Source organism: Lampetra fluviatilis, chromosome 5 (genome assembly GCF_964198595.1).
Source record: "Lampetra fluviatilis chromosome 5, kcLamFluv1.1, whole genome shotgun sequence".
Classification (NCBI taxonomy): domain Eukaryota; kingdom Metazoa; phylum Chordata; class Hyperoartia; order Petromyzontiformes; family Petromyzontidae; genus Lampetra; species Lampetra fluviatilis.
In genome coordinates this window covers 10,108,046-10,252,224 of record NC_136279.1, presented here as the reverse complement: position 1 = coordinate 10,252,224, position 144,179 = coordinate 10,108,046, and the positions used below count along the sequence as shown (strand labels likewise).

The 144,179-nt window shown below is 44.7% G+C and overlaps 3 protein-coding genes across 7 annotated transcripts; all 3 read right to left on the bottom strand.

The window, feature by feature from the left end:
• Positions 1 to 9,451: 9,451 nt before the first annotated feature.
• LOC144932540 (tribbles homolog 2-like) lies at positions 9,452 to 16,156 on the bottom strand. The gene is made up of 4 exons (XM_078856724.1): positions 15,906 to 16,156; positions 13,593 to 13,936; positions 10,881 to 11,176; positions 9,452 to 10,310 (listed from the first exon to the last, which is right to left on the bottom strand). Exons 1-4 carry the CDS (start codon positions 15,934 to 15,936, stop codon positions 9,812 to 9,814), a joined length of 1,170 nt encoding a protein of 389 aa, XP_078712850.1. The 5' UTR covers positions 15,937 to 16,156; the 3' UTR covers positions 9,452 to 9,811.
• Positions 16,157 to 58,709: 42,553 nt separating this feature from the next.
• On the bottom strand, positions 58,710 to 109,232 carry LOC144932539 (cAMP-dependent protein kinase inhibitor alpha-like). The gene is made up of 3 exons (XM_078856722.1): positions 108,747 to 109,232; positions 66,708 to 66,883; positions 58,710 to 61,123 (listed from the first exon to the last, which is right to left on the bottom strand). Exons 2-3 carry the CDS (start codon positions 66,853 to 66,855, stop codon positions 61,041 to 61,043), a joined length of 231 nt encoding a protein of 76 aa, XP_078712848.1. The 5' UTR covers positions 66,856 to 66,883; positions 108,747 to 109,232; the 3' UTR covers positions 58,710 to 61,040.
• An 11,032-nt stretch (positions 109,233 to 120,264) lies between these two features.
• Positions 120,265 to 143,515, bottom strand: AIG1 (androgen induced 1). 5 transcript variants are annotated; one of them, XM_078856730.1, is made up of 7 exons: positions 136,783 to 137,219; positions 132,904 to 133,059; positions 132,384 to 132,485; positions 131,537 to 131,652; positions 123,671 to 123,822; positions 121,357 to 121,398; positions 120,668 to 120,698 (listed from the first exon to the last, which is right to left on the bottom strand). In XM_078856730.1, exons 1-6 carry the CDS (start codon positions 136,972 to 136,974, stop codon positions 121,379 to 121,381), a joined length of 738 nt encoding a protein of 245 aa, XP_078712856.1. In that variant the 5' UTR covers positions 136,975 to 137,219; the 3' UTR covers positions 120,668 to 120,698; positions 121,357 to 121,378. The 5 variants fall into 5 exon arrangements, with proteins under 5 accessions (XP_078712855.1, XP_078712856.1, XP_078712857.1 ...); XM_078856729.1 differs by lacking the exon at positions 121,357 to 121,398 and having other exon boundaries at positions 120,265 to 120,698; XM_078856731.1 differs by lacking the exons at positions 120,668 to 120,698; positions 121,357 to 121,398; positions 136,783 to 137,219 and adding an exon at positions 143,196 to 143,515 and having other exon boundaries at positions 122,907 to 123,822.
• Positions 143,516 to 144,179: the final 664 nt, after the last annotated feature.

The window sequence follows — 144,179 nt, the reverse complement described above, 5'->3', positions numbered from 1 at the left end:
GGAGGACGCAACCGAAACACGTCCACCGTGGAGATGGAGCGGTAAGATCGGCTCGCGTGGTGGTGTTGCTGGTGCTGGACGGACCCGTTGCATCGCGTGGCCGCGACGGACGGCGACGACGTTGCGTAGAGATCGCGGCAAGTGCCTGTGGCTGTGGAGGGTATGAGTCACGTCACTTCTCCAGTCTATCGCCGAACGGGACAAAATGCCTAGAGAGAAATTAAACCATTTCCTGGGAATATCAATCACGAGTACAGTATCTAATTAAAATGAGTATCTCTAGCGTGGGTACAGTTTTGAAAACGAAACCCCTTTCCTTGCTATCCCGCGCAAAAATTTGAGCATTTTATTTTTGGGTCCTTGCTGACACGGAAATGTTGGCAGTGGCCCACGTTGGCCGGACATCCAGGGCCGCGTTCTTCGCAGTCGCCCGTTGCCAGGCTGTGGACTGGGGTGTTTGAGGGCAACGCTAATCTGCCAGCTCAATGAATAGCATTGTGTTCCTGTTGGCGCCAATGGCTCCCACACATTCCTGTGCCGATATGTAAACCTGTGCGGTTGTTTACTGTATTGCCGTAATCGTGGTCATCGCCAGCTATGATCGATCTACCGCTGGATGAAGCCCTCGCCCAAGATGTCAACATTCGATGGTCATCCAATTCGGCAGTCCACTTAGATGCTGCGTGGATGCTGATGTCATCGCTCCATCTTTGAGGTGGACGTCTTCTCGGGCGTGTTCCCTACTTTGGCCGTCACTCCATCGTAAATTTCGACCACCATGCAAGTCACGTGACCTCCCCATGCCCCCTTACTCTGTCTCATCAGTCAACATGATATCTCAAACGTTTTCTGATGCACATGTCCCCTTTTTCTCTCAGTGCAAGGATGCTTCTTCGTGAAATTGACTGTCGATAGGCAATGTTTCTGATCTGGGTGTCATGGCAGGTAGGAAGTGATTATACCCTGACTATTATGATTTCCCTCCAGAGCAGTAGAGCAGTGTTTTCTCAAACTGCGTACCACTCAACCGATGCAAGGATTTTCGGCGGACCACCCAGGGGGGGCATTTAGATCTTAGGGTTAGGCTAGTTTAATCAGGGTAGTTTGCCTAAGTGATTTTTTTAAAATATAAACATCATAATTAAAAACATTAATGTCCGAAAAAACGCAATTGTTGTCCCGATCAACCTGCATTTCCATCAGTCCGCGGACAACCTGGAGGACCATCCCGGACGACTGCCGGTCCGGGGAGCAGACTTTGAGAACCACAGCCCTAGAGCCAGCTATTTATTCTTAATATAATACCGGCATATGGGGAGGTGTGCATGCTGCCGTGGTGTGACGGTTAGCGTGGGGGACTTGCAATCCAGAGGGCGCCGGTTCTAACTCCCGGCGCAGCAGTTGAAACAATGGCACGTTACTTAAATATCCCCGTGACGTTGTCTACCCAGCAATGCAATTGGCACTCCGCCGCTAGTTGCTATGCAGGTCGCGTAAAATGCGGGCTCTCCCATCTCTCCCGAGACGTCTGGCCAGCGTGCAGGAAGAGTAGGCCAAATACCATCGAAGGGGACTCTCTACTTGAGACTCTTTCGTCAAAAGTGGCATGGGAAGGTAATTGCAGGGATTGCGCCTTTAACTTTGTTTACGTTTAAATGGGATGTCTGTTCGGCTGCCTTCTTATAAATATCTTTCACTGGCTTAGTCTAAAGGGCGACCTTTTGTCTCTTTGTTATGAATGCATTCCCCTTTCCAATTGTCTCCACTCGTTGTATACTGCAATGGATTGGTCTGTACCGCAGTGAATTCATCAGCGATATTTTAAGAGTAAAATCGAGCCAATTGGGACAAAAGGGAGAACTGCTCTTACGTGCAACAGGACTGTACTATCGAGGTGGAACATTTATGAGTAAACAAGTTCCGTGCTGAAAAATCCCAACGTAAATACAGTATAAACAAACGTGAGTTCACGTGAACAGCAACGTTTACTATAAACAAACCAATCACTCAGAATGCGCCCGATCCCGTAAGATACTTGGAAGCTAAGCAGGGTTTGTGCCTGGATAGCGCTTGGATGGGTGACCACCAAGCACAAACGGGCCCGTCATAGGCAGTAGCGGGGCTACACTGCCACCAGGGAACCAACCAACCAGTGCATCAAAATCCGTTGTACTGCACGATGCTCCAGCGTCTGTGCTCCCCGTCTTCACGAGCCCGCACTGACCAGCGTGGAGATGCGTGGTTTTAATATCCCCCACGACCCGCGCAGCGTGTGGAGGTCCTCGTGCAGCAGGGAATTGATTGACCGAAAGGGATGTGAACGGACACGTGTTTGCAACTTCCCATCCTCACTTCCCCGCACGCTATGCACACCCCTGTTTTACCCTTCACGACGCTCGCCTTACAGCCATCTCTGGCCCGGCTTGTCCGACCATCTCGAGCGGTGTTTCTCAAACTTTTTTTTATTTGGCCCGCGGACCGCTCACCCAGCACCCCACCCCTGGTGGCAGAACGCATTCGCTTCTCTCTAAATACAAAATGAGTAATTTTACTGGAACTGTTTTTTTTCGCAGCTATGAGGTTTATTTGGGGGGGAGGGGGAATTTCAATCTTAGAGTTAGGGTAGTTTAACCAGGGTAGTTTATTCTAGATTTGAAGTTTTCGTGACTGCTTTGGTTCTTTCGGCAAAGTTACGTAGGTGAAAAAAAATATGTAAAAATATAAATAAAAAATATAAATAACTAAATTAAATTAAATCACGACGTTTCGGAAGCAACACAAGCTTCCGTCATCAGGCGGGACAACCACACGTCGTGATTTAATTTATTTAATTAAATTTCTTTTTTCACCTACGTGACTTTATCGAAAGACCCAAAGAGTATTAACCGGGGTAGTTTAGCTAACTTTTTTTTTCTATTAAATACCTCGAGTAACAATATTAATGTCCCAACCAAAAGGGATTATTATTATGTCCGCATCAATCTAAACTTACATTAAAGCCCCGCGGACCATCTGGAAGACGCTTTGAGAACCGCCGATCTCGAGCGATGCATCTGCGTTGTCATGCGGCTCTCCTGCACCACACTGCGTCTCATTGTTCCACCCTAAGCAGCCCCCCCCCCCCGCACAGGATTTTCTTCCTTGATGCGGGAATATCGCCTTTGGAAATCTAATTCTGTTAACAATGAGGGCAATGTTTCATCACAGCATACCAGCGCCTAAGTCATCCTGCTTTGCTCGTGAGCCTATTACGGTACAAAAATAACACGAGATATTCTCAAACCGCCCACCAATGGATGAAGGTTTCCCCCTCGCCATCTCGATTGATCACGTGGGTGTTGTATTGTTTTACAATACTTCACCACACTGTTGAGTGCGAGTTGCTGAAAGAGCAGAGGGTAGTGCCAGTTTTTATATCATTCGCCACTGATATGTTGGGAAGCGTGTTAATTGCTGGGCCACCGCTTCACCATTCAACCTATCACACAAAATACAAATATCCCCTATATATCCTTTAACAGGCTGTTGGGGCAAGTGCTGTTAGAGAGCATCTATGAAAACCGGCACGGCACACGAGGGTGTGAGTGGCCAGCACCACGCCTGGCCATCTTTATCTCCCTAGTAGCGATGTTTACCAATCGCACCAGGTACTCATTTGAGGCTGAATCGACCTAGACGAGGCCCAGGACCGGTTTAGATAATCGCCACTAGTGTTGGCTGCGAGCGGTTAGTCGAGCTCGGGTCAGCGGGTTTGTAGCGCAGCGCGCTAGCCACTTCACCACCGCTCCCCCACACAAACTACCCCACACACACAGCTTTGTCATTTAGAAGGCGCGATTGGTGGCTTAGGTCCTGAGGGTATTTCGCTCCTCATCAGGTGGCGGTGCTAAGCAATATCCTCCTCAGTGGGCTCTCCAACAGCGGATGGAATTTTCCGATTAAGTTCGCTCAGCGTCTTTGGAGTACAACGTGAAATTCAAGATATTACTCCACGGATGAAAACAAAAAAACATGGCTTTTTTGGGGCAGTGGGGAGGGGGGGTAAAATGCGACGTGAAAAAAATGTAAACGAAATGCGAACGAGGTGTCACTTCACTCTTCACTGAAATTGTGCTTTGCAAGATTGATGAACGAGCAATCTGGAGACGTTCAATAGCAGTAACAGTTCGGTCAATATTTCTGCAGTCACACCGCGAGATTTAAGGGTGCTTAGATAGTGCGTGCCCTAGCTTGGTAGACATAGGCTTTGGTACAAGGAATTAAATCAATTCCCCCCCCCACCCCCCTTCTCCTCGTTCGTGGCCTAGCGCCGGTCCGGCGCAGTCGCACTGCCTGCACACCCAATGGCAACATCACGAGGGTGACTGCCTTTCGCACCTCCGATTAGCACGGTTGGCTACGTACGGTGCGAAAGAAGTTCAGCACACGTGTATGCCGTCAACGTTTTTTGGAAATGCACTTTGTTGTATATTGTATTTATTACGCCTGGAACTCCCAGTAGGTCTGACTGCTTATGAAACAGCTCTCGGAGTATTTTCACTTTATTTTGAGCCTCTTTAATTTCCTGCTTACATGGTAGCGGTGTGCAGTTCACGCGTGACATTTTCATAACTTTTAGAAATGTGTGTGCATCGCCTATCAAGTGTGGCCGCGTTGTTGTTGCTGTTCTTGTTTGCGCATCTTAGCGTTCTTGCAAAGCAGCTGGAAGGCACCGGCACTGCTGTTTCGTCAAATTGTATCCCGAGGCCCTAAATCATCGTTCAAGGTGGGCAAAGTTATTTTCTGGCACGTAAAGGGAATTTTATTGCTGATAAACACACAGCCGCCTGGGTGAAGCCGACCCCGGGTGTTACAGCTTTTATTATTCACATCAAATGGAATGTACAGCAAATGCATCACTGCAACTAATGCAACAAACAGTGCAATTTTGTAGCAAGTGTGTAACAATTCACCCCCTGGCGAGTCGATGCACTATCGTGACTCAGAGCCACAATTTTAGTCAAGGTTATTATTTTTAATGACCGTATTCTTCAGTTTATATAAGACCCCCCCCCCCACGCTGTTTTTTTACAGCAAAGGTCGGCGGAGCATCTTATAACCCGGTAGGTGTGTGTGTGTGTGACCATATTAATAAACTTCATTGACCCCGAGAACAGCTTTTGGCCGCGTCTTACTTTCAGGAAATTGTTATAATCTCATAATTTTTTTAATTTATATTGTGGTGAATGCAGTGGCTGCTACCGGCTGCGGGAGTCAAGTTGACCCATGACATATACTGTGTACATGAGGTGCAGTACTGTACACGTACGAACGTGTGCGGGGCTTTTGTCATCCACTGCTGTACGAAGGCCTCGGCACCACTGTGCGGTGATGGGGGTCATTGACTACACGGTATACACACCGCGTTGATCAGTGCGGGTTGCTGAAGGTGGGCAGCATGGACAAGGAATCATACGCACACTGCAACAGGTGTACAAGTATCCCTAGATTTTGCGAAAAGGGATGCGTCGTTAAAAAAAACCACACGCGTATAATCGAAATTCGGCACATCGGAATGGCTTTTCCCATTAACGTAATGCAAAAATGTAGGGATGGGTTTCGGACAGTCATTCCAACTCAACTTCTAACCTAAAAAAGTACACATGTCACTTTGCGCAAAGCAAAAATAATAACAATAAATAACATGAACCATAAAACAATTGAATAATCATGCATTTTTAAAAAGAATAATTATTTACCTTTTCAGTTAACTCACCGAAAGGGGTCGTCCATAAATGACGTCACGCGATTTTGGACGATTTTTGACCCCCCCTCCCTCCTTCGTCACAGGGCGTCACCAAAAGTCAGACCCCCCCTCAAATATGACGTCACAAAGCTCTCCCCCCCCCCCCCCCCCAAGAAATATAAAACATCCTTGAAATCACTTTAAACTATTGTCATTGTAGTGCGTATTTAATGTGGCGCTGCACTCTGATGTTGTAGGAGAAACCATTTATTAAAAAGTCCATTTAATTTTTTGATGTGACGTCACATTTCTCAACCCCCCCCCCCTCCTAGGTGCGTGACGTCATTTATGGACGGCCTCAATGATGTGCATGTTGGGATGACTGGAAAGGTGACGTTGTGGTGCCACTGCTGCACTGCAGGGATACACCGTCACCCTGTCGCGAAGGGTTGCCACATGTTCCCGGGCGATTTATTTTATTTTTCTACCTACGTGACTTTACCGAAAGAACCAAAGAGTATGGATTCCTGCAGTCACGTAAACTTCAAATCAAGATCGGGCGTATGTTGTTTGATCTGATGTCGCGTGCGGTGTGAAATTTCATTGACGTGGAAAATCGATGTCGTTGATCGAAAAGTGACCATAATATGTCAATTGCGTTAACGCCAAATTTCGTGAACCAAAACGTTCGTAAATCGAGGGTTACCTGTACAGTACCGAAACCTTGCTGCACTGCCCTCTGCTGCCGATGACGTCTCCTCGCAAGCCCTCTGACAACCGGGTGATGTGGCCCGGCGGTAGCGTGTTCGCCGCTTGTTATAGAGGGTCGTGTTTACAATCCGGTTGATGCGTTAATTTTATTGAGAGAGGCACAGCGCCGTTGCTTATAAAGACATTGTACTCACCGCAGAGAGCTGTAGCGACACGACCACCGCACTCTATGATAGCTGGCGCCAACTGTGCCACACGCCCTCCCGCATGGCCTTGTGGGAGCCTTTGTACCGGTAAAGTTATTTTTTTTAGTTTTCATTATGTACACGTACGTCGACGTACACGTATGTGCACGTACGCAATCGGAACGGGAAAGGGTTAACCGTGAAATATGCACCATCAGATTCACTGTGGACGTTAATTCATCACGTGATGTCATTCAAAACCAGTATGCCACTTGTGTGTCCCGGCGTCGCGGTCCAAATTTAGCCAAATTCGAAAACGTATCTTCAATTACTCAATTGTGATCACACATGGCAGACGAATTGCTCGCAGGCCAAGTGCTGAGGAGTCACCTTGCGTCGCACAAAGTCGGTTGCCAATGAGGGTGCCCTTACACATGTGTTGAGATTGTGACGTGGGTGACATGTCGCGTGTAAAGCGCTTCGACACACCCCGGTGCGAAGGTTGCCCTACCAAAAAACAAATAATGATTCTGCCATTGTTATCCAGCCTCATGGCCGCTTATTCGGCGAGATCTAGCAAGATGAGGTGCATTCCGTGTCATTTGGTCACTGTTATGCAACATGTAGCAATCAAAAACAAACAAAATGGTATTTTGAGCTTAATCGATATTACTTGGCAAATCGACTCACGTTACAGACCTAATAATTTGCGTGACGAGTGTGCTTTCTAAGACAACCCAGCTGGCACATGACATGTGTGTGAAGGAATTGAAACAAATACGATGCTGTTAAAATGATCAATAGCCTCCCCAACGCATGCTAATGCATGGACGGTACTGGCCACAAACCAAACACACCGAAGTCTACAACAAAAACAGAGCAGCCTGCGACTGCTTTTCCACGAAATTCACCCCACTGTGCAGATAAGTTATAGGGCCACCCGGAGGTTCCTGGAGCCCCAGGGCAGAATGCCATGTGGGGCCCCTTCTTCGCTAGCGACACAAAAAAAAGTCTATTCTGGGGGTCCTCTTTTGTGTGATGCCCAGGACAAAGCTGCCCCTTTTGTCCCCACCCCTTCCGTCCATCTGGGTGGGCCTGAAAACAGATACCAGTATGAGCATTTACACTGGGGAACATTCTGAAACGCCATCTATTGGGTTCGAACAGTTTCAGCATATTTATATATCTTAAGACCACAAGAACTCAGGGAAATGTTAAGGTAATCATCACTGGCAATAGTTATCACAACGTTTTTTTTATATAATGTAAATTTATTTACAGTTTCCTTAAAAAGTTAATATCAGTCATAATAAAGGGTTTTGGGTTAGATCGCGTTATTTATAAATGTGTCGCATCGCTCCACCACCCGACACGGCCAATCAGTAAAAAAATTTGTCAGGTTCACAAAAGACAAATAGTTCACTACTTTAGCCCACCGGTGTGTTGAAGAGTGAATCCACAACATTTTTAAGTACGCCGTTTCGCTGGTATCCAGCATCATCGGGCAATTTGCCAGAATATCAGTATTCATCCAATTATTTTAATTGCTCAAATCTGGACAAATGCGATCGCTGCCCCCCTATTGGGTAACCGGGATGACAGCTTCCAATAAGATCACGAATAAAGGTCACATGATGGCCCAAGGATGTGTACAATGTAGACTGAACATTTTTTATGAATATAACTCTTCAGCAAACTCTGTTTTCATTAGACCGATGGATCTGTTACTCTACGTCATTCCCATACTACGGTGCCACAGTTGCTCATGATAAATTAGTTGCTGCCTCTAGCAGAAGTTGTTTGAAAATCATCAAACGTGTGTGGATAAGCCTTCGTGTTTGTATGGTGTGGCTCTCCTGAAGAAAACATAAAACATATACAATTCGTCCTGACTGGGTGAGTTCAGACCAACACAGACCAATTCGAATTTGTAAACGCAGTTGTTTTGTGTGAAGAGTACTTGCTCATAAAAATAAAAAAAATGTGAAATGTAAAAAAACGATGCTTCCAAAATAATGGCGCAAAAAAATAACACATTCCTGCCGAGGGAGCTGGTAGGAATGTTGGGTTGCTCGGTCAATGGCCAGGGTCAACGGCGGCGTGGTGTATTCTGGAAATATGGCCGACTGTGAGGGCGGGCACAAGCCGGCGTGAGTAGGTTAAACAGTTGAGTTTTATAAGGGCACCACGGGGTGACCAGCCCCTCCTCACCCAGATCCACCCCTCCCACCCCCCACCCAGCCCCTCCCCACCCTCCCCTCTCCACCCAGCCCCACCCCTCCCATTTTGGTTGCACGACGGACGGACAGACACAATAATCCCCTGTGGGCTTTTGGAACCAGGTGGTTCCTACCAGTACTAATGTCCGTTGAGTGTTAGAGCTGTGGTATAATGGCAAGCCTACTGCCCGAGTTCGATTCCCAGACATGGCGGCAAACATGAGCACCGAGTTCGAGCTGAACCAGTCCTGGGCACCGCCCCTTCTTCACCACCTCACCTCAACCAGCGTGGTGAAGTAGGGTCAAACAACCCCCACGGCCGACCCTGTATGAGGAAGCCTTCATCCAGCAGTGACTTGACAAATGGCTTTTACATTATTCTCTTACGAATAATAAACATTCATCATGAACATAATGAAGGTGTTTGGGTGAGATCGCGCAAGTATAAATGTGTCGTATTCCTCCACCACCCGGCACAGCCATTACCATGAACGGTGCTCTCGTTGGATCATGTTGGTGTTTTAATAAGCTCACGACGTTGGTCATAAACCTGTAAATGTTTCCACATTTGGGTGAATCCATCAACAGATGAGTCCATGTTCAGTGGCATATAGTATAGGATGCTTATACTTTATTTGAATAATGCACGTAAAAAAAAATGTACTTGGTCATTTTGCCATAGAAAATGTGTTTGCACCGTTTCAATTGCTTACGTGACATTTTTCACGTTACAATTCTGGTCTGCTAAACCGCTGACATGTTCTGTTTTGCTCTCCTTGTACCCCCTCTCCTCTGGGAGATCACCCTTGACAAAGAGCTAACAACCACAATGGAACTTCCCCCGGGAAAACCACGACATGAATTTGAAAAACGCATATTTTTCGCATCGGAATCTAACCGTCTTTACAACATTCAAAAACATTCAACAGAAGCGCGCAACGTTCACTTCAAACAGCCAGCCGTGATGCTGGTTATAAGTCGTAGCAGTCCCTGACGAGAGTCATTTCCGGCACCGTCTGATCGCACGCTGATCCCTTGGGCCCTCCGCCGCCAACCGCTCCGAACGGGCCTTCTTCGGCAACGGCTGACTCGACGCGAGTGAAATCTGTCCGGAACCACGGGTGCTCGAGGATTTCCGGCGCCGTCAGCCGCTGAGCCGGATCGTAGCACAGCAGGGCTCGCAGGAGGCAGCAAGCCTCTGGCGACAGGCTCTCCCCGGTCACGCCATTCTGGCCCCAGCACATCCCGTCGCCTTCCTGGAAGGGGTAGCGTCCCAGCAGCATGGCATACAGAGACACACCGAGGCCCCACACGTCCACCGCCCGGTCCAAGCGACCGACGTCCTGTGGAAGACCCCCCGCGCTCGTGCAAAAGTCAGAGCCGCGTTTCTCTGTGTGCAGGTCGCTCGCAAAGCGGTTGTCACTTGGAGCCGAGTGAGCATCTTCCAGACTGACCAGCATTACGTGGGTCCTGGTGGAAAGAGAAATTATTCCATAATTATGTTGAGTCACGACTGACGGGTACATTCTGTGTTGAGCATGAGCTACTGCCTGAATCATACGTTGAATTCAGGGGGTGACCTTCATTCAAAGAGGGTGACTTGGTAACCGACAAAATATTATCGTCAAGAGGCTTTCGTTGAGTAGGTACTAGATGAAAGTGGATTTTTTTAAGTGAAATTATTAAGTTGATTGTGCAGCCATATGTGGATTGATAATATAATAAATACTATCAAAAGTAAATTGCAAACTGTTCTGATGAATTATGGTTGTCTTTAATAATGGTACATCCTGCTGATGAAAGCTTAATTGATATAATTTGTCAGGCTGATATGAGATAAAATGTACATGTGGATGTGCAGCCCTTTAATCATTCCACTGCTGAAATGACCCAATTCTTGATTTTATCTGGATCTCTCCGAGCTGGTGAACGGGAAAATATCTATGCACCAGCTCTCTTGAAAATACTCAACGATAAAATGAAGCCCCGCTTAAACAAAGGCAACGTTTACAACGCGATAAACAATACAAAGTACGTTACCTCTCCGCATCTGCGAACACAAAGCGCCGCAGGCTGAGGCCTCCCAGGACCAGACCGTTGCTGTGGCAGTGGGCCACCGCCTCGGCCATCTGTCGGAAGAGCCGGGCCGACTCCTCTTCGCTGAGCCGACCTCGGGAGCGCACGTAGGCACGTGCGTCGCCTCCCGCGGCTCTCTCGAACAGTGCGTACGCGCGCGTCTCTCCCAGCACGATCGCGGACGGGCACGCTACGCATGCATGCACCGGCAGGTGGAAGTAGGGTGCCAGCACAGCCTGCCAAGTCTGCAGCTCCAGCACCTGATGGCAGCCAAGGGGCATATGCAACAAAAACGAAATGTCACTTAGGTGTCATTAATATATCTGCCCACATGCTCTGGGTTGTGTTTCGCTGTGGACTGGTACTTAGCCTCGCTCGTGCAGAAATGTGTGTTGTTCTCACGCATCGCAGAATAATTCGTAAAACATTTTAGATTCCTCTGTGGATCCCTGTATACATTGCGACTTGTGAATTGAGTCAGTTTTGATTACCGTTTGCTACTTTTGCTGATATATATTTTTTTGCTGGGAGTACTTGTCACTTATTCTGCTCTGAATGTGTTTTCTGCATCGATTTTTTTTTCGTGTGTCCGATGTTTGTTCTGTGCTCATATCTTGTACCACGGGTCTCCTTTGAGAAAGACAATTCCATATTAATGGGCTCGCTGCACGTTACAAATACGGCTCATTGATTTATTGTTCTGCTGAGAAAGGACCTCATAGTTGGGCTTTACCGATCTAAATGCACACCCGTATTTCGGCACTTCTTCCTGGTGCAATGAACAATGTTGACCAAACTGAGATGAACAAACTCCATGGACATAGATGGGTACACTTATTATAACTGTTTTTTTTCAATTCAGGTTAGAGGCCACGTTTCAAACAGAGGATTTCGGCAGGACTGGCTCGGTCAGTTTATTATCAGCTCTGAATGACCTATTGACCCTATTTTCTGGGAATGCCGAACTGACAATCACAACCCGATATATTATCCATCCCCTGTTGTAAACATTCTTTTGGTTATTTGCTTAAGTCTTGCCAAAAAATGTAACGATACAATGAAACCGTAGTAAACCGTGATCATTTTCACGTGACTACTTGGAAACATCCACAAATGTATATGTCCTACTCGGAGCCCTTAAACAGTTGTGCAACAGCCATGTTGGCTCAACACGCCATGATAAAGATTACAACATCCATTCGCACCATCTTTGCATAGATTGTTCTCACCTGGGTAAAATAAAGTTCACTAATGGACTACATTTCCGTGTGTTAATTTGTAAAAAAGAAGCTTGCTATCTTAGAATTCCCTATATAGCCAGTGTGTGTTTGCGCTACAATTCCGGCTCGCATTTATGCTGGAATAATGTGCTTGTAAATTGATCATGTGCTTTGTGTCACTGTGGTAATGGTTCTCGTGCATTGGTTTGGCCCAATGAGCACTCAGTACTATCTATGGACATTTCGAGCATTATCCCCTTGTCTGCACGTGCAGGCCAAGCACTAAGGTCACATTACGTTGGGGGCAATTTAATGGCAAACTGTAGGGCAATAGCTACCTGCATTTGTCACCGGCAATAGCTGTGGCACCATTTTCTTTTGAGAAAAAATCTTCGGTACCAAAATCTGGATCAATGTGAACACTGCAACCCCTAGTGGACAACTGGGATAGCAGCTTCCAGTGAGATTCCAAATAGGTCACATGACTCCACTAGGTTTTTTGTTACTCTCTCTCAAACAATCGTTGTTTGTCAAACACACTCTTCAACGAGCTTCTTACAACTTTGTCACTCATTGCAGTAGTTGCTTAAATTAAATATGTTGGAAGTAATAATTTCCGGGTCAGATATCCCTAAACTTAGCTTAGAATTTCCCCAGTGCACCGTGGCCTATAAGGACTGGGTTGTCATGGTGATTGCACAGAGCACAAAGCTGCGTTTGGCACTTAAAATGCACGATTTTATGGTGTATACCCAAGGTTACGGATCTATCATGAAGCCCAAGAGGGAGGCGTGACACTCACGCACACGGGTTAAATGACAACAAATAATGAGTAATGCTTACACACACGGATTATGTGACAAATAACAATTGAGAGCGCTATTGCCAGGGGATCACTTGAAAATGGGCACTAAATATGATCCGACGGCAGGGGTGGGGGAGCCTACTGTCCGTGACTTTCATTTCACACGGTCTGCAGACACTTCGACACAACCCGCAAACGATATTTACCCGTCACTGCAAGCATCTTAGCCGCATAAATCGGGTTCTGGAGTGGAGCGTTTACGACCTGGCGACACTGTGTTTCTAACTTTAGTGACAGAAGTGACTAAAGTGTGTGTATATGTTTATGCGGTTGCCTCCCAAAGATATTTGAAAGACCTATTCGGCCCTCGGTAGAGAAAAGATTCCCCAGTCGTGTCCTCCGGCCGTCTAGGCTGGGCTTATGTTTGTTTTCTTGAAGTAGGGAGCTTCTTGAAGAACTACAATTTGCAGTTCAGGAACTTTCGTTTGCTGAAGCAACTCCCAGCACGTTGAGCGAAACGGATATCGTGCCAAACAACGCACGGTTACTATTCTATGTGAAAACCGATCGGAGAGCTTCACAGCATCACCACCACAAAAGCGCATACGCATTCACTTGTATCAGTGCTGAGGAGGGGGCGTCTCGCCTCACCTTGCACACCAACTCCTCGCCCGTGTGCGTGTCCACTGCCCGGAGCATCCTGTCCTCCGAAGGGGCCTCCAGCAGCACGTACTTGTCGACGCGTGCCAGCGGGCACACTGGCGAGCTGGCAGAAGGCGGTGCAGGGTCAGGGGTCACCCTCGCCGAGCAGCCTCTCGACGAGAGGAGAGAAGGCCTTCTCCTCGCTCCCCTGGACGCGTGGAGCCGTTTGTGGGATTTCATCGTTCGCCGGAGGGAGCTCGACGCGACGCTAGAATCTCGGAGACTCATTGCCGCAGTCGCTTTCTTGAAACTCCAGGCGAAGGGGAGGATTCGTTTGTGGCGGTGTCTGCGGACTGTGAAAACAACGATTCACAATTTTTGTTCCAACCGTGCTACCGTGTATCTTGTCGTGGGACAAAGTGTCGATCGGAGAGCTGTGGAACCATTGTTTACTAAATTAATGTCCCGCAGAAGCGGTTGTTACAAAGCTACCTCTGAGATTCTCATCCACTGTACACGTTCTCTGCATTTGCGTGTGCGGATTTTGTAACGCGAACGTAAGTGCATATCATCGTCATCATAAGCATGATGGAAGGCCTCCCCAAACAAGCATGTGCACTATGAACCCGGCGACCTGTGTTCAATTCACAGCCATATATCAGCGGCGAGCGATAATGTGAACTAGTGTTGCCCCCCACTTTACCACCCCGCACTGCGCCGCCTGGTGAAGTATGGTCAAACAAACCAACACCACCTACACAGCGTGGTGAGGTCTTCATCCCGCAGTAAATTCACAAATAGCTGTAAATATTTTTTTCAAGTAATTACTATACTCTCTATGAATTCTATGCTGATAAATATAAGTGTAGATGATATAAAAAAATGACTACTTCAGTGAATTTTCACGATGACAAAAATAAGTTTAAATAGAAATTACAATTTCGATTTAAAGCTTTCGTGACTGCAGGGATTCATCTTCTTGGTTCTTTCGGTAAAGCCACGTAGAATGGAAATAATATTATTTTATTATTTATTATTTCCATTCTACGTGGCTTTCAAGAAGAGAAATTACAATAATAGGATTTGGGACAGGAAAGGAGGCTCTGACTGTATTTGCCAGCTCTTAAGGCTGAGCCCAATAAGGACCCGGCAATGTTTCCATTGCTTCGATGATAAGTCTTTTCAGTCTCACCATCATTGCAATGTCTGCAATTACGTTTTAAAAAATATATATATAAATTACACAGACAGCACCTACCACAGCGCTACGCTTACCCTCCGCTCCCCGCAGATATGCGATGGTCGAGCATCGATCGCGATTTGGCAAGCAAAGGTTCACCTGCCCATCTCTCACGTCCAAGTGGCTCTCATCACACTTGCGATTGCATAACAAGGCATGACTGTGAGGAGGAGTCCTTCATCTCGCAGAGCCGTAACATCATTATTACCGTTACTAATTCGCAATGCATGTAGTTACATGCGGGCACGCAAATGCCATGTCAATCATACTAATGCTGGCCAAATTACTAATAACTCGATGTTAGTCATTATTAAGATAAAAACTTGTCAAACACATTTGGAATTTCCACAACTGGATTGAGGCCGACACTGAGGATGAGCACTGCTCCATGCTCACGTTTTAGCAAGGAAACATTTTAACTGACTGAATAATATTCAGAATAACGATGCAATTTATGTATCCGTTACAAGCCTCACTGCATCTTTCCGCTACGTTTTACTTCAATAGTTGCATAAGGAAATTGTTACATAACACTGTGCATACAATTATAAGTGTTAACATGTAATAGTGCATACGTGAGAAGTATTTTAAGACAATAAGGACCGCAGCACATAGACAATAATAACGCAATTGAACCAGGAAAGCCTCACCGAGTATCAAGGCTCTCAGAAGAGCATCACTATTAACATTCGGAAGTTTGGCCAATTACGTTCATGATTGTTTGGCTTCTTTGTAGAAAGGAAATCCGAATGCCTGGAGAAACCCCACCGTGCGTACGAGTGGTGGGTGACACACTCAGCACTGCCATCTCCTGGCCACAACCCCAATGCTTCAACCCCCTGTGGTCACCCATCCGAGCACGAACCAGGCTCAAAACCTGCTTAGCTGCTTGAGATCGGACAAAGGTCGGGCGCCTTTAATTTGGTCACATGCAGCGAGACGCGATACAACGCAACCGCAGCGTATGCCCACTTCATGCCGGATGCATGAAATAAATATGAACGCAACTCCCAGATGCCCCTTTGCATTATAACCCTCATTGCAAGGCACGCGCAGCGCACGGTCTGCCGAGGAAGTCTCACCTCCGTGTCGCGTCGCCAATTCCAGCCGCATGAAAAAAAAGACTTGTGCCGCTACGAAAACTTGGGGGGCTCCCTCCTGCAGTCGAAGACGGGGGCGACGCTGCCGCTTCTGCCGCTGCCTGTCGCGGCGGTGATGATGTGGGAGACGGAGTGAGGAGGATGAGGCGTTTTATGACAGCGCCTCCACCGGTCGGCTGGGATGACAACCGCGCGCCACCCACCCCACCTTCCCCGTGCAGTCACCCCCCCCGCCAATCCTCTTCGCTTTAACACCCATGCCTCCCCTCCACTCCAGCGCCTCCCCAAGGGGACGCATTCACAGAGTGTACCCAGCCGGAGGAGAGCTACGCCTCACTCGCAATTTCTCAGAGTGCAGCCAGAAGTGCGCGTGTGGGACACACCCGCGATGAGCGGGGGGAGGGGGGGGAGGGCCGTTAATGTATTTGCCGTTCAACCTCGCAATGGCAGTGCGTGCATTCTGAGAAAACGGCCACCGGGGAGATGGAGCGATGCAATCTCGTGCGAGAGACGGCGACGGCTTTAGGAAATCCTTCCTCTCAGCAGTCAAATAATCGGAGCTGATGACGACGATGATGATGCTTTCCCCGCGTGATGACACCGTGTGATTCTGAGTAGTCGGTCACATCAGGCTGAGTCCGTCAACTCGCTACGCTTGACAACCCAGGTTCGTCACAGACAGCAGGCGTGGATTTGAGCTCAGGAGCTCAGCGTTGCCTGCTCAAGCGCTCAGAACTCCGAGTCGCGCATTGCAATTAATTAGCACAGCACTTCCCCGAATGCAGCCTTCGCCAATCAGAGTGCGTGGCTCCCAATAGGAATGTCTTGAGAACAAATTACTGGCGCTTGTCAATTCAGGTCATCATCTCCCCCGGGATGAGTTATATTAATCGCACGCGGTTGGAAGTTAACGGCGATTGGCTCCCACCATAGCGTTGTACACCGTTTTCTGTCAGTGGAAAGGATGATGGCCAGGTGGTGGAGACTAACGATGGAATGGCAGTCAAAGGGTGGAAACATATATGCTGGAGAGGAGATGGTGCATTGAAATCAGCTCGTGTGCAGGTGCTCGATAGATTGTTGCATCCCAAAGCCCTGAGAGATGGCGGCCGCTTGGGGCAGCATTTATTTAGCAGTGGAATTACCATGGCTGATGATGATGATGAGTTATTTGTCGTGCTGAATTGCTGCACATTTTTGACAAATGTCAGGACAATTCATCTTTGGGCTTTTTTTTTAACAACCCAAATTCAACCCAACCCATGAATAAATATAGCATCTTTCCTACCCTCATCCAAATCGCCCTAAACAAAAGGAAGCATGAAATACATTCATTATTATTCACCTTGCGCCTGATTCTGTGAATGAGCACAATAGCGGAGCGTCGTGCCGGCAAGGCTCGCGTGATTTCGAGAACGCGCGTGTGGTTTCCGCGTGGATGTGCGCGTGTGCGCGAGTCGTGACTGGCAGCATCCACCAATCCAGCCCACGCTCATAAGGCTACGTACGGTCAGTCACCGCAGAAGCAGCGATTTTTTTTGTCTTTGTTAACGTGCAAATATCGTCCCGTTGTTATTCAGCTCCCCGGCTCTCGACGCTCGCTCGCTCGCTCGTACGCCTCCTCGCAAAGGCGCTCTTGATCCGAGAAGGTCAGCAAGGGGGGGGGGGGGGGGTTGGCGAAATGAGGAGAGGCGCTCACGGAACATTCTGTGCTCCGCGCGAGCGGCCTCACGACCCAGAGACGATCTGTATATCCCGGCAGCGGCGCGGGGAAGGTGTTGACGCGTCAATGAGGCTGAAGGAAAATCACCTGAAGAACGACTGCGCCACGCACTCGTTTCTCTAATGCCTCCGCAGGGAGAGGAAGACGGATCGTTCCAGCAAATTAAGCTGTGTCGAGATGACTCATGCATGCTTTGCGATAATTCCGCAACTGTGAGAATTCTTACATTTACATGTTTTGGGTATCTCGTGTTATCATTTTACTGGCTCGTGAATGCAGCTTAAGATTGAGGTTCTAGTTATGTTTTTGCAAAAAAAAAAATCCATAGTTCGCCATTGTAAAAATTACAACATAATTATTACCGTCATCATAAGCCATGATCTATCCGATGCTAAATGAAGACCTCTCTACTCCGACGCAAATTCCTCATAGTCTTGCGATGTCCAAACTCCATTAATACTTTAATCAACCCAGTCTTTTAATAACAATAACAATACCCTAGCAACAATGCATCCAATTGGGTGGATTGGTGGTAAGTGCAACTTGCACTATGAACCCGAAATCAATTATGGCAAAGTAGCGAGTCGTGTCTGAACTTGTCGTGACCACCCGCTTCCCCTGTTAAAGATTCTGGTACGAAATGGAATATTTTTTCAAAAATAAAAAAACCACTCACCGACACAGCCATCCCAAACCCCCATTATCGGAAAGCCACTTGCTACGTTTGAGTACCAGAGTAATCCCTTCATTCATTATCACAAAAGGATAAAGATCCCACGTTAATAGTATTAAAGTGCATTAGAACATAACATCCCTGGTACATAAGAGTACCTGAGTGTTCAGTAACCGTTCTGCCATATTTTACCTGCATAACATTGTTGGTAATAATTGCTTATTAAATCCTTTATATTAAGTTCTCTTGCTTGCTTGCTTGCGCGCTTACGGCCGTGCAAATCTTTCGGTCGTTTTTTAACCCACTTCCCGTGATCCAATCGAGCTGACATTTTTCACACAGACTCGTTGTGCGTGCAATTTATTTTCGTGAAAAAAAAATCCAAAATTTTACACTTTTTAGGAAAAAATAAATTATATTTAATTACCAATTGCTTAATGGTGGCAGGCAATCATCTGACCCATAGGTAGGCAAGCCATCTCAAGCCAGAGGACGAGAGGACTCTAGCCGCCACGCATATAAAGGATTTATAGTGAAAAACTTTATTTTTACGGGTTAATTTTTTTAAATCTGAGTTGACCGAAAGTATGTCCTCTCTTCATTCCTAAGATCCCTTCTTGCGACCTATCCTGCCGAAACCGACTCACTTAGTTTAACAGTCAATATAATGTTTGCAATCTGTGTATATGATCTAGTTGACGTGCTACTCTTTTTGTCTCTCTTCGTCATTGCAAACATACACCTCTTCGTGCTTCATTGCACATTTTACAAATGTTTGCACAATTTTAATTTTGGTGAATGTCCATGTTTCTGATCCACGTTCTAAAACAAATGCAGGTGGTCTCCGGTTTATGACGGTCCATTTTTTATATGTATACACACTTCCGATGTGTATGCCACTATGGATCGATTTACGACGCACGAACTGGATTCACGACGTTTCTTCCGACACGACTGTGAACACATTTGAACAGAGCCAGTCTGGTTTCCGATGTTTCTTGGCGTGGAGCTTGTGTTATTCTCACGTGGTTTTGTGCGTGCATTTTTACCTATGAAACCTGTTAAATATGGTTGATAAAAGGAAAAAAACACATCGGCAAGCGATGTTGTGACTGTTTCTGCTGTCTATGTGAACATCGGGTGCGAATTATGACGATTTGATTTACGACGACGTTTCCACGATCGCATTGTCGTCAAACCGGAGACCGCCTGTACATACTTCTGAGCACAAATGCATATTAGAGAGCATTACATAACCATGCATATTCATGCGTGTATCTTCCTTGTACAGTAATATGTTTTGCTTAATAAATAAATGTGAAGGAATTCGTTTATTTAAAACAGCCCGAATGGGTAAGTAGCGTGGCTCCTGTTCACGATACTGTGAAGTCAAATCATGATCAGGGTGGACTTGACCCATCATCCTTCAGGGGCAGTTAAAATAAGTACCACTTTTCAAGACGTTTACTTTGGTTTTTCTATGTCAAGACTGTTCCCTCCATAAGAATGTAGAATTTGATCACCTCATTTCACCCTCCATCTCTGCAGTTCTTTTCCCATTAACCAGCTCATTTAATCTCCACCGTCTTCCATCACACCCTACCAACACATCCGAAAACACCCTAGATGGCTACGTACGGTGCGAAAGAAGTGAAACACACATACACATACTTAATTCTCCTCTCTGACTGCACAGCTTCCCCCATCAATACTGATCTCTAACCCCGGTCCGATCACCTTCTCTTCACCCTGACCATCACTTTACCCTCCCCTCCCACCTCTGTACCCTCGAACCTCACCCCACCCCCTTCTTCGCCACAATCTCCGTGCTCTCGTCCCTGCTGATCTCTCTCCTATCCTCCAGCACACCCCCCCCCCTCCACCACCACCTCTGACTTTTCCTCTCTTCACGATGACAACACCGCTTCTACTCTTGCTTTGGCTCTCTCTTCTTTTCTCGACACCCTTGTTCTTTTTCGATTTAAAGCTTTCGTGACTGCAGGGATTCATCTTCTTGGTTCTTTCGGTAAAGTCACGTAGAAGGGAAGTAATTGTTTTATTATGTTTTATTTTTTATTATTTTATTACTTCCCTTCTACGTGACTTTACCGAAAGAACCAAGAGGATGAACCCTTGTTCTTCTGTGTTTATTTACTCGCCCCCTCCCCCTCAGTCCCCCACCTCTGCCTCCCTCAAGACTCTGCCAGGCTTGCAAAGGCGAGCGTCGCTGGAAAGCCCCCTCAGCCCAGACCCACACACCTTACCGTGTTCTTCCTTCCACTTTTCTTGCAGCTTTTGAATCTGTTTCATTTATTTGGTATAGCCCTGTGAGCCATTCGGCTCTTGAATCGGGTTCAACCGCAACAAACAAAAAACAAAAACATGAACAAGAAAACATCTTAAAGTGACTATGCGCAAACAGAAAAATCCAGGAAAAAACTGCAAAGTCTTCCAGAAAAAAGCACCGTTCGCCAACGCTGTGCAAAAATCCCAGTGGGATGCAAGTCAAACAACAACCACAAGACAACTTAGATTAAAGCCATCATTCTAACTCCGTACTACAACAAACAAACATGGCCAAACCAAAAAACTTTTCTAAATCACCAAAATAAAGCCATAAGCAATGTAACAGTGATCACATTTCCTATCCCTCATATCGTCCCTTGCCCCTCATCCTCGACAACTCTTTTCCAACCGTCAACAACTTGCTCCATCCCTCTGCTTCTACCCTGTGTTGCTGTCCCTCCTCTCCCCGCCGTCACACCTACATCTTCATCTGAGCTCTCCATGGTCATTTCCAAAACTCACCCTACCTCTTCCCCCCTTGACCCCATTCCTGCCTCCCTTCTTCCTTGCCTCCTCCCACCCCTATCCTTCTCTACCTTGTGTCCCTTTAAATGCTTCCCTCTCCAAATGTGTATTCCCCTCCACTTTCAAATCTGCTATTATGTGTCCTCCCCTCAAAACACTTTCGCTTGACCCTACCATTGCTGGCAATTATCATCCTATTTCTCTTCTGCCCCACCAATCTAAACATTTGGAACGCCTTGTTCACAACCAGCTTTCACTCTACGTTTCTTTACATTTCATCTATACCCAATTTCAGTCCTGTTTTCACCCTCTTCATTCCACCGAAAGAGTCCTTCTCATTGTCCAGAACCATCTTGCAAAGTCCTTCTATGCCGGTCTTCCATTCTCGTTCTTTTTTTTACCTTTCCTCCACCCTTGACACTGTTGATCACCGCGCTCTTATTTGCACTCTCTCCAACCCCGGCATCTATGACACCCCCCCTCTCTTGGCTGAAGTCTTTACCTCTCTTATCACACTTGCTCAGTCTCTTTCAATCACTGCATAGCCCATCCCTCCCCTCTCAGTGTCAGTGTTCCGCAGGGTTCGGTTATGGGTTCCTTTATATTCTCTCACTATATTTCGCCTCATATCTATTTCATCTTTCTGCTTTCCTCATTTCTTTGCTGACGATACCCAAATCCTATTCTCATTTCCTTCATTTGCCCCTGACATTTCCTGCTGTCTGGCTGCCATCCAATCCTGGATGGCGCATCACACTCTCTCTCTCTCTCTCTCAAATTTTTAAAAACATCAATCATTTTCTTTCCGGCCTCTCTCTTCTCCTCCCATCGCTAACCATCTCCTTCCCCCCTCTCTCCCTCACTTCTGTTTCGTCTTCCCCTCAAACTTTGGTGTCATTTTTTACTCTTCCCTCACTTCTTCCACCAACACCTGCCACTTTCAACTTTTCAACATCAGAAAATCCGCCCTCTCATTTAAATTTAAACCCTCAAACGCCTTCTCTGTTCTTTAACCGTCTGAACTACTGTCATTCGTTTCTTCTTGGTCCTCCTGCCACTGCCCTCCAACAAATGAAAAATGCTTCTTTACAAGTTATTTTCAATCTCTCCTTTAACTCACACTTCACCTCTCCTCCTTCAACTCCCACTGGCTTCCCATTTACTCCCGCTGTCTTTTCAAATACCTGACGCTTGTCTTTAAATCTTTTCATGACCTTGGCCCACCATATCTTGCCTTTCTCATCTCCTTCCATGTCCCCTCTCGTCCTCTTAGTTCCCAATCTTCTCTCTAGCTCTCTGTCCCTCCTTCTCCCTGTGCCAAATCACATTTGCGGTCCTGTTCCCTCCTTGCACCCCCTCCACTGGAATAAACTTTCCTTGTACATTGACCTCTTTCTATTCTAAATTTCGATTTAAAGCGTTCGTGACTGCAGGGATTCATCTTCTTGGTTCTTTCGGTGAAGTCACGTAGAAGGGAAGTAATAAAATAATAAAAATAAAACATAATAAAATAATTCTCACGACGTTTCGGCCACAACGCAAGCAGCCGTCCTCAGGTGAAGAACAGGTCTGTCGAGAAGACAGAGTCTGACTCTGTGGCCGAAACGTCGTGAGAATTATTTAATTATGTTTTATTTTTATTATTGTATTACTTCCCTTCTACGTGACTTTACCGAAAGAACCAAGAAGATGAATCCCTGCAGTCACGAAAGCTTTGAATCGAAATTTAATGTACACTAATTGAGCCTTTCCTCAATAAATTCAGGGCACGTGTGCTATACTGTACTTCTGCGAAAAGGTGTTTTATCTGTCTTTTCATTTTCAAATAAGTGGCAGACAATTTGCGCATTTGGGATATGTGGGCCATGAGGCCATTACACAAATCCTAGTGTCATATCCCAGAAACAAGGTCCAATTTATAGCGCAGAACACTTTTCTATATAGTGTGAGATTCCCCCATAGACATTAATGAGACCATTTACCAGTGTTAAGGTGTGTCTCCTGAAAAGAGGATACCAGAACATGATGGTATGAAGCCACTGCTTTAATTTGTAAACAGAAATTTGCAACAACCACAGCCCTTGTCATTTCACTGATGGATGGAGGTCTCTCCATGTTATGTCGGTTGAAGGGATTTGACCAGCTTTTTAATACACTGGTCAGTGGCAGGTTGGTGGAGGCCGGGGGAGGGGCAGCGGCAAGACAAATTCAGCTGTCACTCGCCGGTGATGTTATCCGTCACCGGGAATAAAAAAAAATAAGGTCACTAGATTCAGAGTTCAATGTGAAAACCGCTGTGCCAGTGCTTCAGCACACTTGCATGTCTATAAAAAAAGAAACAACGCAGGATGAAAACGCTGCTGGTAACCATTTCCTCTTCGACCTGTACTAAATAATGAAGCGTAATTAACATGAATGGCATTTCAATCATTTTTATAACGGCGATGAACTCAATTGCTCTTTGAGGAGCCCACAAAGCACGACTGCCAGCACTAAGCTAGGGGAGCTCAGGAGTGGCTTTTCTCCGCGGGTAGTGCTATTTTGAGCTCGGAATCACCAGCGAATGACATCTATGAGGTCCTGCTGATAATGCATTCTGTTTGATTCTCAAAAGGTACGGCAGGAGAAAGAAAAAGGTTCACTTTGTACCGGTGGTGACTTTGTGAGCCCGTTATGGCAACTTTGAGGGCGTCGATGTGTTATAAAAAGATGTGTTTAGTGATGTGGCATCGAGCCATGCACTGCAAGGTTGCCAGTGACATTTACATTGCGGACGTTTCATGGATGTGCGTCAAAGTCACTCCATGTACATATGCGGCTCACTTCGAGACCCAACGTCTCGATGCCGAAGCGGATCGCCGCCAAAAAGAAAGGGCAAGGAAGCCAACCCGCCACTGCGGATTCGAATTCCATCTGCTGCCACGTGCCCCCAATGCCCAAATATCTGCGGATCCAGAATTGGACTCCTCAGCCACCTCGAGAGCCACCACTAAACCTGATGGACGTCATCCTCGAACCCCGAGGGACTGCCGACGACAACATGATTATGTTGTCCTGCTGAAATCACGGAAAAATTGGAGCTCATTTGTGTGAACTGTCAGGACAACTCTTTGGTTCTTTCGGTTAAGTCACGTCTAAAGATAAAATAATAAATTAAGTAATAGCATAATATGCTATTATTTAATTTAATATGCTATTATTTAATTTATTATTTTATCTTTAGACGTGACTTAACCGAAAGAATCAAAGAATAATCCCTGCAGTCACGAAAGCTCCAAAATTAAGATTGTCAGGATAACCTGCAGTGTGGTGTGAATAATATTCGTGCAGTTTTATTTTCGCAATTCATAATTGTATTGTGTTTTTTATATATATGTAGTTGAGTCATTCAGAGACACTATTTAGGAGGCAACAACGTTAATTCAACACTTTATACAACACCGTTACACACGGCACTAAATACACCTATTTCTCTTCTTGGTTCTTTCGGTAAAGTCACGTAGAAGGGAAGTAATAAAATAATACAAATAAAACATAATAAAATGAAATAATTCTCACGACGTTTCGGCTACAACGCAAGCAGCCGTCTTCAGGTGAAGAATGAGACACTACCAAGCTAGGAGCTTATATATAAACTGGGTTGGAGGTGGAAGAGCGCCTTAACAAAAAAGAATGTGCATATGAAGAGGAATTTAGCATATTCATGGAAAATGCGTAGGAGGTGGGCGGGGGGCGGTTTCAAAGGCATATTATGCCCATGCATTATGCAGGATCAACAGCACCAAGGGGGGGTGCAGGTAGCTGCAGTTACTAAACAACCACGTAGAAAACTAAAGTATAAACTACATAAAAAACTAAAGTATAAACTGCATAGCACCATCAGTATACTTACTATACTCTACAATAAGCTGAGTTACTAACAGCAAGTAATACATTACAATTCTACGTCGTAAAAATTATATAATATGCTTCCATCTAAACTTTATTCTCTTACATCACACGAGCATATACCGTACTATATACTGCCATAGATGAACCCAAGATTAAATTACATACTGTATTACTATAAACCACCCTATACCTTATACATTTCAACATAACACTATGTATTATTCTACCCACCCTAATGTGTATCGAAATGGTTTATTACGTCCTTCCAATGATTGCTAAGCCAGAATCCATCTTCTCGGTTAAAATTGTCTCTGTGTTTGTATATGTGGATCGCCTCATGAACGAATCTCTCATGATAGCCAGATGGCTTGCAGAGAACCTCTGTCTTGGAGAAGTCAATGTCATGTGGGCCCACTGAGTTGTAACAGTGATCTGCCACGGCTGAGGTGTTTGTCCTACCGTGTTTCAGGTCAGCTTTATGTTCACGGATGCGGTCCGAGACATGTCGTTTGGTTTCCCCAATGTAACTGCTACCACAGAGGCAACTTAGTTTGTAGACACCAGGGTGCTGTATGTCTGGAACCACATCTTTTACAGACGGTACCAGATCACGGATTTTATGTACTGTGTTGAATCGGACCTGGATCTTGTGTTTAATCAGGATTTTGGAGATCTTTTTTGTGACCCCAGCAATGTAGGGTAAGGTGATGGTCTTGAAAGGCTCCTCAACAGGATCCTTCTTGATGGTTGGAGTGATGGCTTTGCGGATTGTGTAGTCGGAGTAACCATTAGCCTTAAGAGCTTGGCGTACGTGTTTGAGTTCACTGGAAATGTGTTCATGGTCGGAGATGCATTGGGCTCTATGATATAGAGTCTTGATGAGAGAATTCTTCTGGGATGGATGGTGGTGGGAATCCGGTTTTAGATAAGCATCCGTATGGGTGGTTTTCCTGTAGACAGAGTGGCTCATTGATCCTGTTGAGGAGCCTTTCAAGACCATCACCTTACCCTACATTGCTGGGGTCACAAAAAAGATCTCCAAAATCCTGATTAAACACAAGATCCAGGTCCGATTCAATACAGTACATAAAATCCGTGATCTGGTACCGTCTGTAAAAGATGTGATTCCAGACATACAGCACCCTGGCGTCTACAAACTAAGTTGCCTCTGTGGTAGCAGTTACATTGGGGAAACCAAACGACATGTCTCGGACCGCATCCGTGAACATAAAGCTGACCTGAAACACGGTAGGACAAACACCTCAGCCGTGGCAGATCACTGTTACAACTCAGTGGGCCCACATGACATTGACTTCTCCAAGACAGAGGTTCTCTGCAAGCCATCTGGCTATCATGAGAGATTCGTTCATGAGGCGATCCACATATACAAACACAGAGACAATTTTAACCGAGAAGATGGATTCTGGCTTAGCAATCATTGGAAGGACGTAATAAACCATTTCGATACACATTAGGGTGGGTAGAATAATACATAGTGTTATGTTGAAATGTATAAGGTATAGGGTGGTTTATAGTAATACAGCATATAATTTAATGTTGGGTTTATCTATGGCAGTATATAGTACGGTATATGCTCGTGTGATGTAAGAGAATAAAGTTTAGATGGAAGCATATTATATAATTTTTACGACGTAGAATTGTAATGTATTACTTGCTGTTAGTAACTCAGCTTATTGTAGAGTATAGTAAGTATACTGATGGTGCTATGCAGTTTATACTTTAGTTTTTTATGTAGTTTATACTTTAGTTTTCTACGTGGTTGTTTAGTAACTGCAGCTACCTGCACCCCCCCTTGGTGCTGTTGATCCTGCATAATGCATGGGCATAATATGCCTTTGAACCCCCCCCCCGCCCACCTCCTACGCATTTTCCATGAATATGCTAAATTCCTCTTCATATGCACATTCTTTTTTGTTAAGGCGCTCTTCCACCTCCAACCCAGTTTATATATAAGCTCCTAGCTTGGTAGTGTCTCATTCTTCACCTGAAGACGGCTGCTTGCGTTGTAGCCGAAACGTCGTGAGAATTATTTCATTTTATTATGTTTTATTTTTATTATTTTATTACTTCCCTTCTACGTGACTTTACCGAAAGAACCAAGAAGATGAATCCCTGCAGTCACGAAAGCTTTAAATCGACACCTATTTATCATTCTTGTTACACATAGGCCCACAATACACCTATTTCTCTCGCATACGGGATAACTATAATCTGGTCAGAGCAGGCAACGTGCTGCCTGACCCACGCTGTCGAAGACGTAGCACTTGGGTTTCACTTCACCTGCAGACAGCCCCGATATACGATCAGAGCTTCCCTTTTATCCTCCTCGGCGCGGCCTGGCTCCACCCTCGGCCGCGCCTACCTCTGGAATATTCCCGACGGATCCAGGCTACATCACACCTGTTCCCTCTCTGGCTCCGCCCTTAACCACGCCCCCTTCGGGAACTCTCCAGACGTTTCTCAGCTACTCTTCCCGTGTCCCTTCGTTCACCTTTGGCCCGCATTCCTCACCCCCTGCCCATCACGTGCTTAACCCGGTGCCGGGGTGACTCGTCCCCACATGCCCCCCCCCCTACCGCCAGCCGCCCCCACCACAATCCCCCGGTGACCGACTTTGTGGCGATTACCTGCGGCGCTGGCGGAGGCTGCTATCCCCTACTCTGCCGGTAGGACTCAACTGGCTCTCTTCTGCGAGCACCCGGTACCGTGCCCCTAGTGGCCCGCTGAGTGGTACTGTACGGTGTGTTCGCCTCTGCGCCCATTTCTATGGCACTTGGCGCTACGCGCAGTAGTGATCCATTTATCATCACTACATATTTATAAGAATATCATACGTATAAGAACAAACTTGGTATCGTATTGTTACATTTCAGCTGACAGTGAACGAAGCTGTATAAACCAGATGGGGGAGGGTGGGAGGAATGAGATACAATACAAACGAGACAATATAACATGAGACAAAACAGGTGATTATTGAGAGGTGGCCGGGTGAATCAGAGGACAGGGTTGGAAATGCTGAGATCCTGGGTTCGAATTCAGGCAGTCACCTGTTTAACCAGATTATGGTCTCAGGCCAGTCAACAGTCAGGGCACAAATAAAAATGTAGTCTTGGCAAATGTAGTCTTGGCAAAATAAAATTTCCGTGAATTAAAAGCCGCAAAGTAACAGTCTGGACTGCCATGTGACAAAGATGTTGTCCACTGCAGCATGTGGGAAACTGTGCCCCTTGGTGTGTGTGTTATTTAAATAATATCACATGAAGGGATTTTTTCAGGCCATTATATCTCCTTCTGCAGGACATTCTCTAAGCACACAGTGCGATGCACTACTTGTATATAGTTCGTCTCATGTTGATGGCAGGATCGGAATACAGTAACATGGATAAAAAAATACTGTATGTAGAATTGTTTTTTTTTTATATCAAGCCATTGGTCAAGTGGGCCCAGGTTTTAAAAAGTAGATCCACAGGATCAAAGGAACAATAGAGCAGTGGTGGGAATTGCACATTTCCTTTGTTGTGGACCAATCTTTTCTATAGTAATCCCATATCTAGCTTCTCAACTGCCAACGGATGATGGGCTGAGTCAACCCCTGACCTTTCTTTGAACTCACAACCTTCTGTGAGTCAGGCACCTGACTCGCAGATAATGATACGGCCTCTAGGAATTCGATGAATTGTCAGGATTTGGGGTTGTGATTTGATTCTAGAATCTAGAATTTTTTTGTTGTATAATTTCCACTCTAATATGTTTTACTGTCATCATATAATGTGTATAATTTGTAAATAATTTAATGAGTTGTGAATTTAAAAATTAATTGACAGTAATTAATAAATCGAGTTAGGTACGTTCCTGTCTCGATCCTATCTCAAATCACTGTACCACCTGGCTTGATCTTCAAATACTATATACGACAAGTAATTTGTAGCAGGCTTCCCAGGAAACATCGAATGCTGGGTCAACGTTGGCCCAACATTGCATGTTTACTGGGTTTGTTGGCGTTATATTGGCTTTAGCATCCCATTGTTCATAACAGTACCTATTGGAAATATGTAATTGGATTCAGCAACATTCAACATCTGCAGATGTAAATTTGTAGGGCTAGGTTTAAAAGAGGAATAAAACTAATAGACACTCATTGATTCTGTTAAGCATACAGTACATTTGTCCTCAGAAGCATTTAATTGAAATCACATGTAATGCCGTCACCGAAAACAGAGGGGAGTGCAAGACGTGTGACATCGCCGAAAAGACTGGCCCATCATCACAGTTTATTTATCGCCAAAATTTGACAAACCTTTTATAATTTTTCTCACTTTTCTGCAGAAAAAGTCCACAACTTTAGACTTAATTACAAACAACGCCAGTTCATTAACAATTGAAAACATAGTTGGAAAGTGTTACAAATGAAAATGTTTTTCGGAATTTTAAGTCAGATTTCATATTTTCACTCAGCACCATTGCATAACCTCTGGTTATATGTATTTGGCGTAGGTTCAAGAACATTGTTTTAAGTTTTTGTTTTGTTATAGTTATTGGCATAGACTCGACAATGTGCCAATGTTCGTCTTTCCAGCCCGTCAATAATGATAGAATCTCAGTCACTCTTCAGTCACTCAGTCGCTCACTCACAACCGCCTATATATATTCCATGTACCTGGATTTAACATGAAACACATTGATGTCCAAATTGCTCTTGAGATCAAACAAACTTAATAAATTGTGCAACACCGAGATTCGACCTTGCATGTTCCATCACCCGCATGTTCCCTGACTTTGCCCAGGCATAAACAGACACCGCCAAAAATAATATCACACAACCTTGTGAAATGTTACAGCTGCCATGAACAGACCTTGGAATGTAGATTTAAGGAATTTTGTATTTGAGGTTTATCCTTGATTCAAGGTAAAAAAAATGTGATTACAAAAAAGATTCCTATGCTCACGACACGTGCTTGCACGTTTGAATGGATTTAAGATTTGTGCGATTACTTTATCTGGGAATGTCATACTGTTACATATGGACTGATGGAGTGAATATGTACAAACAAATAAAAACAAACAATAGAAACGGGATTGTAAAATAGGATAAAATAATATAATTAATTCATGTGAGTTAGTCTCTTAGTCAGAAGTCAGTGTATGGACTGGGCTGACACCACAGAGATCTTGGGTCCGAATTAAAGCGACTGCGTGTGATTAATCCCAGTTCTCAAGTACAGTGAGTTTATGGTCTCATCATGTTCACCAATGGCTACACAAAGAGCCCATCGCGTTATATTTTGTTCTGGACTCAAGCTGGCTAAATTCCAACTGAGCATAAAGAAAATATCGGTTTGACTGTCATGCGAGCAAACATTACTCTCTGTGGTCGCGTGAGTGGAGAAATACTGCACCCTACCGTGTGGACCAGAGGTCCCTTTAAGAGATCAACTGAAACTAAAAATACACACAGTGAGTGACATGGAGAAAGGCGGACATTGAGGCAGACGCATGCAGATGGTGGTAACATCCCGGTTGTTATTTGAATGCACACCTTATAGATTCCACCGAGTCTCAAGACTCATGCAAGTCCAACTTCAGTTTGAATATGTTTTGCGAGTGAGTGGTAATCGGAGCTCCTCGAGAAATCCCACACAAAACGTAAAGTTTCATGCAGTCGGCCTAAAAACCTGCTCGCTGCGGTTTATACAGTACTGTATTATACTGGTAGGAACCTCCTGGTTACACCAGCCCACAGGGGATTATTGTGTCCGTCCGTCCGTCGTGCAGGGAGGGGCTGGGTGGGGAGGGAAGGGCTGGGTGGGAAGGGGCTGGGTGGGAAGGGTCTGGGTGGAGAGGGTGGGGAGGGGCTGGGTGGGGAGGGTGGGGCTGGGTGGGGGTGGAAGGGGTGGGGCTGGGTGGGGAGGGACTGGTCACTCCGTGGTGCCCTTATAAAACTCAACGTTTAACCTACTCACGCCGGCTTGTGCCCGCCCTCACAGTCGGGCATTTTTGCGGAATACACCACGCCGCCGTTGACCCTGGCCATTGACCGAGCAACCCAACGTTCCTACCAGCTCCCTCCGCAGGAATGTGTTAACTGTCATTACCGGACCTCGTGCCTACGTTTGGCTAAGTGGCGCTGTGTAAAACACCAAACCGAAACCTTTTGCGAGGAATCATGTCTGCATTAACCACATATACTTCTGGTGAACATGCAAACATAAAACCCCACAAGTATTTGTGGTTAATGCAGACGTGATTCCTCGCAAAAGGTTTCAGTTTGGTGTTTTAACATCTTAACACGAAAGTTTTAAATCGAAATCTTAACACCTATTTTATTGCCAGAAAGACTAAAACCTATTCTTATGTTTTGATACTGGCAAGAGAGGTCCCATGATATACTCTACTGTATTGTGATAGTTCCATGGAGAGACCGGATTACGGCCATGGGAATGTGGAATTTCCACCGATGGCTCAGAATTGGCAATAGAGGAGAGAGCATCACTGCATGGTTCGTGGGAGCAGAAAAGGGCGCTCTGATTTGATTGTACAACGCAACGGGGATGTTTTCTTTTGGCAACCATACTTTTCAAACGTTTTCATTTATTTCATTACGAAAAAAACTACTCAATTGTGATGATGCATTAAGACTATCGCCCCCCACCGCTATTTTCTCAAACCTAGCAGGACCCTCCTGCGAGAGAATCATACAAGTCAGTGAGGCTTTCCTGGCCAAAGACAGGCGTAAATGTGAACAATCGGACAGACACAACAAGCTCATTTTCAGCCTTTGTGTCTCACACACAACCCACCAGGAGGTGCTCTTGCCTCGCAGACACGAAACAAGCGGGGGGTCTCTTCATTCCCACTCCCTCTTGAGTGGGGTTGTTTGGAATCAATTGCGTTTAATTGTTGCACTCAAGTTCATGAGCAGAGCCGAAGAGGTCATGGGCCAAATTTTGGGCCTTGCGATGCATAAGAGCAAATAGATGTCACCATAACAATGGGACAATGCAAAAAGTGTGTAAAGCCACAATGTGTATGTAAAGCGCGTGCGTGTGTCTGTGCTTAGGTCAAGAGTTCAAGGGAAACTCTGACATATCCTTGCAAAATAATTATTGAGTACGCCTGAGCATTGGTGGCCTTGCTTCTTTTGGCTAATACGAAATCGATTGCCAAATGCAGGACAGTACGAGGGGAAAGTACACGTGTTTTCAAATACGTGTATATAAATGTATTCTGCCGTGGTATAATGATTAGCACACTGGACTCGCAATCGATCTTCCGTCTCAGCAATTAATGATGGACACTTTTATTAAATCCCTCCGGCCTATCCGCGCCCAAGCAGTTTACATTGTCACGTCAATTAATCGATAGGCAGGTATGGGGTGGTGGTGGAGTAAAGTGTGGGTACTTCCACCTCTCCAAAGACGTCTGGCCAGCGGAGGAAGAGTAGGCCAATATACCCTCAATAAATTGCCTTTCGAGCTCAGCCCTTCCACCACCAGTGTCGTGAACAAGGTCATTGCAGGACTGCGACTTTATTATTTATATATATTAACGCGTGCAATGTAGCGACCTATTTCCCTGGGGCATCAAATATCGAGACTCACATTTTGAGAACCTGTCTTTACAGAACTCGTAGACCGGGCAAGGCTGGCTTTGGTGTCGTGCGTAAATTAATTACGCTAAATTATTTCCAGCGGATTCGTGGCTTCGAATTCCAAACATCTCACGCAGGATAACGACGTTTGACCACTGCAGCGGATATATCGAAACCAAATGGCTTTACCACGAGTCAGTTCTACAGGAACATTGGGACAATTTCACCCTTAAATTAATTACGTTTAAACGCGACGTAAGATTTAGGCGTGGCCGCAAACGCGCGTTTATTGCACAAGCTTATAAGCGACTAAACAAAATAACAACAAGGAATTTCCATCAATCCGACTTGATTTACCTCAGACCAACACGTCTCGGGAATCATGATATTTATTTATTCTGAGAGTACTCCGATGAGCTATGAAGCTCTTTATGTCACAGATGTCCAGTCGCACCCGTGACTGCCTCCAACGCAGCAGCAACGGCAGCCTTCGTCATTGCCAACTGCACCTGTTCACCAGCATTAGTTCCAGCGAGCATGACCCCACTGATGAGAAGCTCAAACGCCGAAACCGGTCCAGAGTGTGTTAGCGTTGAACCAAATGGCTGCTGAAATTATGCACTGTCAGGAGACCGTGTAGCTGATGGGATGTGTAACAAGTATAACCCGTAAAAACAAAGTTTTTCACTATAAATCCTTTATATGCGTGCCGGCTAGAGTCCTCTCGTCCTCTGGCTTGAGATGGCTGCCACCTATGGGTCAGATGATTGCATTGCACCATTAAGCAATTGGTAATTAAATATAATATTTTTGTCCTAAAAAGTGTAAAATGTTTGAAAAAAAATTTCACGAACATTAATTGTCACGCACAACGAGTCTGTGTGGAAAATGTCAGCTCGATTGGATCACGGGAAGTGGGTTAAAAAACGACCGAAAGATTTGCACGGTCGTAAGCAAGCAAGCGAACTTAATATAAAGGATTAAAAAATGCTCGTGTTTTATGCGGAGGGTCAAGATTTGTGAAGGAGGTGCGCGTGGTTGGTTCTGCTCAAGAGCGTAATTATAATATATATTGGGGGACACACACCCAATATTCAAATATGCTCAAAATGCCCCCCCCCCCCAATATATTGTTATAAAAATATTTAAAAAGTAATAATAATTGCTATTCTATGTAAATAAAAAGAACAATTTGCTAAACCTTGGCCACAATATCTGGACTTGTCTTCATATAAATCAATGCATAGATTTATGTTTATATGATTATGGTTGTACTTTATTAATCCTTAATCTCAAACATTACATACAATGAAACAAGAAATGGTAAAAAAGTAAAAACAGAGCAATGTAATACAATACAATATTAGACATTATTGTAATAAAAAAATAAAAAGTCCATCCCATGAGTTAGTGAATTTTTAAATATTTTTAGGCAGGAAATGGCAGCAAATTAGCTTTCAAATTTCAATATTTTTCTGGGTTGGGACCCCCAGACCCCCTGGAAGATTTGGTCCCCCCCCAATGTTGACTCCATGGCTACGGCCTTAGTTCTGCGTATCTATTCCCCAGGACACTCGATTTTATTTGCTATATTCCGTCGCTAGATGTCGCTAGAAAAACCTTCGAAAAAAACAGATATGGCACCAGACAAATTTACCCCTGTACCGCTTAGCACTGTCTCAAGCTTATTTTAGTTTAACCAGGTGAGAACTCAACAGGCCAGGAAGATTGTCACTCGCAAGAGAGACCTGGATCGCCAAAATTATGTAAGCAAAACAAAACATAGCAAAGTACTTTAATCGTACCTGTGTCTGCAACAGGGCGGTCCATATGTCTTGTGAATAAGCAAAGGGGGGAAGAAATGTGAGGTTGGTCAATTAATTGTGGGTCACAAGACCTCTGGACCAACCTGCAGATGGCCCTTAATCGCTGCGGGTGAATGCCCTCGGGCTATTCTTCTTTCGCGTGGCGTGTTGTAAGAGATACAGCGACTGATTTATGGAAAAGAACCACACTTTAAACATTCAAACGGCGTTGACTGTGAGCTGATGCATTGCGTGAGGCGACTGGTGCAGTAGCCTCGAATGGGTGTCAGTCAGCAATTGACTGCGTTCAACCAACGCTGTAAATGACGATTTAAAAAAAAACTCATCATAACAGAAATCTTCAGACGCTGTCTTTCCGACAGCTCTGTTCTTCACCTGAGGACGGCTGCTTGCGTTGTGGCCGAAACGTCGTGAGAATTATTTTATTATGTTTTATTTTTGTTATTTTATTATTTTATTATTTCCCTTCTACGTGATGACTTTACCGAAAGAACCAAGAAGAAGGAGAAATCGAGTGCAGGCCGGAAAAGTACAAGTTGCAAACAACGTCCAAAAGCATGCAAATGGAACTTAGCCTTTGAAAAAGCACTCGGCCCCAAGAGAGGCTAAGTGCTTTTGACAAGTTTTTATTCGTGAAGTCAGAACTCCTCAATCTTATTCAGAGCACACATCTGAGCTCGCTCGATATTCTCGGCGCACTGTTTGTCCACCTGAACTTGCGCGGCCACGGATAAGTCGAGAGAGGTCCGGGGTGGGGTGTGGAGGCTGACGGCTGCATCTCCACCGCGACTAATGGAGAGAGGAGGGCAGGAGGTGAGGGGGGGTGGCTGAGGTGGGGGCTGGATCGGCCATTGCACGGCACGGAGAGTTCGTCTGTCCTCGCTTGCGAGCGACGAGGTTTGTTTTGTTTTTAGAATTCCCAAATTTCTCCGACACACCTGCGACCGTGCTGTCCTCCGCTGTTTGTTCTGCTCCACAGTCGCAGGTGAAATTGCTTTTTTTTCTCTCTTTCTCTCTTCCGCTTGTGTGGAAGACGATGAGTGCATCGGCCGTGTGATGTCCCAATGCGATTCTCACCGTCCCAGTGAACATGGAACGTTGGGGCCCACATTGGGCCAACGTTAACCCAACGGTTCCAACCACATTGCCAGCGTTGGCTCAATGTTGCATGAACATTGGGCCCAAGCTGGGCCAATGTCGGTCCAATGGTTCCAACTGCATGGCAACGTTGGCTCAACGTTGCATGTATGTCGGGCCGAATTCTTATCGAAGATTAAAGCATAATTTGGACCCAGTCCATAAAGACGACACATCATGAGCTTTTAAATAACATCGAATTCTTTGAAATTAGTGGAGCAGTATAGGAGGGGTTTTATGGCCAATCGTGTATACAGATTCATTGTCATCACTCATTGTCATTCCACTGCTGGATGAAGACCTCCCCATGCCGTGCCCACTCCTCAAGGCCCGGTGCTGCTACCATCCATCTCACTCTTGCGCATGAACCGATCTTATTGCTCCATCCCTGTAGCGGTTCGGTGTTTTTGGACGCACTCTCTCCTTTGGCTGACATTCCATCACCAGTCTCGACCATCGGTCATGGTACAATCAAGCGCTAGTCCTTATTGTCAATATGACATCTCTGATTTGTGTTGCTTCTCAGATCCGTGTGTTCCATTTTCTCTCTCTCAGTTTAATGTCAATTAGGTGCCTCTCCATGCTTCTAAGAACACTTTAAATATTTTGTTCCGGTGTATTTCTCCATTCCAACGTTCCAATGTGTTTCATAACTGGCATATTGCACTCATGAAAATGTTTCTTCTCTAGACACAATGGTATGTTGCTTTTTTTAAGGTCAGTTGGCCAAAAGCATTCCAACCTGTTCTCGTCCATGTCTTTATTCATAATTGTGACAAATGGTCGGCCTTCAATAAGCACCATAGGCATACACACATACTGTAATTTTACTTTCATAATGAAACATAATTCTAAGCTTCGTACAATACACACATGAATGAGGCAAGAGCTGCTATATAAAACGTGTGAATAACCCAATTAAAACTATTTAACAGTTATCTTGTGAATGCCCGCCTAAATCGCAGGAGTATAACTTAATTGCAGCATACTCGACGCTCCCGTTCTGTGACGATATATTATGGAAGTCAGCGGTGTAAAATTGGCCGCAGCCATTAAACCGTTGCCGCACTCAGCACTTATCAATCACCGCTCGGTCGTAAGGTGACACTGCCACAGTAAATAAGGTGGGCTTCGTAAGATCAAAGCTTTCCAGTCGAATCAATGTGCTCAGATATAGTATTAAAAATTATGGCAGGCACTCCATTGCCGAGCCCACTTAAGAACCTCCCGGCTTCAATTCGCGCTGCATGCAGTGACTGGTTTGTATTGCACCGCATTGGAGCGTCGCTTAATTGACAGATGTGGTTATCTCCCGACACCAATGGAGGATTAAGATTAGCCCACAGTGTAACTGCGGTCAACAACCTCAAACATTGTACCCCATATTAACACCGTTTTGATCATTTTGCTGGCAGTATTTCCGATACGCATCAGGCTACTTTTGAATTCATCTATTGGCTCATTAACCTCAACGTGAAGATATAAAGGTTGCCGATCTTCTGCTCCCCCTCTGTACGACAGAAGACAATGGGAAGGGCGTGGGAGCCACACATGTGAAGTTTAATTATCTCCAAGACGACAGTTCCACCCCAGAGTAGTTGTATAACACGGCCAGAGTACACAAATACTGGGTTCTTTTCACTTGCATTGGTGGAGCGATGGATACTCCTATCCCTATAATTTACCGTCTCTGTTGGTGGCAGCTCGCCTCAATATTAGGGGGCGAAACAAACACTGCCACGGGTTTTAGAGGTTCGTATGACATAATGCATACGAACCTCTGAATAATAATGCATATGTTCAGGAGGCACATACCATGGCACATGTACACATCTATGTTACAGGCCATTTTTGTCAATCCTACGCTGGATGAGGGTCTCGAATGTCGTGCCGATTTCAGTTTTTTTACCATGGGTCACCACAATGGTGAAGGTGCTGAGCATAGGTTTAGTGGCATCGAAGTATAGTACAACAATGCATTTCGCTGCACAACAGGGTATTTTTCCCCAAAGCTTTGCCGTAACATTAATTGCGCAAAACATACTGGAGACAATTGTAATGAAAAATCTAAAATTCTAGTAAAAGATACAATATTGGGGAAAACGGATGTTTAGGGAAATTGACATATATTGTTTAAACTCCCAATGCCGTGAGCCACTCATGAGAGGATATGTGCACAGCAGCCCATTCAATTACCAGCCTGAGGAGGCTGAACATGTAGCCTTCCAAAGGCTGGTGTAATGGTTCGTACAATGGATTTGCAATCCAGAGACCATCGGTACGATTCCATCTTCTCGCGCAGCAGTTGAAAACATGGGTATGTTTCGATTTAAAGCTTTCGTGAATGCAGGCATTAATAGTCTTGGTTCTTTCGGTAAAGTCACGTAGAAGGGAAATAATAAAATAATGCAAATGAAACAATACAATTCTCACGACGTTTCGATTGCAACACAAGCAATCATCATCAGGTGTGAAAACCACAGCCGCCACTTTTTTCAAATTTTCTTGCTGTGGTTTTCACACCTTATTTTATTATTTCCCTTCTACGTGACTTTACCGAAAGAACCAAGAATAATGGGTATGTTATTAAACCCCTCCACCCTTGTCCAGCCAGCAGCATATATACGTGTGTATATTCCACAGGTAGCCAATTAGCAGTTTGCATGTGGTGGGGTAAATTGTGGGTATGCCCACCTCTTCCAGGAATGTTATGGTCAACGTAAAAGAATAGACCAAATACGCGCGAGAGTTCACTCTGCAGAAGGCCCTCTTTTTTTCCAGCAGTGGTGTGACCAAGCAATTTTCTGTCTGCACATGTTGGTGTTCCGAGAAGTATTCTGTGAAGCCCCGATAATACTGTACTTGGAGACAAGTAGAAACATTTGCAGTTTTTGAATTACCCTCAACAGTTTTTCAAGAGTAGATATTGAGTATCAAATGAAGCCCTCATAAGTTCGAACACGCAAACATAATTACGCTGCTCCTTGTAAAGCCACTGCAGGATGAAGGCTTCCCTACTCCGTCGCTCATTGGGTTTATTGACCGTGCCACCGTTGGTCAGCTTTGTGTGTTTGGAGGGCAAAATTAAGATATCAATCGCCACCGGTGTCAGGTTCTGGGTTCATAGTTAAATTGTGATAACCCCCAAAATTAAATATATATTCGTAAACTGATTTAGTTTATATCATTCATGTCTCATTATGTAATGACTGACAAGGGAAGAACATTTTAAAATGTATTTGTACTCGCACCAAAATGGACTGAGATTAAAATATATATATATGCAACACGGTGTATAAATATCAAACACATAATTTGAGATGTTACAAAAATAACTCTGTATAGTTTTAAATGAATATTCATACACAAACCTGTTGACATTGATGAATGCAAAACTCGCACAATAGAGCATGGTTAAATATAGGGCACTCAAATTGCATCTGAATCAACCCTAATTGGTTAATTTGCCTCTTAAAGCGTCAGAGCATGATTGCCGCTCCCCGTGTCGTTGAACACCCACAATTTTCCAGACGAAGCTTATTCATGTCAAGAGGAGGCAATGGAAGTTCCCCCGGTTACAAATTAAAGTCGAGTCTGTGTTTGCGGTGAGACGAGCAGCAGGCAGCAGCTCTCCGTGTCTTCTCGTCGCGGCTGTGTTGCCATGTGATGTGAGCAGTCACCTCCAGTCGGCTGGGTGTTTCCGTGGAAACACTCAGCCGACCCTGCTAAACTCCCCTCCATATAAATTGCATTCATCTTACAACCCATTGCAATGGTGTTGGTGATTGATTTTTTTTCTACTTTTTGTTTTCCCCAACCCAATTTGACGCTGAATTATGGACATCGGCAAAGAGTATGGAAGGACGGTGAAAAAGAAGTGAAGCTATACAAAAGACGGAGAAGCGTGGAGATTTGGAATTACGCTGACAAAGAGCGATACGCAGGGATGGGGAACGCAGAGCAAATTAGGGACGTCGCGTTGACCATTCGAGTAATGGCTATCGCACGAGACTGGAGATGGAATGGTAGCCAAAAGAGCAAACAAGCCCAAGAGGATGTCCAGAAAGGAAATCGAGCGATGAGATCAGCTCGTATACAGCAGCGAGATGGATTGTGGTATCAACAAGAATGGCAACGACGTGGGGAGGCGTTCTATCAGCAGTGGATAAAACATGGCTGCTGCTGCTGCTGATGATGACAGTAAAAACGTACGCGATGTCAAATGCAAATTAGCTACCGGTAGAGCAAGACTAATTGTTGCTTCAGCCAATTTAAATCAATGCCATATACAGTATATGGAGGGAGGGGGGGTCAAATCAATCGTTCTGCCAATAGACCTTGAAGATTAATATTTTCATTTGAAAAACTGTGACAAAGATACCGTTATTCAGTGTCCCGTTCTTTTGGATCATCAGTGAGTCATAGTAATGTCAACACCTTACCGAATTCTTTCTAGATTTGAAGCTGTCGTGACTGCAAGGAATCATATTCTTAGGTTTTTTCGGTAAAGTCACGTAGGTAAAACATCAAAATTAATAAAAATAAAATAAAATAAAAAATCACGACGTTTCGGAGGCAACACAAGTCTCCGTCATCAGGTGGGACCGTCGCAGCTAATCCGGCTGTGACGGTCCCACCTGATGACGGAGACTTGTGTTGCCTCCGAAACGTCGTGATTTTTTATTTTATTTTATTTTTATTAATTTTGATGTTTTACCTACGTGACTTTACCGAAAAAACCTAAGAATATTACCGAATTCTGTGGTGATGTCTGGATGTAAATCGGTGAGAGCCATCGTGAAGGGCCAAGAGCCCACTTAAAAATAAAATTAAACTTAAGGTGTTAGTGCACAAGTAATGAATGTAAATTGCAGCTCTAGTGAATTAAATTAATTTGACCACTGTATGTAAGGATACAGGTTTTTCATGAATGTGTGTTCCCATACTCACACAAACATGGAGCAGTGTTCATCTCCAAAGGCAGTCGCAATCCAATGGTGGAAATTGGACAATCTTATAATCGTTAAAGTCTATCCATCTGAAAGCCAATCTTCATTGTTAGTATATAACCACTACAGCCATATATATTGGTTATGCTGTGACTTGTACACTTTGCAATATAAAAAAATAAATTACAGCCCTTTGTCAATCCACTGCTGGATGAAGGCTTCCGTATGCTGTCATAGTCATGGGTGTTCTTTGACCATACTTCACCATGCTAGGCAGCGTAGGTTGAAGGTAGGATGTCCAGGACCGGTTCAGATATGACTCGCCACGTATGTTAGCCGTGGCCAAGAATCAAACTTGGGTGCTCGGGTTCACAGCGCAGTGCACTACCTGCTGCGCCACTGCTTCACGGCCATAATGCTATAAACAAAACCTTAATATTTATTATAATAGAATGTTCATGTTATTCCATTTATCAATTATTAATCATCATCCAGCAGCGGACTGAACATGACTGCTGCTGCTGATGGTGATGATAGTTGCCATTACCCCGTTATAATCATTAGCCACGATCAATCTTCTCCTCGATGAAGCCCTCCTGAAGTCGTCGCCAACCCTCACGGTCCCGTGATGCAATGGTTTAGTACACAGTATTTATTAAATTATTGTAATCCCTGGAGATGGAAAGTCTCGTTTGTAGGGTTGTCCAGGGTGTCGAGTGACAGATGCATGGCAAACACATGATACATATACATTCTAAAATCTACAATGTAAACATTTAACCACTGTCCAATGCTTTCATACAGTGTCAGGAGCAACAATAAAAAAAACAATTACAGTCCATCACAGCCTGTGAAACGTAAACCAAGTATTCTCTTTTTAGCCGACTGGCGCTTCGGGTCAATATTTTCCATTGGTAGAGCAGGGCCAGACGACGACGGCTCTGGATTTGATTCCCCGTTGACTTCACACTCCTTTTGCACCCGGGGACAGTCACCGCGAGTTGAACATACGCCTGTCATGCAACGGATATCTACGGATTGTCCGCCTCTGGGCTTACAAGGGGGAATCATCGAGAAACCTGACAGAGCCCCGCGTTTGCAAATTGGGATTAAGCCGTGTCTCTGGTGCAGGAGCTAATATTAGCATTGTAAAGCCAGTGTAGCAGCAGGCAGAGATGCATGCTTGGTATTAGGGTAAGATGCAGAAAGAGGAATACGTGGATTATAGAACACATGCGGTTAATGGCATCAGCTAGGCTGTAAAGAAAAGTAAGTGGGGTTGTGCAGGACACGTTATGGCTATACGTGATCGTGGCCGATGGTCAAGAAAAATAGCGGCGTGGCAGCCAAAGAACGGCACGCGTCCACCGAGCAGTGGACGTGCATCGGAGAGATGGAGTGATTAAGTAGGCCCGTATGCAGGTGTTAGGTGGCTTGTCACATTGCCAGATCACCAAAGATGGAGGTGGCTTGGGGAGGCCTTCATTCAGCAGTGGGTTGACCATGGCTGATGCTGTTGAAAGCCAGTGTTCATCACGTCAAATGGGATGGAACGCAGGGGGCGATTGTAATTGAAAGGGGGTGTTTCCACGCACCATTTATATTGCTGCAATATCTCAGGATGTCGATCTCTTGGGTACTTGCTATCCCAGCGTCGTGCCCACAATGCGTGATTGTATTCAACGTGTGTGTGCCCTGTGACCGCTACGCACGGGCGAATACGATGCCACCGAATTTTAATGCGAAATCCATCTCCAGACGGTGGGTACACCGACTGGCTGGGCTGTAAATGCGATGCCACCGAATTTTAATGCGAAATCCTTCTACGAACGGTGGGTACACCGACTGGCTGGGCTGTGAATGCGATGCCACCCATTTTTAATGCGAAATCCATCTCCAGACGGCGGATACACCGACTGGCTGGGCTGTAAATGCGATGCCACCGAATTTTAATGCGAAATCCTTCTACGGACGGCGGGTACACCAACTGGCTGGGCTGTAAATGCGATGCCACCGAATTTTAATGCGAAATCCTTCTACGGACGGCGGCTACGCCGACTGGCCGGGCTGCGGTACTCATTAAATACGGTTCACGACTGTCTCCCATCATGGTGCCAACGCAGTGCAGGAAATAACTTTAATTACACTAGAAGCGGAATGTATTCATTTGATTTATTGAGGCCACTGCGCAGCATATAAAATGTGCATACATCCTATACAGTATCGCTTAAATGTGTTTGTTTTTGTAGGATATGTTTTATGAGGCCCCTTGTTTCTGTTCCAATGCACAAACATGCAAATCGAAAACCATTATTTTTGCGGTATGATGCCTTGAAGTGCTTCGCGTTTTGAAGTAGTTTTTCCACTTAAAACAATGTATTCAATTTTTATTGAATATCGCTGTCTCTAAAAATAGCTAATTACATTCCTGCCGTGGCCTTGTGACTCTAAGGTCCGTGTTGCTTCAGATGCCATTAAATATCAAACACGAGGTTCATGTGAAGATTGGATTGTTTCTGTGTATAGGTCGGTGACTAAGAGAGCTCATAATAGTTATGTTGGTTATCAGGCCTCTGATTAAACCAGCTTTCTGGTCTATCGTAAATTGATGGTCTCAACTCAACCGCGATCGACTGCACAATACAAATCGTAGACATTTGTTGTTCATACTCTTTGGTTCTTTCGGTAAAGTCCCGTAGGTATAAAATAAAATAGATCACGACGTTTCGGGCGCAACACAAGCGTCCGTCATCAGGTGGGAAATGACCAAAGAGTATGGATTCTTGCAGTCACAAAAGCTTCAAATCATTTTTTGTTCACTTTTAGTACATTTTTGTGGGAAATAGCTGATCAGTTAACATTGTATCAGTTTAAGTCGTGTTTTCCAGGAACGTCACCCCGACTTAAAACTGATCATGCCAAGTAGTGGCTTTACAAAACAATCCTGTACCCAATAGGGGGCGCACTTTCCCAGACACTCTGCTTTTGGGATTGTTTATTGCACGACAAGCTGATGTTTTTGAATCTAACAAGCTGCAATGTTGGCAATTTAATTGCAAACCCACATTTACGAGGATGATTGTCTTGTATAGGCATCGGTGACCAGGCATCAAACCACCAACCCACTACACTTGGGAACCCAATATCATCACGGGCATCTGAAATTTGTCTCCGAACTCGAGTATCTCAATGGTGTTGGGTCAGTGTCTTTGATCTCTGAGCCTCCTGGCCACATCAAACTCGCAGCATTGAAATTCTGCCACAGCCCAACTGGATGATGACATGATGACTATTATCAACATCATGATGATGATATTGATAACTGTGCTTCACGGTCCATGAGGGTGTGTTAACATTGTTTCGTGTGCATGGACGTAAATGCGATATGGGGTCGTCCATAAATGACGTCACGCGATTTTGGACGATTTTTCGTCACACGGCGTCACATAAAGTCAGACCCCCCTCCCTCAAATATGACGTCACAAAGCTTCAAATCGCTTTAAACTATTGTCATTGTAGTGCGTATTTAATGTGGCGCTGCACTCTGATGTTGTAGGAGAAAACATTTATTAAAAAGTATATTAACTAAGTAGAACATGTTGTCCATATTTATTTAAAGTTGCGCATTTTGATGTGACGTCACATTTATCACCCCCCCCCCTCGTCACACATCGTCACAAATGTCTGACCCCCCCCCCACCGCCTATGTGCGTGACGTCATTTATGGACGGCCCCTATTGCCTGCAACAGGTTCAAACCCTTGCAACTGCGAGGGATGAACGCAGTGGGCCCTCCCGTGTAAGCCACCTGCCGTGACGTCAGACGCCTGTTTGGTTGGTTCGCGACGACGAACTGCACGCGAAGTCACGTGGCGGGCGTGATGATGACAGACGGCGCTCCCAGCACGCGCCCTTGTGCCGTTGGCGGTGACCACCGACCTGAAAACCTTAAAACGCGACGATTGTGGTCGCCTTCCTCCCACGGCTTGCGTTCAACGTTGCCCTTCTCTAGATGAAACTGGCGCTTGCTCGACGCCCAGCGCGTTTCAACAACAATTCCGTGTTTTTCGCGCAGAAATTGAAATTCGATAACAAAAGGATGGATACATTTGGTTTTTGTGTTGCTTCTATGCTGACAAATGTTGCGTTGGTTGTTGAACTGGGTGAACTGATGACAACGGAAATAAAGCCTGATCAGATGGCCTGGAAAATATGACATCGTAAATACACAGTAAAAGTAATACAAAAATGAATGTATCCAACTGAAGGCAGTTGCACCTCATTGAACATTTAGAGCGGCGTTAAACGTCAGTTGGGAACATGAGAGCAGAATGTATTTTTAGACTCACAATGAATGGCCGGGTCTCTTCTGACCTGCTGCTATAACAAATGGACATTGACGAAGAAGACGAGCTGAAGAGAGCGCACTGAAGCATCGGAAGATACACACTGGGACTTACACTGAGAGACCGCAAGAGTCCCGCAGAGATCAGAGATTATATGCAAGTTAAAGATATCATCTACTATATTCTTGGTTCTTTCGGTAAAGTCACGTAGAAGGGAAATAATAAAATAATATAAATATAAAACAATACAAATTCTCACGACGTTTCGACTGCAACACAAGCAATCATCATCATCAATCATCATCAGGTGGATTTCACACCTGGTGATGATTGCTTGTGTTGCAGTCGAAACGTCGTGAGAATTTTGAAGAATATGAATCCCGGCAGTCACGAAAGCTTTAAATCAAAATCATCTACTATGTTTACTGCTAAGCAAAGTAAGTCGAGATGATGGCAGGTGGTGAAGGCTAGCGACGGAGAGGCTGGCAAAGAAGGGAACGTGCCCGACTGTCGAGATGGAGTGATGAAACAGAGCGATGACATTAACTTGTGTGCATGAGCTAGATGGATTGTTGCATGGGGTGGTGATGGCTTAAAGAAGCATGCTTTCAACAGTGGATTGATCATGATTGCTGACGGTGAAAGGCCATGTCAAAACATTGAGCAGGAAGCACAATGGCATGAGATGGCCAACTGCATGGCAATGAGGTGCCTTTCAGAAGACGGTACAGCAAGTAGGTTTCACACTTGTTCGTCACTGAGTGACGTTTGAGTGTTATACCCCCCTGGGGTTTCACTGGATACTCTGGTTTAATCCCAAATTCAAAACATTCTCATTAAAATGTGCTCAACCCGACAAAGCAAAACCATCCTGAAAAAGTTAAAAACTCCAACTTTCCTGGCTATAATACATTGCTATTGTTAGTCACCACATTATAAAATATGAACTGTGAATGCTTTTCGTCCCTCCGAGCTCGAGATGCCTGACATCCCTAGGGCTGGATGATAAGGAGAAAGTGGATGCCTGAAGCCCAATGTTTAAGATTCAGGATGTCAATAAAGGTATCATCCATTATTAATGAATTGTAATTAAACAGTAGTTTGAGCTCAGTCAATAATACTACAAAAGACCCCCTTTATAGACTTTAACAAACTGTTGGGGCCAAGCGCTGTTTGTGAGCACCTATGAAGGCCAGGATGGCACACAGAGGGGCGACCAGCACCACGTCCTGCCGCCTTTGTCTCCCTCGTGCTGACGTTTGCACACCACAGCAGGCTCTCAATTTAAGGCTGAATCGACCTCGGGGAGGCCCAGAACAAGTACAAATATCCACCACTGTGGGAATCGAACTCGGGTGCCTGTGTTTGTTGCACGGCGTGCTAACCACTGCACCACCGCTCCCCTCATTCGTCACATCGATTATAATTGAGAGTCCCAGATATTCGTCAACGTCTCGGCTGCGATTATTTCCAATGCGTCCCATTATGTGCTGCTGTTGAAGATCACTTGAAGGATGTCTGTTGTTTACAAACCTTTAATATATAAATAATGCTCTCAACATTTCAACCGGACACTTCTTCAAACTGCTGCCTCATTTTATATAACGGATGATACCTTTCTGGCCACACTGTACATGTTTTTTTTAAGGTTGTTAGTGTTGATGCTTCACCCGTGCAGGCAAGCTTCAGAGACTGATTTATTTGCAACCCGAGGTCAACGCTATAAAATAACCCTTTTGTATAATTTAGTGCTCAATATTGATTGACGCTGGTGTACAGTATGGGTCCTGGGATCTATCCCGGTCTCTTATGATGCCTAGCTGTCCAGCAGCTATTTTACAGTCCTTTGTTAAACGACTGCTGAATGAAGACATCTCCCACAATGTGTTGTTGTTAGGGTTGTTTGTCCAAACATCACCGCGCTGTGGTCAATGCGGGTTGGTGAAAAAAAACCGGGGCTCAAATATCACTCGCCTCTGATGGTTGGCCTCTATCCGGGCATCAAACCTCGGTCGCTGGGTTCACAGCAGACGAATGGCACTGACCTCTGCACTATCCCCGCAGGGCAATTCTAAAGCAAGGGATTCGTCTTAACACATCGTAAGCGTGCAAGCTCTGGGCAGGTACAGGGGGCGTCGATTGCCATGGGACTTGCTTACCCGGGCTGACTCGGGCCTGTTCCGTCACAGGGCAATGCGTCTTGACTTGCGTGGCCATAATGAGCCCGCTACCCGTGGGCACCCCACGAGTGTTCCGTCCGTGTGTACTGTATCTCGAATTTAAACATTCGCGCTGAGCCTCTGTCGTGTGTGTGTTTTAGGGGGTCGTGCCGCGTGTTCTTCTTCGGCACGGTGTCTGACGTTTTGCTGCACGTGCAGTCAAACCGTCAGACATTTTGACGAGTAAACAACGCGGTATAATCACCTGCTTCTTTAGGGCGCTCTTAAGGCTCTGGGTGCGCGCATGTGCGTAAACTCTACCGTCTATTACTACTATAATAAGCCAAGAATGTCTGTCTGTGTGTAACGCGCGTGACGTCACTCCATATGCACCCCCCCCTCCCCCCAGTCATTAATATTCATGAGCGGGTGGATATTTACACTCACGCAGAAGGTCGAGCGGAAATACATTTTTCGCAAATTCGCTTTAAGTTTGACATTTATTTATTGAAAAGTTAATCTAATTAATAATTCTACGTAGCAACAAAGTTAAGCCCAAATTATGCTTTTACATTATGGTAATATAGACATTTCTCGGTGATTTTCCAGATATTGTACCGAATTCAAATTTATTTCAACCCCAGCGACCGAAAGCAGAAGAGAATAAAGTATCAAAGCAGTGAATTTGAACAAATTATAAAGGTCAGTTATATACAGTGCTACAGTGACATGAAGTGAGGTGTTTTATGACGTAGTTTTGTGCAAGAATCACTCCCATTAATACAGTGCTACAGTGAAATGCAGTGAAGTGTTGGATGACATACTTTCGTGTAAGATTCACTGCCATTCAATTTACACAATATATAATTATAATCTGCTCAATTATTTAGTTAATATTACAGTTCCCGTCCTAGGATGGGCAAAGAAGCTAGTAATAAAAAAAACGCATTAGTTATGCTTCACTGATCCTACACACATTTTGATCGTAATTGAATATGGCAATGCTCCTTTTGCTCGAAGCCATCGTGTTCCCGAAGAAGGCCAGCCAGCCAGCTCAAGCGTAGAGGTCTTCTCCTCAGCGAGACAGATCATTATTGTAACATTTTGACCTTTTACAATACAGCACAGTTTTCGTGGAGCTGTGGCACAGTGGTTGACGCACTGCACCATGAATCCGACACCTTAGTGATATTTAAACCAGCCTTGGACCACCCCCCTCTCAACCATTCACAAAGATGTCGTGACCAGCGTGGTGAAGTATGGTCAAACAACCCCATCACGAACATGGCATGGGGAGACCTTCACCCAGCAGTGCATTGTCAAAGCGCTGTCAATATTATTGATTTATCATCCAGTATTGTCAATAAATAAAAATATATACGAAGAATTAAATGAAGTTTTCTTCACTATACATATTCCTAGCCTGCAGCGGCGCCATAGTGGTTAGCTCCTCACCCTATGAACCTGGTAACTTGAATCCAATTGCCGGCCACGGCTAACATCAGCGGCAAGTGATATTTGCACCGATCAGTTGGCATTTCGTCAGCCCCGCACTGACCGGCGTGTTCATGGGTGACCAAACATCTCCCATGACTGACGCAGCATTGGAGGAGGCCTTCACCTGTAATGGCAGATTGTTATTACTACTACACTCGGAATAGTTGTTATTGACCATACTTCACCACGCTGGTGAGTGCACATTGATGGAGCACTTCTTGTATTTCATTTCGCTGAGCCCCTGCTTGATATGGGTGCCCCTATCCAGCACAGCTCCTCAGGTGAACATTTGAAGCCCAATCCGTATGCGCTAAGAATAGGACGCGCGTAAATTGTAATATTTGAGTCTGTGTGTTGTTAACTCCCTGTGCTCAGAACGTTTTGATTGTGCCACTGCTCAAGAAAAGCAGTGAGTTATCCGCATTCGAGTGGAATGATGTCAATAGACCCATTACTGTGCAGTGCATGTCACTGTCCCAGTGACATTCGCTGTTTTCGCAGGAGCTGCAATGAAATAAGCCTCCCTCTGCCATCACGCAGGGTGTACTTTATTCTGGTTAAACTGCGTGCAGAACGTTCGTGAAAAAAATATATGGGACATAAAGATGCCGCAAGACTTTGTCACGGTTACATGTGCGTAACAAGTGTTCTTTAACTTGAACTTTACAGCCCTCTATCAACCCACTGCTGTATACCGCCTTCCCAACGCCCTTTCAATCATGGGGGGGGGGGGGGGGAGCGGGGTTGACCAACCTTCACTATGCTGGTCATGCAGGTTAGTAAAAGTAGGGCATGGGCCCAGGACTGGATAAGATATCACTCGCCACTGATGCTAGCCGTGGCTGGGAATCGAGCTGCGGCTCGCCTGCTTCAGAGCGCAGTGTGCTAACCTCCGCTGCGCCAGACACCCACATTGCTCGCACTGAAACTGAACGTTGTTGCTGACACTATTGGTCACGTCGCTCAGGGAAGCCAAACATTCGTTGTGAACGTCGCTGATATTCCCGGCATCGCATCAGGAATTACGGCGAGACGAACGGCTGCCCCACTCCGTGCCCTCGTCACTATCGCTACCGACTCGGCAGGCAATTGTCGAGAGCAATGTTTGGTTTCCCTGAGCGATGTTGAATAGCGGACGTCGGACCTCGCTCGGCAACAAAGTCGAGTTTTACGTGCCACAGAACCCCGAGGAGATGGAGCGATGAAATCAGCTGGTGCACAGGTGGTCTGCGGATTATCCCATCGCAGCAATCGTGGGGGATGGCCGCGACTTGGGGAGGCCTTGCATCTCGCGGCGAGGATTGACCATGGATGATGATGATGAATGTGTGGGGTGCGACAGTGTGGGGAGTGGTTAGAGGACTGCTATATGAACCCGTTAATCTGAGTTTGATTCCCAGCCATGGCTAACAATGTAAGCATCTTAACACTGTTCGCCACGGCGTCTAGTAGCCATGTTAGTCATGGCATCTTAACACCGTTAGCCATGGCATCTTCACCATGCCAGGCTGGTTAAACAACTCCCAAAAGGGACACTACGTGGGGAGGCATTCATAAAGCAATGGATTACATTTGTTACATTTTGCATATGCAAACATGTGCAGAATGTAAATGCCATATGTGTTTCTCTCTTTGAAATTAAAATTGTTTTTACGGAAGACACGGGCAATTCTTGCTGCTGATTGGTGCAAGATTGTAGACAAATTTGTTCTGAATTCACTGCAGCCATAGACATTCGTACTATTTTTGAACCGTTTGACATACCTTTTAATTTTCAAATAATGAAACCACAATCTTGTTTTCATTCATCCCCTATTTTTTTTCTTTCACTGATCTGCTTGAGGACCAAAGCATTTCCTCCAATTGCTTACGCCTAGCAGCAGCACCCTTGGGTATGGAGGAAGGCAGGTTACAGAGACGGGCACTGGAGTGAAACCCGGAGGTTGGTGACCAAAGCCAATACCTAAAGGCAGATGGTGGGATAATGTAAGATCAGACCTTGAAGGTCAAGTGTGGAACAACGGAATCTGGCTCAAAGAAGGAAGCAGTGGAGAGGTGTGGTGGTTCCAACGACATTGCCCATAATGACCCCTTGACCTTGATTTAGCCTCTTTTGATCCCAGCCAAATCACTGTCATCTATTTATGAAGCTGTCCTTAAGAGCACAGATTACAACAAACAAATTTTAAGCAAGAGATAGTCAAGCATGTTGGAAAGAACGGCGTCTATATTTGTTTTATTAGTGACACAGCATGGTCGAGTATGTTCAATGTACATGTAATGATGCAAAATTATTTATTAAAAAGCAAAACATCCTCCGAGATATTGTGACAATAAAAGCATTACGCATTTCCACTACCCTGGTAGTTTACAACAGCATTCTTTAATCACACAATGACAACGCAAAGTACCAGTGAGAACGCACAATACCAACGTGTCACTCAAACAAAAATAACATGTGTAGCTCATGTCATCTACTGCTATTAGCAAGTTAATCTGCAAATTCTAATGCGGAAATTTCCATTTGAATAACTAAGACACAAGCAGCAACTATCAGCAAGCCTGCGCACATCATAGCCCCGGGAGGTTTTCAGACCCACGTTTTTACAGGGATAACAAAATCGATAAGCAGACAATCGTCTCCTTCACGTAAAATGTATATAAACGTATTCCTCACACAACCCATCTTGCCCAACGGCCTTCTGAAAGTGTATAATTTCAGCAGCATTGATTCAGCACGAGCAAATTCTGACTGCCTCGTCAGCAGTCAGGCTTGTTTGATGAATCAACGCTGGTTCAACTTGCCGATGTTATTGGCAAGCGTCCTTTCTTGAAGCTATCGGTCCGATTACAAGGATCGGCATGCGAGATGTGTTCTCGTTTTGAACCGCGTGTTTAACGCACATCATGCCGAACAACACTTCAGAGAGCTATGCAGTACAAGCGCGATGACCTACGAGGTGGAGCTATATGCAGCGGTATAATATGGAGAGGTGACGGCACTGGGCTTCGACAGAGCACACAACACGCTGTTGCCAAGGAATCAAGCCCAATTTGAACGTTCCATTCTAAAACATATGGCAGTGGAGGGCCCGGCGAAAGGTCAACAATTTATTAAATGCGATTTATTTTCCCCTCCCTAATCTCACCCTAAAGACCAGTTTTATGATAATCATTGCCAGCAATCGTCACGGGCAATCCGTTTACTATGAGCAGCTGTGGAAACTTAGCATGGACATGGCACAGAGTGCCGGAACTGTGTCTTACACTATGACCTATGACTCTGCTGATGCGACACGGTATGTCAAAACTGGTCCAGAATTGGCTTGCGTTGAACCAATGCTGCCGATAAGATGCATTCCCAGTGGGTATTGTGAAATACACATTTATTTTGTGGGGAGACAAGAAAACCTAGGTATTATTAATTGTGTTAACATCACAACACGAAATTATTATATGTTAATGAAAACAGTATAAATCTTGACTTAAAGCTTTCGTGACTGCAGGAATTCATATTCTTTTGGTATTTCGGTAAAGTCACGAAAAACAAAACAAAAAATGTACCAAAAAAATGTTGGTTATATTTTTTTTGTTCTACGTGACTTTACCGAAAGACCCAAAGAATAAATACAGAGTATGTTAAAAAAAGTACATTTGATGAACAATGATTGGTCTGTGAACTGATTGGAAGTTGCTATACCAGTTGCCCACTCTGTGAAACAGTGATCGCATTCATGTAGTGTTGTTGTTCTTACGACAGAAAACGGTGTGGAAACTTATTCCTGCCAACAACGATCGCTGTCAAAAATGGATCCTCAACCTGCTCAAGTATATCACACGGCCTTATGTGATCTTATTCTTGGGTCTTTCGGTAAAGTCACGTAGATAGGTTCAAAGAAAATAACAAAAAATTACAAAAAACTACGTTTCGATCGCAACACAAGCAATCGTCATCAGGAGAAAAAACATTAACCCGTAAAATCAAAGTTTTTCACTATAAATCCTTTATATGCGTGGCATCGGTTTTATTTTATTATTCATTTCTGTTTTTCTTGAGTAAGAGTTTCATTTTTATCACATTGGTGTTTAAAATTAAATATGAAAAAAAAATGTTCCTAAAAAGTGTAATATTTTGGAAACATTTTTTCACGAAAATTAATTGTCACGCACAACGAGTCTGTGTGCAAAATGTCAGCTCGATTGGATCACGGGAAGTGGGTTAAAAAACGACCGAAAGATGTGCACGGTCGTAAGCAAGCAAGCAAGCATGCAAGCACGCAAGCAAGCAAGCAAGTGAACTTAATATAAAGGATTTAACAAGTAAACCCGTAAAAACAAAGTTTTTCACTATAAATATTTTATATGCGTGGCGGCTAGAGTCCTCTCGTCTTCTGGCTTGAGATGGCTGCCACCTATGGGTCAGATGATTGTCTGCCACCATTAAGCAATTGGTAATTAAATATTGAATTTGTTTTCCCTAAACAGTGTAAAATTTTGGAATTTTTTTTTCACGAACATTAATTGTCACACACAACGAGTATGTGTGGAAAATGTCAGCTCGATTGGATCACGGGAAGTGGGTTAAAAAATGAGCGAAAGATTTGCACGGTCCTAAGCAAGCAAGCAAGCACGCAAGCAAGCAAGCACGCAAGCAAGCAAGCAAGTTAACTTAATATAAAAGATTTAAAAAGAAAGCGGGAAAGCTGCTGAGGCAGGATGTTTTCTGAATGTTTTAAGAATATTAATTCCTGCAGTCACCAAAGCATTAAGTCAATACTTACGTGATCTTCTTGTGATTCAGTGACTGCTGCACAAGTTAAACGTTTCATTAATAAGCTGGCTCAGAGGGTTACTGGTCCTGTCAAAAGCTCTGAACCAGCGTTCCTGAAATCTTGAGTTTGACTCCATGATTAAGATATTGAATAAAACAAAATGTCTTTGAAGCTACAGTACAGCACTGTGATTGTATAGTTGCAACCGGGTTAGCTAAAATTATAATTTGCAATTTCTCAGGGCAGCAACACTTCCAGAGAGTATTGAAAATATATTTTGTTGACAGAAAAAAGGGGAAAAACCTATTATCATATATTTTATATGTTCCACAGGCAAGCATGGCAAAAGCTAAAACAAACCTTTCCTCTGGCTTGACAGATGTCACTCAGGAATGACTTACAATTGCACAATAAAAAACTGTCCCTACGAGCTTGAGTGACAGACACACAGCTACAGCTCCTTTTGAAGCCACAGATGTCAAAAGTTCAAGGAGCTTTTCAGCAGGACGTCGTGTACCTGCACTACGTGTAGTTGTGTTGAGGAGGGGGGGGGGCATTCTTTGGTCTTGTTTAGGGCACCGAAATGAATAAGGCTGGCCCTGGATTTCAGCAGCCAACAATAGGTGCTCAAAAATGAGTCGTCAAATGTTTATAAATTCCGTGGCATCTCCTCCAATGTTCTGTCAATACTTGTGAATGAAGGTAATATGTGGTGTGCGTTGGCGTATTTCTCGAATGACGTCTTGTGACCTTTAACTGTATACAGGGTTCCAAACAACACAAAAAACTTGTACAAAGCACACAGCCTCTGTACATACGCAGACACTATTAGGATGTTCCTGTAGAAGTGCATTGTGGTCCTCTTTTCTTTTGTTTCCATGAACATTTACGTTGATCAAATTTTTCCACCCATAACTGCTGCCTATCAGGCGGGTCAAATTTGACAAATTATATCAAATGATCACCTACGACAAGAGGACCGCAGTGCACGTTTTCAGGAAATACTGATGGCTTTTTTAATGCGCAGGGGCTGTGTGGTTTCTACACGGTTTTTGTGCGTTGTTTGAAATTTACAGTTGTCTGCACTATTATATTGTTGTGATAATGGGGTTATCTTGTAATTTCCAGATTTGATCATTGCATAAAGGGTTGCGGTTGAAGTCAGGAAACGTAGCGATTTAAGCACTGCGCTGTAGGCATCATTGTTGTTTACTGAATACACTCGCGCAGTGTGCGAAGATCAATGTGGACATGTTGATTGATGTTCAAGCATCCTGTGAGGGGTGAACAGATTGAGAAGCCTGTCCAATCAAACGCTGCACAGTTCGGGCAACTGCTATAATTCACTGTATACGCATGCGGTTCCCTGACCCATTCGACTCCCTGCGCCTTGACGTCTACACAGCGAGGCCTAATATATTAGCATTGATGCACGTTATGCTCTTGCCAAAGGACCCGAGGCCAATTTCAACGTTCCGTTGTAAAGTGCAGGAGAACGCCTCTCATGCGCGTTGATGTGGGGGGGGGGGGGCGAATATCGTGGATCCTGTTATCTGTGATGTGACCGATTAGATTTGCTGAATTTTATCCGTGAAAAATACGGATAATGGATGATATTGCCCTGTAGATCTCACCGATCTGTGAATTGCAGATAACAGGAAGCTGTTTCGCAATGCAACATGGGAAAAGGGCGGATTATAGGACGAATAGAGGCCCATATAATAGGTTTTTACGGATAATATAGGCTTCACGGATAATGATTAGCAAAAAGGGCAGCGTATTCCATATAGTCTACTGCATGAGGCAGTGGCGACAGTGAAAGGTCGTTTGTGTAATGTTTTAAAACGCACTTACATGATAACACCTGCTTTTCGAAGTTGTTAACTGATAAAAGACCACATGACAACAAGAGGAGGGTGACGATGATGATGATATCAAAAGCTAACACGAGGTAGGGCTTCATTTCAGAAGGTTCTGTCTCGGTCGGTGACCTGGAAAATATTTTTTCCGAACCCAGAACACCAACTAGTCACGTGCCTATTCCAGTCTATCAGCCTCAGATGACACCACTGACTAAACAGGGGTAACAGTCAGAAATAACAGTCAACATATTCTGTGCATACATTTTATGTATACTGTAACTGGGGGTGGGGTTGGAGTGGTTTGCACGCTGTGCTATGAACCCAGCCAGTGACTCGAGTTTGATTCCCTGCACACTGACCATAATGATGTTATTATTAGAGTACAGTCACAAGCTCTATGACCACAAGACATGGGGGAGGCTTTCATCCAGCAGTGGATTGACAAATGAGATGTAAATAGGTATTTTTCCGTAATGTAAAAAAATATGCTTCTTATGAAACGTGAAATTACCCTACATGACATCCAATTTATATTCCACTCAACCTGTTTTTATATTTATCGAATAGTTAATATTTATGTATTTTAACAGAAATAACGCGTACCATTATGCTCACGATCAAATCATACCGAACTCGCCCAATCCCGTCGGATATTGGAAGCTAAGCAACGAGCAGGGAGAATGCTTTAATGGGTGACCACCATGCAAATCAGGTTGGTAAATGTGACCGCAGAGCCGTGATTGCTTCTCGGTGTCGCAAAATCCTTTGTTGGACTTTGCTTCTTTGCTTCCGCGGCTATGCCGCTCGCCTTTTGAACCTGCAAATTGACCGTGCAAATAGGACTGTGTAAAAAAATGTTTTTTTTAACCGAAGACCATCAACAATTATACCATGTGGAGGTCCTCAGCCAACAGTGGCTTGACACGAGGGCTTTACACGGACATGGACTGTTATAATGGACTATAAGAGAATACATGAACAGACCCGTGTGAAGACAAAGAGGCTTCGCTATACACTGTTGTTGTATTGTGACATCTGTAAGAGGTTCTGTGTCTTGACACCGATAGCATAATTGTGGTGTAATGAGAGTGGCTCGCACACGTTTACATTTTCCTACTTGCAAGCTCAATTTGGGCTCGTTTTGCTAAATGCATCAATACTTAAGCTGTGGTGGGTCTACAACTCGTCGCTGTTAACACGGAGTAAATGTTTGAAGCTGCTGGGTTTAAACACCGACAGGTTTTACAGTTGCTCCATTACAGTTGGGCCCTCCACATGAAAATTCACCTTTGAGCAGGTAACCAAAAAGTGCCCAATAACGCCAGATTTCAGAAGCTAAGCCGGTTTGAGCTTGTCTTCTTGGTTCTTTCGGTAAAGTCATGTAGAATGGAAATAATAAAATAATAAAAATAAAACAATAAAATAATATAATAATATAATTTTATTATGTTTTATTTAAACATAACAAAATAATAAAATAATATAATTTTATTATGTTTTATTTTTATTATTTTATTATTTCCATTCTACGTGACTTTACCCAAATAACTAAGAAGATGAATCCCTGCAGTCACGAAAGCTTCAAATCGAAGGTTTGAGCTTGGTTAGTAATTGTAAGGTGAGCCACCAGGCATTGCCAGGTGCTGACAAGGTGTGTGGCTCGGAGGTGTGGCCAGCATATGGCAATGCCGAGTGTCGCCCTCCTCGTTCACGTGGTGGACTCCTCCCACACGAAACAAACCATTCGTGGGATTGGTCAAACATCGGAATTCAGAATCCCTCCGGAAAAATGGTCTTGAGATTGAGCAACCCGCGAACTGGGTAAACAACAGGCACCTGAGCGTCTTCAAACACATTGGAGAGTCTTCAATCTGTAATTGTCTTGATGACGCACTGTAATCCACACAGAACAAGTATACATTACGAGAGATGTGTGCTTTTTGAATAGCCACATAATGACAGGACACAATGTATTAGGCTGGGTTCACAGGATTACTGAAACCCCATAACGACACTTAATGCGCCTCAAGCTGCAATTCAATAACATCAGGGGGGTGTGATTCTAATGTACTGCAAAGTTCACTCGGTTGAACTTTGCGCATTGGTACGTGACACGGCAGCCAACCGCGGTTGGGGAGGCACAAAAGGGGACAGTGCTAAGGTATTTGACATTTTACATGTTATGATAGGTTTGTGTCGTCATTTATAGGATTAGCCGCGATTGACACGCTCTAATGAACAGCGTTGAGTGATGAATGAGAGGAAATAGTATTCCTGTGACTGTAAGACTACCTTGTACGAGACCTAATGTTAAGGACACTAGGGGAAAATGTTGTAATTCTTGAGATGTTATTGGTGTGAAATTTGGAGTTCGTTGGATGTCTGTTGTGGTGGAGTAGGAGGCATTGGGGGGCTTGGACCATAATACTTGGAAATACTAAAATGTGAGTTAGAGATATTAATACAATAATGATTGATAATTTCACGTTATTGATCATAAGCGATCATTGTTGTAATGTTTTTTTTTATATAAAAACAAACAATTATAGTTTTTACTTAGTTTAGGCCTAACCTAGGCCCAAACAATGAACAGGCACCACGTGACACACACAGTGTGACCCTAAAGTGTCGAAGCATCACGTGCAACGTCAGGTGCTCGAGGTTTAGTGAACCCCGTGTGCAAAACGTCGTGGAACCCCAACTTGGGGAAGGCAAGAGCAAAAGAAAAGGGGCAATGACACTTGGAAAAACTATTCTTGCGTTGACAACGGAGAAAGGATGGCGTGAAATCATAACTGATATAATCAACCAATGGCATATGCACTCGTTTTAAGTTCTCACATAGCGTTTTAATTAAGTTCCAATTAAACGTGTAGTTTTTCAAGATGTTTAATGCATTGAGCATAACGCGTCTGATATTTGTGAATTAGGGTTTGTTTATGTTTTCAGTCCAAGAATTGTGCAAACTTTCTTTGCACACGACTACAAAAATCAGCTTCTCCTGTCTTGTAAATGATTAACAAATATATTACACATAAATTGAAAACTACACGAGTCAAATGTAATATGCGGTCAAGATAATAAAGACAACTTGATATAAAGATTAAGCACATAGCTTATAGCAGTATTTAAAACAAAACTCTACACCAACATCACAATTTAGTTAAATATGCAAGACAAGTTTAGAAGAAAAAAGCGTTGCATGTATTTTCTCAAAAAATGGTGATGATTTGTGTTTACCTTGTATCACTGGTTTATGTTATGTAGACACAGCACTATACCAATACATCTGCTAACATCTTCTTGGTTCTTTCGGTAAAGTCACGTAGAATGGAAATAATAAAATAATAAAAATAAAACATAATAAAATAATATTAATATAATATTATTATTATACATTATTATATTATTTTAAAATAATATTAGTATATTTTAATATATTATTATTAGTATATTATTTTAATGTTTTATTTTTATTATTTTATTATTTCCATTCTACGTGACTTTATTTTAAAATAATAATAATATCATATATTATTATTATATTATTTTATAATGTTTTATTTTTTATTATTTGATTATTTCCATTCTACGTGACTTTACCGAAAGAACCAAGAAGATGAATCCCTGCAGTCACGAAAGCTTTAAATCGAAATCTGCTAACATGGCTACAAACGACTCATATAGTTGCATTTTAGTATTTTACACAACTTCAAATACCACTTATCCACAGCCCTATTATTATCTGCAACTCCAATTATCCGGAAGACCTATAGGGTCTGCACTAAAATACCAACAAATTAATTCCCCCTATTCTTCCTAATATCTTCATTCTCACCTGCCACCATCCTCCAATGAAAAGCTTCCTATTTGCACATTGTATGAATAAGTGTAGCGTGGCATTTCATCTTATTATACACGGATTCTACACACGATTTATTTCCTTTCGCGGATAAATGGGAGTCATTTCACAGATAACATTGCAGATAATGGAATTTTTGTGACGTTCATCACTCACATCACCACAGACAAGTAGGATTCCTGCTGTGCATACTTATGTAATTGAGTAATAAGGACAGTCTCCATGTTCACCAAAATTTGGTTTTCCACAAATAGCAGTGCTCTTCTTAGTGAATGATTACACCAAAATGATGACAAATTAATAGCATTACATGATTTTATGTCCCTTTATAAACGAGGCATTGCGGCCACAGTGGAGTTGAAGGGGGCTTCAATGTTTGGAAACTTTCTCTCTTTGTGAAAAATGTATCCACTGCATCGTTAAATGTCAATGCCACACTGTGCATCGCAGATTTGGTTGCTACCGTTTGATCTCTTGTCACTAAAATCAGCAAGCACAACAGTGATTTGGGAAAACGGGAACGGCGCACGCTTGACTCCATGTATGCCGATGATAATGAGTTGTGCTTATTCAAATCTATGCTTCAATGATGGACACTTGTGGCTGTTGTACTACTAAGCGTCACAGTTTATATGCACATGGACAGTTATACTCAAACAGTTTGCATTTGCCTTTACACACTTGGGATGATTATTATACAGCTGATTTAAAACTTCTAAAAAAATCACACTTCCGGGTGAACGTGACGCCACTTGTGACCTTTCTTTCACAAACCCACAATTATCTGAACAAACACAAAATCACTCTTATCTGTCTCATTTACATCTGGTAGAGTAGTATAGTAGTTCTAACGGCAACATAATTGTTGGAATGGTAAAAGTCATTCGCTGGATTTTCAAGAATGAGTTGCTTAAGACTCTGCATTATGATTATTACTTTAACTTAGTTGAAGTAAATCTCTTTGATTTCAGTTTTGGTGATTGTGGATTGTAATGTGAGCAAATTTTTACACTGGTTTTAGAACTAAATTTGTTTGTAATTGCTGGCAATGCTTGAATTTTTGGGGTAAGTCAAAAGGTTTAGAAGCCAAGGTCCAAAGCGCTACACGGTAATTGCAGGCACAATACCAGGATCATCATGAGGCTCATCACTATGCTCTTTAATCCAGATATTACGTAACACTCTCAGGGGTAGAATTCCCTCAACGTTAGAAAGTGTTCTGCACGCACACTATAACTATACACATACTTCCTTAAGCTGGTGTCATTTCCCGTTATGTATTTGCCACAACTGTTCGAAAATAACAATGGGGAAAAAACAACACATCTATTATTATGCAACAAACGTTTGTTTAAATCCAGGTTTTTTTTTTACATTTTAAGTGAATTCTAGCCTCCTCTCTTTGCTCTCTCTCCGAGGAAACTCAGCGAAGCGTTTGATTCCACCACCTGCACTGGTTGTACAGTGCATTGGTTGCCATCAAAATCACCTGTACAACCCTACTTCCAACACACAGTGATAATACCCTAAATAGTCCCAAGAAAAAAAAATGTCTTCTTCTCGTAAATTGTTTAATATATGTAACCTTAAAAACCTAACGTTCAATTCAAAATGTATAAAATATTTTCCTTTTGCAATGTACACACACTGATGATGCCGTCAGAATGTAAGCACTGCCTGCGATGTATTATCAGCGGAGGCATCGGGAATCGCTGTGCCTTCCGCTCGACTCCCGACGCTTTACATTCGGCACGATGTTTTCCGAAGACCGTAGCGGTCGAATTGCCCGGTGTCTCAAGCTATAGAGCCACCTCCTCATTTGGAGGACATTAACTTTCCCCTCCTCACACAGTTGGTACAATCACGAAGCCGGCGCTACGACGAGGAGAAAAAGGAACCAAAGCGAGCGGGTCAGGTTTGATTGCGTTCCATCCTGGTCGTTCGGGGCGTCGCAGGCTCGGCCGTGCTCAGGTTGGCGTGGCTGTGCACAGGCAGTCGTCCTCACTCCTTGTCGCCTCCATTTCCATCGCCGCCCACCACAGGATCCTCCAGGGTTGGCGTCTGGGCCTCCTGCGACGCACCTTCTGCTTTGAAGAAACAAGAGTCGGGGTTACTACGCTGCGCACACATTTTTATTCTTGAAAGGCTTGTTGAATCTGCATGAAATTTAGAGCCACGGTATACAACTGTGCTTTGTAAATGTTTTTAATCAGTTGTAAAAAAGAATATCTGACTGAAGCAGTGCCTCGTCACCATGTCATGACGTGAAGAATCAATGCGGAAATCTCACAGAAAGGTGCACCCCATGTTTTGGAGAAAGGATGCTGAAGATATTTTTTACAGGACTTCTCCAGAAAAAGTCTTCAATTGGTTGTTTTACCTTCTTCTTGGTTCTTTCGGTAAAGTCACGTAGAAGGGAAGTAATAAAATAATAAAAAAATATAACATAATAAAATAATTCTCACGACGTTTCGGCCACAACGCAAGCAGCCATCCTCAGGTGAAGAATGAAACACCATCAAGCTTGGAGCGTATATTTAAGCTGGGTTGGAGAGGGGAATAAGAGTGCCTTGACAAAATAATTTGCATATCAAGAGGAATTTAGCATATTTATGGGAAATGCGTAGGAGGTGGGCGGGGGGTTTCAAGTCATATTATGGTTGTTTTACCTTTGCACAATAGAGGGTGCATTTTCACACACACTCTTTTGGACATGTCTCCTGAAGCGAGACACACCCGTACTCTGAAGGTGACCGAGTGAGTCAGAGGTCAGAGCGCAGAGCTGGCTCCACAGATTCTGGGTCCAAATCTGGGTAGCCAACCGTGACTAAACTGAGTTCTTGAGTGTAGGGAGTGGATGGTTTCAGCCTGGCCACCAATGATTGTGCAAAAAGTAGGTATATTACAATTGGTTGAACAACCAATTTGTAAAAACACCAGTTCTACAAGTGAAAAATATCAGCGTGACTGTCACGTGATGAACAGGGTAATGGAACTTACACTTTAATATTAACGAAGAGAGGATAAAGTTAATAACAGCCAAATCAAAGATGGTAAACATGTAGAATTTAGTTTAGAGGGAAATATAATTTCGACTGATTCATATCTCTAGAGAAGCAAAAGCATGAAATTTATGTCACAAATTTAAATAATGAATACATTAACTTTGTAAAGGAGTTATCTCAAAGTGAGGAGAAAGTAAAAGAGCATGTGTTAGTTCAATTATAAAAGCACGTTTGAAGGATATGGGTGACGTGAAAAGAAAACATACCAAAGACAGAATGTGCAGAGCTCTGAAATCCAATTAGAAATGAATAAGAAACATCAAGAATATAACGCAAACTTGATTGAGTGTCTTAACAATGGCAGCATGAGAACAAGGAAAGAAAGTTGATGATTGATAAGTCATGAATAGTACTGCTTCGACAATGGTGTGACAGGGCATGCCAAATACCCATTAGAGGCTTCCATTATACTGGTAGGAACGAAGTGGACCAGACCACCAATAGATTATATCGTCCGACCGTTTGTCCGTCCGTCCGTCCGTCCGCGTCCGTTTGTCCGTCCGTCCGCGTCCGTTTGTCCGTCCGTCCATCCGACAAGATGGCCGCCCGCTCCCCCTGCGCGTGTGTGTGCGTGTGTGTTTGCGTGCGTGCGTGCGTGTGTGTGCGTGTGTATGCGCGTGTGTGCGCGTGTGCGTGCGGTCGATATCCCTGTACCGGTATTAGTATTATTCCTACCAGCCCACCCCGCAGGGTCCTGTTGTTCATAATTATGGTAATTTAAAAGTGCATTCCTGTAAGAGTATTGGGGTGGAGGAGCGTTGCATTGGTGAGCACACTGCGCGACGAAACCTGCCAACCTCAGTTCGATTTGCAGCCACGGCTAACTTTGCTGGCGAGTGATATATAAACTGGTCCTGGGTCATCTTCGCGGTTCTTTCGGTAAAGTCACGTAGAAGGGAAATAATAAAATAATAAAAATAAAACATCATAAGATAATTCTCACGACGTTTCGGCCACAACGCAAGCAGCCGTCCTCGGGTGAAGAACAGGTCTGTCGAGAAGACAGAGTCTGAATCTGTCTTTCCGACAGACCTGGTCAAACAATCCGCACGTCCGACACGGTGCGGAGAGGTTTCCATTCAGCCGTTGGTTTGTAAAGGATTGTAAATAATAATAATAACTATTCATAAAACAAGTACGGAGGACAATTTAAAAGCAAACGAATATCCACTAAGTAGCCTACATACATTGCTTACGTAACAGACTTTCCATAAATGTGGTCAAACAATTTTTTTCGATTTAAAGCTTTCGTGACTGCAGGGATTCATCTTCTTGGTTCTTTCGGTAAAGTCACGTAGAAGGGAAGTAATAAAATAATAAAAATAAAACATAATAAAATGAGAATTATTTCATTTTATTATGTTTTATTTTTATTATTTTATTACTTCCCTTCTACGTGACTTTACCGAAAGAACCAAGAAGATGTGGTCAAACGAGCAAACATTATTGCAATCAAAGAACAATACTCCACAGGGGTATAATGCCCTTGATTGCAATGAAGTTTAATTACAGTCCATAGAAAACAAACGTACCTATTGGAGTATAATTACATTAATTGGGTAATTGATATTTATATCTGTGAAATTATACAATTAGTCGATGAGAATGTAATGCTGTCATGAATCAAACTACAAGACAACATTAAAAGCTACAAATTTGGATGTTATTTCATTACGATGTAATACATGAATCCTGGCATATGCGCAATGCTTCAATTGCATAGCTCAACGAAGTGACTAATCACATGGAAATGTATCCCATCCAAATACTCAAAACGCGCGTTTATAAATGTGGAGGGAAAATGTGGAGGGAAAAACCGGAGGACCCGGAGAAAAATCCACGTGACCACAACGAGAACATGTAAACTCCAAATGTACAGGTGTTAGGGTCGGGATTAGACCCAGGACCTCCTGCATACCAGGTGAGGGAGTTAATATCTCACCACCGTGGCGCCCGCAATTAGAGATCATTTGCAAATTAGATAACACAGTGCGGGTTCAAGTCATCGTACTGTTTGTTAAGAAAAGTGGGGCCTGGTAAGGACGCGTTGCAAGAAGAGATCAATGGCCGGTGATGAAGTGACAGCCAAAGAAGTGAATGCCCAAGATAAGACGTCCACCGTGGATATGGAGCGATTAAATGAGCAGATGTGCCGGTGTTAGATGAATTGTTTACTTGGCTAAACCCCGAGAGTTGGCAAAGGCCTGCAGAGGTCTTCATCCAGCAGTGTACTGATCATGGATAATGTTGATGAATTGTATCTAATTGGGGCCTGCACAATTGCAATACATGTTCAATTTGGCACCTTGTAAAGAATATATTCTGCAAAATTATGGGAAAAAATTGTTATATCTGGTTTCACTCATGATTTGGACATCTGTGAAAAAGAGCTTCATAGCTCATCAGATTCTTCCTTCAGTCTAAAGAAATAATTATATTCTGATTTGTGCTTCACCACTTTGAAGCACCCAGTTAAATTCCAAAGTAAGCAATACGCAGGAAATACCACGTCTGTATTATGTAACATGCATAAATGGAGATGCTGCAAAAAATGTCTTTGGGGGGGTTTAAAAGACCACACGTGTTACAGTTGACATGGTGTGCTTAAAAACTATAATTTAGAAAAAAATATATATATATTTTGTACTGAACGTTAGCATTTTTTGAACAAATATTGCAAATTACACTTTAAAATATACAACGCGGAAATAGCAAGAGTAATAATAACGTCAATTATTTACCCACAAAAGCCTCACCGAGTCTCAAGATTACTTCCAGAGGGTACTGCTACATTGGAATATTAGGCAAATTAAATTAATGAACGTTCAGCTCCATGTGGGAGGAGACGGGTGAACCTGGAGAAACCCGCCATGCACACGAGGGAGAGACAACGTATCACTGCCATCCCCTGGCCACACCTCGCAGCCTGACGTCTACAACGCCTGGCAAGCCCTGGTGGTCGACTCATCCAAGTACTTTTTTGTTATGATACATATCAATCTGTGCAACCTAATGACCACGTTTCCAGGTGGGTGGCAATGTAGTGAAGTGCTTTCCACTCACAATTGGTAGGTTTCAAGCGCACAATTCCAGCCAGGTGTCAACTCAGGCCATCATCCTTCCCGAGTTAATAACATTACAATTTATTGCGGTGCTGCTCTCCATCTTTCCCCTGCTTTTCATAACCGGTTTAGTTTATGTTGACGATGTGTACGTGTGTCACAATGTTACATAAACGGGGCTTGCCCATTGCCTCAATGGAAAAAAAATGAGAACTAATTTTTCAAAAAGTAGACAGTGGTTGTTTTAAAAGTAGTTTGACCCTTGCCATAGGAATGTGGAATTCCACCACTGCTTCTGAGCATGGTGACATTTTGTCGTGGCTTTTTGACTTTTGGATTCAAATATCAACGATAATCAAACACTTTTTGCTTTCCTGAAAAACCTCACCGAGTCCCAAGACTCATTTTTATATCGCTCCTTACGAGGATGTTGGGCCAAATAATATCTGTCAAGGTAATAGGGGGGAAACCAGAGTTCCCAGAATACTAAGGGCTTTTAGTAAAAACTCAGCACAAATAGACGAACAACTTATTTGCTTTAGTTACTCTTGCAGATAATTCGCTGCCCTTACATCCATGCTTGTTGAATTTCAAATCATGTGAATTATATAATGCAGTATCATGGCTTAAAAATCACATCTTATTAATAGAATAACTGCTGAATTTTCAGCGCATGTGACAATTCACAACGAACCCTTGCGAATCCTCTTAAATCCACTGTTGCTGCAAACGGCAGGACCAAGACAAACATTTGCTTGCCACAGACCTTCAACTCGTACCGGTCTTGGGAGCTCAAGGGATCCTTAATCCAGTTCTGTCAGAGGAAGATATGAGAAATGGGCTCGAATTCCACACGCCTGCGAAAACCTACTTGGCATTCAGGGTGTCGTACTCATGGGTGTCTAGGTGGGGAGTCAAAAGCAGCTATGTTGCTGGGTGACAGAATGTACAGGTGGCAGACGGGCTAATTGACTGGCTACGGAGTAAAATGCCTGGCACGTTTGGATGTATTTTCTCTGACTCGCTTGGTGGCTGGGAGGATGGGTTGATGGACAGCAGGATGGCTCAGCGACTGGGTGGCTGGATGGCAGAAGTTATGGGTGGCAGAGTGGTTATGCCATTGGTTGGCTGGTTGCCTGTATGATTGGCTGCCTGTATATATGTGTGGCTTGTTGACTGGATGCCTGCTCTGGCTCTGCGGTTTAGTTGATAGCTGGGTTGCTAGGTGGCAAGGTGTATGGGTAGTTGGGCGACTGGCAGGTTCAGTTACTATGTGATGAGATGTCTGTATGTGAGAATGGGTGCCTGAGTAGCCGGTTGAGTGAGTGGCTGGTTGACTCTATGTCCGAGTGGATGTGTGACGTGGATGTCTGTGTGGCCGTGTACATTACTTGACCAGGTGAGTGGGTATCGGTGTGACTGTTTGAGTGGGTGTCTTTATGGTTCATTGACTGTGTGGCTGCATGGCTGTGTAAGGCTGCTCGATCGAGTACGACTGGGTGTTGTAGTGGCTATGTGGCCGTGTAGCCGGCTTGGCGCACCGGTTACGGTGAGCTCGGCGAGTTTGAGGGGCAGCTCCCCAGGGGAGGCACCGGATGGGGAGCCCAGGATGTCCGGCAGGGCGTTACGCCGCCCCGACCTGCCCGATGCCGCGAAATCCGACAGAGACGCTGGCTCAACATCCGTCATCTCTGGCCAAATCCGTCATAATCAGCATCTGCAGGGAGAGACATCAGCAGTTGTGGTTGTGCGCTAAGCAGATTAGAGCAAGGGGCAAAACGCAAACACAAGCTGGCCAGTCACACACACCCACCAGCCAAGGACAGTGCCAACTTGGCCTAAATGTTAATCTTCTGGTGTTTTTATTCCACCATTAAGTGATGTCATGAAGCTGTCACGTTCGATTTGTGTTTTCCAACTCGACTGCTAATGCATTAGTCCTGTCCATTTGTCTGTAACGGGGAAGAACTATGCAAATTGTAAAGATAATCCAAAATGAACGGAGCTTTGGGAAAACGTTCCGTACCAACTTGGGAGTTACCATACAGAAAATCAGTCAAATTAATCATTGGGTTGTGCAAAACTTGAAGAAACAAATCAGAGTGAAAAGGACTATTTTCCAGAATACAAGCACATTTTATCCTGACAGATACCTGTCGCCTGCCATACCACTAATTAGATACTTCCAATGACAATGTACGTTGGAGGGCATCACATAATTCATGCACATGCACAATGTTTTTCAACTTGTTTCAATACCTCTATAATCAGTAATGCCTCAAGACGAGTCCAAAGACTCGAATTCGCATGTATTCTGTGCAGCTAATTTGGTATACGATGTAACATGCTCATTTGTGTGCAGCAGGAAACTGGAGTGTCCAGAGACAACTGACACACAGGAAGGGGCAATGCTAAAAATAATTCATAGAGACAGGGCAATCTACTTGCTGTACTTCCATCTCCTGAGCACTAACATAGCCCCTTGGGGTAGGTGCCTCACATACGCGGTGACCTCTGCGTGGGCCGCCGACCCCTAGGCGCTAGATTACAGGTGTCTACTACCATGGCCAACATTTTGCAGAGTCGTTCAAACCCTGTGAATAACATGTATTCGATATAGCACTTAACATTGTGAAGCAAAGGGGAGCAGATATTTAAATACCTGGGGGGTGGGGCGGGGGGGGTGATGGTACACCGCTTAACCCAATACAAACGACTTGGTGGAAAATTATATCTAAAGTGGTCCAGGGTCAATCTTAATTTTGGAGCTTTCGTGACTGCAGGAATTATTCTTTGGTTCTTTTGGTTAAGTCACGTCTAAAGCTAAAATAATAAATTAAATAATAGCATATTACGACGTTTCGATTGCAACACAAGCAATCATCATCAGGGCATAAAAGAAATAGCAACAAAAAATCTAACAAGAAAACTATAGACAGACATACAAGCAGACAGACATCACAAGGACACACAGAGAGAGAACACATCGGCACAAAGAGAGAGGTCGTTTCTGTGACGGTCCCTTAAATATAGAGGAGAGGGGGGCGGGGGCGGAGACAGGGAGGGGACAGAGAATAAGTGGTCCTGGGTCTTCCCTTCACCAACCCACATTGACCAGCATGGTGAAGTATGTACAGTGGTACCTCGGTATGCGTCGTTAATTCGTTCCAGAAGGTAGGACGACTTATACCGAAAATGACGTATACCAAACGAATTTTCCCCATAAGAAATAAAGGGAAAGGAAATAATCCATTCCAGAGTATAAGAAATTATATTTTATATGGCGTATTATACATTAATGGGGTTGTATAAAATAATTTAGACACTACTTATTACTAAAATTCATACGAAAATTAAAATAAATGCATAAATAAATTAAAATAAATTGAAAAAAAATGTAAAATGTAACATCACTTTACCTTGCTGAGAGGAGTTGAATTAATTCGCAAAAAGTTCACGTTAAAATGACAAAAAACACGTGAAAATTCACGGACAGTTATAGCAAGGGTTGTGCACTGAACGAGATCTACTGAACAGGCAGACTGAGGAGCAGCGCTTTGTTACAGTCGTGATCGGGGTAGACGCGGGTACGCGGTGACTCATCCCGACCCATACAAGTTCTAGCAAGCGCGTCGTATCCCAAGCAAGACGCCGTATCCCAAGACATTTTTTCTCTCGTCAAAACACGACGTATACCAAAGCGGTCGTATACCGAGGTATGACTGTATATATATAGATGTTGAACTTCTTTCGCACCGTACGTAACCAACCGTGCTAATCGGAGGTGCGGTGGGAAGACAACAAACTAAACACAAAAATAAGTTCTAAAGAAATTAGTTTTCAACCGAGATGATTTAAAAGTGCATAGCTCCAGTGGCTTCCTAATATCGGAAGGAAGAGCGTTCCAGACGCCCGCACCAGCGCATCTCAAAGCGTGAGATGCAGTTACCGTCTTTGTTCGATGGTTCGCCAAAAGCTTCTGCGAGGTTCACCGCAGGTCGCGCGATGGTTTATGCTCCTCGTCGACATAGGCGATGTGTTGCGTGAGCTAGCGTCATTGTTCCATCTCCAAGGTGGACGTCCTCTTGGGCGTTCCCACCTTTGGCTGCTACTTTGTTGTCAATGTCAACTGTCGGTCGTCATATGAAGCCCAATCAATGATCTTAACAGTCAATACGATGTCTCCGCTTTGTGTCCCGTTTTTAATCAGCCTGCTGGTGTGCATGATCATTTTTTGCAAGGGAGACACGGGTTACCATAGTTACAGAGGAACAATTGCTTAGGGTTTTTTTTTTATTAATCTGGAGATAAGATCCTTGAAAAGGAAAATTAATATCAAACACTATTATGCCATTTATAGCCGATGAAAAGAAATTTGACCAAATGGAAATGAATACGGTTGTCCAATCACACAAACGATTGAGAACAAATGTAAAGATGGAAGAGCCACACTAATTAAATCTTGATTTGAAGCTTTCGTGACTGCAGGAATCCGTACTCTTTGGTTCTTTCGGTGAAGTCACGTGGGTAGAAAATAAATCACGACGTTTCGGGTGCAACACAAGCGTCCGAAACGTCGTGATTTATTTCATTTTATACCTACGTGACTTTTTCCGAAAGAACCAAAGAGTATCTACACTAGTTTGTCTGTGTTTTGTCTCTCTCGCAAATTTAGCAATCTTTGGAAGAACGTAATCAACCAGGTAGGGTGTTGACTGTTATGTTAGCCGACTCTCTGTGTTGTAATGCATTATATTTCTAAGTTTACTAGGCTTGTTTTCTCTTTCATTTGTACCTGATGTTAATTTGCTTGTGTTGCAATCGAAACGTCGTATGCTATTATTTAATTTATTTTTTCTTTCTACGTGACTTTACCGAAAGAACCAAAGAGTAATTGCTGCAGTCACGAAAGCTCCAAATCAAGTTTTAACAATACAGTGCACACATCATAAGAGTCAGGCAAGCCTCTTCACACCAAGATTATAAAACATTTTCTGAAAACATGAATCCACTCGGGTATTACTGATGACACAGTCATTATAACAACCGATGAAAGTAACTACAGAAAGTGCTACACGGGTGGCAAAGTGATTCATGCACCAAGTTCAATTCCAAAGCCACCTGAGGTCAATTCCCAGCCATGCCTAGCGACAGCAGCAAGCAGTCATGGCCACCCGCCTCACCCTCCAGCCCCCGCCCTACCAGCAGATTGCGTGTGGGCACTCCCATCTGGCCAACGTGGAAGAGTAGGCCAAAATACCCTCTTGAAGAGCGCCCCTGTAATGGAGGCACTTCCGCAAGCAAAAACATGAACAAAGCAATTGGAGGGCTGAACTTGAACTTTTTGTCCGATAGTGGAAAAGTCCATCTTCCAAGACACAGAAGCGGAATAATCTAATTGGACAACGAATCCATACAACGGTGGAAATGGCTTTTGAAAGAGAGTGAAAGTGACCAAATAGAAGGAATGAGGATTTCACCGTGGCCTGTCATCACGTCACGGAGGGTTTCACTGTGTCCAGAAGCACACGGGTAGATGCAACAAGGAGCGGCAAGCCCATTGCTCCCCACGGAGCCTTTCCATCACAGTGGCATCACTCCCTCGCCGGGGTCTCCCAACCGCTCCGAAATGGCTTCAAGTGCCACTGCGAGATTTGACAGTTGATTCGTATGGTGTTCCAGAGAGCACGGCAAGCGTAGGCTCCAAATCAATTTGCCTGTCGTAACGTTATGAAGGAAATCCTTGGCCAGTCATTTGCACACTGGCGGCATTGTGTGTCCAAAATTGCAATCTTTCTCTGGTAAATTTATATTTTCTTTCCATATCCATTTTAATTTAACGGGGCGATTGTGTGTGCTCCTTCCCAATTGTGTGCGCAACAATATTACTCCAAGTCTTATCACAGCAGAATGTCTTTTAACATGCACACTCATTTCCACTATCATAATGACCGCTCCAAAAGTTAAACTGCATTGGTGTTTATTTCTTGTGACAAAGACGGAATGCGTAACGTGAGGTTGGTTGTCGACCATGCATATTGCAGCTGCTCAGGTTCAGATGTACTGTACGTGTACGTGTTCATCCCAATTTGTCAATCCACTACTGGATGAGTGCCTCTCCGCAGGGGGTTATTTGAACATGCCTCACCACGTTGGTAAAAGCAGGAAGCAAAGATGATGGAGGATGTAGCAAGCCCACTGCTGCCCACCACGCAGCCGCACAGCCTATGACACCTGTTACTGATGATGGTCACCCACGCAAGCACCATCCAGGCTCGACTCCTCTTTGCTTCTGAGATATGATGATATCAAGCGCATGCCTGCGTGATTTTGGTGATTTTATCATAGGTTCCAATATTAACGTCTAAAATCATTTCAACATTAAATGCGATTGACGATTTATTTTAAGAAAGATATCTCACTCCCGCAGAAAAACATTGTGCCTTATCTATTATCTCTACCATCCGAAACACAGATTTAACCACTCATTGGCATTCATGAATTTAATTATTTTAGAGGGCGATATTTATGATTTGGTGGAGCGGTAACCTGAGTTTGTTTCCTGGCCACGGCCGACATCAATATCACCACTGATGTTGGCCACGGCCGACAATGGAGGGGAGTGAGCCGGTCCTGTCCCTCTCCTTCACCAACCCGCATTGACCAGCGTGGTGAAGTATGGTCAAACAACCCACATGGCCTTTATCGAGCAGTGATTTTGTATCATTGCTATATTATATATGTTTGCGGCCAACCATACAGGCTATGTAAAGAGCATTCTCCATTTAAGCTAAATTTGAACCTCTCAACAAAAAATCGGAGCGTTCGTATGTTGTCCATCACAAAAGCCAGAGGAAACCCACGCTTCATGAGCATTGGGTGGCTCAAAACTCACAGTCCGATGGAGGCCTCCAGTCTCTCCACAGCACAACTGTTGACAGTCCTACAAAGCATTACTCGGGGATGACGGCTGATGGTCGAGACGAACGACAGTGTGGTAGCAAAAGGACACTGCTGACAGGGCAACCACCTCGGGGATTATACAGTGGTTACAGCCTTCTGCATCGGAAGACCGTAAGAGATAGTGACGGCTTTGGCAGGCCTTCATCCAACAGCGAATAGATCATGGCTTTTTCCGATAATGGTAGAGTGATGGAGGGTTTTTGTTGCATTGCATGTAGGCTTATATAATTACAGGTTTTAACTTTGTCTTGCCCTGGGCTTTGCTTGCACCTGTCCAGTTAAATTTTTCTCCTCGGTCTTCCTTGCAAATGTGCTCCGAGCTTTGACGAAATAATGGCAATTGACGGACTGAAAGGCTCAAAGTCGCAATGACATCCGAGTCACCTTAGAACCCCTGATAGGCCTATTAAAGGTCTTAATATTTTATTTATAAGTCAACCTAGGGTGCCACATTAAAATATGAATCATGTGACAGGACTTGAATTTATGTCCCTCTTTTATATTTATAAATTTAAAATGACAAAGTAGAGAAGCCAAATTTCCCGAAGTTAATCTGACATTTTAGTCATTTATTTTAACAGTGGCTATATTCATGATCGCGTGCACTGTGTAGAAAAGTAAGTGGGCTTGGGCAGGACAAGTCACTAGAAAGGGGTATGGATGGCCAGTGGTCGAGACTAACAACAGGAAGGAAAACACCTGAGATTACATCCACTGCAGAGATTGATCAAATAAATCAGCTCTCATGCAGATGCCTGATTGATTGATTGATTGTGCTGCGGGACCAGAGAGGGGAGACTTTCATTCGGCAAGTGGATAGTCATGGATGATCATGATGAGAATGATATTTTTCGATTTAAAGCTTTCATGACTGCAGGGATTCATCTTCTTGGTTCTTTCGGTAAAGTCACGTAGAAGGGAAGTAATAAAATAATAAAATAATAATAAAAACAAAACATAACAAAATAATATAATTCTCACGACGTTTCGGCCACAACGCAAGCAGCCGTCCTACGTGACTTTACCGAAAGAACCAAGAAGAGAATGATATTGATCAGAATATTTAATTTCCCTAGATGAGGTTAGACCGAGTCTCAAATGCATTTTCTGGAGAATCATGCTTGAGAAGTGTGGCCAAATTTCTTACCGAACATTGTTTTGCTCATAGCAAGAAGTGAGAATGCATGAATAAAACCAATGCATAAAAGGGGAATACACTCAAAATGCACAGCGACCTACTTGCTGATACACTCACCCCCATCTTGAAAGCAATGGACACAAGTAGACGGGGACTATGCAGTGATTCATCATTTTAAAATGATTATTTAAGATTTATGGAATGAATTTAGACTCACGGGGCCAACAAAACTGAATAAATGAGGAAAAATAAACCCAATATAAACGTGATGGTGAAAGCAAGACAAAAAACAACTCATACTTGAATCAAATCTTAAATCCTGAATAGTGACAATTCATCGAATCGCTGAGGGAATGAATCATTACATTCCTAAGAATAGTAAAAGGTAAAGGTGCAGTCCTGCAATGGCTTGCTCATGCCACTGTTGGCAGAAGGGACTCTACCAGAGGGAGCTTTAGTGAGCCCTTTCTAGAGCGTATATTGGTCTCCTCTTCCACACTGGCCAGAAGTGTTGGAAGATCTTGACTTACAGCTTTCGTGACTGCAGGAATTCATATTCTTGGGTCTTTCGGTAAAGTCACGTAGATAGGTTCAAAGAAAATAAACAAAAAACTACGACATTTCGATCGCAACACAAGCAATGGCGTGTGTTGCGATCGAAACGTCGTCGTAGTTTTCTTTGAACCCATCTACGTGACTTTACCGAAAGACTCAAGAATATGTGTTGGAAGAGTTGGGAGTACCTACACTTTACCCCACCACACGTGACCCCGCTCATCGACACATACTTCTGGGTCTGGGTGGACAGGAGGTGGGGGGAGGGGATTTCATAATTTTGCCCATTTTTTCAATTGCTGCGCCAGGAAATTGAAACGAGATGGCGACCTCTGAATTGCAAAGTGCAGTGTGCTAACTATTTCATCACGACAGCATCCCATCTCAAAAGGGAATGACATTTACATTTCACTTACATTTGGTAAAAGACTTTGGTTTCTGAAGGCCTAAACAATCTAACTTTCAACTGATTGAAAAAATAAGTAATGTTATGCTTTGCAGAACTATCAGTAGAAATGTCATTCAAGTTCTTAAACCTGCTATGGTAGAACATGAATACATTATAATCAGCCACTTTTAGAGTCGGGTGGCTGCAGAGGCCTGCGGAATACAATACAGGACAGGAGTTTGCCGACCAATCTCTGCAGAAATGTGAGCTTAAGTTCAACCATAATGTCAGCACCCCACATCCACCTGATACCGTGATGGTGGTGTGTGTGGGAGGTGTGAAAAAAACGACCGAGAAAAGTGCTTAGGGACACCAGATGACCTGATAGGAATATAATAATATAGAATTATGTAACATTTTTAAGGGTAGAAGCAGCTCGTGCTCTCGTGATAGGAGTGGCCCTACTCCGCGCCAACCTAGCAGCATTAGTGTCAGTTTCACGTATTAGGTTTAACCCTGTGAGCCATGCGGCTCTTGACTCGGGTGCAACCGCAACAAAAGATAAACATGAACAAGAAACATCTTAAAGTGACTACACGCGACAGAAAAATCCAGGAAAAAACAGCAAAGTCTTCCAGAAAAAAAACACCGTATTTCAACGCTGTGTGCACAAATCCCAGTTGGATGCAAGTCAAACAATAACAACCATAAAACAATGTAGATTCAAGTTATCAGGCTAACTCTGTACTACAACAAACAAACATGGCTAAACCAAAACATTTTCAAAATCACCAAAATAAAGCTATAAAAACAATGTAACAGTGATCATAGGAACTGTGATTCAAATTTAACAATAAACGATATACATAACATGTGCGACCAAACTTTTCAGCCATAGTTGGTTGCATGAGTCACTCGATAACAGCAGGAGTATCAGTAGCAGAATAAAAATCTGTCAATACACCTTTAAAGATCAGCACACTACTGAATATTAGGTGACTAACAGTTAGCAGAGCAAAAACGGGAATACTATCCGCTCCGGTAGAGGAGGACCCTTTGAGGTAGGACAGTTGTTTTAGAACATTACTTTCGTGGATAGGCTGGAAACTAAATTCGTTTAATCTTTGGACAGGGGTGTAGGAAATTGCATGAGCAGGGGTGACTCCCAATAAATTATCAAAAAGGTCACCAGCTTCAGAAAAATGAATTTTAAAATTGTCGACAATTTTTTGGGGCTCTGAAAAATAGTCCCCATTTCGGTTAAGCGCAACGGGCAGATTATCTGTGTTGGATGCCTTTTTGATACATTTGATTGTATTCCAGAAGATCCTGGCATTGCCATGTTATTCCAGGAGAGTGGAGGAAAAGTAAGCATTTTTTGCATGTCGGATTTTTTTACGCATCTATTCCTTTAAATCCTGTATTCTAGCCAATCATTGACCAAATTACTTTTCTGAGCACATGCCCAAGCCTTGTCCCTAGTTTTCATGAGCTTAGCAATCAAAGGATCAAAGCATGGTGGGAGGTTGCCTTTAATTTTAAATCTAACCAACGGAGCATGTTTGTTAAGAATTTGGAGAAACGTGTACCTGAAGGTCTCCCAAGCCGTAGTCAGGTTGGGGATATCACAGACCTTGTCAATATCCGAGTGAAGCACATCACTAGTAAATGCCTGTATGCTGAAGTGTCTCATTGAGTGCTTCTCAACCAATTTAGGGGGGCTTTGGGTCTGGCTGATGATCTCACCCCAAATATGAAGGTGTGATCACAAAGGTTATTACCGAGAACACCAGTCAGTGTGAAATTGTGAGGGGCATTTGTCAATAGGACGTCAAGCAGAGATGACTGTCCCGGATTTTTTAGGTTGGGTCTTGTGGGGACATTTATTAATTGAAATAGGTTAAATTCATCTGAAAAATGTGTGGCCATGGCCGGCGGGTTTAGCCAATTCCAATTTAGATCACCCACTAAAACTATTTCGCCTTTAGGGAGGCCCCCAAGAAGCTCTCTCAGTGCACAACGCAGCTTCAACATCCTTACCACTAGGTGGTCTATAGCAGCACACTACCAATATCTGTTGATTATTTGGGAGAGTTATTCTGAGAGCCAGACCTTTAAAGCAACATTTTTTTAACGAGGAGTGAGCTGGTGAACATGCAATAGTATTACGAACATAGATGGCAATTCCACCTCCTTTAGACCCTCGGTCAAGCCGAAAAAGGTTGTAGTTGTCAATCGTAATCTGCAAGTCATTTACGGCAGGAGTGAGAAATGTTTCTGTTAGGAAAAAAATGTCCGGGTCCAGATTTGCCACTTCTAGTTTTAGTTGACTTAATTTAATCACAAGCCCTCTGATGTTGACATGTAGAACACCAACACCTTTAGGCCAGAAAAATCTACAGAATTATACGAGTTCTTTACATTTGGACCAGGATGAAGCTCAAAACCTCCCAGAAATAAGAAAAGTAGAATTAATAGTTTGCACAGGTATTTTCTGTGAAAGGATGAATAACAGCAGCTCGCAGATGGCGATATTTGAAAGAGCAGGATGAAGTTTGGAAGGAGTGCTGGTGAAGTAATGAGACAGCTATAGGGTTTAAAAGGATACAATGATGGAGTGTAGAAGTGTCTATAAGCTGTTTCATTAGCAGGTGTAGTGGCATATTGAGCAACAAGTATGGACGAGAAGTAACAAGGGTTGCCAGTGGTACAGTTGAGTGTGGCACTAGATATGGCCGGGAGAGACAGCAGTAGGATACACAGCAGGAGAATTGACATCTTTAAAATGTCAAGGGTACACACAGTTTAACACACAAGCGAAAGAAAATACTTGTAGGCCGAGCGCGAGAAACGTCTTGCCGCACTCGTCACACATGCACGGCTTCTCGCCCGTGTGCTTGAGTTTTTGGAGATGAGCACTGCCCTCAATGTGACATCAGAGCAAGAGATCACTATTGATCATAGCATTGGAGGTGAAGCGGAAGAGGGTGGCGCGCTCATTGACGGCCTTTAGATTGTCGCTGCACCCGGGCGGCAGCTTAAGGGTTTCCAGGTCCTTGAGCGAGCGCTGGAGGGCGGCTCCGTGCTTGCCGATCAGGTCGTTGCATGTGCTCATATCCTCGAGCTTGGAGGACAGCGAGTGGAGCGTGGTCTGCAGTTCGGTCTTGTCGGCCTGTGTGCCTGATTTCTCATCGCCCGAGTCATATGCTTGCAGCACGCTTGTAGAGCCAGCCCTCATTCACCACCGTCACCTCCGCCATGGCGTCGTAGTCCCTCTGCCGTGGCTCTCTCGGTCTGCTCAAGCACTCCGCCACAGACTCTCCGTGCACCTCACACGAGCATGAGCAACGCGTCACTCCTCACCACCACGACCACGGCGGTCTGCAGGGGCCTGGGTGCTGCTCCCTGTGACTTCGGGAGATAAAGGCGGCCGGGCCTGGTGCTACCCACACACCTCCTCCTGTGCCATGCCGGCCCCCATTTATGTTGCTCGGAAACAGCACTTGCCCCAAAAGCACGTGAAGGCTAAATGGGGGTCTTCGTCTGACTGTGTTTGTGTGTCAGTCGACCAGTGGCACCTGATTCGTGCACATAGCCTGGCAGAGCAATTTAACCCTGCTCACACCCATGGGTTTCTGCCAGGTATCACACGAATTGACCAAATGACCCAAACATAACCTTCTCGTAAGATAATCTTGACAAAATACCGCAATAATATCACAAGAGTAATTTACAAATCTCCGGTGCCTTCCGTTCTAATACAAAGCATTCGTTATTGCCGAGTGTGTTTTCTTCCAGTCCAGAAGATCAGTACAGGCGATGCTAAATTTAAAGAAAATTGCCTTCAAGTTTATCCAAAACAGCAGTATAATTGCCTGCACTGGCAGCGGGGAAATAAAGTGTCGCTACTGCTGCTCGTAGTGGGGAGATTTTTGTTCGACGATGGGTGTGCGGACGCGGTTGGCTGCACAACCTCCAACTAGGTTACCACTTCTGAGGGAGAGAGAAAAGGGAACAAGAAAACATCTCACGGTAATAGGAAGAGGAGAGAAGAACTACGTGTAAATGCATTGTCTTGAGTGATTTATATTGGCCAAATTACAAAAAAAAGGAAACGTTAATGTCCTGGGGAAGACTTACTGATTTCATTAAGACAGCTACCAACAAATTTTAAAGATCCTGAAAAAAACTAGCAAAGGTGGCAATCCTAGTTCTAACCTGCGCGACGTTAGCATTCGCCTTGTCCACTTTGAGAAAAAGAAGATCATCAACAACAGCCACCATCTATCCACTGCTGGATGAAGGCCATCACAAATTTGTTGCCATCTCCCCCTCATGATCTCATGCTGCAACACATCATCATGTGGCTCCTGCACACGACACAATCTCATCGCTTCATCTCCACGATACACATTCTCCTGTGTGCATGTCCCCTCGTTTGGATGCCCCTCTGTTGTTAGTCTCGACAAGTGGCCATGAAAACATTCTCGCGATGTCTCCTGCCTGGGCACATTGCGGTTCTTAGCAGTCAACACGTGCTGCTACTGCCACAATAAACCCAGCGACCTGAATTTGATTCGCAGCCACGGCTATACTGTATCACGTCGAGTGATATGTGAACCGATGCCGGCCACCCTCCCTCTTTCACCAACAGGCACTGATCACGGTGGTGAAAGATTGTCAAACAATCGCCGTCAACGACATTGTCGCGGTGTGGCCCTCATCCAGCAGTGCAATGATGAAGGGCTGTACATTAGCATTAAATAATTAATTGTTTCCTCCGCAACACACAAAATAACTCTTGTATTAAACATCTAGAAAATCCTGCCCTTGTTATTTGAGCAGAGCAAGAGTGGGGTGGGGGGGGTCGACTTGCATGGAACGAGCTTGCTGTAGACAGGGCAGTGTCTTCAATAATTCACACACGAGGGCTGAGTCACACTTTGGTTTCATGGTCTTTATTGGCAATGTTTTGTAGGAGTCGAGTTCAAAGGTTTGGCTCGAGTCTTGATTTGGTGATGTCTTAATAATTTGTAATAGCACGACCATGTGTCAAATATGCTTTTGAAGTTTAAATGAAAAAGATCACTTCCTACACACGAATCCAGCCTACTGTGCAGTATTAATAAAAGTGTGATAGGGCAGGACACATCAAGACAAGGGATTATGGCCAGACACAAACAAATCTGCTATTAATGATTTAATAATTATAATAATTCATAGTCCTTTGCCAATCCACTGCTGGATGAAGGCCGCACCGACGTGGAGGGGGAAGTGGCGGAGGTGGCCACACTTTGCGATGCTGGTCAGTGTTGGTAGGTGTAGGGCCATTTCAGGTATCACTCGCCACTGACATTATCTGTGGCCAGAAATAGAACTCAGGTCATGGGGTTCACAGTGCAGTGCACTAACCACTGCGCCGTAGCTCAACCTCCTTATTGTTCAGTATATGCTATTATTTGATATGTTTTTTGATCTATGAAGGAACAGTATCAAATGCTGCCCTATCTTCATCTTCTTTCAATATTGAAGCATAACAAGAATAATACTTTACATCAGGTAGTGCTTGTATTTTTTTCTATCTACGTGACTTTACCGAAAGAACCAAGAATATGAATAGGTAGTACGCAGTGCCGGATGATGCTAGTGCAGGGCCTGTAGCATATGTTATAAAGGGGCACTAAATAGAAATATTAAAACACATACATTTTTAACTTGCATAGTAAAGAAATTGTATTTTTTTCATTTGCTACACAGATAATACGACAAATCGCTAACCTTAAACACCCAGTCGTTCTTAAAAGTTGAAGGCAGTATAGTAATATAGTAATAGAGCAAGTGCAGAATCACAGAACCGGAATTGATAGCTTGAAAGCATTTAGCGCGGGGCCCTTGAAAGTGCGGAGCCCGTAGCATATGTAGCTACTTTTGCTACGAGGTCAATCTGGCACTGGTAGTACGGCATCAGAGAGTTTGAGTGGTTGACCCACGGCAGCATTGACAGATATATGAATACCGTACCAGCAATCACCGTGAAAAATAAGAATATTGGTTGCACGCAAGTCGTGACCAGTCAACCACATCCAGATATTGTGGCTTCAATGCTGTACTCGATATATCAGCGAGCGTCACAAAGGGCAGAGAAACATCTCGTGTCTGACTCTCGGGATGAATTGTAATGAGATGATAAACTCGTGCTGTCTCAACTCCAGTGCTCCGTGGACTGGGGGGTTGTGGGGGAGGGAATATATATTGTCATCTTCGAAATTGGTGAAGTGGAGATGGGAGACAGGATTGATTCTCTGTATAAATTGCACGTGGGTTTTTTTTTTACTCTCTATTAATTTTCGGCAGCAGTCAAAAATATCCTCCTGCTTTAGAAACAAGAAGTAGTGCAATGTAATGGGCAGTTGTATTATGTGGTTTGTGAAAAAATTATTGTATCATTCAGCAACGAATAAAAAATATATGAACATATTATTAGGCAGTATCAATTGTAAAGGAATTTTCCTCCAAACTTAGCAACCTGCATCCCAATTCGTGGCCACGGCCAACAATGGCGGGGAGTGAACCAGTCCTGGCCCTCCCCTTCATCAACCAGCACTTACCAGCGTGGTGAAGTATGGCCAAACAACCCCAGTGACAGTAATGGCGTTGGAAGCCATTTATCCCAGCAATGGATTGGCCAAGCTACTGTTGAAATTGCCGCTCACATCGTGACAAGCGTCAATCTCGAGGGTGGTAATCCTGTGAATATCACGGGAAGACATCACAACACTATTTCCAGTATAGCATTTCTCACATTCCACATTGTGGCGTTTTTTACAGTTCATCTGACAAGTATAAATGAGTAGCAGAGCTCGTGTAAATGGGCGCAAATCCATAGCAGCTCCTATAGCTCCGTTGCCCAAACATTTGTTTTCCACCCAGGTCTATTTCCCTGCTTTGTTTTGTCAAATTTAGCTCTGCGATGACTCATTTGGCCAGTCATCAACTCCACTCGCATGTAAATCACCCTCCCCAATTCCCACATTGGATGAAACATCGTCATCCAAACGCACAGATGCAAGGCTATTATTGTGCAAATCGCTGCCGCTTTTGTACAAACAAATCTGTTTACGCCTGGGATCGGCGGAAAACCAATGCGGAGAGTAACATTATTAGGTTTCCAAAAACCCGTTTAACAATCAGGAATAATGGGTAAAGAGGTGAATATCGGGGCAGTGACTCATCGCTTACATATCCCGCTGATATCTCTCTACCACGATATCCTAACCGTGCGGGTGCGAAGGTACCAGCTTGTACTGCACCACATTTCACTAAGAGCTGCTGTCAGCGACAGTTGCCTGACTGTGCACGGAACTCAATAGGGACTTGTCAATACAGGAGGACGTGGCATATGGAGGGTGACTTCCTTGCTCAGGTCATCGCCCCAGTCAGCACCTGTGTGCTCGTTGGTGCCGGACGGTAACGCCGTGGTGAGCAGTGCCATGGGGGGGGGGGGGGGAATTTCGATTGGCAATTCCTTTCATGGTATTTGTAGCCACCACAGCGGCCAAATGAGGGCTCTGAACGGGTTTTAGGGGCTGGTAACCTTGAACTAAATTACCACTAAACCACGTGAAAAATATATCCAACTAAGCTTGTGCTGGAAACCCCGAGGGGACAGGTGTCCATGACGTCTCCTGGCCAAACCCCATTTGGCGGAGCCAGGAGACTGAATCCTTGCCCTTGGGGATCTTCCAGAAACAACAAAAAGCCACTGCGTGTGACCACGTGGAATATTCAAACGCTCACTGCGGAGGAAATGCTGCCACTACTCTGTCGGGAGCTGAACCGGTACCGCCTGGATCTCTGTGCTATTCAGGAAGTTCGGTGGACCAGTTCTGGCTCCTGCCACCGTGAGGGGTGGACAGTCCTCTACTCAGGACAGGAGACTGCCAAACAACAGGGAGTGGCTCTTTTTCTGAATAAAAGAATGAAGGGGGCGTGGGAGCGTGGCGGTGAGGTGTGGGAAGCTGTAAGCCCCAGGATACTTTGGGCTTGCCTTCCCATCAACCGGAAGCGAGCAGTGGTGGTCGTGGTTATTTATGCCCCCACCGCAGATGAACATCAGTGGAGGGATGCAGACAAGGCCGATGAGTCAGATGCCTTCTATGACCTTCTGTCACAGGTGCTAGCTAAAGTGTTGGGTGACTTAATGCCCGAGTTGGTCATGATGGTAGGAGGCTGCTAGACTTTTGTGCAGCCCATGGGCTTGTAATTACCAATACGCTGTTCCAGCATCGGTGGATCCGCACAACATCAAATCAAGAACATCTGCTGGACTATATAGTGATGGAACAGTGGATGCAGGCCCATGTCCTTGATACCAGGACCTACCATGAAGCTGATCTGCCCACTGAACATGGGCTTGTCATCTATAAGATGTAACTGCCATTTTTCCACTCCGGTGGAGGGTGTACACCCAGGACCCCATTCAAACCCACAGTGGCCTGGTCTCAGCTAGCTGATGAAAGTTGCAAGTGAGAATTTCATCATCGCTTGCAACTAGGGTTGGCATCGTCCCCCACTCCTCCTGATGCCGAGGGGAAATGGGCGAGGTTTATAACTGTGGCTCATACAGCTGCAATGGCTGCTTTGGGTACACGGTCCAGACCTCCCCAGAAACCGTGGCTTAGAGAGGTGTTTAGGCTGGCTGACAAAAAGCGACAGGCCCACTCTCACCATCTACAGCATCCCACGTCAGAGAATGAGGAGGCTTACTGCAGCCTTCGCTCGGAGGTTTGCAGAGCCATGAGTCGCTGCAAGGATAGGTGGTGGTCGCGGGTTGCTGAGGAGATCACTCTTTAATTCCATCAAAAAGTAACTTGCAGTGCCACACCTATCACCATCATTAGGGGTAAGAACCGTGATACAATCTCTGACCCCCAGGAACAGGTTTGCAGATATGCTGTGCATTTCTGTGAGGTCTTTGGGAGGGGAAATCCCTCAGCCTGGAAAACATCATGGGGCAAAGTGGGGATGACCCTGCTGAGGCTGCCGTGCCTCAAATATTGGAAGAAGTCACCCCCTGTGAGTGGCTGGCTGAGGTGCCATCTGTTGAGGAAGTACTGAAAACGATCCAGAGTTTGAGATCTTCCAAGCGAAATGCTGAGGGTGGCGTTTGTGCAAAGACTGCCCTACATGACATCATAACAACAGTTTGGACCACTAGACAGATTCCGCAGGATTGGAAGGATGCCCTGGTGGTCCCCCTGTTTAAGAAGGGAGACCGCACAGACTGTAACAACTACAGGGGCATCTCACTCCTCAGTGTGCCAGGAAAGGTCCTGGCAATGACTAATCGACATCGCCTTGCCAGGCACACTGAGGAGAGGCTTGCGGGGCCCCAATGTGGTTTCAGGGAAGGGCAGTCCTGCACAGATGCCATTTTTTATGCCCGTCTGCTGCAGCAGAGGTGTAGGGAATTCCAACAAGACCTACATCTGCTTTATTGACCTGGTCAAGGCCTATGATACCATCAGTAGGCCTGGGCTCTGGGTTGTTCTTCATGCTTTTTGAGTCCCTGACTCTCTGCTCACAATCATTAAGGACCTTCATGATGGTGAGCGGGCCCGGGTAAAACTACGTGGCCAGGAGTCGGAGCCATTCCATGCTCATCTTGGGGTGTGACAGGGATGTCCTCTGGCTCCCATATTATTTAACATCTATTTCGACCATGTAGTTCGTGAAGCCTACGATGGCTGTACCGGGGGATTTCCATCTAGTACAGATACAATGGGAGGTTGATCGATGCCCGGGTGCGGTCAAGAAACGGCTCCCTATTGGTCAACCATGTTATGTATGCCGATGATTTGGTAATTGCTCCTCACTTAGAGGAGGATTTGGAGGCACTGCTGCTGAACCTGGAGTGTGCCACTAAGAGGTGGGGCTGTACCATCAGCCCCACCAAAACTAAGCATCTGCCTGGGTATTTTGTACCATCAGACACTCCACCCCCACAATTCCCAATTGGTGATGGGGCAGTTATGGAGAGAGTGGAAAGTTTCCCATACCTGGGCAGTGTGCTCATGATCAGCTCCGGTTTGACAGCAGAGGTCTCACTCCGAATCAGTCGAGCGGAATTATCTTTTCATCGGTTGCGTAACGCTGTGTGGAAGCTACCTGGTCTGTCGCTCCATACAAAGCTTCAGGTCTTCTCGGCCACAGTTATTCCCTCCCTTCTCTACGCTTGCAAAACGTGGACCCCCCTAATCAGACATCTTTGCCAGTTAGAAACATTTAGGCTGGCCTGACTACGATCCATCCTGAGTTTAACCAGGCTGGATTGTGTGAGGAGCTCACAAATCCTTGAAAGATCTGAACAAAGTCCCATCGGTGAGCTCCTCCGGCAGACAAGGCTGCGTTGGCTGGGTCATGTAGCCCGCATGCCTAGCTAGCGTACGCCTAAACAGCTTTTGTTCGGCCGGATAGAGGGTGCTAGATGGGTGCATTATGGGCTAGAGAAGAGATGGAGTGATGTGGTAAAACAGAATGTGGAGTTGAGTGGACTTGCTGATGACTGGTACCAGCTGTGTCAAGATCGGCCTCTGTGGAGGAGGCTCGTGAAGGACGCTACTGGGCACTTGGAGGCAGTCGCCCTCCAGCAACAATGGAGGACAGAGGAGCAACGCTCACATCAACAAGCGGAGCGCCGGGCGGCTAAAACACAGCAAGTTGGCACAGAAGAGGGCACAGGTGGTGCATCGGCCAGTCATCTCAGTTAGTCGACCAATGGCACCTGGGTCTGCCTCGTGACCTCCTGCCGGCAGGCGTTCGACACTTCACGTGGCCTCAACATGCATATAGCCTGGCACAAGCACTGTGGTGAAGTCACCGCCACTTAGTGGCGAATGGCGGTTATTGTTGTACATTGTGTGCTTATAGTTCGTGTATGAGAGCATGTAATGGTGATGCATATTGTGTACTGTGTGGGTCTAATGTGTGTGCATATTGTGCGTGATTGCACTGTGTGTGTAGGACAGTGTGACATAAGCTTGTTTGTGGTTTTGTCTTTTTCAAGGCGTGTTGAGCTTCAACAGCACTTAAGCACCCAATAAATGCAAATCCTTAACCTGAACTCAGATGAGGCACGGGTAAGACAATAACAACCTTCTAACTCCGTTTTCCAACAATTATACAACCATCATGCTCTATAGTGTAAGTGTGTCAAAGGTGGAGCTGTTGTGTAGTACTTAGCCCACCGTGCTGGATTCAATCTGAATTCAATTCACAGCCAGGGCTAACATCAGTAGTGAATATCTGACCCAGTTTTTGACCTCCCCTCGGTCAACTGAGCCTTAAACGAGTAACCGGTAAGGTGTGTAAACATTAGCGGGGCCTGGGGCGGTCACTCCGATTCGCCGTATGCGAGGGACAGAAAGTCTGGTCTCAGCCACTGTGGAACTTAAAAGTGTCAAGATGGTTCATGAGGCCAATGCTCACAGCAGAGCAATGAGGCACCACCACTGAGAATATATAGCCATATATAATTATTAAAACATGTTTCTGAAGCTCAGTGAATTGATGGTTTTATCGAATGACTTAGAAAAAAATCCATTTTGTTAAATTAGATTCACATTTCAGATGTGAGAATTAAAACTGTCAGCGTGATTGTCAATCAGTGGCATAAATGAGTGCCGTTTAATGTTGACGAGAGAAGGCTACTGAAGTGACTCAAGAAATAGTTCTGTAGATATCTTCCAAGGTCATGCCCTGACAATGTGATTTACCGTGAGAATTTCAGATGAACGTAGCTTTGTCTCATAATATTACGCAAACACTGCAATGTGGATATAATAACGTAAAAGTCTCTGTATGCAGGAACGCCTCATTAATGCCTAAAGATTGCATTTATGAGGGTTCTGCTACGTTGAGATGTTTGGCCAATTATGTTAACGAGCATTTGCTACGTGGGAAAAAAACTGGAGTATTGGGAGAAAACATACACAAGGGGAAAACACTCAAAGCTACACATAGAGTCAACAATCCTTTGCTGTACTGCCACCTATCAGCCCAAATTTACAAACCCTGGTGTAGTCTTATTATTTGGTTCTTTCGGTAAAGTCACGTATAAAGATAAAATAATAAATTAAATTAAATACTAGCATACGACGTTTCGATTGCAACACAAGCAATCGTCATCAGGTATAAATTAAATAGAAACACAAATCTAGTATACTTAGAAATGTAACGTAATACAACAGAGAGTCGGATAACATAAGTCAACACCCTACCTGGTTGATTACGTTCTTCCTGAGAATGCTAAATTTGAGAGAGAGATAAAACACAGAACCAGAGACATATAGACAGACATATAAGCAGACAGATATCACAGAGATACATAGAGAGAGAACAAACATAGGCACACAGAGAAATCACGCCTCTGTGTCGAGGCCTTAAATAGAGAGAGGGGGCGGGGGTGGAGAGAGAAGGAGGGGTTAGAGAAATTAGCATGTCAATGAGTAGCACGATGAGTGGTACGGTGCAAAAGCTTGTAGTCTCCCATTAGCACGTACTAACCAGGCTCAGATCTGGACTAACATTAGACACAGGAGTAACATTGGGGATAAAAACAAACTGGGACATCTCTGCTGCAGCTGCTGCAGAAGAGGGTTGATTACTCTCGTTCCGTCTCCGGTAACCCTTCGTGTGCCTGAACAGCGTGCTGTCGAATTAATTACAAAACCACCAGTGGTCACGGTAGCGGCTTGTGTGCAGTCACTAATGAGCGGGCCGAGAGCACCGACCCGATATGCACGGGGATTGTTTTTATCTCAGGGGTCAACCTGAGGCTTGAATCCGTGATCACAGACTTGTCGGCCGACTACATTGATATTGACGACAGCACCTCCGAGCCTCCGAGTCATCCAGCCACATCGTCACTCGGCACCAAAAACTCAGTGGAAAGCACTGATAATTAGGTTTCACGTTTGCACATGAATCAATCATTCATGTCAAATGAGCTTTTGCAACTGAATTGAGGAGAAAGGCAAAATTATATCAATAGAACATTGCGTCTTATCTACCTCCTGCTTATGATGTAACTATTGCACCTGATGCGTTGAATTGAGAGTTACAATATCGGCTGAAGAAACGTTAAGTATTAGTAGTTATTTAAATGGTGTAGTATCTCTGATTAATTGGCGAGTGCTCTAATGAAGGTATTTTACTGGTTTGTATTTTCCCCGTACCTGCGGTAAGGTGCCCTCATTACGACTGCTATGTGTTGACATTAAAATGTTGACATTTGAGAAGTTTGTAACAAACTAAAAAGGTCTGGCTGGGTGGCGCTGTGCTCCTGGCATTTTTTTCAGCAATCCACAGGACTAGATGGGAGATCATGGGACCTCCTTTGCCAGTACCAAAATATGAGAAGAGGTTTTCCCCTTTTTTCTGGCAACAAAACAGGTGTTAAGATGTTAAAACACCAATCTGAAACCTTTGACAAGGAATCATGTCTACATTAACCACAATACTTGTGGTCAGAATGCAAACAAAAAACATACTCTGATAATATATGCATTGTCTTTGAAACGGATTGGTCCACACCAGAAACAGCTGTCTTTCGAGCCTAGTTTCATTTTGTGTTAGACCAGAGGACGCCAAAAGGATGTACGCCTTTTTACGGTTGTGCTGTACGGCTTCCTGAAGAGCATTCCCGTTGGTACCAGGTGTTGTCCGGCAAAAAATGACAGATATTTTAATCCGCCTGGCCAAACAAAATGCGGCGCAAACCGCAAAACTCATGCTACGAAACTACGAGCGGCAGAATCTAGCGATCGCACATCACAAATTCTAAGTAAAGATTTCATAAAGGGGGCCATGGCACAAATGCAATGTAGAGCATTCCAGGAAAATACTGTAATTAATTAAATCCTCAAAAACAATGTTTTTTGAGGATTTGGCAAGCAAAGCCAGAATGGCTAAAGCATCATTAAACCCGCGGGCAGGGCACGTAAAAAAAACACATTTTTACCAAATCGAGGCTGAAATTGAAAACCCGCCTTTATTACACTGCCAAACTAAATTTGCATTTTGCATTTGTTACGGTTGCGCCGCTATTTGCAATTTAAATGATATGCCATTCAATTTCCTACGGTTTTTTTCTTCATGAAAAGGCAAAGAGATGTTAGCATAATGTTTTCTCTGAATGTGAGACCCGGGTTACATTTTAAGCAATGATTGGTCATCATCATTATTATTATCAGAAAAATACTGGAAGTAGATTTTATATTTACTTCATCGCCATCATCAGCCATGCACAATCCACTGCTGAATAATGACCTCCCCACAATCTTGTGATGTAATAATCCACCTAGCAACTGCACATGAGCTGATTTCATCACTCCATCTCCATGGCGGCTGTAGTCTTCCAATGGCATATCCTGCCCAGGCCCACTTGCTTTTCCTAAGAGACTTACGTTAATTGAATTTGCGCCTAAATGCAACTTTCATTTCAAGGCACAGATGTGATCCCAGGTTAACAGATCAAGCATTTTCTTATCGTGCATGAGACTCGTATAAGGTGGTAGAGAAAAGACGTCGTTGACGTGAAGGCACGCAACGCCATTCAAATTGTCACAATTTGGCGTCTTGATTCAATGCAAGAGTAGCAGCACCTCTCGTGCCTGCCCAGGTTACGTTACTCAACTGTGTATGATGTTCACGTGGACATGTATCTATTATTAAGCGTACGAATCCATTCATTGATCATCAGCATAGGAATTGGTTTAAATAAAGTAAGAGCTTAGATCTGTACTGACCTATAGTTACAGATGAAAAAAAAAATGAACAGTAGCACCTCACATCCAAAATACTCTAAACTAAATTAACCAACATTGGGTTATCATTAAAAATGTAAGCGTTCATCGATTATCAATATCTGCATCAATTGCATTGCATGTTGTTTTTAAACCTCGTTATTTGTACCACATCATATGGTCTGTACCTGCCAATGCGGACATTACAGGGTCTTTAACAGCAAACTGCACGCTGCAACATTACCAAGCTCCTACAATGAAGGGAATAAAAAGCTTGACCCCAAGACGCTGGTGTATGCCACAGGTCCATCCTCATCGGGTGTGATTAGTCACACGTTGCGCAAGGTTCGCCCACGACTAAATCCTTCTGGATGCACCCGGTCTCATTAAACATCAGAAGCTAAGCAGGGGTCAAGCCAGGATAGTGCCTTGATAGGAAACCACCATGCTTAAAACAGGCGTTGTAGGTGTAGTATCGTTGAAGACTCTTGGACGCCGGGGTTGAGGCACACGTATTTATTCCGCAACAGTTGTCACAACCGCGGACATACAACACTGGAGGGGGTATCGGCCCCCTCACCCAGCTAGCTGGGAATACACTGCTAGCTATCTCTGACCTACCTCCTAGTCCTCCACTAACGGGCTAGGGGAGGCTGTCTGGCCCGACACTGGTAAGTCGGGCTACGGTACCCGGAGTCCCAGAGCACTAGCTCTGGTTCTCGGGACCACGCCGCTGGCTCGGTCCTGCGCGGCCCTTACAAGGGCAGGTTGCTACGGTGCTACGTTGTCAGCAAAGGGCAGGGTACATGGGAGCAAAATCCATTGTTGAACTGTACTATGCGACAACATCCATGTACCCCATCTTCACCGAATCGCACTGACTGGTGCGACAAAATACGGTCAAATAACCCCCGCGACCCACACCGTGCCATGGCGAGGCCTCCATCCAACAGTGGATTAACAATGGGGCTGTAAATGTTGCACGTGCATGCAAGGCACAATCGGTCATTTGTCAGAAACGTCCGCTGGACGGCTCATGGTCCAGGCGATATGGGGACGACGGAGGGGGGTGGTGGGGTGAGGCAAGAGGAGCAAGGTGTCCCTGGGGGTGTCGGCGGTGGCGGCGGAGTGAGGGATGGGAGCTGGGACTGGCTCGAGTCTAATCTGCACAGGGAGTACCGCCACCGGCGAGGGTGGACAATAGCAGCCTTTGTGCTCGCTCTTAGGCACATGGGGACCATTGCGCTGAGCCCCCCACCCCACCCCTCTACAACGCACGGAATTTGACAGCCGCACGCTTTTATACGCGCGCCAAGTGGGCTTCCAGAATGATCTTTTCTGGCCACTAAACGCAGCTGCAGCTTGCACATTTCAGTTTGCTCTTGCGTCCGTGCATAAACCGGTGTGTGCGTGCGTGCGTGTGTGCGACATGCACATGAGATGAAATGCTTGCGCGGTAATTGGCATAATGGGCCAAAATGAAGCCATTACAATTGACATTCCGATCTCACCTGCACCACTGTCCTCCTTGATGCAGCCATGCGAAGGCGTTAAAATTAAATTGGGTCGTTAGTCGTATTGTACGGAATAAGGCGTTTGTGGTGGTGCACGCCTGACATTCAGCCACCGATACGCCTCCGAGGGACAGTACAGCAAGTAGAATGTTGTGTTTTGAGGGGTGTAATTCCTTTACGTGCGTGACTTTTCTCTGGGGGACTGGAGTTTCCTGCCAGGAGCCTCCGGATGCAAGGTCTTGACACCAATTCAAGCTTTTCAGGGTCAATAAAAGATTAAAAACATCGAGTGATAATTCACACCCTGTTGTCAATGTAATGTTGGTCGTGGGGGTTGCTTAATAATAATAATATACTTCACCATGCTGGTCAATGCGTGTTACTGAGGGGGTAGGAGGGGGGGGCCCAAGGCCGGTTCAGATTTTTACTCGCTAATGATCTTAGCCATGGCCTGGAATCGAACTCTGGTGGCTGCATTTATAGCGCAGCGCATGGCCTTTTGTTAACATTTTAACATCCGTGCCTATTCAGTGAGCATGTTTGTACAAACGTTTCTATCACGTTATTGAAGCGTTTAATAATGAATGTGTGAACACGTACGAGTGACAGTTAAAATGTGTTTAAAAATGCATGTTCACACGTTTAATGACAAGGAGGTGCTTGCAAACTAAGCGGAGTCTGTACTCAGCAGTGGACAGGAGGGCTGAACGATGAATCGATTTCGAATCGAAATCGCAATCTGAAGCAATGCGATTATCAAATCGCGAAGGCTGCGGATTTTTGCGATTTGAAAAGTCCGATTACTTTCCGATTGGAATTGTTTTATTTTCATTATTATAAGTTTATTTATTTAACTAAACAATGGTTCTATGTTTGATTGTTCTATTTCAATTAAAACATTTTAATAAATACATGTTGGAAGCAATTCATATACAGTAAAACCATGGATTGTGAGCATAATTTGTTCCAGAAACGTGTTTGTGATCCAAAGCACTCGTATATCAGTTGTGATCACGTGACGCTCGGCAGACAAAGCGTATACACGTACTACTCGTATTGCAAGACCTCGCTCGTTTATCAAATTCATATTTATTTAAAGAAAATGTTCGTCTTGCAAAACACTCGCAAACCAAGTTACTCGCAATCCAAGGTTTTACTGGATTTTAAGTTCTCATCCTTGCATTCGAATATATAGAGCAGTTCATATTTTGATGGTATCATGTGGTAATGCTCCATCACATGTTTTAAATCTATTACACAGTGAATATTGAACTGAAGCTTGACTTAAAAAAATGTAATCGAAAATCAAATCGAAATCTCTGTTAGAAAAAACGCAATTAGATATTTTCCCCAAATCGTTCAGCCCTAGTGGACACTGTCCTGTCGGGATTGATGAAGCAAGCCCTCTCCTTCTCCCCCTGCCTCTGTGTTTCTTCCATCATCTGTCTTCCCTCCCGTCATGCCCCCTCTCTCTTCCCCCTACCTCCTTCACACGCGTGTGCCCCGAGTGTCGCCTAGCAGCAACAATGTCACTGTTAATCCGTAAGGGAACTGTGAACTTAGCTGGGTGTCGTACCTTGACACGGGGCTTTTGAGGCACTGCGCTTATGGACGTGGCAACTTGCATTCAATTCGTGGCCATGGCTAACATCGGTTGGAGTCCGATCTCTGAACCAGTCCCGTTCCCCGCCCCCTTCAATGACCCACATCGACCTGCTCCAAGGAGAGTTCTTCGTCCAGCGGTGGATTGACGAAGCGTTTGTGAATTGTTATGGCTCATTAATTTAGAAGACACTGACGTGACAATCTAACGTACCCTGGCGGTTAAGTGATATTGAAATACCTTCTTCGCGCTACTCTTGCAGCTGACATATCAAGCAACGCTCATGATGTGGCACAGAGGAAGAGGCCTTCATCCATTCTAGATTTGAAGTTTTCGTGAATGCAGGGATCCATACTCTTTGGTTCTTTCGGTAAAGTCACGTGGGTAGAAAATCTAAAATAAATTAAATCACGGCGTTTCGATTGCAACACAAGCAATCATCATCAGGTGTGAAAACTACAGCAATAATATTTTTTTTTCATCCACTCGTGCCGAGACACAGGGCTGTGTAAGTTACTATTCTTATAAACCTAGCACCGAAGTTTTCGCAGCCGCTTGTAATCCAAGAGTGGTTGTCCCGGCTTGGGCCACGTCTTCAGCATTTCTTTTCTCGATCTTTCACCATGCACTACTGCAGACATCATCAGGAATCGAATAAAACTCCTGACGACCCGCATAATCCACACCTGGCTTAACATTATTATATGTTTTGACATATATCCAAAGCATAACTCCACGAGGCTGTGACTCATCTCCAGCAGCTGCTTTTGGCTAACTATCGAACAAAGACGGCCGCTGCGTCGCGCGCTTTCAGATGCGCTTCTGCGGCCGTCTGGAATGCTCTTGCTTCTGATAAACGAAGCCACTGGCGGTATGCACTTGTAAATCTGGACGGAAAACGAATTCCTTCAGAACTGCTTTTTTTGTGTTTAATTTGCTGACCCCCCCCACCTCCCCGCACCTCCGATAAGCACCGTTGGCTACGTACGGTGCGAAAAAAGTTCAACATACATACGTCACTGTTCCTGCACATGCTCCCCTCCACACTCGCACTTGCCTGGGCTTGTATCTCCGCATGTGGGCCTGCAAGGGGTTGCGTCTCCTAGCAATTGTCTGGGTGCCCCACCCCACCCACCCCACCCCACCTCCAGGCACTGCTGGGCATTTGTCGTCGCTCGCTGATCGACAGGAGCGGAGGAGCAGGGCGTGCTGGGCATGGGAGCCTATTGGCTGTCGCATAGTTCAATCAAACAATGAGAATACGTTTTCCCCTTTTTTCTGGCAACAAAACAGGTGTTGAGATGTTAAAACACCAAACTGAAACCTTTAACAAGGAATCATGACTGCATTTACCACAATACTTGTGGTCAGAATGCAAAAAAAACATACTCTGATAAATTTCGATTTAAAGCTTTCGTGACTGCAGGGATTCATCTTCTTGGTTCTTTCGGTAAAGTCACGTAGAAGGGAAATAATAAAATAATAAAAATAAAACATAATAAAATAATTCTCGAGTGAGAATTCTCAAGTGAGAATTATTTTATTATGTTTTATTTTTATTATTTTATTATTTCCCTTCTACGTGACTTTACCAAAAGAACCAATAAGATACTCTGATAATATATGCATTGTCCTTGAAACTGATTGGTCCACAACAGAGACAGCTTTATTTCGAGCCTCGTCTCAAACGGTGTTAGACCAAAAGGCGTCCTCTGGTCTAACACCGTTTGAGACGACGCTCAAAAGAAAGCTGTCTCTGGTGTGGACCAATCAGTTTCAAAGACAATGAATATATTATCAGTTTGTTTTTTTGTTTGCATTCTGACCACAAATATTGTAGTTAATGCAGACATGATTCCTTGGAAAAGGTTTAAGTTTGTTGTTTTAACATCTTAACACCTGTTTTGTTGCCAGAATAAACTCCTTTAAAAGTGTTTTTAAAACAACGGTTGTATTAACAACTTTGTTTCACTCACGGTCGAGAAGTACGTCAGTGGCACATGAGACGCGCGGCGCCTGCGTTTTGTGTGAGCCGATTCCACAGTTTAGGGACCGCGGCGTTTTTGCCCTCCACAAAAGGAATATATAAATAATAAGACGTCCATACAAAATGTAAATTGCTTTAAAGTAGCGAATTAATTGATTAATTGATGCCGATTTTGATACAGGCATGCATTGTCACCGGATCTGAGTACCGTGTGCCAAAATGTGGAATTGATTGGACAACGGGAAGTGGACGAAATTTTGAGCACAAGATTTGACCACGACAAACAGAGGAATCAAGTTAAGTAAAACTGTTGGAAAAAGGGGAAAACCCATTCTCATATTTTGGTACTGGCAAAGGAGGTCCCATGATCAATCAAACAATTCTATGCATTTCTCTGAAGGTAGGAAAAAATATTGCATAGGCTACGTGTAACGCTCTCCAACGAGCGTTTGTCTTTGGCTGTGCACAATTAGCGGTGTGGAAGCAGATGGGTAGCTGCCAAGGTAAAAAGCGGTTGCGTATTAGCAATTGTAGTGTAGTTAGTTCTGCTCTGGTTTGTATCTTCAGGTTTTGGACAACCCTTTCATCCATTTGGTCAGTTATCATGAGGATAAGTACTTCATAGCAACACGGCTTTATACGAAAGGTTCGTTAACATTGGATCATCTTTATGATAGTTATCGTGATTCCGGACGGGGACGGATGTACAGCACTCTGTATTACTGCTTTGAACATGAGTTGTAAATCATTGATGAAAATGTGATTGTTTCTTGACATCATTTAATCTTGGGGGGAGTATAAATATATCAGCAGGATTTTAAAACATGTTGGAACTGTACTGCAGACAGAAAAGCAATGTAGTGTAACCTCACTGTGTTGCGATTGATCATTTTTATCCTTGCCTTATCCCCTCATTTACCCCAAATGCTACTCTGATTGGGAGCTAACACACTATGATAGCCCCGTTCGTAATACTGTACAATACCAATTCTAATAAAGGTTTGCAAAAATGTACTCAGGTTTAATTAATTTAACCAGTGCTACGGACATGACCAATGGCTCTTGTGTACTCTGAAGCCAAATACTGTGCACCAGCATGGACCAGAAGCAGTCGCACTCCACTTGTCGATGTCCGATTGAACACTGCAATCGGTGTATCGATGGCACCATCAAGTCGACCCCAACACTCTGGCTGCCTGCGCTGTCAAACATCTCTTCCCCACCCATCCTCCGCAACGCTGCAACCCTCCGGGAAGTCCTCCGAAATCGAGGAAAACAGTCTCCTTCCCATTTATCAGAATTTCAATAACCTCCTTCGACATCACTTGAAGTCACGCAAAGCCCTTTTGGACCCATACGCTTAACCTTAAACAACGTGAATTCAACCCCGGTGAAGCCTGGAGAAGCTGAATGGAGTTCAAAAGAAGTCACAAACAAACACCACCTTGTTGTGAAAGACCCAACGCAGAATATCCCTGGGTTTGATCTTCCAGAAAGCTCATGGTCGACCCTAAATCGCATCCGCACAAACCATGCAGAAACGGATATCTGACGCACAAATGTTAAATTAAAAACTCTCCAGTGTGTGACTGTGGCCATCCAGAACAGACCATACGACATATAACGATGCAATGCCCGTTTCCACAACTACGAAGGACACATCACGGTGATACACTCCGCTGCTCCTGACGCAGTTGTCTGGCTTGACCACCTGCATGTGAGATTGGAGTTGTTGCTCGGCATCTACATCAGCAGCCATACGAAAGAAGAAGTTTAACCAGGTGAGTCTATAATAATTGTTTTTTACCCTTCTATCTGGCAACAAAACTGACACCTTTTTACGAGGAGTCATGTTTGCATAGACCACAATACCTGCAGTCATAATGCATCTGGTCCAACCCATGTGAGACTGGGCTCTGGGGAAGGCTGTCTCGGATGTGGACCAATCAAGGACAGTGCACATTATCAGAGTTATGTTTTTTGTTTGCATTATGACTGCGGGTATTGTGGTCTATGCAAACATGACTCCTTGTAAAAAGGTGTCAGTTTTGCTGCCAGATAGAAGGGTAAAAAACCAATTATCATATTTTTACTGGCAAATGAGGTTCCAATGGTGCAGGTGAGTCTAATTTCCAAGTCACATGACTCACCAAAATTAAATTACATATAGGCCTTTTACTTAACTGTATATTATCTCAATGGGTGTCCAAATGCAATTTTAACCTTATTCTTCATTATAATCCTACCATTATATCAACTGAACTTCAGACGGGATGACGGCAGAGTGGTTAGAGCACTGTGATATAAACCTGGATACCTGAGTTTGAAACCTGACCATTGCTAACATCAGTGATGAGTAATATCTGAACTGAGCCCCCCCCCCCGCTTCACCAACCTGCATTGGCAGAGCGTGGTGAAGTATGGTCAAACAACTCCCATAACCGGCATGTCATCGAGAGGCCGGTTTTTGGCCTGTGGATTGGCAAAGGGATGCCATGTTGTTATGTTTTATCCACTGAACTTAACCCGACCAAAAACCTTAACCTTGATCTCAAAGCCTCCTCCCACACCAACTACAAACTGTAATCCTTTCATAATGCCTGCTGTAGACTAAATCCAATGATAACCCTAACTTCGAACCATAAGCTTACCAACAACCTTAATAATAACTAACCCCATTATCCCCCAATCAAACTCTTACACCTATCTCTATTCTTAGCACTTAATACAACCCCAATTGGTTTCTGATTGTCAGTCACTGAATGTCAGAGTCCAAATCCTCAGTCTTAAAACAGATTTCCATAAGTAAGTAGAATAAATACGAGGATTAACTTAACATATTCAATTTTAAATTGTCGTTTTGGATTTGAATAATGGCGTTGATTATCTTACAGCCACAATTGTGTGCTGTGATATGTGTTTCGCTTTTAGAATAATATCCTGGTCATCACGGCCTGTTACTGGATGGAATACATGAGGCGTAGCCGATTTAGACTCCAAATTCATTAAATGCATCCTAAATAAATGTATTTCAACAAAGTAAACAAAATGTAAAAATGTGTTTCCAGTTCGCACACAGGATTGCGTTCATTGGAAGGATGTAAAACATAATCCTTGCTATATCGATTTTACAAACAACTCTCATTCAAATAAACACCACTTGAGAATATTTTAATTTAACAAAAAAATGAGAATTACAAACATGATAACAAAATAACTTGCTTTGGATGGCCAGTTTCTTTCAAATGTCAGCACAACGACACACGCACAGCAGAAATGCCAGCAAGTATCAGAATATGTATTTATACTGGAGGAGGAATCCGATGAGTTATAAAGCTCTTTTCACAGATGTCTAGTAGTTCAAAAACGTCCAGTACAGGAACCGTAATTCCATTATTTCGACCGTAAAGACGGCGGCGATGTGTCAGTGTCACTGTGAAATGCTGCTGCTGCTGCCCCGTGACACACAAAACACACACAACAGGCCACAGCATGCGCTCTGGGACAACATTTCCACGCGGATTCATCGCCAGATACTTCCACCGGGCTAAGCCCATTTATGGAGCACTGTACCGTATTGTATTCTGAAAATGGTAGTAAGGTGGCTTCATGGGGTCAAAGTACGGGGCCAACACCGCTGACAACCTGGCGTCGGTCCGTGTTTTTCAGCGGCCCGGTGATTAAAATGGGTTCTCAGATTTGGCGAATTGATGGGCTTGACCTTGTCACCGATGACTGCATAAAAATGAATAATGTTCGATTTGTATTGCATTTAATTTGGATAATGCAGGCTTTTGAGAATTAAAGATTCCGGTTTGATTGCAATGCAATGAACACTTAGTAGGGGGTGGAATGATACATGCATTGCTTAATACAGTATCTATTTTAAGCTCATAATATTTAATGTCGATTCTTTAAGCTCTCAGCACATGTGCAAGAAGCAATGTTCTTGATGTGTGGAAAGCATTTTTACATCGTCACCACTTCCCATGAAATAAAAAAAATGTAAGTAAAAAGTGTCTCTACTTTTCATTTATTTTACTCACATTTCTTGATTTTATTCTTGATTCTTTATTCTTGATTCATTTATTTCTTGATTTTACTCACATTTCTTCTTCTGCTCTTCGTTGCGCACGGTGGCAATTTTCCTTTGCTCTGTCGGTGGTAGCCGCTGAGGGCGTGACGGGTTTGACGGTTTTCATTCCCGTTGCTGTATGCCCCCGTACGCTGTTCCCGTTCTGCCATAATGTGCACTGATGCCTACTTTATTGTCGGCGATATTGACACGTAAAAAATTGATTGATTGCAAGCACTAATGGAGCTACTATTTACTGCAACGATATATTACGAAAAAAAACCTTCGATCGAATCATGACACAGGGGGAGGGAGGGGGGATGAATCATTCTACACACAACGGACACTCTCTGCGTGGCATGCAAAATTATCCAGTGTGTTTGAACTAGTGATATCGCCACGCGTCACGAGATGGCATGATGACGGTCCCACATGTTCACCGCTGAATTATGCTGCAATTGATGTTGAACGCGTGAAACGAGGAGAATATGCAATGTATATACGTGGATTCTGTACAGCACTTTCCAACAAGCGTTTGTCCTCGGAAAATTTCAATTTGTGGTAATAACGGTCGCCTAGGAAGGATCGATAATGCAGTGATTCCGCACGTCGCAATAAGACAACGAATGGGGCTCTGACAGGGCTTGTGGAACCCTTTAATCAATTTGGCGGGTTTCTCTAAAGGGTAAGAAGTCCCCAACAGCAACAAAACATGACACTACAAAATACAATATACAGGGTGTTTCAAAATGATGGACCCAATTTCAAAGCAGTATATTTCACGATGTCAACATGTTGCATTTACACAAAAAGTTACAAACGGTTTAATGAGCTATCAAGTTTTGCTAACCATTTAATAAATGCTCTATGTGCCCTCCGCCTGCTGTACGGACAACATCGAGACGATAGTTGAATTCGTCCCAAACGCCTCTCAAAGTGTCGTCTTCTGCCACTGAAGTTACCGCTGCCGTGCTTCTGTTTTTGAGGTCATCCAGATTAGTCGCTAAAGGTGGCACAAAAACACGGTCTTTGACGTATCCCCACAAGAAAAAGTCGCAGGGTGTCGTGATGTCTGGGGATCTTGGGGGCCCAAGAGAGTAGCGCCAAGTCTCGGGGTCCCGTGCGACCCCAAGATGGACTCGATTTCAAATCAAATCGGGTCCATCTTTTTGAAACACCCTGTAGTCTTTACGCAGTTAGCATGTCCCCCCCATCGTCTCCCTGTCGTTACCAGAGGTGGGACAAAGTCATTGTTATGCAAGTCCAAGTCGAGTCGCAAGTCATCAAATTCATGACTCGAGTCTGACTCGAGTCCAAGTCACATGACTCGAGTCCACATCTCATAGGTGGGACAAAGTCATTGTTATGCAAGTCCAAGTCGAGTCGCAAGTCATCAAATTCATGACTCGAGTCTGACTCGAGTCCAAGTCACATGACTCGAGTCCACACCTCTGGTCGTTACAGAGGCTAACAGAGCTAATGCATTGATGGTTTCAGCCTTGTAGCACACTAGTAAGCGCCGTGCTAAAACCTGATACAGGCGGACAACCTGTGGGCTTTTACGAAAGGGATATTTGTTGAAAACACAGCATATTTGTTGGTATGGGGACAGCGGATAGAAACATTATCCTGGAAAACACAGGGATGTAACGCACGGCTTTGCGACCAACTCAAATGTAACTTACAAGCCCATTTTTACCACGTATACACACACACAGAGAGAAGCATTATGTACGTACGGCGTGTGTGTCTTTGTTTTTGCACGCATGCACCATACATGGGATAGCCAAAATATTTGGAGAAACAGCGGTGACATTTATTTTCACAGACCATCCCCCGTATACTTGTTTTTCACCGCAATGATCTTCACCAACGTGTAGTGACGCAACGATGAAAATCAAGTATTAAGTCACAATACACGCATCCGACTGCGTGTGAGAATCTATTATTTACCATTTATTAATATTATATGCAGATCACTTGCTCACGCCACATGTGGCCTAATGGAGGGGGACAAACCCGTATCAAAACGAGCCGCATCAAACGAATGAGACAAACCGAGCGAATTCTTGAACTGAACGGAAACCAGCAATCATGGCAATTCACTGAATCTCTAGGGGGGGGCAGGCGGGGGGAGAGTAATAACAGTTACATGCCAAAATTATATTACCATGTGTATAATATGTACAACAAAATTCATGCAGTAAAGCTAGGTTACTCTGACTTTTATCAACTCCATTGCTCAGAACGTTGCCGGCTGTGGTGACACGTCTGTACTGCAGTGCTTTTGGACCTGGGGTTGGTGGTTCATGCAGAAATCCTCGTGTGCCTGAGTCTCTCGAAACTGTGGTGCTAAGATTGTGGCCAGGGGGTGGAGGTACAGCACGTGGGTTGATGACCTGTCCGTGTGGAATCTGAACATCGTGTACCCGTCTGCGTGAGTGTCTTCCGGGTTGCACCCTTATGCAGATAAAAATACTCGATAAGTAACTGGCCAAATGTTCCAAACAAGGATCCCCGATTATTGTCTTCACAGACCCAGTTGATGTTTTTCTGGGTAAATAAATAATTATGCTCCAGTGCAGTATATTTAGATTCGCGTTATTTAAATTTGTTTGACATGATTGCGCATATTTTAGTCACACTAATCTACTACTGTGTAGAAAAAACTATAATTGAAATCGTTCACAGCCCTCTGTCAATCCCCTGCTGGATAACACAGTGTGGCGGTAATGAGATTTATATGACCATACTTCACCACGCTGGTCAGTGCGGCTTGGTGAAGGGAGGCCCAGGGCCGCATAAGATATCACTCAACGCTAATGCTAGTTGTGGCTGAGAATAGATCTCAGGTGGCTGGGATCATAGTTCAGTGTGCTAACCACTGCGCCACCACTCCACCATCTTGCATAAACTGTACTACTGTACAGTACTAAATATTCCATTGTGCAGTCATAACACTTGCCACTGCAAACACAAACTGTAAACCAACGTTTAAGCCGTTTGCACAAATGACAACAAAGACGAAGAACAGACATATGAACACATGTGTACGGAAAGTTGATACTGTATACAATAATGGAACCGGGTTTTACTCAACAATGATTAATTATGTTGCGTGTTCTTGCTTCAAGAATCAAGTTACTATATAAGCAACACTGTCTCCCACTGCGATCGCCATTTTCTTCTCAGTGCAATGAAGTATTGAAAATCCATTGACAAAATTCACAAATTTTACAAGGCATTGAACATCGTTTTTTTTTAGAGGTAATCAAAAGAGAAAAACGTTATCGTTTACACAAGTTGTAAAGAAATACCGAATATTGGTAATGTGTTCTTGGAACAAAAAACGATTTAACAACCATTGCCATTGCATGTAAAGCAATAAAACATGGTTAATATTTCTTTATATTTCACAAAAGGAAAAACATTAAATTGTGAATAAATGTGTGGCCTTCTTGGTCCATGTAGGATACATGCAGGTTAAGCTCATTGCGTGCTCTGCATTTGAACGTATTAAAAAAAACGATGATCTGAGAATGCGTTTGGCTTTGCAATTCCAAATATCATACATTCTAATAACAATAATAATATTCCTTTATTTACCCAGGAAAGCCTCACTGAGTGTTTAGGCTCTAAATGTGTGGGCTCCTTGCGTATAATGTTTGCCCAATTCTCTGTTCAGGGTTTTGCATGTGGGAAAAAAAAACAGGAGTATACCCTGAGAATTCAAACACATTTTGATCGAATGAGGTTGAAAAATAATTGTGTATTATTAAGTTAGAAAGCCACTTCTTCTAAGCACATGATCACTATGTGATCCACCAACACCACTGACCAAGCAGTAAACAGATTGGTCTTTCTTTCCTTGGTTTTTCCAATTGTTCTACTCATGGCATATCATGAGACAAATCATCTACTTGTAAATTGCACAGCCCTGTATGTGAGATAATGACCATGGTAAAGATTTTACATGATGTCTGAAAATTTTCTTCACAGTAAAGGTCTCACTTTCTCCCATACTCTGCTATGAGATTGTTTGATACGTAATTGTCAATCCAATATTTTTAATTCTGAGAGCTGAAATGTACCCAATTTAAATGGAGAATAATATTTATTTTCACGTAACTTTTTGTGCGCAGACGATGATGACTGAGCAGAGACCAACAACTAACTCCTCTATAAAACCCAGTTTAATCCGGAGTGGCTGTCTGATATCAAACCAACACCTCCAATTAGCACGGTTGGCTACGTATGGTGCAAAATAAGTTGAACATACATACATACAAACACAGGATCTTATTGTATACATACAAACCCAGGATCTCAGCAGTGCCAGCTCAATACCACAATATCTGAGCCAACCGGCCACCCGAATGACCTTTAAAAAATAAATAATAGAATGCATTAATTGGAATCAACACAATAAGGCTTACACATGCAGCATATACAATAGAATATAATTATCATGAGGAGTCAACACCCCCGCTTTGCACTGCAGCCCAGCTGAAGCAACCTTAGAACAATTCTGCTGCATCTAGCAGAGGGCAGTACAGCTAATCCGATATTGTACTGTTCTTCTATGCACCCACATTTATACTCTCCAGCTTCACCAACTTGTACTGACCTGTGTGGTACAGTATGGTCAACTAACCCCCACGGTTCCCACACGATGTTGAGAAGGGCTTCATGCAGCAGCGGATTAAAGAGGGCTGTACATTTACAACGAAGATTCAATGCTTGGATAATTAATTGATTGTTGATTTTGATCAATGCCTCCTGCACTATAAGAGTATTTATATTGTTTGCATTATTGATAAGTGTGAATATTTCCACAGTATAATGGTGTATTAATATTCATCTAAATTAAGGGTTTGTGGCACTTTACATATTTGTGTTTTGCAATTTTTTAACCGTTTCTCTGTTGTCAGCTTTTTGTATATTAACTTTTTTCATCTGTCCCCCTTAACAATAAGACTTGTAACCTCTATGGCCTCTCAATGAGTTATAAAAAAGTTATGTTTTTGTAATGAAACTTAACATGGCACTGTAGTGTAATGGTCATATCCACCGTGGTAATAATGTGAAAATATTTACAATACTTCAGTATCATTGGAAAAACTATTGTATTATAGCCTTTGATGAAAGCCTCTGTTAATATAATCCTGTACATTAACCATATGTTTTTTTGCTTTTCAATTGACTCATGTTAATATGTTTTAATGTTAATTGCATTGAGATACTGTAATGTATTTATTTTACAAACGGAAAACTGTACAATGCTCAGGCTGAAGATGAATTAAGTGAAATATCATCATTCACTGCCTATCCACTGCTGAATGAAGGCATCCCCAAAGCCGCCAACCATCTATCACGATCACTTTGATAAGATAATCCACCTCGCATCTGCACACCGGCCTATTTCATCACTCCATCTCCTCTTCATTTCTCTCAGTGATGTCCGGCATGTGCTATTTAACGTCACTCAGGGAAACCAAACATCCCCCTGAACGTTGCTGGTTAAGGCTGTAGCGATACCCCTTCCCCCACGGTCCTGTGACGCTGTAATCCATCTCACTCCCGTGATCTCTGTTATCGCTTACAAATTAACCAGTTACAACACATCCGTCTCATTAAACCTGGCGGACACTAAGCCAAAAACTTTTTCCACGCTTTTAACTTTTTTTTTACGGAGGAGTTTTACTTTTTTCTTTTGTTTTACAGCCATCGAGCAGTAACGCTTTCAAATCAGAATGCACAGCCTCACTTTCTCAAAGTCAGCAATCAAAGTCATGACTTTGTTTTTTCTTTCATTCCATTTAAGCCTTGCGGCTCCCTTGGGCACAGCCCCAGTTATATTTCAGGATGAAAGCTCAAGTGTGAGGCCCTTAGTTAGGCCTGGGTTGAAAAATAAAAAAATGACCTCCACGACATGGGAACTGGAAACTCGGAGAATCCCCAGGAGAAAAAAGGAGTGGGAAACATTTGCAGCGGCCGCGTGATGCAAAGCGACCACACAACCATGTCCTTAGAAACCCGGGCATCCGTGCACATGAACAACTCACAATTTTATGGATAATAATCAACTTTCCTCCGTCTTCTTCCAGGAAAACTAAATTCCAAAAATGTGCCGCTTAACGCACATGAAGCCTTGAAAGAGATTACGTAAAATTAGGTTATTATTGGTTATTTTTTGAAGACAGTACCTGTCCTTCTATCAGATTGGCACCCACCAAAGGAATGTGGAATTTCCAAATCTGGCTCAGGACCCCATATTGAGGTGAGCACCACCAAATGCTCATTTGAACAGAGATGCATTCACTTTTTAGCAGAGGTGGGACAAAGTCATTGTTATGCAAGTCCAAGTCGAGTCGCAAGTCATCAAATTCATGACTCGAGTCTGACTCGAGTCCAAGTCACATGACTCGAGTCCACATCTCATAGGTGGGACAAAGTCATTGTTATGCAAGTCCAAGTCGAGTCGCAAGTCATCAAATTCATGACTCGAGTCTGACTCGAGTCCAAGTCACATGACTCGAGTCCACATCTCATAGGTGGGACAAAGTCATTGTTATGCAAGTCCAAGTCGAGTCGCAAGTCATCAAATTCATGACTCGAGTCTGACTCGAGTCCAAGTCACATGACTCGAGTCCACATCTCATAGGTGGGACAAAGTCATTGTTATGCAAGTCCAAGTCGAGTCGCAAGTCATCAAATTCATGACTCGAGTCTGACTCGAGTCCAAGTCACATGACTCGAGTCCACACCTCTGCTTTTTAGTATTTTTATTTTAAGGAAGGGCGTATTCTACACAGCTCGCCCTGATCGTTTTTTTCCCGTGGCATTGCACGAGTGATTTGTTATGCACTCTGAGCAAAAGGGCTTACAGTGTAATATATTTGCATCTTGTGACCTCAATTACTTCATTGCAAATGCAAGCCTCAGTCATATACTGTGCAGTATATTATTATATGAATGCTCCTGTGTAAAGCGACTGATATGGGCACATTTGTTATTCTTAATCTCACTGGTGGGTATCTGTGTTGTAATAAACAACAAAACGTTACTGTCACTGACGGAAACATATAAAAACAAGATGGCTTATCTGTCTCATGGGGCCATGACCAACACGTGCCTCTCTTCACCGCTGCCTAAATACCTTTTATGACATATTGTCTCCTATAGTGGTAATATATTCGTTTATAAATATGTACATGCTGTAGAACATGAGCTCTTCTAACCTTGGAAAACCTCCACTAAAATCAAATCCTCTTCATGGGGGTCCTGTGGATGGGGGGATGCTGTTGTGCTGTCATGGGTAGCACACAAGACTTGCAATCCTGAGGTCACCAGTGAAGTCCTCCCAGCTCTGCACTTGAAAACGATGGGGCAAGTTTATTCAATCCTCCCGCCTCTGTCCACCCAGCAGCATAAAGGGGTAAGCCACAGTCAATCGGCAGGTCACGTGTTTCATTTTATTGAATGTTATTTATTTATTTTATTTGCACCTACGTGACTTTACCGAAAGAACCAAAGAGTATAGGTCACGTGTCGTTGACCAAAGTCTGGGTTTACGTCCGCCTCTTTCAAGATGTCCGACCAGTGTGTAAGAGGAGAACAAACACACTTCAAAGGGGAGGGAATCTCTAGAGCTTCATCTTGTGGAGGCCCTTACGCTAGCAGTGACAAGAAATTGCAGAACTGAACCTTTACCTGTTTGGCCAATCTGTCACTGAATACTTTTGCATGTGGGAACAAAGTGGAGATCTTGGGGAAGAGAAAAAAATATGCCTCATGCAAGAGGGGAAATCATAAAACCTCCAAACTGATAGGGGAGACACCTGCCTAGCCTTGCAGGTGTCACGTGCAACCGAGGTCAATCATCACTCAACAGGAAGACGTTTGTTCTCTGCTGTTGTTCCACATTGTCTGGAATTCCTTCCTGACCCTTCCCCTGTTCGAGTTCTGGCTCAAGACTTTCCCATAATCTTTGCCCTATAACTGGATCTATGAACTGCTTTCATTCCACACTTCTACCAGAATGTTGTCTCAACTCCCTATCTGGCCTGAACAATTATATTTTCTCTTTCTCTACTCTGGAGTAGTCCTCAAAAACAAGTCCCGCAATGGTTTAAATGCTCCAGCTTTATCCACATGGTCTTCCCCGTGTTTTTGCAGCCTATTGAGATGCGGATGCATTTAGACCGCTTCATACTATCATTCCAATTAGAGTACCTCGTGTGAAGGTGCATGGTGAATTACTACATCACAGAATCACAAGAGGCCGTGGAGGCTCGGAGCGGTCTTCAACAAGCATTGGATTGCCCGGAGCTGAAGGTGATGATGAATCAAAATTGTATTACATTTGGTTCTCTATACATGGTCAACCATCTCTGCCCCCAAAGCTGTGGATTCAAGGCACGTGCTTGGAGTTGGCAACTCTAAGATACAAAGCGCCGGGACATATTTGGGAAAAGAGTGGAACTACATGTGTCAAAATGAATGTGTTTCTACACAACTCACAAAAACTTCAAGGTGTCGTATGACGTACAAGGACAGCTACCTCAAATGAGGAAAACCAGAATGGGTGGCAAATCCTACGTGTGCCACTGTGCCCGGTATATCGACGGTATGTCTGAGTGACGTGATTTCACCATGTGAGAACCAGCCACGTGTGTTTTTGCAATGGAAGACTTGGACCAACAACACGTGACAGCAGTGTCGGTGAATCCAGAATCTTTGCTAAAGAGCAGCAGGTAAATATTGTATCATGAATCTTGCTTATTCGAAGCAGACACCTTGGTTGACAAAATCATCATGTTGTTCAATTTTCTTATTATTGCTACCATATATACAGGACTGTATTGCAGCTAATCCTGGATTAGAATGAAGGATCCTCCTGAAAGAGCCTTCAGCCCTCGGTGAGGCTTTCCTGGATGAAGGGCATTTACAGTGGAGGTATTTTTAAAACCCATAAGTGATGTGGCATTGGGAGGCCTGCATCCAGCAACGGAGTGATAGGCCATTTTATTAGTAATTTCTAAAATAGCTGTGGCGATTGATGTCTGAACAGGTCCTGTGCCCCACTCCGCCCCCCCCCCCTAACACACTCTTAACTACCATTGACCAGCGTGAAGTATGGTTTAAAAAAAAGACAATAACTTTATGGACATGGCATGGAAAGAGGCCTTCATCTAGCAGTGCACTGACAAAGGATTATAACTTAAAACTGCCACTCTTATTACATCGACTTTCTTTATCATCTTTATAGCTTCCCGCTTCAATTTGCTCTTGCCTCACCACGGCAATGTAGGTTGAAGTTTACTTGCTGTGCTGCGCTGCACATGTTCCTCACTCGGATTACATCTCGAAGACCAAAGTTCAAGTTTATATTGAACGCGCAATAACACACAGCAAGGAACAGCCGGGCACTTTGAAAAGGGAGTACAGTTTGTTCATGAACACATTTTCACGAATGAAGCCCAACCACGCAACCGGCCGGGGTCAATGACAGTAACAAATCATTCTTCCGCGAAACAAATTAAAGCGTCTGTTCGTTACAATCCCGTCGCAACTTAATTTATTTGCAATGCGCGTGTCGTGTGCGGCGGTGCGGTGTGGACGCAGACTGAGGAGAGAGAGAGCAGCGGCTCATCACTTGAATGGAGGAGACAGCAGGTGGTGCATTCCAAAGCACGCATCGCCAACACCGCCCTCGGCATCGCAGTGTCTCCACGACAATGAGAAATCCGATGAGCAACAAAGCTCTTGTGCACAGACGCAATGCCCACTTGAGAATCACAATATTTATTTTGTACCGGAGAAATCCGATGAGCAACAAAGCTCTTGTGCACAGACGCAATGCAAAAGTAAAATCTCACTCGTTGATCATCAGCAAGCCTCGAAAAGTGCGCGGTGGTGCAGCGGTGATCAGAGCACCGCGCTCCGAACCCAATGCAAGGGGCGTCCGAGTTGCATTCCCGGCCACGGCGATTTGTGACATCGGTGACGATTCATTTGACTGAACCTGCGCCCCCCTCCCCACACAGCCCCTCTGCCAACAAGACGTGACCAGCCCACACCGAGTGGGGTGGTGAAGTATGGTCAAACAACCCCCACAACCGACGACATCCAATCAACAGTGGATCGCCAAACAGGGGCCAGCACATCATTTTTAATTGCACGACTGTGTTGCATATGCAGTGTTTCTAGAACGGTGAAATGTGTAATTTTTTTTTGGGAAGGGGGGGGGTTACAAAAACACCAACAACATTCATCAAAGCATTTCTCTAAACACTCGCTTTACGTACAATACAATCACGAAACATCGCGTACAATAACGTATGCAGTGACACATTAAGTACACACAACATCATCATAACCATCACCACCACCATGCTGCCCGGTTCCCCACCTGTTATCGGTGCCCAGGTCGACACACATCACACATCACCACCACCACCACCAGTAAGTGCACCTCAAAATACAGCTGGGGCAGCATTTAATCTTATCTCGCGATGCGGAGGCCTCGCCTCCCCACCACCACGACGTACTTGTTAAACGAACGCAGCCCGCAGGGAAAGAAAGTGAAACGTCTTCTTTCTGTTGTTGTTGCTGCTGCTGCTGTCGCCGTTGCTGAGCGAGGTGGAAGAAGCGAGTTGGAAGAGGAGAATCCCGCGGTCCTTCCTCCCTCCCTCCCTCTCCCTTGCTCGTCTTCTGCGCGGGCACAGAAGCGCCGCCTCCTCCCTCCTCTCTCAACGCGGTGCTATGTGGCGACACAACGTCTGGCGGGGCTGCACCATTCTCGCTCGTCCACTCCCTTTCTCCCTCCTCCGCTTTGACGCAACTCTGCGAACGCAAAGCACTCGAAGACGACGCGCTCGGCCCGCTGGATGATGATGATGAGCGCACGTGGCGGGCGAGCGCGCGCGCGTTCGTGGGTTCTCGTTGCGTGAAACCCCAAAAAAGATGAAGAGGTCGAAAAAGAATAACCTCCCACGATGTTCTGGCGTTACTGTTGGCAGCAATGATTGTGTGTTGTGTGTGTGTGTATTATGCAATGGTTTTTGCTCTTACCCTAAATGGGCAGGGGTGTCTGAGCGTTTCGCAGTAATGGTATAATCCAGTGGATGGCCTTATCACATAACAGCAGACCTCTCTCCCTTTTGCTCCAAGCGCAGTCTCAATTTTGGTCAATAAATGCAGCCAGTCATACATATTTCCACGGATGATTTTGAAGCGTGTTATCAGATGTACCTTTTTCTTTACTGAACCTCAACCTCCATCCCATATTTACCATATTCTACAGTGTATAAACCCCACTAACCCTCCCCGTCCCGCTGTATTCTAAAGCAAAAGTTGGGTAGGTGTGCATGAGAAGCCAGATTTTTTTATTGATTGACACCGGAAAAAAAATGTGGGCACGCGTCTCAACTTCCCGAAGCGTTTTGCAATCCAGATAATATAGCAATGGCAGCAGTTTGCGTGCAGAACGCGAAACGTGTTCCCAGGAATGAAATGTGCGCCGGTGTTATGACAGGAGTGAAGGGTATTCGTGTTTCTCTCGGTAAAGTCACGTAGATAGAACATAATAAATGAAAAATGTAAATAATAGGGTTACCTGGAATTAAGTCGTCACCAAAAATTGCAGTCCCTGATCGAAGAAGAGCTTTCGCCCAGAGTTGGCATGCATGTGCAAGATGCCTGTCCCCCCCCCCCCCCCACTGGTTGAGTGCAGACTCCAACCCCGTTCGCACTGCAGCACAGACCCCCCCCCCACCCGCTGGGCAGGCTTAGGCAGGCAGGCACACGCCCGCCACGCAAACTATTAACTATTATGGATACAAAAAATAAGAATAGCATTTACCCTTTCTGGCACTAAAACAGGCGTGTTAAGATGTTCAGACACCAAGTAGAAACCTTTTGCAAGGAATCAAGTTCGCATTGACCGCACGTACTTGTGGTGATCGTGGCAACAAGCATGCTCTGCTACAATATATATGCATTGTCTTTGAAACTGATTGGCCGACACCAATCTATTATATTCACTAGGTAAAGTCCACTGGGCTACAGTACTGACATTTTTTGCTGTAAGGGGCGACCTGGAGAAACACAGGATAGGCGATGAGCCCCTTGGATGAGCCAAATCATCTGAACGCAATGTTTCTAAATGTGTAGGGCAAAAAAAAACCGGGGTGAACACGGAGAAAAGTCCATGCGACAACCACGGGGAGATCATGCAGACTTCGCGAATACTCGAAACAGGCAGCGTCAGGGTCGGGAACGAACCCATGCCCTCCCGAGTTGCAAGCGAGTGGCGGTAACATCTCAGAGTTGGCTCGAGAGCAGAGTGGTGGGCTGTCGTGGAGTTATGCTGAATAATTCAACTTGAAATTGGAAGGTTTTCTCGACTAAATCCTGCAGAAAAATTAGGTGATTGTAATAATATATATCAGAAACGTAGTGATGCCGTTCCAATTTTTGCTTCATCCAAATACAGTCAGTGCACGTTATGATTTGTTACATTCCAATCACACATTTCCAGCACTTTGTTAATACACTGCCGGATGAAGGCCTCTGCTGTGCATGTCACGGGGGAGGTTGTTTACACATACATCACCACAGCGGTCAGTGCGTGTTCGTGAAGGAGGAGACAGGGCGGGTGAGGACTGGTCCATATATCACTCGCCAGGCACCAAGAGAAGGGATAATTTCATTTACAGCCCTTTGGTAATAATCAGCCGCAGGGCCCGCTAATGCTGTGAATCGAACTCAGGTCGTCGGGTTCATAGCGTAAGGCGATACATATAACCACACTGCGCCACGTATTACCCCTGAGCTACGTATTACTCGATGTATTTGTGCACCTAGCCCGGCCACAAGTGTCGTGGTACGTGATACCAGTGCAAATGTGTTGTTATGCGTGACTGGCATATAGTACAATTTTTTTGTAGGGAACGTCATTGTACATAAACACTTTACATTTATCCTTATTTTCTCCAAAGTACAGTAATTGTAGAAAGTAAAAAACGCAGCATGTAATCGCGTTTCGTAACAAATCGTCACCGTGTCATAACGGGACCTCCGATTAGCACGGTTGGCCACGTACGGTGCGAACGAAGTTCAGCATACGTATAGAAGGCACATGAAGCAAAACAAGTTGTTGACTGTGTATATGCATCACTACAATACCGTAACCGTTTAAAACTTTGACAAGTGCTTGCTCTTCTCGCCTTTTGGCGTCCTCTGGTCTGACACCGTTTGAGACGAGGCTCAAAAGAAAGCTGTCTCTGGTGTGGACCAATCAGTTTCAAGGGCAATGCATTTATTATCGGAGTACGTTTTTTGTTTGCATTCCGACCACAAGTATTGTAGTTAATGCAGACACGATTCCTTGTAAAAGGTTTCAGTTTGGTGTTTTAACATCTTAACACCTGTTTTGTTGCCATAAAAAATGGGAAAAATCAATTCTCAAGTGGTTGCTCATTTGTTGTTACTCATAACGCGTGGTATGTATAGTGCAGTATTGATTGTTCTTGTTGTGGTTGTAAATTGTGCGGTCGGTGAAGTTTGTGCACGCATCCGGATCGACAGACAGGACTTGAGCCCGCCTCTCACTTGTTTGTTATTGGCCCCACAGCTGCCAAGTGGTGCCTCCACCCGCCGCCGTTCAAGAAAGTGCCGTGTGCCTGTCTGGGTCTCTGAACAGTTAAATCAAATAAGACTTTTCAGGTTGTTGATTCAGTCGGAAGCGTAGAACTTTAAACACTCTTGCTCATACACGCACACACTCGTGCTACGAGATGGTTTGATACATAACTGTCAATGCAATATTTTTCTTTATTCTTAGAGCTGGAAAGTAGCCAATTTAAGCGTAGAATCATATTTATTTTGATGTTTTTGTTGTGTGTGTGTGTGTGTATAGACTATGATGACTGAGTGGGGACCATCAACTAGCTACACTTGAGAACCCAGTTTAATCCGGAGTGGCTGCCTTATATCAAACCGCACCTCCAATTGGCACATTTGGCTACGTACTGTGCGAAAGAAGTTCAATATACATACACATCCGATTATTTTAAGTACAGCAATCGATAACTGTTCTCCACCTATTCTCGCTTCGATTACTCGACTAGTTGGATCACAACACAAAACTAATTGTTGAAGGGGAGGGAATTAGCTCTCTAATTCCTCTCTCTAATTCCGACGTGTGCCGCTGGACGGCAGGTGATGGGCGGTGGTTCATTGATATAATCGGTAGCGTCCTGTTGGGTGATCCTTCGTAGGGGGCTTCCCTCCTTCGCGAGATTGCTATAGTTACAGGGACCAGAGAAATCAACTCCCAAAAAGTATACTCATACTCTTTGGTTCTTTCGGTAAAGTCACGTAGGTATAAAAATATATATATATCACGACGTTTCGATCGCAACACAAGCGGTCGTCCTCAGGCGGCAAAAATAATCCAGCAGTGGAACTGCTGAACCAGCGAGAGAGCTGTTACAGCAAGGTTATAGCAGCTTGTGTTGCGATCGAAACGTGATATATTATTTTTTGCTTAATTTAATTTTTCTACCTTCCGTGACTTTACCGAAAGAACCAAATAGGATGGATTCCTGCAGTCACGAAAGCTTCAAATCCCTAAAAGTAGTCGATTATAACTTTGTTTGGTGAAACTGCTGTAATCTTATAGCCCCAGCTCTAAATATTGAGTGGAGATTTTTGCTTTAGTTGACTGCATCTCCCGCCACAGTCCACAGATTAAAACCCAATGTTTGTGCGATAAGGTCACGCTAGAGAAAGTCAGATTTAAAAAACTACGTACTCTAAGGCAGTTAACCACAACACTGTAGTTCAACGCTTGCGTCCTGACCAGCGTGGCGAAGTATGGCCTTCACACGTAGCGGATTGACCAAAGGGCTGTAACATAATTCGTGTTGTTACCATTACGGTTAGCCATTTCAACAACAGACCTTGTCTCTAACCAGACTAATTTCTAATACAGGATACTTCAAAAAAATGTTAACACTTCTAAGAATTTGCACCAATTCCGCAATAAATGTGCCTCCGGGCTTTGGAGACCACCTGGAGAAGATTCCAGGCACGTGTTGACAATGAGGGCGAGCAAGTGGAAACTCTTTGACTTTTTGAAGCATTTAAAATACATTTGTTATCATGATAATTGTTGTTTTACCCTTTTATCTGGTAACAAAACTGACACCTTTTTTTACAAGGAGTCATGTTTGCATTGACCACAATACCTGCGGTCAGAATGCAAACAAAAAACACAACTCTGATAATGATATGCACTGTCCTTGAAATTGATTAGTCCACACCCGAGACAGCTTTTCTTAGAGCCTAGTCTCACATGGTGTTGGACCAGATAACGCCAAAAGGCGCACAACTCAAAGACAATGCACCATCAGAGTATGAGAGCTCGGGGTAAAGGTGTCAGTTTTGTTGCCAGCTAAAAGGGTAAAAAAACAATTATCATATTTTGCTACTGGCAAAGGAGGTTCCAATGGTGTAAATTTGTTATCATGTTACAGTGTATCATCCGGTCTTTTTCCATTAAAAACGACAGTGCCAAGTGTTAAACATTTTTTAAGTACCCTGTGTGTGTATATATTTTTAAAAAAAACTTCTACGAGGCGCTATTTGTGCTCACTTTAAGAACTTTTAAGTCCGTGGCCAAATCACCCAGAACGCGCCCTGATCTCGTCTGATCTCGCAAGCTAAGCAGGTGTCGAGCCTGGACGCAGTCAGATAGTCTTTGGATGGGTGATAGTTACGGACAAAGCAGGCTGTTGTTATCAAGGCTGCTTCGTGGCTATGTCGTGAGCATCACCCACCCCACACTGACGACCTGCTTGGTGAAGTATGGTTAAATAAACCCCACCGCCCACGTGACAGCCATGTGGAGGCCCTCATCAGGCAACATCCAGTTAGTTGTAATTACAAGTTAGTTGAAGCTAGTTGTAATTACTGGCGAAACGTCGTACTCAGATTGTAAATGTTGTGGCTTGGCTCTCCAACACACAACCGGTCAGTGCTGTACTAGTGACGAATTGGCCACGTTCTGTTTACGTGACAACCCTTACTAGTTGGCTGTGTCGGGTGGTGGCGGGTTTTAACGACACATTTATATATTTTTCTCAATCTAACCCAAAAAAAACTCTATTATGGATGATATTGGTCGCAAAAGCCTACGTGTTAAAATGTTATATTCGCAAATAAATATTGTACAGTGGCAAAGAGTCGATCCGTCACTTGTGTGTGAATACTGAATGATAATGAGCAGCGTTTTACTTGAAGTCACCTCGGTTTGATATTCTCCGCTTGCATTCCCCCATGGGACATCAGGATTAGGGGGTTTCCATGGAGACGACTGACACGCAGTGCCAGGCTGCCATCTCCTGGAACTTTTATTAATGCAGTACTGTACACACACAAAAACTGGTGAAACAATGCATCCAATTTGTCCATTGAAATCAACTCTAAAGTTCACTGCATACATACATCCCCCGACCGGTCAAGGGCTGTCGCCACCTCGCACAGGACATGGGGGTTACCAGAGGTGTGGACTCGAGTCATGTGACTTGGACTCGAGTCAGACTCGAGTCATGAATTTGATGACTTGCGACTCGACTTGGACTTGCATAACAATGACTTTGTCCCACCTATGAGATGTGGACTCGAGTCATGTGACTTGGACTCGAGTCAGACTCGAGTCATGAATTTGATGACTTGCGACTCGACTTGGACTTGCATAACAATGACTTTGTCCCACCTCTGGGGGTTACTGACCATGCTTTGCCACGCTGGTCAATCGATGGTTGCTAAAGGCGGGGAGCATCGAGGTAGAATTCAGCAATGGATTGTGTGGCACTGCCCTTTGCTACTCTTGGCTTGTTCGGCAACCTGTTTGTGCATGATGGTCACCAAATCAGAGCACTGTCGATGGGTCATCTTCCGAGATCTGATGAGATCGGATTCGTCATTGTGATTTGTCCATCGGCTATAGCACAACATTGATTGGTAAATAATACTGCACAGTGCTGTTGTTTATACGTTTGAACAACCACTTGTTCAGATCAAATTAAGTGTTTGTTTGAAAATAAAAAAGACCTCGACATGCATACAGCTTGTAACGTGAGAATCTCACGCTGATTTTGACAGTTTCCAATATAGTTTGCGACAAGCTAATTCCCAGACCGAGTATTTATTTAGAGTTCCGTCGAGATGTGCTTAGATTTGCACAAGCCACCGTGACCTCTATTCCTCATATCCTTCCTCACGTGGAAGCTCTCATGAAACAAACTGTTATACTTGAAGACAAAACAACAATTTGGATCAATATGTCGTGAAATAATGAAATATACCGACATTATTAACAAACATGAATGTATCACAATACTTTTTTGAACTGCATCAACCACACACGTGCAGTATTTGTCAGTGGAAACATGTTCACATTTAAATGGTTTGCATCTTCTATAGTTATACCCTAGGAGGCTTTTGGTTGTTGCAGATTTTCAGAGTTTACCTTATTAATGCTGGCATTCATTTGCCTAGATTTGTGTTTGTTATTGTCAAGGACACATCGGTTTAAACACAATTAAACTTTCATTATTATAGGTGGTAATAAGCTGGAGTCGGTTTTGTTTAATTAAAATTAGGGATGGGGTACATAACGTAAAGAACGCTAGGAAATAATTTCCAACACGTCAGTTAGGAATATGAACTGTGGTGCGTGTATGGTTATACTAAAATTTTAAGGTAAAAAGCTGCATTACCTACAAAACTATACTAAGTCTCGGCGTTAGTGAAATTAGGAGGTATGATTACTTTCTGCAGAGCTTCATATATGTTGGTTATTAAAGGCAAACACAGGTGGAAAACATCTGGGCACATGAGATTTCTGTCGAAGAGAATTGGGTGTCATAAGCAGAGATTGATGGCAAGTGTTGATTAAAAATGAAGGTGTGTGGGGGTGAAAGGATGGATATCTGCAAATGATGTGATGAGGATGCACTCAAAATAGTTATTACAAGACATGGGAATATGTAACAAGGGCACCATTTGGAGTGTATGATTAATGATTTGCAATTTCAGGGGGAAATGTATTTTAGTGGAAACAGCCGAATGAAAGTAAGTGTTGTAAATAGGGAATTGGTTAATAAATAGGTCAAAGTGTAAATTTCGATTTAAAGCTTTCGTGACTGCAGTGATTCATCTTCTTGGTTCTTTCGGTAAAGTCACGTAGAATGGAAATAATAAAATAATAAAAATAAAACATAATAAAATAATTCTCACGACGTTTCGGCCACAACGCAAGCAGCCGTCCTCAGGTGGAGAACAGGTCTTTCAGACGCTGTCTTTCTGACAGACCTGTTCTTCACCTGAGGACGGCTGCTTGCGTTGTGGCCGAAACGTCGTGAGAATTATTTTATTATGTTTTATTTTTATTATTTTATTATTTCCATTCTACGTGACTTTACCGAAAGAACCAAGAAGAAGAGGTCAAATTGTCTACCTGCTCAAACAAGCATTCGAAGTTATGAGGGCCACACAAACCTCATGCGATGAGGGCCACACTAACAGTGGCCCTCAGTCAATTCCACACACTTCATGATCGATAGGGTACAATCTCTGCTACTGCTTTCTTGAACTTCATGAACACAACATCCAAAAACATACGTAGAATGCATGCTGTGTCCTGTGTGCAAGTCTTTTGTCCATCCACTGCTGGATGACGGTCTCCCCTCGCTGTGCAACATCGTGGGTGCTATTTGACCACACGCTGGTCAGTGTGAATTAGCGAATGTGAGGAGTAAATACGTTAGAGCATAGTACAGTACAACAATGTATCTTTTTTTAATCCAGCACCGTCATCTGCTGACAGCATGCTCCCCGCAGCAGCCGCTACAGCAGCTGCTGTATGTATTGTGGTTGCCCATCCAAGCACTACCCAGACTCATCCTGCTGAGCTTCTGAGATCTGATGAGGTCTGGCATATTCTGAGTGATTTTAACGCACACAATGCAGTCATATCCTCACTTTAATTTGGGAGTTCAATTTAAATATAAAATACTTAAATGCAACCTTGCTACACACTACACTGCCCTTAGCCGCAACCCACTTTACTTACTCTTATCAAGAAAACAATTAAATTCAGAATACCTAAGGGCGCCTATTCAATATTCACGTCACAGGCTGGATTTTTAATTACTTGCTGAGTCCGAATAAGCCACCTGTTTTTCTCTTCCTAAATGACATCTTAAAAATAATGTTGCTCATTCATCAATACTTAGAATTCATCACAAGAGTCAAATTTACACCACACTTAAGCACAAGTCCCTCAAGGGGTCAGTGAGATTCCAAAGCCAATCACGCCTGGTGTCAACAAGAAGCCGTATGAGGTCAAACGACTTCGTAAATCCGGGATCGGGACTACATAACTATAGCTTGTGACATCAAGGCAATTCTCACAAGTGTGTTGTACCCAACGTTTGGGCATATCACCCACGTTTGAGCATTTGGCAATGTAATAAACCACATATGTGGATTGGCCCCAGTGTTCAAGCAAACATTAAACGCTGTTTATACTTTGGCTGGAACTCATCACTCAAGAAGGGATTAGAAGGTGGCTATTCCTAGAGCCATATCATATTGGGTGATGGAGTCCTTTCCCATCCTGCTCCTGAGCAGGGGATTTTCTGCCGATTCTAAACTAATGGATGGTTTTCAATCAAGTCACAATTTTTTTTAAATATATTACTGCGTACTTTATGCGGTTGTGCTGTATTAACTCCTAAAGTACCGTGTGTTGTCCGGTATATTATCCTACATTTTGCTCCACATGCCGGGAGTTTTTTCGGGAACTGAGTTCAGTACTGGGAGCTCCCAACACATGGGAGCAAAAACAGCTGATAAATGAGGCCTCAAGAACTGGTTCTGATATCAACCATGGCTGGGAATGGAATATATATTTGGTTGTTTTTTGCTTTAATTTCTATTTGCTTCATTTGTGTAGTATAATTTCATTTAATTGTTATTGATTTTGTAATTTTGGAGACCGTGCATCCGAACTTGAAACTTCAACTCGGATTGCTGGGTTCATGACTCAGTACGCTAATCACCATGTTAAGCTCATGCAAATGAAGTCAAACGTTCGCATAAACGGATACTAATATTTATTTCATTTAAATTATTCTGAGCTGTAATGCAAATGCTTTTTTGTGTATTTTTGTAATGAATTCTGCAGTGCACTCATCACTGCACCTCCACTCGCCTCATTAAAATAATAATAATACCTAGGAAACTAAACTATACAAATGGGGAAAAGATTAATTCAATAATTGTTGTTCCCACTATCAACTTTGGCTGTTTATCTAATAAACAAAATAATTTATCTCGCAACACTGAGCTATCGCTAATCTGCATATTGATGGTATTGTATCAATATCAGCCAACACCGCAACACCCATCACGACTGTTTAACTAATCGTGACCTGAAATAGTTTTTTTTTCCCCCGTGGGAGGTATTGAGTCTCAATTGGCTGTCACTGGTGGTATCACTTTGGACTCTTGTTTAAAAAAAAAAACATGTTTGAGTACTTTTCTGTATTACAGGAGCAACATGACAAAGGTTGTTGTTGTTGTTGTTACAAAAAGGTCAAGGTGCAGCCCTGTAATTGCTTACTCATGCCACTGCTGGCAGGAGGGCCTCCACTAAAGGGGAGCTCAATCGCATGTTTGGTCTACTCTGCCATGCTAACCGGACGTTTTTGTATCTAGACATTCCACCACCACACGCGATCTGCCGATTGACTAACTGTGGAGTAACCCACTCGCATATTCGCTCTGCTTAGTGGACAAAGGCTGAGGTGGGGGGGGGGTAGATTTTCATGAAAACGTGTTTTGACAGAAGCACGATCACAAAGCCTGTTGGTGTCTGAACATGTAATCATAATGTACAGTAGAGGGCAGCATTCACTGTTCATGCTGCGATTTGTAGTTCGAACACTTTCTGTATATGACGAGTCACTTGCCGGACAGATTGCAGCCTTCTTGATATCGATTGGCCATTGCATTCACACGGTCTGCATTGTATTTCTGTTTTACAATCGAACGTTTCCCAATCGTCCTTCCACAGTCGTGGCATGCGATGAGTGACATTGCCCTCTGGAAAGCAACAGCATCGCATCGCATCAGCGAATGGCCGTGGAAGACGACAATGCATAACTACGGGGTGATCCATTCAACGATACCGAAATCGGTTCCCAGAGCAGTGAGCGATTTGTTCCTCGAGACTTTCGTGCGTTCGATTGGCCGAGGTGAAACGATTGTGTGAGCCCCCCCCCCTCCTCACCGAGCACACCTCACTTGACCCCCAGCGCATGATTTCTTGCGCAGTCACATCGCCGACCGTGCGACGAATCCACAAAGATATCAGCGGCCTCGGCTTGTGCATCGCCATTGAATGCTGCGAGCGAATCGCGTTGGGGGAAAATGCATTCGGAAGTGTCCAAAGATGTTTCTATGCGTGTATTGAGATTGGTTTGAGACTTGCAGAGGGCTTTGGATTAAAATCATTTCTCAGATCTCTCGGTATTTTAGGAGAGGGGTTATAATTGGAGAACCCTGTACAGCTGGGGTCAATCGAGTCAACTTTTTAGCGTTGGGACGGCTGACGCAGGCTGAGCACCACTCTCTTGTGCTCGAGCCAAAACTGGTCGTAATATTTAACACAAGTGGCATTTTCTTTCCCTTCAAGTTCACTAGTTCGCCAAACCTTGCGAGCTAGAGCAATAACGCATCATCGACAAAAGCAGATCTATCTTTCATTTCTCATTCCGTTTAGCATGTAACATCTGTTACATAAAGTGTGTTTTAATATTAACCGTGTCATGCCCACCCACCCCGGCCCTTCAGTAACCGTGACCTTTAAACAAAAGGCACGCTCCAGGGCTGCGTTAAGTAGTGCTCTCTCATCTAACGCTGGCTATTGTCTCAAGTGAAACATCTCGTTCTTGAGAGCTGAATTGATAACTGCGTTGCGTTTAAGACAATATCCTTCAGAAACACGGCCATTGCAAAGACGACGTACACTTTGTGAGATAGGCATTGTTTATAAAGGCGATTACTGGACAAGACTTTTCGATCAGCATTCCAGCAATACAAATGGGTACAACATAGGTAGTGAATCGGCAGGTTGCACGGAGTGGGGTAAGCGTTGCTACTCCCACCTCTTCCAAGATATCTGGCCAATGTGGAAGAGTAGGCCAAAAAATACCCTCTTCGAGGTTCCTCCAGTGGTGGACCTTCCATGGGCATGAGCTTGTAGAGAGCTTGCAGAGCTGCACCTTTTCCACCTTCACCAAAAAAGCATGGCAACGTTTATGTGACTCTTGCAATGCTGCACCAGAGTTACATATTACTTGAGATGAGAACGTTTTCGGCTGTGACTCAGCGTTAGTCCGATTTGGAAATCACCTCTTCTCTCCCTGTAAATGATAGAAACACAAATGACAGTATACAGTGTTATCGTATCCCCCCACAGATTATGAGACACACTTTCCCGCCCCCCTGTATTTTAATGCAAAAGTTGGGGGGTGTCCATCTTATGAATCTAAACTGGACCTCATAGCGTGGTGCCTCTAACCACTATGTTAGGATCATGCAAATGTAAGATATATTTTCATACCGATGAATACGAATATATTAAATGTTATTGACCTTATTCTGATCAGGAATGCAAATGATAGCGTTTTTTTGCGATCTAAAATTTGAAGAAAAAAAATTCAACGGACGAAAGCGATGCAAATGTAATGAAACCCTCGCGACCTGTGGAGTGGTAGCCAAGGGGGCATCCACGGAGGAGATGGAGCGACAAAATCTGCTAATTTACAGGGGCCAAATGGATTGTTCCATTGCAAGGCAGGGACCATGAGAGATGGTGACGACTTGGGGAGGCCTTAATCCAGCAGTGTATAGTTCAATGTCGATGAATGATAACAATATATATTTAAATAACATTTCTTTTACGGAAACGTCTGAGCAACTGCGATGTTGATATAATTCTGTGTGTTTCTCTATGTGAGCTAAGCAGTGCCTTTATGATTCAGAATGGCCAGAAATGTAGTATTATAATAAGACGGTTACCTATTCAGTGTTTTCTTTTCATCTATTGGCCAGGTCGAGGAGCTGTCGACCAATCAGTTACAAGTTCACATTTCAGAGAGGGGGGTCAGTCATCTCAGCTTATCATCCCTCTAGAGTCAATAAAATGAGTACCAATTTTAGGAAAGTCAACAGTGGTTGTATGGATAGACTAACCCTGAGCAAATGAATGCAGAATTTCTACCAGAGGCTCAGCATTGTGAGCAGGAGTTGAGTGCAACCCAACATACCCAATTGAGCAGGAAAGCACTGTTTATGTATAACTCTAAATGCGACTCTCCGTAAACATACATTGTCTGCTATGTGCTGCCAGTCTTCACACGAAAGGAGCTTTTCGAAATAAAGCAATGCCGCTTATGACACGTAGAACATACACCAGCAATGCACGATAACCAATGCCGATCGCAACACATATCGCCACCATTACCGTCCAAACAACCTCGCAACACAAATATGAACGTCCCTCGTAATCATGTGAGAATGAAACCAACCCAGGGCAGCTGATCGGCACAGGCTGCACGGTGTTGCGTGATTGTGTTTTGAGGGCACTTGGCAGTGTAGGAAGGGGCAATGTGTCTGCATCGCTGTCTGGGTCACCGAGCTGGAGTTGAACAGAACTTCTATAGAAGACGCGTGCGTGGCTTTTGAACGCACGTGTTTGCGGATGGTTTTAGGCATTTCAGGGCAGGATAGGGCAAGCGATTTTGAAGCTGGTAATATATAACATCCCAGGCGGGCGTTATGTACACGTGTAAATGTACAGCCCTTTGTCAATCCACTGCTGGATAAGGGTCTCCAAATGGCATAGGGGTCGTGGGGTGTTGTTTGACCATACTTAGTCGCACAGGTCAGTGTGGGTTTGGCGAAGACAAAAGTGCATGGATTTATGAACATACAGTACGATGGATTTTCCTTCCCTGGCCTCTGCTGCCCACCACGAAGACAAAGACCCCCGTATAGCCTGTAACAGATTGGTTGGGGCAAGTGCTGTTAGCGAGCACCTATGAAGGCCGGAACGGCACACGAGGGGGAGGATGGCCAGCACCACGCCCGGCCGTCTTTGTCTCCCCAGTGGCGATGTTCACACATCGCGCCAGGTACTCATTTGAGGCTGAGTCTACCTAGAGTCGCCTGGTTCGAAGCGCAGCGCGCTAACTGTGGCACTAGCGCTCCCCACCACACGCAGTCGATAACACTCGTTACATATGGTGTTTACCGATCCAAGCACTATCCAGGTTCAACCTGGCTTAGCTTGCGAGACATGACGAGATTAGAGACTAAATAAAAAACAGCAGCCTTTGATGGGCATGTCCTGGGCACACGATGCAGGAGGGCAGCTCACGAAGACTTAGAGACTGGCGGCCAAAGTGAAGTCCGAAATTTGGACAGCGGCAGTGATGAAACAGTAAGAATGGTCTTCTTGGTTCTTTCGGTAAAGTCACGTAGAAGGGAAATAATAAAATTGTAAAAATTAAACAGGGCTGTCGGAAAGACAGCGTCTCATTCAGATGCTGTCTTTCCGACAGCCCTGTTCTTCACCTGAGGACGGCTGCTTGCGTTGTGGCCGAAACGTCGTGAGAATTTTATTTTATTATGTTTTATTTGTATTATTTTATTATTTCCCGTCTACGTGACTTTACCGAAAGAACCAAGAAGATGAATCCCTGCAGTCACGAAAGCTTTAAATCGAAAAGTAAGAATGGTCCTTGAAGGGCAAATGTCGACTGTATAATAAGGGGATGATGCGAAGCGAGAACGTGGCGGCGATGTTAATGATGCTGTAAGAGAAGAACTTGGAGGTCGGGCTTGTACTTTATAAACCACCACGGCATCTATACTAAACTCCTTAAAAAAGTTTTTTTTTAAACAATGGATTTATTCACAACTGGCGCGTCTGAGACACGTGGCGTCTGCTTCTTGGGCGAGGCGATGCAAAAGTTTAGAGACCGCGGCGTTTTTGATCTACACAAGTATATATAATTAATAAGGCGTCCACACAAAATGTAAAATGCTTTAAAGTAACGATTTAATTGCTACCGCAAAATTTGGAATTGATTGGACAACAGGAAGTAGACTAACTTCTGATTACAAGATTTGACCACGACAAACATCGGAGTCAAGTTAAGTATAAAACCGTTGAAAAGGGCAGGAAGCGATGGCGACATGTGGCATCGTCAACAGCGCTGGGTCGCGACAACCTCCCGGCACCGTCTCGTTCGTGTTCCTGCACTGCGTTAAACACACACAAAACAAAAAACAAATCACAGCAACCCATTGCTCGCTCTCCCAGCCTCACCCCAGACGAAGCTGTCTAATTTCTCCCCAGCGACGTAGAGACAGCCGACTGCGAGCACGGCAAGAGCGAGAAGCGCACCCAGCACAGGACGTGCGAGCCGTGCCAGGAGTGGGTAAACGGAGATCCCAGCTGCTTGCTGCACCCACAGAACCCTGCAAAGAGAACACGGTGCTTTGTATTCGCGGACGGCTGGGGAATAGAGTAGCGCTCCATCGCTATCTATTTTTATTATATTATTCTCATTGTTTACGGCGAATGCCGCATATCCAGCGTCTTTGTGAAACCACTGCCAGATGACGGCGTTCCCGACTAACAAGAGCCATATATGACGTGGGGCACAAAAAAATGGCCCAAAATCTGGTTCCTCCATCCTGAACTGCTCCTGCGTGACACCATTAAGACGGTACAGACATTGTGTCAATGCACTGCTAGATAAGGGCTAGCCCCATGCCATGTGGGTCGTGCGGGTTATTTGACCATTATTTGCCACTGTGGTCAGCGAGTGTTGGTGAAAGCGGGGGGGGGGGGGCAGCAGAGGCATAGAAGTATAGTGCAACAATGCCTTTTGCTGCGCTTGCTCTCCGCTTGCCTATAACTCCAGGGCTATAATTCGTAGGCTGCATTGGCAATGTCAAACCAGACGCAGCGAGCGCCTATATCCAACCTCTGTATTCAGTAAAGCAGGCTTTAGGGTGGCGCACATTTTGCGAATGTTGATGCTCGTAACTTGTACAAGCGGGCAGAAGTCAGAGACTGCTTTGAGCATGTGGCACTGACTTCACGACAGGATTAATAACGAACTAAATATAATTGCGCTGTTTTGTGTATGTGGTTTTTTTCTTTAGCGACGGTCGGTTTGTTTGCTTTATTCATTTTAGCCGGATCTCCTTCCATTACAGTACTTGGCACTCTGGTCAGTGAGTATTGGTGAAAGGTGGGGATCCGGGGGAAGAAAAAAACAGCTCTTTCAAAGGATTCTAACCTGGCAAGAAGTCAATAATTAATTCACAGCCTTTTGCTAGTTCACTTTTGGGGGAAGGCCTCCCAATGCTTTGTGAATTATGGGGGTTGTTTGTCCATATTTCACCATCCCTGGTCAGTACGGGTTCATGTATCACTCGCCACTGATGTCAGCCATGGCCGAGAATCAAGCATCAGGTTCCCAACAAGTTCAACGTGCCGTGCGTGACGGGCAGTATCGCACCACCGTTCTTCACAAAGCAAAGTATGCATGTGTATTGTGATTAATCTCTTCAGCTGGATTGGCACGATTTCTAAGGGAAGGTTGGAAATTCGAATTGTCAGTCGGCACTTCACATGTGCTCAATAAATTAGTACCACCTTGTGGGAAGTCAATAACGGTTGCTTTATGGAGAGACTGACCACCACCAAAGGAATGTGGAATTTCCAACACTGGCTCCGGGTCGCCAAGTGAAAGAGGTACTGCACCATTACTGTTGAACGCAGAAACAAATGTCGTTTGAATGTTGACCTATTCTTACTATAATAGTAATATTAACCTTGGAAAATCTCATTTGAGTCTTATAACTCTTTTTGCCGGAGTCATGTTTGATAAATTGTCTTTTTGAGCATTACTTTGCTTTATGCTGGGGGAAGCTGGAACACCCAGATAAAGCCAAACTCGTAAAGCAAGCAACTAACACTCAACACGTCTGATCCAAGGCGCAACCTACTTCATGTACCACTACCTCCGTGCCACCTCCCTGGCCTGCAGGCACGTGCACATTTCTCACACAAGTGTGATCTCTACCTGATCCACCAACCCCAGCACTTGCCAAATGTCCCGGTTTCAGGAAGCCTTTTGTGAACATCAAGCTTTTCGTCTCAGTTTTAAAATGTTCTGGTGTCATTTCATGCACGCTGTGGACAATTGACGGCGGACCGTCATCGGAAAGAGTGAGGCTACTCAAATTGTAGTCGGAGGAGCCAGTGGTTGAGGGTGCATCCATATGCAAATGTGGGAATGACTAACAAAGAGAAGGAATGACTGCCGGCCCACCATGTAAGCATGTTTAACTTTTTTCGCGCCCGTGTCTAGCCAGCCGTGCTAATCGGTGGTGCGGGGGAAGGACAACAAACTAAACAACAAAACGCAGTTCTAAGGAAATGTATTTAACGTCTAAATTTAAAAGTGCATAGCTCCAGCGTCTTCCTGATATCGGAAGGAAGAGCGTTCCAGAAGCGCATCGGAGTGCGCGCGATACAGGGACCGTCTTTGTTGCGATGGCTAGCCACGTGTCCTGGTTAAGCCACGTGTCCTGGTTAAGCCTCGCAAATCGTTTGCAGCAATAATATATTTGTACCTGATGATGGTTGCTTGTGTTGCAATAGAAACGTCCTATTGTAATATTATATTGTATTTCTTTCTCCGTGACTTCACCGAAAGAACTAAAGAGCAATAATATAATCAACCACTCCTCCAGAGCACCGTATTACAGGCACGCATCACCACCAAACACCACCACCACCACCACGGGTGGCCACCCATATGTAATCGCCACCCGTACACTCATTCCAAACGGTCACGACCAGAGGAGGCCTTTCAGCGGCAGTCGATCTATTCTTTCAGGGCCCGGGGATACATTGCTACGGGCACAATAAATCATCGGGCCGGCCGCAGTGACTTGAGAAAGCGCATGTATTAAGTTGCTATTGAGTAACCCATACAGTGTGGGGTCAGTTTTGACTCGGGTTACCGTGGATTACATTTTCAAAAGGCACGGGAGCTCCAGCGTGCACGGCAGCCGGATACTGTTACTACTAATGCGGCGGGCTTGGCAAAGTTTACTCCGCTCTAATAATCATAATTGATATCGACTTACAGGCGAATCCACTGCTGGATAAAGCAACTTGCCAATCTGTTGCCGTTTGTTGAAAATTGCCATCCGTGTGTGTTCGATGACGATGTCGAACACAGGCGGAGGACGCGCTCGAGAGGCGAAGCATGACACGGATGACCTCAAAACGGTGCAGAATGAACAGCATAGGTGCGCGGCGAATCAAATGTTGAGGGGGGTGGCAGTGGACCAGCGGATCAAGGGGAGGTCAGGATCTGTAGCTCTATGCAATTTGCAAAAGGACACGCTTGACCCGATTCGTAACTCTGCACACAAGCGAGGCCGCACTTGAACTTTATGGCGGGATCCCAATGGTCCCATGAGCCCCCGGCTCTCGCATCAACTGCGTTGCGACGTCATTTTATGTCTGTTGAAGGCGAACGACGCGGCAATCTATTCCGCACGACGAACTCTACACGATGCGCTAATCAAAGTTTTGTTTCTTCTGCGCATTCGTCCTCGCCGCTGGGCTTGGACACGACAGGATGATTCGCGCCAGGTTGGTCGCGGCGTTGGTGTGCGCGGTGTGGGACGGAGTCGCCAATTTTTTTTTACTAATTACGATTTTCACTTCCGTTTATTCGGGACCCCGGGGTCCCGCCATAAGGTTCAAGTGTTGCAGTGTTTTCTCCTCCCCCCGCCCCCTCCTCTAACGTGTGCTTCACTGGGTAAGCTGCCTCCTTGACCACATCGGATGAAGCATTATGCTAATACTCTTGGGTTCTTTGGGTAAAGTCACGTAGGCAGAAAAAAAATGTATTTTTCTACCCACGTGACTTTACCGAAAGAACCAAAGAGTATGGATTCCTGCAGTCACGAAAGCTTCAAATCAAGATCATAATGCTAATATTTAGGCAAAATAGCTCGATGTCTAACCAGGCTGATGCACATCCCGCCTTGGACAGCATCAACTGTTTCATCCCCACTTTTTAGTGGGGTTTTAAACACTGTACGTTGTTTAACGGTGGGTTTTTTTCAGGTTTTTTTTTGTTTGTTTGTCAGAAACTTGGGCGTATTCCGATTACGCGTTGGTGTCACGCGTTGACATCTCGCAGAAAGAGACGACCCCAGAATGAACAACGTACATCGCCGAATAACTCGTTGCTTCTCACCCAGTGTCACGCCGGCGCCAAACCTGAGCGGTCAGTTGAGCAGCCAAATCGCGATCGCGACCGCGCAAACGTAAATCGCCTGCCGCTCTTTTTAAATCCTTTATATTAAGTTCGCGTGCTTGCTTGCTTGCTTGCGTGCTTGCTTAGGACCGTGCAAATCTTTCGGTCGTTTTTTAACCCACTTCCCGTGATCCAATCGAGCTGACATTTTCCACACAGACTCGTTGTGCCAGACAATTATTGTTCGTGAAAAAAAATTCCCAAAATGTTACACTTTTTAGGCAAAAAAAATTTATTTTACATATATTCAAATAGAACGCATTCATGGCTTTGGCTGAACGTCAGAGTGTAGGAGCCCAGAGCGTAACCCCTCCACAGGCCGTGGCGAAGTAGCGCAGTTGGTAGCGCCCTCGCTTCCCATGCGAAAGGTCGCGTGATCGATCACCGCGTCCTCCACAGGCGAATATATTATTAAATCCTTTATATTAAGTTCACTTGCTTGCTTAGGACCGTGCAAATCTTTCGCTCGTTTTTTAACCCACTTCCCGTGATCCAATCGAGCTGACATTTTCCACACAGACTCGTTGTGTGTGACAATTAATTTTCGTGAAAAAAAAAAAATGTTACACTGTTCAGGGAAAACAAATTAAATATTTAATTACCAATTGCTTAATGGTGGCAGACAATCATCTGACGCATAGGTAGCAGCCATCTCAAGCCAGAGGACGAGAGGACTCTAGCCGCCACGCATATAAAGGATTTATAGTGAAAAACTTTGTTATTACGGGTTTACTTTATATTAAGTTCGCTTGCTTGCTTAGGACCGTGCAAATCTTTCGGTCGTTTTTAACCCACTTCCCGTGATCCAATCGAGCTGATATTTTGCACACAGACTCGTTGTGCGTGACAATGCATTTTCGTGAAATTTCCAAAAATGTTTACTGTTTAGGGAAAAAAATATATATATTTAATTACCAATTGTTTAATGCTGCCAGACAATCATCTGGCCCATAGGTGGCAGCCATCTCAAGCCAGAGGACGAGAGGACTATAGCCGCCCCGATGCCACGCATATAAAGGATTTATAGTGAAAAACTTTGTTTTTACGGGTTTACTTGTTTGTCCACATCCGAGCTGGCGGTTGCGCAACGGTGACATCGCAACGGCGCGCTTCATGGATTGCAGCAACCGGTCGCAGGTCGCGCGACGAAATACTCAGCGACGAATCGCTGAGCGGATCGCCGCTTTGAGAGTGGAGTTGTCTTGAGTGTGAGAAAACCGGTTGAACAGCTGATCGCTCAGGTGTGTGGACCCGGGTTTCAGATAGGACTCCTACGTGACATGTCAAGAGTGTTTGTTACGCAACAATCGACCTCCATTTTACTCCGCAGAGTTGGAACGGTCCCCAATCAGTCGCGTTCAAATGAACAAGGTGGAGCGGTGGCACTGCAGTTAGCATGCTACGCTTGCCAACGCAACAACATGAGCGTGATTCTCGGCCACAGCTAACATTGGTTTAACACGTAGGCTTTCGCGACCGATATTACTCATAATATAGGTTTTTGGGTCAGATCGCGTTATTTATAAATGTGTCGTAACCCTCCACCACCCGACACGGCCAAACAGTAAAAAATGTGTCACGTTTTTGCTGCTGCTCTATTTAAGACCGGGAGCAACAGGAGAACTTCACCATTCTTGCCCGATGAAGCTGATTGTAATTACCAGCGAAACGTCGTACTCAAAGTTTAAAATGCTGTTGATTCTCTCTTCAACACACCGGTGGGCTAAATAATCTAACATTGGTTACGAGTGATATCTGAGCCAGTCATGAACCCTCTCCTTCAAACACAGTGGCTGAAACGTGCTTACGTATGACGACGTAAGCACGTTAGTGCGAGCCCTCCCGGAAGCCATAGAGAATGCATTGCAGCGCCCCCGTTCGAAAAAAAACATCTTTGAATGTAAGTCTATGGGACCACACGGGGCGATTCTCAGCCAGAGTGAAATCGCCCAAAAAGAGGCGGTACTCCACAGAACGTGACATGACGCTGAGTGGACTATATCCAGAGGCACAGTGACGGCTAGCGTGACTCTGTGGTTGAATGACATTGGTGGTGCGTCGCCCAATCGCCCTAATGAAGAAACCGCCCCTGGCCAAACAACCCCATGACTGGCATGGAGAGGCCTTCATCCAGCAATAGATTAAAAAGAACTTTAAACAAATATACAGGCACAATGTCGTCTCTCAATATGGAGTGCAAATAGAATGCAAAATATATATTTTGTTCATTTCTGGGCCAATGTTTGTTTAAGGAGGCAAACTCCGGACTGGTCTCGACTTTTTGAGTTTCGTCAGCATTGTGTTTCTTGTCACACAAATGCTGCCGAGTTGCTAGATGTGTTGTTGGTGGATAGCAAGAGCACTCCACCAACTTCTGGAATGCTGATTGATTGTTATTTTCAGAGATGAGCCGCCCAACCTGCAAGTGCTTGAAACCCACATTTGAAACCCAACATCTTCGTGGTTTTGGCTCATTGCTCAGGTATGCATTTTGAGCCCTGTCTGTCAGCCAGTTTTTTTTCTCAATTGCTATTCTCGTGACCCAGCACAGTGCACTGTTTCATTGCAGTATTACCTTCATGTTCTGTTCATATACAATAATAATTGACATTCACAAAGCGCCCGTAAACAATCGTTCTTAGGGCGCTATGCATGAAAAGGCGGAAATAGTTAACATCAACCAAGGAAAGGTGATGTAACAAAGACGTTTGAAAATAACTAAAGAGAGAAAGCGATTTTAAACAGATCTGTTTTTAGTCGAGATTTGCAGTGTCTTGGAAGTCCTGACCTCGAAGGGCAACGAGTTGCAGAGTTTTGGTGCCGCAATTACAAAAGGCACCGCCACCCCCAAGTGTGAAGCCGAGACCGTGGGACAGTGAGCAATGCACAATCCGATGATCTTAATAATCTTGATGGAATATATGGCTGAAGGAGGTCATGAATGTAGGGAGGAGAAAGTCCATTTAACGCCTTGAATACTAGTAAGATAATCTCACAATCAATACTGGTACGGTCAGGGAGCCAGTGAAGGGACAGGACGGGTGTGAGATGATCCTTAAAGGTTGTAGGGGCACGACCGAAGCTACCGCACAGGGCGTGCACCTGTGGTTGGTAGTCATAGAACACTGTGCTTACTCGTTGGTTCTTTCGGTAAAGTCACGTAGGTATAAAACATAAAATTAAAATTAAATCACGACGTTTCGATCGCAACTCAAGCGACCGTGATCAGGTGGAACCGATACAGCAGGGCAACTGCTGTTTTCTACTTACGTGACTTTACCGACAGAACCAAAGAGTATGGATCCCTGCAGTCACGACAACTTCACATCTAGAATGAACACTGTGCTGTGGTGGGCTGCGAGGACAGGAGTTGAAGCACTGCTGCAAACCGCAATTGTCCAGCTTGCCAAAGTATTATGATCTTATAAATATGACTATGTTCCTCGAAAAGCCCCCCCCCCTCCTCCCAGCTTCCCCCTGCCACCCCTACAAACCCCTCCGATCATCACCCTCCTCCACCACCACCACCACCGGCGCTCCCAAGGACCCTTGAACTTGAAATTTCCATTCGCTCACCTCGAGTCGCGAGAACGGCACCATCAATAATGACAATGCCTTCAAGTCTTAATTGAGGTCGCAATGTGAAATCTCACGCGCCGCCTGCCACACAGCCCCAAGACCTCGTCGCTCCTGCCGCGCGGCTGCGATCGGCCCACAGCCCCTGCTGCCCCTTTCACCACTCTCCCATCATCTCGCACGCACGTCTGAGTCGAGGGAGTGCGATAACTTTGCTCAATCCGGGTTTGACGCGAGGCGCACAACCAAGATGTCCCTACCAGCCGACGTAGGCGACGCTGAAGAGAATGGTGCCGAGGAGGCCCATGGCTCTGCTTGGGTAGCGATGTGGCGTCATGAGGATCTCCAAGAGCAGGAAGAGCAGCACGGTGCTGTGCTGGGGGTAACAGGGGGGGTGGGAGCGGGGAACGTGCGCGTGTCTTTTTTAAAACAAAAATCCCCGAGCTTGTGTATGTGGAGCGGTGATCGCTGGCGCTGCACGGTTTGAACCCATGAGCAGGGTCGGGTTAGGTTTGTTGTAGTCTTGGGGGGCATCTATCTGTATTTTCACTTCATTACCTTGATTGTTAAATACCTCCACATGTCTCCGTGTTGCTTAGCTTGGCTATACACGCATTGTAAAACTAGATGAAGATGAAAATTTAACAACAAAAAATTAATTTTAGCCCATAACTGGTAGTAATACAAATTTGTTAGGCCGTGGATTCACCAAATGACCTATCGGGTGCATCACCACGGTGCTGCATTGCAACCATTATAAAGCAGAGAACAGTACATATTTTTAAATACGACTAAACATCCCACGTCACGTTCTCCCTGTGGCACAACTGATGAAACTGGCAGGTGACCTGACCGCGGGTCGAGCGATGGAACAGAGCAGTTCTGCGCCAACCGAACACAGCGGCTTGGTGAAACATGCGGAGTTGTTCCGATCCGTGCGCGCGCACGCTACTTATTTGGTTGGAATGTTGTATTCTCAGCCGTACTCCACTTTTTGTGGTGGGCCACTAAAAAAGGGGAACCCCCCGTGAGCTGCAGGCCTTAAAGCCCCCCCCCCCGCGCTAGCCGGACATTGTCCACGAGCATCTCTCCCGGAGAGAGCCTCACCATGCCGTGGTGGAGCCAGGCGGGGATGAAGGAGTCGAGCACCTGCGGATGGACCATCTCTCTGTCCCAGGAGTACATGGCCCAGAAGGCTATGACCACAAACTGTGGGGGGGGGGAGGACGGAAGAGACACAGGAAACCGAAACACGCAACCCACTTTCTGCCTCTGAGTGTGATTCCAGACTGACCGTTGTCTCACCCCGACTGTGTTCAACCACCGCACAGCAGGTCGCAACCCTTGCTGCTTCTTTTTCTCGCGCTGCTCGACATTGGAATTCCTATCGTAAGGCGACGAGAGCTCGAAAGTAATTGGGGAGGCTTTCAATCCGTGGCTGACGATGATAATGAATGTGACTTTGGTCATTCAAGATGTGAAATTGTCAGAAAGCTGCGTGAAAAACGATGCGCAGATTTGTTTCATTCAACACGAGAGGGGTCACGTGAGGTTAACCAACTGCACGACCACTCATCACGAGGACACGTGCGGATGTTGAGGCCGTCCTGAAACCGGGATTACTCACGGTCCCAATAGGGAAAGCGAGGACGGTGAAAATGCGATCCCGTAGCCGCGTGAGCTTCGTGAGCTGCTGATCCATCGCCAAGCCGCTACCGCCCTTGTGCAGGAACTTGGAAGCATCTCCCAAGACCGCGACGGCAAAGAAACACGTTTGAATGACCTTCAAAATACACATTACACACGGACAAAGGTACAATGCGCACTTAACCCAAAGCATAATGCAATGCCAAAAGCCATTATGGGCATAATGTTGATGTGTGACATTTCGCCTCCATCACCTCCAAGGTGTGTTTTCAATTTTTCCACCACGTGGTTTTTTTCATGAAGAGAAAAGCGGTTTCTTTTGTTCACTGAAACTCCAGTGGTTCTCAATCCACCGATGGTTGAACGTCTCTCCCAGGCCATGTCAGTCATGGGGTTTATTATTATTTTTACCTACCATACTTCACCACGCTGCTCAGTGCAGGTTGGTCAAGGGGGTACTGAAAGAAGGACCGATTCAGATATCACTGGCCAATGATGTAGGCCGTGGCTGGAAATCAAACTCGCGTGGCTCGGTTCATGGCGCAGCGTGCTAACCACGGTACCACCACTCACTCTGAGTCCCCACGCCAAACCTTGTCGACCTAACGTGCACTGCTCCATCCTGCACATTCCTCCTTTACCCGATTACATCGGCAGGGCTTTCTAGCTTGAGATAAATCTCGGTCGTAAATCTTTCAATGTTAATCATTAATCTTGGCAACGGATCCAGAAATTCGAGATTTAGGCTGTGATGCATCATGGGGAAAACCCACGATTTATTTTTTGTATGGCGCGCGTAGGTGCTGAATATGCATATCAGCCTGTTCTGAGCCAACGCAGACTTTCACAACGTCACCCAAGAAAATGCGTTACGTTCAACCCCCGAAACATGTGCGGTTCCTGTATATTGTTCGACAAAGCTTCGCACAAGGACACTGGAATCTCACAGCCCACGTAAAAAACAGACACACACACAATGAGGGGGGGGGGCGACTGGCCCGTAAAAAAACAAAAACCACATGCGCCGTGCAGGCACGCACACAGGCACGCACGCGGTGGGGCCTAAGCCAAACGTCCGCAACGACTCGACGGGTCCGGGGCCATGTGCGCTAGCTGCACAACGCGATACCGGAATGAGTGCGGTTCGTCGAGATATTTCCCGAGACATAGTGGGCGTCATTGTGCAAGTGTTTTCTTAGCCTGCAAGTAACCCCCCCTCTCCTCCTCCTCCTCCTCCACACCCACCCAGTCCAACACTGCACTAGGAACCAGGTATGTGTGGTCATGCTTTCAAAGACATGCAGTAAGCAGCCCACACAAACTTAAAAGTCTGCCCCATGTCTACTGGGGCGGGGAGGGGGGGGTTGAAGCTCGTTATGGAAATGTGATAGTTCACTCAGCCCAAGGCCAGTAACGCAGGTAAAAATGGAAGCTCATAACATATATGAATATAATAATAGCGACAAACATTGTTCACGTGAGCAAGGGATCTATGCTACAAGTCACTCTGACGCATTCACATTCATTCAGGATGGCTCACAACGACCACTATTTGCGACGATGTTTGCACCAGGTTTGGCGCACTTTCATGCAAAGTGTAAAAGTCTCGCTGGGAAGTCATGGGGAAGGTCCAGGTGTTCTGGGCTAACCAACTGAGATGACTGACAGATGCATCACCTTGCACTCCCCACCGCCCAGCAATGTTCATAGTTGAGAGCGTCGCTTATTTGCTTTCCACTGTTGCTGGAGGACGACTGGCTCCAGCTGCCCAGCGGGCTCTTTCACGAACGGCCCCTACAGAGACCGATGCTGACACTATTGGTGCCAGTCACTGCCAATTCCACTCGCCTACAAGTCTTCTTTGCCACGTTAGTCCATCCATCCGCTCTTCAGCCCGTGCGGCACCCACTAATCCCATTTAGCCCCTCGATCTGGACAAATACTGTATAAGTTTCACGGACATGTGATGGTTGGGTTTGTGGGCTACATAACCCAGCCAACACATACTTACCTGCTGGAGGAGCTCACTGACGGGACTGTCTCCAAATCTTTAAAAGTTCTGTGAGCTCGCACAATCCGCCCTGGTTACACCAAGGATGGATGGTTGAACCCAGGATGGATTGTAGGCAGGTCAGCTAGCACAGGTGTTTAAACGCATAGAGAGGCCATGCCAGAGAATTACGTGAAGTGACAGGCCTGGCAGAGTTTACAGCATTACACAGCCGATCTAAAAATAATTACACTCGACTGATTTGGGTTGAGACCTCTGCTGCCGAACTGGAGCTGGCCATGGGCAGCCTGGTGCCGCCAGTTCCTGCACACATTCAGTTGTAAAGAGCTCAGACTCCAAATCTCTCTTTTTTTACAGTGGGTCGCTACTTCCTCCAACAATTGAAGCTCCACATCTCTCGCATTCTCAGCCCTCGTGGTCACATGATGCTGTAAGTTATTTCTGCCCCGAGACCTCACCAAAAATGTGCAGCGAAGTTTTGGACCTGATTCCCGCGGTTGGAGAGGAGATAACAATTCCTCCCATGAACAAGGCTGTCAATAAGAGTATCGCTATGAAGCAGTTTCAGTGCTGTTAAAGAGTTATTAATGGTCCGCTCAACCTGTCTGAATGTGCATATCCTAATGTCAAGAACAAGGGCCCACATTCACTGTTCCAACACTACGTAGTTCAGCAGAAGCTCTTGGAACTGGCGTACTTTGAACTAGCATATGTGGATGCACTTGTAACAGAACAGCGTGTTCGTTATAACAAGCCAACGGGATGCACCAAAATCTAGCAGTCTCCTACAATTCTTGCGTAGCTGACTTGGTCAATGCATTTCAGTCACTCCCACCGAGGTGCTCCCATAGATTTGGGCATTAAAGTCACTTAAGAAGATTGCTCTATTCTGAGGGGCCAATTCATCCCACACCTGGGAAATTAGGTCACAGTAAGTGATCTGACTGTTCAGCCTCGCCTGCATCCCACCATGGATGTTTTAGTACGTTGGGGAGCATCGACAGCCACCGCCCGCCACAGTTCCGTTCTTCGCCTCCTGTTGATCTGGAGGAGAGTTCACCACATCCTGGCACACGCACTTCACTGCCACACGGGCACAACCTATCGTGCACACAAGACCAATATCCCCCTTATAGCCTTGAACAGACTGTTGGGCCAAGTGCTATTAACGAGCACCTATTAAGGCCGGCACGGCACACGAGGGGGTGTGGGTGGACAACACTGTGCCCGGCCGCCTTTGTGGTGGCCCCATTGCTGATGTTAACACACCCGCACCAGGCACACGAGTCATTTGAGGCATATCGCCCTCGGAGAGACCCCACGACTGGTTCAGATATTCGTTACTTTTCGATTTAAAGCTTTCGTGACTGCAGGGATTCATATTCTCGGTTCTTTCGTTAAAGTCCCGTAGAAGGGAAATAATAAAATAATAAAAATAAAACAATAAAATGCTCACGACGTTTCGATTGCAACACAAGCAATCATCATCAGGTGTAAAACCCACGGCAATAAAATTTGCTTGCCGTGGTTTTCACCATAATCGAAACGTCGTGAGAATTGTATTGTTTTATTTTCATTATTTTATTATTTCCCTTCTTACCGAAAGAACCAAGAATATATTCGTTACTGTTATCGGACATCGAACTCAAGCCAGCGGGTTCGTAGCGAAGTTATTATATGCGCGCGCGCACACACGCCAACAGACGCGCTGACACATTCGCACTCTGATACACAAGTCGAAATACTGCAAGAGCGCACGCACAGCGCTCTCACGCACACAACAACAGCCGCCATTCACCACTAAGTGGCGTTGATGTCACTGCGGTGCTCGTGTTAAGCTCGGCGCACCTCGAGGCCACGCGAAGTGTGGAAGGCTCCGGCTGACAGGAGGTCGCGGGATCGACCCCGGCAAGTGCCGTGGATCGACTGAGATGGCTGGCGGATGCACCACCTGTGCCCCCTACTCTGCCAACTCGCTGCTTGGTAGTTGCCCGGCGCTCCGCTCATACACACAAATTCCCCACATAGCCTGAACATCATTTTGGGGCAAGTGCTGTGAGCGAGAACCTATAAAAGCAGGCACAGCACACGAGGGGGTGGGTAGCCAGCGCCATGCCCGCCCGCCTCTGTCTCCCTAGTGGCGGCATCAGGTATTTATTTGAAGCTGAGTCGACCTAGGGGAGGCCCAGGACTAGTTCAGATAATCGTCACCGGTGTTCACCGTGAGCGAGAATTGAACTCTGCTCGCCAGGTTCGTAGCGCAGCGCGCTAACCGCTACACAACCGCTCCCCACACACACACAGGCTCACACACACAGAAACTCGCACACATACACAGACTCACACACAAACAGACTAGCACACACACACAGACTCACACACATAGCGTGCATGGATGTATGGCTCTAACATCCTCTTCATGACTCAGAGCTCAAGAAGAGCAATGCAAAGCTGCATGACGAATGTGAAAATTATGATTGAGCGTGAAGTCGGGCATTCCTCGACTTACGAACGAGTTATGTTCTGAGACTCGTTCTTCAGTCGATCTGTTCGAATCTCTCACAACTCAAGATTAATTGTACGTACTGTAATTAAAATGCGTTATGGTTCAGCAAAAAAAGGAACGCATTGCTAAACTCATGAATAAGAAGACGCGTTTTTACATTTGCATGCAATCCTGTAATAAATACTGCACCGTAAATGAAACGTAAAATAAAGTAATAAGAACGATAATTCGGTTTTATTTTCACGTACCTTGAGTCCTGATTGCTGGGGCTTGCTCTTCAGAGAGGGCGTGCATCACGCGGGGTGCTGGAACCCGTTAACACCTCGCGGGGGATCGCTCTGCCGAACAAAATCGCTCCGCGGTTCGGGTCGTAAGCACGGCCGTCCATAAATGACGTTACGCGATTTTGGACGATTTTTGACCCCCCTCCCTCGTCACACGGCGTCAGAAAAAGTCAGACCCCCCCTCAATTATGACGTCATAAAGCTCTGCCCCCCCCCAAATAAAACATGCTTCAAATCGCTTTAGACTATTGTCATTGTAGACCATATTTTATGTGCCGCTGCACTCTGGTGTCGTAGGAGAAAACGTTTAATAAAAAGTCAATTTAATTAAGTAGAACGTGTTGTCTATATTTATTGAAAGTTGCGCATTTTGATGTGACGTCACATTCCTCACCCCCCCCCCCCTCGTCACACATCGTCACAAATGTCTGACCCCCCCCCCCCCCTAGGTGCCTGACGTCATTTATGGACGGCCCCTAAGTACGGACGAAAGTTCGCAAGTCGGATGGTTAAACGTGGTATAACATCTTACGGCGGTTTGTTCATTAGTGCGGGTGTTCGCAAGTCGTGAGTTCGTATCTCGGGGACTGTCTTGTGGATCAAATAACCCCTCCCCCCTCCCCCCAGGTTCTTGCACCGCCATGGAGCTGTGCATGTAAATGTACAGATGTATCATTCATTTGCCTTACATTGTCATTTCTACTCAACCACGAAACACGTTCTTTGGGTGAGAACGCGTAAACATATATAAATGTGTCGTTTAACCCGCCACCACCCGACACAAACCTTGCTAATTGGCTGTGTCGGGTGGTGGCGGGTTTCACGCCACATTTATATATTGACGCGAATTAACCCTAAAAAAAACCCCTGTGTAATGGATTATATTGGTCGCGATAGCCTCCTACGTGTTCTACTCAACCATTGCAGTTACACTTGTATCATTGACAGGCTGTTACCTTCCAAGTATACGGGACAAAACATATAATAAAATTATGTACGCAACAAAAAGGTTTTTACTTAACGATTTAAAACCATCGTAATCTGTTTGGTACACATTGTGACGTCGTGTGAGGTCATCGTCTCTGCAATAGGCTGCAGAGTCAATGTTTGCCAACTATTGAACATCGCGGTACGGTCTTCGCTGTTGACTTTAAGCGATGCATTGAATCATTTTTGCTTAAAGTCGATGGAAGTTCTGAACACAGAAGGATCACAGACGAGATTATTATGACTCCCAAAAGCATGCAAGCCTCGCATTCACGGTGTCGCCAACAACGCATCTCCGATTGTGCCCGTGACATTGACGGGAACTGCATTGACTTCAAAGCACACCGCCCAGTGACGTAATTAGCGACCCTTCACTAGCAATAGGTGTGATGCTGCGCTTAAGTTTGGAGTAGGGGGGGGGGATAGGTGACGCAGTGGTCCTCGCGCTGAACTATGAAGCCTGGCGACACGCGTGTCATGCCCGTCAACGGCTATCACACGTGGTGAGTGATATCTCAGCCGGTCCTGGGTCCCTATTCTATTCTTGCGTATTCAAATGCAATATGTTCAGGTGCTAAATGCCAATGTCGAGGTCTGCTAGGCACGAGAGGGCTTCAGGAGAGAGTCTGTGTAGTTTGTCTATTCCTCCATTGAAGGAGCGCAGACTACACATTGGTTCATACTCTTAGGTTTTTTCGGTAAAGTCACGTAGGTAAAAAATAAAATTAAAAGTTAATAAAAGTAATAATGGAAATAAAATAAAATAATAAATCACGACGTATCGGAGGCAACACAAGTCTCCGTCATCAGGTGGGACCGTCACAGCAAAAATTACTGCATCAAGGGTGTGACGGTCTGACAATCCCACCTGATGACGGAGACTTGTGTTGCCTCCGAAACGTCGTGATTTATTACTTTATTTTACTTCCATTATTACTTTTATTAACTTTTATTTTTTACCTACGTGACTTTACCGAAAAAAAACTAAAAGTATGAATCCTTGCAGTCACGAAAGCTTCAAATCTAGAATGACACATTGGTTGACTCTGCGGTCCATAGTCTGGGTTGCGTCGCCACAGTCACCCTACTCTCTACCGTGGCTTGTGTCTCACTTCCCATTCACGAAGGAGACGCGGGCATCGGCTTGTGGATGTTCTCATGCGGTTGACGGTTACACGAGTGTCTTCGAGGAATGTCAATGCTAAGAGGTGCGATGTTTGAGTCTTGAATGAGGTCCCTATAATTTTTCTTTGGGTCTTTCGGTAAAGTCACGTAGATAGGTTCAAAGAAAATGACAAAATAACAAAAAACGACGACGTTTCCATCGCAACACAAGCGTCAACCTGATGACGACCGCTTGTGATGGCGACCGCTTGTGTTGCGATCGAAACGTCGTAGTTTGTGTTATTTTGTCATTTTCTTTGAACCTATCTACGTGACTTTACCGAAAGATCCAAAGAATATGAATTCCTGCAGTCATGAAAGCTTTAAGTCAAGATTTAGGTCCCTATAAACCAACCCGCTCAGACCAGCCAGTTGAAGTATGATCAAGCAACATCACGTGACTGGTACGTCGCGGGAAGGCCTTCGTCCAGCAATTGATCGAAACAGCCAATTACCACTGCTCTATGTCGAATTTATGGCAGGTCTCTGTCGTAGGGTAATGTTTAGAGCGTTTTCAACTCGCAATCCAGAGGTCGCTGGTTCGGTTCGATCTCCTGTTCACCCAGTCGTGTGTATGAGGGCCCACACATTTCGATTTAAAGCTTTCGTGACTGCAGACCAGGTCTGTCGGGGAGACAGACGCTGTCTCCCCGACAGACCTGGTCTTCACCTGAGGACGGCTGCTTGCGTTGTGGCCGAAACGTCGTGAGAATTATTTTATTATGTTTTATTTTTATTATTTTATTATTTCCATTCTACGTGACTTTACCGAAAGAACCAAGAAGAGGGCCCATACAGTCGATCGGCAAGCCGCGTACGGCGGGGTAGAGTGTGGGTACTCCCCAGAGCCATAGCTGGCATTGCATGTCGCCCAGGGCCAACGTCGCCCCCTTCTCCACGATGTCGCGGCGTCGGCACCGCCTCACCAAAAATGTGAGCCACAAGGCGACACCTGATCCCACCCCCGAACCCTTAGACCGAGGCGGCCGACCCGGCGGCTACAACACCGAGTACTTCGACCTCGTCCAAGACACGTGGCCAGCGTGGAAGGGTAGGCCAAATACCCTCGACAGGAGCCCTTTGGAACTTCCTCCAGTGGAAGCTGTTCTGCCAGCAGTGTCGTGAACAAGAAATTGCAGGGCTGCACCTTTAACACTTTTTAAATATTTATTGATGTGATGCGTGCCACCACTCACCGTGCATGAACAAAACTGACGCCCAAAGCACGGCGCAAACGCACTACATGTTTGACGTTATATAGTGCGTGAAGTGTACACACCAGAATCACAGTTTTCAACGTTGACGATGTTGACAATGGGTGTCTATTCTTGGAAACGAGAGTCATTGCAGGGTTAACACTGCGGGGATGAATGACTTAAGACGGTTATTACAAAATATGTAGTGATACTGCTTTGGCAGTGGTGCACAAATAACAATGACCAACAAAAGCACAACACATTCGTCAATAGCATGTGGCCTTAAAAGGAAAAAATATAGAATAGGCGACGTTTCGAGCAATGGCCCTTCTTCATAGCGTGTACATAGAGAGGGAGCTTGAGTTATTAATAGGTGGAAGCCAAGTATGCACTATGGGCCTGATAAGAATTACATTTCAAAAGTGTTTCCTGGTTTACAGTTGTAAATTGGCGTATGAATAGTCACATATACGACGATATTGAGTAACGGACACGCACTTCAAGGAATAAAACATGTCTTATTACATAAAATAACGTGCATTACTTCTGTGTGGATACGTACTTCGTGAGTGCACATTCTGGTGTTCCAGAGAGAACGGGTGTGCATTTCAAATGAGCATAAGATAAACACAATATCTATCCACTGCTGGATGCAGGCCTCCCCACTCCGTGTCGGTCACGAGGATTGTTTGACCATACGTCGGCATGTTGGTCAGTGCAGGTTGGTAAAGGCGTAAGGTTCAGGGCGGGTTCAGATATTGCTCACCGCTAATGTCGGTCGTGGGCGGAAAATTGAACGCAATTGTGCTGAGTTCATCGCGAAATGTGCTAACCATTGCGTCACCATTCATGAGCACCGACTACAGAATCGCATAATGTATTTAACTTAAATAATTAAAGTATTTGTGCACCTGCCAATAGCTAACGATAATGCATAAACTCCTAAATTCTCATATTTTCAAAGCTCCACAATGCAGTCTCTAACTATGCCAATCAGCTATTATATGCGTGCTCTCTCCTTGCTCTGAAGAAGGGGCATTGTCAATAACGTTCAACTCAATTTTCTCTGCAATAAGGCAATGCCAATGATGATGGATGGATGGTCTGTAATCTTTTTTTCACTGGGTCTTTCCAACTGTACTCTGCAATATTTTGAACTTAATCGATAAATGGCACAGCCCCTGACTAATAATATTTTTTTGTGAAACTCTCAAGCCATTTAGAATCGCAGTGAGCTGAAAAGAAAATCTGCACGGATTACATAATTAACACACAAATGAAAAAAAAAACACGTTTTAAACCGTACAGCATCATGGGAAAAAACTGCAATGCATCATTGGAAAAGCACAGAGCACGTATGACATATAAGTGAATATTTACATCGACTCTTAAGCTCACTATCCACGCGTCGGCTTGCGTGTGTACGAATCGATGTTTTCAACTTGTAGATATTGTATGTAATTGGTTGACGTGACCACTACCCAGAGCAGTCCCTAATATTCGTTCCGTTAAAAATGTTTCAAAATAATTCATTTTTAATCGAATTATGACCCATGACACGCGGCGATTCATGCCATCTCCGGCTACGAGTGAGGAGGGTTAAATAATTAGGTACAACGCGCCGTATATTGTTAATATTATCAAGTGGATTTTTTTTTACATGTGAAGTCATTATTCTAAAGAGCAGACCCTTGTGCTGTCTTCCACATTTTAATTGTGGTTATCACAACGTATTACAGTCACAATAATAGATAGATACCCATACCTTCGCGATATGTTAAATATTAATAGGAATACTCGCATTGTTAAATACATGGCATACATTAATTAATAAACCGCCGCTATGTATGTGGTTGCGGTGCTGTAGAATCAAGCTCACGGATGCAGTTCGCAATCTGAACCGTGTTCAAAAGAGTGCGAGTGTCCATAACCCAGGGACTCGACAATAACACGAGAGACCACTGCATCGTTTATTTGAAATACGCAAGGAACGGGGTCTAAATACAGCAGTGACAGAGCCGAGACGTGATCGCGGTCGCGCGTCACATTACATACAGCAGCACCATGATGACCACCACCACCACCGCCATCACCACCACCACCACAACCATCAGCACATCTCACCACGTTGATGTAAGTGAGGAATTTCCAGCTGCCGCCGTACGTCTGCTGAGCAGGTATGTCCACGGCCCTGTAGGCGCAGAGCACTGAGAAATAGGCGAGCAGTATGGACACTCGCAACAGAGGGGCCGGAATCAACGCCATCGCCCTAGCCGTGCAGAGCACACTGGGAAATGTAAAAGCTCCCCGACGCGTCTTTACATCTTCCAGTCTGCATCTCCCCTCACTGATCCGCGCCCACAGTACTGAAATACTGTTTCACGTCTAGAGGAGTTCATATCTCCCGCGAGCTAATACAGCAACCTCGTCGACATCTCACAGTCTGTACATACCCTGATGACCGACCACTAAAAAAACACATCGATACACCATACTGTACCACGATATTTTAAACAATAATAATGACGGTAATCATCATCGTCCATTTTAATGTATGGACATGTTCGGCGAGCACGTGTTGTAGTACGTTTTGCAGCGTGGGGGCGCTTGTGCGTTTTCTCTCCAGTGCGTTGCGTTTGTTTGGGTCTGTTGTGGAGCAAAGACCAGCGAGGACTTGAGTGAAAACTCCAGGTTCTATTAAGCACAATCCCGTGTGTGCACAGTCGGCACAGACAAATTAAGAGAGAGATGTGTGTGTGTTGTGTTAAGCGCCATTGAGTGTAGGGCAACGGCAAAGGCAGATTAAGGTGAAGAGGGACGCGGGTTCAGCACCCCCTGTATGTGGACAGCGACACAAGCAGGTGAAAGCCGACTGCAACTTCTCTTGGGTTCAGCACCCCTGTATGTGGACAGCGATACGAGCAGGTGAAGGCCGCCGGGGACTTATCTTGGGTTCAGCACCTCTGTGTGTGCACAGTAACGCAGGCAGACGAAGGCCGACAGGCATTTGGGTCTTTTTATTTAGAATCCCCTGCGAGTGGACAGTAAGGACGTCAGCGATATTCAATGGGCATTATTTAACCAGGTTTGAGGTCATGTATGTACACA

Coding starts and splice junctions, on each gene's coding strand:
- LOC144932540 (XM_078856724.1), bottom strand. CDS start 15,936: ATGCGGCTGGAATTGGCGACGCGACACGGAG. Junction 13,937..15,905: donor ATTGGCGACGCGACACGGAG/GTGAGACTTCCT, acceptor TTGTTTTCACAG/TCCGCAGACACCGCCACAAA. Junction 10,311..10,880: donor GTGTTCGCAGATGCGGAGAG/GTAACGTACTTT, acceptor TCTTTCCACCAG/GACCCACGTAATGCTGGTCA.
- LOC144932539 (XM_078856722.1), bottom strand. CDS start 66,855: ATGACGGATGTTGAGCCAGCGTCTCTGTCGGATTTCGCGGCATCGGGC. Junction 61,124..66,707: donor CGCCGAGCTCACCGTAACCG/GTGCGCCAAGCC, acceptor TCTTCAAAGCAG/AAGGTGCGTCGCAGGAGGCC.
- AIG1 (XM_078856728.1), bottom strand. CDS start 136,974: ATGATGTTCAGGCTATGTGGGGAATTTGTGTGTATGAGCGGAGCGCCG. Junction 132,486..132,903: donor TCGCTTTCCCTATTGGGACC/GTGAGTAATCCC, acceptor CCCCCCCCACAG/TTTGTGGTCATAGCCTTCTG. Junction 131,653..132,383: donor CCTGGCTCCACCACGGCATG/GTGAGGCTCTCT, acceptor TGTTACCCCCAG/CACAGCACCGTGCTGCTCTT.